This window comes from Micropterus salmoides, unplaced genomic scaffold, assembly GCF_014851395.1.
Source record: "Micropterus salmoides isolate LMB-PRFRI ecotype aquatic unplaced genomic scaffold, ASM1485139v1 Ms_hic_scaffold_6, whole genome shotgun sequence".
NCBI lineage: Eukaryota > Metazoa > Chordata > Actinopteri > Centrarchiformes > Centrarchidae > Micropterus > Micropterus salmoides.
The window spans coordinates 37,832,598-37,937,125 of NW_024044348.1; the positions used below are offsets into that span (position 1 = coordinate 37,832,598).

The 104,528-nt window shown below is 42.1% G+C and overlaps 4 protein-coding genes across 9 annotated transcripts; 2 read left to right on the forward strand and 2 right to left on the reverse strand.

The window, feature by feature from the left end:
- Positions 1–753: 753 nt before the first annotated feature.
- Positions 754–33,539, forward strand: efl1 (elongation factor like GTPase 1). 2 transcript variants are annotated; one of them, XM_038702060.1, is made up of 23 exons: positions 754–790; positions 1,344–1,443; positions 3,826–3,893; positions 4,008–4,092; positions 4,509–4,642; positions 7,081–7,218; positions 7,403–7,617; positions 9,067–9,190; positions 12,469–12,548; positions 14,300–14,436; positions 14,551–14,673; positions 15,605–15,704; positions 17,475–17,632; positions 18,026–18,186; positions 19,888–20,023; positions 22,102–22,233; positions 23,726–23,873; positions 25,128–25,257; positions 25,366–25,492; positions 26,413–26,617; positions 28,079–28,587; positions 30,761–30,945; positions 31,746–33,539. In XM_038702060.1, exons 2-23 carry the CDS (start codon positions 1,353–1,355, stop codon positions 31,932–31,934), a joined length of 3,375 nt encoding a protein of 1,124 aa, XP_038557988.1. In that variant the 5' UTR covers positions 754–790; positions 1,344–1,352; the 3' UTR covers positions 31,935–33,539. The 2 variants fall into 2 exon arrangements, with proteins under 2 accessions (XP_038557988.1, XP_038557989.1); XM_038702061.1 differs by lacking the exon at positions 754–790 and adding an exon at positions 814–1,242.
- A 1,899-nt stretch (positions 33,540–35,438) lies between these two features.
- On the reverse strand, positions 35,439–67,454 carry LOC119890691 (anoctamin-9-like). The gene is made up of 24 exons (XM_038702062.1): positions 67,195–67,454; positions 60,446–60,502; positions 58,247–58,369; positions 57,993–58,123; positions 56,391–56,440; positions 56,174–56,232; positions 55,201–55,280; positions 54,675–54,809; positions 53,218–53,311; positions 50,786–50,846; positions 50,596–50,678; positions 49,899–50,003; positions 49,010–49,174; positions 48,212–48,248; positions 47,458–47,569; positions 41,606–41,660; positions 41,428–41,525; positions 41,097–41,293; positions 39,904–40,056; positions 39,550–39,694; positions 39,336–39,458; positions 39,140–39,233; positions 38,931–39,043; positions 35,439–37,373 (listed from the first exon to the last, which is right to left on the reverse strand). The coding sequence occupies exons 1-24, from the start codon at positions 67,303–67,305 to the stop codon at positions 37,340–37,342; spliced, it is 2,415 nt and encodes an 804-aa protein (XP_038557990.1). The 5' UTR covers positions 67,306–67,454; the 3' UTR covers positions 35,439–37,339.
- Positions 67,455–74,776: 7,322 nt separating this feature from the next.
- Positions 74,777–80,782, reverse strand: tssc4 (tumor suppressing subtransferable candidate 4). Of its 4 annotated transcripts, none has more exons than XM_038702077.1 (3): positions 80,691–80,782; positions 79,930–80,033; positions 74,777–76,870 (listed from the first exon to the last, which is right to left on the reverse strand). In XM_038702077.1, the coding sequence occupies exon 3, from the start codon at positions 76,829–76,831 to the stop codon at positions 75,938–75,940; it is 894 nt and encodes a 297-aa protein (XP_038558005.1). In that variant the 5' UTR covers positions 76,832–76,870; positions 79,930–80,033; positions 80,691–80,782; the 3' UTR covers positions 74,777–75,937. The 4 variants fall into 4 exon arrangements, with proteins under 4 accessions (XP_038558005.1, XP_038558007.1, XP_038558008.1 ...); XM_038702079.1 differs by having other exon boundaries at positions 79,911–80,033; XM_038702080.1 differs by having other exon boundaries at positions 79,970–80,033; positions 80,691–80,776.
- Positions 80,783–83,876: 3,094 nt separating this feature from the next.
- shcbp1 (SHC SH2-domain binding protein 1) lies at positions 83,877–99,739 on the forward strand. Of its 2 annotated transcripts, none has more exons than XM_038702064.1 (13): positions 83,877–84,125; positions 87,924–88,130; positions 88,216–88,331; positions 88,853–89,061; positions 89,182–89,277; positions 89,368–89,598; positions 90,995–91,172; positions 91,652–91,772; positions 94,230–94,361; positions 94,644–94,762; positions 95,072–95,158; positions 97,798–97,906; positions 97,991–99,739. In XM_038702064.1, the coding sequence occupies exons 1-13, from the start codon at positions 83,978–83,980 to the stop codon at positions 98,308–98,310; spliced, it is 2,073 nt and encodes a 690-aa protein (XP_038557992.1). In that variant the 5' UTR covers positions 83,877–83,977; the 3' UTR covers positions 98,311–99,739. The 2 variants fall into 2 exon arrangements, with proteins under 2 accessions (XP_038557992.1, XP_038557991.1); XM_038702063.1 differs by having other exon boundaries at positions 83,879–84,125; positions 97,988–99,739.
- The last annotated feature ends 4,789 nt before the right edge of the window (positions 99,740–104,528 follow it).

Consider the following 104,528-nt stretch of genomic DNA (forward strand, 5'->3'; position numbering starts at 1 on the left):
AGTGAATAGATGCAGCATAAAGCAAATGACAAAGCTGCATTACTGTATTATATGATTATTGGATATCACCTCTTAGTTCTCTAGTGAAAAAGTGACTTTTTGCTTTTAGGACACTATAAAGTGGTGGTTCCAAACTATTGGACTCCTTAAGATTATGCTATATAATATGTATTTACAAGCACTTATCAATGGTTGCATACAGCATGCGATACCACATTCTTCAATAACATAATTTACAGGAATGAAGAGGGGAAAAAATATAAAGCAGAAATATGTTACTTTTTGTGGCAGAAGCCAAACATTTCATGTACTTTCTATGTTTTTGACACAGTAAAAATATTGACTCAGTTTGTGCCAGGAGATAATAAACAACAAGGTGGCTCCAAAGCAGGAGCCTCCACCTCAGCCATTATGTTGAGTATGGAACTGATTAATACTTTTTAATGGTATCAAACACCAACATCACACAGATTTCCACAACTTTTTAAACACTTTCTCCCATTTGGTAACCTAGCAACCACCGTGCATCCATAGCTGCGTGTAAAAAAAAAAGAAACGCTTTTGTCAGCGAATGCATAGTTTGTTAATAGCACCAGGTTTCTATTTACAAACTGTACGCTGAATTAAAAGGTGTTGTGAATGAATTACACATAAATGTGTCTTATCTAGTTGTATCTGTCAAGAACAAGCTGTCGCCTTGTGGCCCGTTTTTAATATGTGCCCTGAATGCAGCACCAATGTTAGCAAATGGGTGTGGTTAACGTGCTTCATCAACTTCCGGGACAACAACGTGAGTTAAGAATGTCCACATGTCTGTGAAATGTGTGCTTACTTTCACAATAATGTTGTTTTTAAGTCTACATGGCAGCGTAGCACATGCTAGCGGTGTCGTGTGGAGGTTTTAGAAGCCATGTTGATTCTTGTTTCTGTGAGAGATTTAGATTAGGATAGCCACAGTGTTAGCAGAGATTACCCGTTAACGCTGCAATTCGCAGGCACGTTACTCCATGTCCAGTCTAGTTTTACCCTTTTATGTTGACTGCACTCTTACGTTAAAGTCCGTGTTTTGAGTCCACTCACTGTTTAAACCTTATCGTCCTGACAGACCGCTCTGCCGACGCTAACGTTATTAGCTTTAACCTTAACGTTAGCCAGTAACGTTAAAGCAAGCAAAGCCTGACCTGCACTGTAACATAACATGTAACATAACAGTGTCATTGTACTATTATTCCACACTATCACGTCAGTGTCACTTCATGGTCTTTATGGTCATAAGTAACAAATCAGCAGGTTGAAGCAGGTGACTAGCGTAACGTTACGTTGAGTGTTGTCATTTGTTTTAGGTGCTCGCCATGGGACTCTCCAGCTTGGAAAAGATCATTGCACTGCAGAGAAACCCTGCCAACATCAGAAACCTGTGTATTCTGGCACATGTTGACCACGGTGAGTCGGGACGCTGACATTAAACATTATTGACGCAGAGACGAGCCCTGATTGTGTGTCTGTACAGATGCTAACCTTAAACCAAATTCCATTTAAAATTTCATCAACTTAATACAGGTGCTGGTCATATTATTAGAATATCATCAAAAAGTTGATTTATTTCAGTAATTCCATTCAAAAAGTGAAACTTGAATATTATTATTTTTAATTATATTATTCTTCATTCATTACACACAGACTGATATTTCAAATGTTTATTTCATTTAATTGTGAAGATTAAAACGGACAACTAATGAAAATCCCAAATTCAGTATCTCCAAAAATCTGAATATTACTTAAGACCAATACAAAAAAAGGATTTTTAGAAATGTTGTCCAACTGAAAAGTATGAGCATGTACAGCACTCCACACTTAGTTGGGGCTCCTTTTGCCTGAATTACTGCAGCAATGCGGCGTGGCATGGAGTCCATCAGTCTGTGGCACTGCTCAGGTGTTATGAGAGCCCAGGTTGCTCTGATAGTGGCCTTCAGCTCTTCTGCATTGTTGGGTCTGGCGTATCGCATCTTCCTCTTCACAATACCCCATAGATTTTCTATAGGGTTAAGGTCAGGCCAGTTTGCTGACCAGTTAAGAACAGGGATACCATGGTCCTTAAACCAGGTCCTGGTAGCTTTGGCACTGTGTGCAGGTGCCAAATCCTGTTGGAAAATGAAATCTGCATCTCCATAAAGTTGGTCAGCAGCAGGAAGCATGAAGTGCTCTAAAACTTCCTGGTAGATGGCTGCGTTGACCTTGGACCTCAGAAAACAGAGTGGACCAACATCAGCAGATGACATGGCATCCCAAACAATCACTGACTGTGGAAACTTTACACTGGACTTCAAGCAACGTGGATTCTTTGCCTCTCCATCATCAGAGAACATAACTTTGGACCACTCAGCAGCAGTCCAGTCCTTTTTGTCTTTAGCCCAGGCGAGACGCTTCTGACGCTGTGTCTTGTTCAAGAGTGGCTTGACACAAGGAATGCGACAGCTGAAACCCATGTCTTGCATACGTCTGTGCGTGGTGGTTCTTGAAGCACTGACTCCAGCTGCAGTCCACTCTTTGTGAATCTCCCCAACATTTTTGAATGGGTTTTGTTTGACAATCCTCTCCAGGGTGTGGTTATCCCTATTGCTTGTACATTTTTTTCTACCACATCTTTTCCTTCCCTTCGCCTCTCTATTAATGTGCTTGGACACAGAGCTCTGTGAACAGCCAGCCTCTTTAGCAATGACCTTTTGTGTCTTGCCCTCCTTGCGCAAGGTGTCAATGGTCGTCTTTTGGACAGCTGTCAAGTCAGCAGTCTTCCCCATGATTGTGTAGCCTACAGAACTAGACTGAGAGACCATTTGAAGGCCTTTGCAGGTGTTTTGAGTTAATTAGCTGATTAGAGTGTGGCACCAGGTGTCTTCAATATTGAACCTTTTCACAATATTCTAATTTTCTGAGATCCTGATTTTGGGGTTTTCATTAGTTGTCAGTTATAATCATCAAAATTAAAAGGAATGAACACTTGAAACATATCAGTCTGTGTGGAATGAATGTATACATTATACAAGTTTCACTTTTTGAATGGAATTACTGAAATAAATCAACTTTTTGATGATATCCTAATTATATCACCAGCACCTGTATTTACTGATTGTGCTCAAAAATACTGAAGACGTAGACACTTAGTGAAGCCACTAAGTGTACGTTATTTTACATTTTTAAATTCGGCATTTCTAACAGCATTTAGTTACATACAATGTCAACAATTAATAACTTGAATTGACAGTTGCCAGATCAGCACTATCTACATATGGTAGGCTATTTTAAAAGATCTAGGACCCTTTAACAAAAGCAGTCCTTTTTACTGTTTTGGAGCACAATATCAGTATTTAAGACAAAAAAAGTTGTTTTGTCCTGCATGGTTTGGGAGGGAACAGAGTGACCACTAGTCCTATACTTCTCAACAAGAACTACTTTAATTAGGTGTAAAGTAAAAATGGTTTGCTTTGGCAGATTTTGGTAAAAATTGTAAATTTTTTTATTCAATTAGAGATTGGATCTGTGTGATATCCCCAGCTGAGAATTTTGGTTAATATGTTACTATTTTCATAGCTTATTTAGAGCATGGGACAAACCTGGGCTAAAGAATTTTAGGGCTGCAACTAATGGTTAATACTAATGATTAATTTCAATTATATGTTCAATTCATAGATTAATTGTTTAGTATATAAAATGTCAAAAATAGTAAAATGAATAAATAAAATTACAGGCAAATGTTCAGTGTATGCTGTAAGGTAGTGACATCTACAGGACGCCTGTCTACCTCTATCTCAATCTACGTCTTTGCAGGCAAAACTACTCTGGCTGACTGCTTAGTGGCAAGTAATGGTATCATATCAAGTCGACTGGCTGGGAAGGTAAGTAAGTTGCTACAGAGACCTTTTTGACAGCCATGCTGTATGACCTATACAGATTCCAGTTTTAGTTCTTTGTCATTATTTGTGCTTATTTGTTATGTGTTAAACTACCAGCTGAGGTATCTGGACAGCAGGGAGGATGAACAGATCAGAGGAATCACCATGAAGTCCAGTGCCATCTCTCTGCATTACAGAAATGGTAAGGCCACTATGATGGCAAGTCGCCTTCATTTGTCCAGCAATTCACACAATATACCATAAACAAACAAAAAGTACCTTTAATTGTTTGATGGTGAATACACTGTATATACTATTGCTCAGTATGATCCTTAGTTGATGACTGTCTTTATTATGCTCTGTCTTATGTGAAAGATCACACTTTCATTAGTATAGTGGTGTTAAGCTACAAAGCTTTGACTCATATAGCTTCAACACTACTGTCTGTAATGAATAAAATAAATAATGAATGAATCTTAGTTGGCTCATCTGAGCTCCAGTATTATTGAACTGGAGTTTGACGTGAGTGTAAAAAGCCAAGAAATTCTCTCCAATCTAAACAAGGGTTTTTGAGGAGAAAACTCTGAATAGTGTTTCTATCCACTTTTGTCTCCTCAGGAGATCACGAGTACTTACTAAATCTGATCGACTCTCCTGGTCACGTCGACTTCTCCTCGGAAGTTTCCACTGCTGTCAGGCTGTGTGACGGTGCCATTGTAATAGTTGATGCTGTGGAGGGAGTGTGTCCACAGGTAAACATCACTGTTTTAGACTTTGTCTCATTCAGGAAGCTGTTTGTTCAGAAAGATGAGACTTTGTAGTCTGCTGTCTGTAAGTATTTGGACTTAGTTTTGTCTCATTACATTGGATTTGATGCGGTAATTAAAATGAAACATTGATGTTAAAGTTCTGACTGTCAGATTTAATTTGAGGGTGTTCACATCAACTAGGTGAACAGTGTAAGAACTTTGCATAGCCCCCCACTTTCACAGGACCAATGATTTGAGCATGGATGTTAGTTCTTTGGAACTTTGGGAACAGTATGTAGAACAAGATAATCTAAGCATAAAGGTCCGTTTATTAGCTTTTCAGAACTTCATTAGTGAATGAGGCGGGCACACGAGTTGTCACATGACCTGTGAAGTGAGTGGTCTTTTTTGAGGAGGAGATCAAACCCCTATGATCTGATCAAGGAGGTTACCCTCTCGCCCCATATACTGTTTAACCACCTGTTGTCATGTGACAGCATGACAACAGTTTCATGCTTAGGTCATGGGATGGCAACTGAGCCCTCTCTATTCGCAAAAAAGAAGAAGGTGAGATGCAGGGGGAAGCTTAGAAAAGCCACTTAGTGGTAACAGTCTCGGACACACTGCAAAAAGGGATGAGCAATGTTAGTGAATAATGTTAGTGCATAGTGTATCAGGGCCCTGAGTAACCAGAGTTCAGATTGGTGGAAGGGCATAAAATGCATTCAGCTTTCACACCAGAGCAGTACCTGGACCATGATTATTGGATGTTTAAAGGTAGCCCTAACAGCAGGAAGTGCCCGGCTTGGCATCATTGGTCAAAAAAACTTACTTATCTACTACATATTTGATTTATAAGTGCTGTAAAACACTTCAAAACTATATATTGTAAGTTAAACAACAATTAGATGATGCTTTATTTTACATGTTTAACTTTCTTGCACATTAGAGAGATTATTAGAGAAAAGAATGATGACCATTCTCCTATAGGTATAGCAAATGGCCTGTTTATTTCTAAAAACAACAAAATCCACCTACCAGTGGGGCTGGGTAATAAAACAATAAAGATAATTATTGCAATATAATTTTCCTCTATCAATGCAATAAATGTTCAATATATCGTCAATAAATATTTGGTTTAATTCAGTTGAATCACAAACAAATTTGCACTTAATTTTTCTAGTAAATTATTTATTTTGTTGAGGAAAAGGGACTGAAAATAGATTTATTAATCATAGTTGTTGAAAAAGATTTTATCATAATAGTTTTGATTGTTCTACCTCACATTTGCTAAGTGACCCACTGTTTGGCATCAAGTGTTTGTCACATTCTGACCATAAAGAAAAGTTTAACCAAATAATTAACCATCTGTTTTCTTCAATTTTACATTAGCTTTTGAACTCGAAAGAAATATACATATATCGTGATAATTATCAAAATCAAATTATATGAAATGTTTTTATTGTGATAATATTTTTGGCCATATTGCCCAACCCTACCTGCCAGCATCAAAGATCCCTATTTAGAGCCAGAGCATGAAACATGCGGTGACCCTATTGAAACTGAACAAATTCTTTTTCTTCTTTCTGTAGATTACATACATTTTTTGTAGCCTAAACATGCTTGAAAAATCACAACACTTTGCCCAAAATTCAAGGCCCATGGAAATGTATGTGTCATGTTTTTGTGCATTGGCGTGGCAAAATGGCTTGCTAGCGCTCCCTAAGTTGCAGCCCCGGGTATAGTTTCTGATCATTTTTGGCAGATAAATCATGTCCAGCCCTACAAAAAAACCTCATGGAGCAATGCCCTAAAAGAAACAGGAAGTCGGCCATTTTAAATTTTATGTTCATTTTTGCAGTTTCACAGGGTATGTCCGTTAATGAACTCTTCCTAGGCAACTAATTGGATTGACTTCAAATTTTTGCTGTGCAGTATTAAGGCATTGACGATCAAAAGTTGTGCTATCTGAGAGTTTTCGTCAAAGGGCGTGCCTGTGGCGTGGCGTCAAATATCGATGACTCTCCATGAAACAGGATGTTGTTATAACTTCACTGTACATGCTCATATCTCTACCAAATTTCACAGGTGTCACAGGTTCAGGTGTAGCTTCATATATAACTGACAGAGAAGTAAAACAAAGCTTTTTAGCTGTATTTAATATTCAAAGAAAGTTTAAAATCATTTTCAGAATCTGAAACATTTGAAGTAAAATTATTTAAAAATGCATATTTTTAATATATCTATTATCCATTATCTATTATATCTATTATCACAATGTTTTTGCATAAACACTTAAATACATTTTCTGCAGGAAAAAAATAAATGCTATATTAAATATTGGAATACATTTTTGGTATGGTTGATCAGTCATGTAACTCTTCTACCATATTTATGGCGTGCATAAAAATGGGATTTTGTCTTGTATGTATTGTGTGTAGACCCAGGCTGTGCTGCGTCAGGCGTGGCTGGAGAACATCAGGCCTGTTCTGGTCATCAATAAGATAGACCGACTCATCATGGAGCTGAAACTCACCTCTCAGGAAGCTTACACACACCTGCAGAAGATCCTGGAACAGGTGAGCCCAGCCGACACAGGCCTCAATAAGTCTACTTTAATACAGGTCCTCTGTAACACACTCAGCTACGTTGCTGTGCTACACAGAAACCTTCAGTGAGATTGTACTTTTTGTGTTGAATCATCATGAACTCATATTGTATACCACTGAAACTAAGCGATGGTGTGTGTGCTCTTCCTTATAGGTGAACGCAGTGACAGGGAGTTTGTTCACATCCAAAGTGCTGGAAGAGCGAGCAGAGAAAGAGAAGGAGGAGGATAAAGAAAGCGAGACGCTGAGCGGAGATCAGGTGTTTGACTGGAGTACCGGACTGGAGGAAGCTGACGACTCCCAACTCTACTTTTCTCCTGACCAAGGAAATGTGGTCTTTGCCAGTGCCATAGATGGATGGGGTTTCAGGTGAGGCTGGATCCTTTGAAGCTGCATCATAGGGTTAGGGTCAGTGGTATGCGCGGTGTGAAGGGTCTAAGTGGAAGGAAAGATCCTTAGATGTTGACGCTGGCTTCAAAACCTCAGAAAGCATTTTCACTGGAGGCTGCTGATGTTTTAGTGTGATGTGAAGACCTACAGTGGGGAGAACAAGTATTTGATACACTGCTGATTTTGCAGGTTTTCCAACTTACAAAGCATGTAGAGGTCTGTACTTTTTATCATAGGTACACTTCAACTGTGAGAGACGGAATCTAAAACAAAAATCCAGAAAATCACATTGTATGATTTTTAAATAATTAATTTGCATTTTATTGCATGACATAAGTATTTGATACATCAGAAAAGCAGAACTTAATAACATTTGGTACAGAAACCTTTGTTTGCAATTACAGAGATCATACGTTTCCTGTAGTTCTTGACCAGGTTTGCACACACTGCAGCAGGGATTTTGGCCCACTCCTCCATACAGATCTTCTCGAGATCCTTCAGGTTTCGGGACTGTCGCTGGGCAATACGGACTTTCAGCTCCCAACAAAGATTTTCTATTGGGTTCAGGTCTGGAGACTGGCTAGGCCACTCCAGGACCTTGAGATGCTTCTTCCTTAGTTGCCCGGCTGTGTGTTTCGGGTCGTTGTCATGCTGGAAGACCCAGCCACAACCCATCATCAGTGCACTTACTGAGGGAAGGAGGTTGTTCCTGATGTCCTTACACAGCTCTCTGGTCTTGGCCATTGTGGAGAGGTTGGAATCTGTTTGAGTGTGTGGACAGGTGTCTTTTATACAGGTAACAAGTTCAAACAGGTGCAGTTAATACAGGTAATGAGTGGAGAACAGGAGGGCTTCTTAAAGAAGAACTAACAGGTCTGTGAGAGCTGGAATTCTTACTGGTTGGTAGGTGATCAAATACTTATGTCATGCAATAAAATGCAAATTAATTATTTAAAAATCCTACAATGTGATTTTCTGGATTTGTTTTAGATTCCATCTCTCACAGTTGAAGTGTACCTATGATAAAAAAGTACAGACCTATACATGCTTTGTAAGTAGGAAAACCTGCAAAATCAGCAGTGTATCAAATACTTGTTCTCCCCTCTGTATGTAGTTCTAGCGCTGTGTACTTGTGATTACTCTCTAAACAAACCAATGAAGTCCCAGCAGAGACATCTGTCTTCTTCTCCTCTCAACCCAAGACAAGCCTCTGAAGTAGAGGAGGAGGAAGATGAGATCCAGACATCTACAAAGTCATATTAAAGTCTCTTACAAGTTGCGAAAGCTCCACTTTACTCATAACTGCTCATTGGTCCAGTTAAAAATAAGCTAAACACTGTAGTAGGGTTTGCAGTGCTTTTCTGTTGTCAGCGAGCCTGCATAAAAAAATGTAAGTACAGACTAAGGGTTTGATTTTGTGTTTTGTAGCATCCAGCAGTTTGCCCACATCTACAGCCAGAGAATGGGTATTAAGGCAGAGGTGCTGCTCAAAACCCTGTGGGGAGACTTCTACCTCAATGCAAAAGCAAAGAAGATCATGAAGGGAGCTCAGGTGATGTAATTATGACTTATTGTAGGTCTAAATGTGTGTTTTCAATCTTTCTCCTGTGTTCTTTTCTCCTACATTGTGTAGTTGACTTTCACTGCCAAAGAAAGGGAAAAAAATGGTTTATTATGAGGTTTAATTAAATTAAATGAGGTTTATTAAATACTAGAACTGTTACAGCTACTACTTGGACAGACACCTCACATTCAGTCAGCACTATAATCTTTGTTTAGAGCTCTTTTTTTCTTAAGGAAATGTAACAATTCATGAATATATGCATTTCTTGTGAACATTAAAAATGGGTACAAACATAAACAACAAACAGATTAATCAATTATAGAGAAATATCTCGTTATAATATAAAGTTATCTGGTTTAGGGTAAAATATGGGAATATCTTGCAGCAGCAAACAACTGGGTGTTTGGAGACACAAGATCTTGGTGAAACAAGTTAAAATGGATGGTTTTGTCTTCTCTCTCTTCTCTAAACTGCACAAAAAGCTCCTCTCACACTGTACACATGAGGCTGTTTGCATAAACTACACTGCTCAAAAAAATAAAGGGAACACTAAAATAACACATCCTAGATCTGAATGAATGAAATAATCTCATTAAATACTCCTTTCTTTACATAGTTGAATGTGCTGACAACAAAATCACACAAAAATTATCAATGGAAATCAAATTTATCAACCCATGGAGGTCTGGATTTGGAGTCACACTCAAAATCAAAGTGGAAAACCACACTACAGACCGATCCAACTTTGATGTAATGTCCTTAAAACAAGTCAGAATGAGGCTCAGTAGTGTGTGTGGCCTCCACGTGCCTGTATGACCTCCCTACAACGCCTGGGCATGCTCCTGATGAGGTGGCGGATGGTCTCCTGAGGGATCTCCTCCCAGACCTGGACTAAAGCATCCGCCAACTCCTGGACAGTCTGTGGTGCAACGTGGCGTTGGTGGATGGAGCGAGACATGATGTCCCACATGTGCTCAGTTGGATTCAGGTCTGGGGAACGGGTGGGCCGGTCCATAGCATCAATGCCTTCCTCTTGCAGGAACTGCTGACACACTCCAGCCACATGAGGTCTGGCATTGTCTTGCATTAGGAGGAACCCAGGGCCAACCGCACCAGCATATGGTCTCACAAGGGGTCTGAGGATCTCATCTCGGTACCTAATGTAAATGAACTCCGTACTTGTATAGCGCCTTTCTAGTGCATTCACCCACATTCAAACAGAAACTAACATTCACACAATTCGGGGTTCAGTATCTTGCCCAAGGACACTTCGACATTCAGCCTGGGGGAGCCGGGATTGAACCGCCAACCTTCCGATTAACGGCTAACCCACAGCCACAGCCGCCCCATAATGGCAGTCAGACTACCTCTGGCGAGCACATGGAGGGCTGTGCGGCCCCCCAAAGAAATGCCACCCCACACCATTACTGACCCACCGCCAAACCGGTCATGCTGGAGGATGTTGCAGGCAGCAGAACGTTCTCCACGACGTCTCCAGACTCTGTCACGTCTGTCACATGTGCTCAGTGTGAACCTGCTTTCATCTGTGAAGAGCACAGGGCGCCAGTGGCGAATTTGCCAATCTTGGTGTTCTCTGGCAAATGCCAAACGTCCTGCACGGTGTTGGGCTGTAAGCACAACCCCCACCTGTGAACGTCGGGCCCTCGTACCACCCTCATGGAGTCTGTTTCTGACCGTTTGAGCAGACACATGCACATTTGTGGCCTGCTGGAGGTCATTTTGCAGGGCTCTGGCAGTGCTCCTCCTGCTCCTCCTTGCACAAAGGTGGAGGTAGCGGTCCTGCTGCTGGGTTGTAGCCCTCCTATGGCCTCCTCCACGTCTCCTGATGTACTGGTCTGTCTCCTGGTAGCGCCTCCGTGCTCTGGACACTACGCTGACAGACACCGCAAACCTTCTTGCCACAGCTCGCATTGATGTGCCATCCTGGATGAGCTGCACTACCTGAGCCACTTGTGTGGGTTGTAGACTCCGTCTCATGCTACCACTAGAGTGAAAGCACCACCAGCATTTAAAAGTGACCAAAACATCAGCCAGGAAGCATAGGAACTGAGAAGTGGTCTGTGGTCACCACCTGCAGAACCACTCCTTTATTGGGGGGGTCTTGCTAATTGCCTATAATTTCCACCTGTTTCTATTCCATTTGCACAACAGCATGTGAAATTGATTGTCAATCAGTGTTGCTTCCTAAGTGGACAGTTTGATTTCACAGGAGTTTTGCCTTAATGAATATTCAATTTGGGGCGTTTCAATTTTATTGTGAAAAGTAATGGGAGGGTAACATGCAGATACATTTATTTACTACACAATCTAACACGCCTAAAATCATTTTCATGGGAGTGAAACAGCATATGTATTTAATATGTCTGAAAGGAAGGTGCAAAACCGCCAAGTGTTGCAGAGATGGCTGCTGTTATAGTTTCCAGGAGACACAGCCGTAATGAAAGAAAACGTAGAGAAATGAACAACATTAGATAATATTATTCTATATACAATATATAGAAATAAAATTATTTGATTTTATTTATTCGATTAACTATATGAATTGAATTTGTCTATGTATTTTCCTTTAGCTTTGGCAATACTGTTGTATTAACATTCCTGCCAATGAAGCAAATTTTGTTTTGACCTGACATTTTTTCTCCGTGGGAGGGAACGGTCACCAACTGTTCACAGCACGCCGGTCGTAATAGCGACACAACCCATTGTAGGTACCAGAGAGGGAATGGGGCGTTGGGGCGTACAGGGCCAGGAGATCGCAGACGGTTGTGATTGTTCTCTCTGGCTGGATGAAGCACGATCTGCTGGCATTTCCTCACGTCTGGGTCATTCCAGCATACCGTATCTGTTTCTGCTGGGGTTTCCCAAAGCACTTTTTCAGGTGTGCTGTCGCAAGTACTTTGTGCAATCTCAGACAGGATATTTATATATGATTTCCACATACTCGGGACGCACTGAACGAAACAAACCAAGGTTTTCACGCAGTGGCTGCTTTCCCTCTAGACTCTCCATGGCGGAAACCATTAAAACAAGCAAAACCCTCATTTAAATACTGCCACCTCCATTGTGTTTGCTCCTGTTGTCATCTGCGCAATAATTCTTAGTTGATCACCCTTAACAGGTACTAAAATTACACGTGCAATATTTTAGAATGCACACGTAATTTAGTACTCTTCATTCGGGATGTTAGCAAATATATCTCTTACATTCATTTTCATGTGTTCTCCTTTTCTCCCTCTTCGCTGCAGGCCAAAGGAAAGAAGCAGCTGTTTGTGCAGCTTGTGCTGGATAACATCTGGAGTTTATATGATGCAGTAGTCACTAGGAGGTGGGTCAAACATGCTAAACACTGAAACACTTTGTTAAAAATAACAAGCAGTGTTGCTTTCTTAATAAATTAATTGATTCTATTGTAATGGGATGTTTAAATGTGAAGATATACCGTAGTACAAGGTGGGGTTCACCTGGAGTGAAGAAGACACAACACTCGCAGTTTATAAACCTGTTGGGCCAAAATAAACCATGTTTCCCTGCACACTGACTCTACTTGGGCGGACCCCCCAGGTATATCAACGCTCTGCAAAGTAGGCTATATTTGGTGACTCATTTTATCACTTTGAAGAGAAATTAAAGAATTTGCAAAGAAAGGTTATCTGGTATTATGTTAGAAGACTTGGATACAAGCACGGACCAGGTAAAGCAACATTGAACACACCTGTCCCAATGTCATTCAGTACCACGGTGGTCTCAATCACTCCGATAGGCAACATCATTAAGAACAAGCCTCCTCCACACGCGGTTCACCGGCTGCTGAGAAAACGGAATCACGGGTGGAAAAAATCCAACATGCGAGTTTTTTTGGCTGACTTTGTTTGTCTGGAGGGAAAAGCAAGGTTAGCAGATTAGAGCAGTTTGCGAGTTAACACTAAAATGAAGTGGAGAATTAAGTAGAATTGAAATTGTTAGACAGCAAATAAGCTACTAGAAAAAGGGTAACAGTATTCTTTAAAATATTTTGTTTTATTTATCTGTGGGAAACACTAAGCTGTGTTATACTACAATTTATTTTCAGTTATATTTTATTCGTACAGATAAGCTGTATGGGGTGGCCATGGCACATGAGAAGATGCTTGCCTTTGGTGTGGGAGACCCGGGTTCAATTCCCACTGTGACACATCCACCGTTGTGTCCCTGAGCAAGACACTTAACCCCTAGTTACTCCAGAGGCGTGCGACCTCTGACATATATTATATATTTTATAGCAATTGGAAGTCGCTTTTAGCGTCAGCTAAATGAGTACATGTATATGTAATGTAATATGCTCCGTCCAGTAGCCCAACCTGGAGCAGCACTTTTTATTTTGAGCTGTGTTTGAGTGAGTGACGCAAGGTCCTGTAACCTGCTGCAGGTTTGGAGAAAATGTAAAAGTTATTTGTCAGTGAGTGTTTTATTATGAACATACAGTTGAAAGGACCTCAGGAAAAATTGCCGGTACTCATGCTGGGGCTAAAAATAAATAAAGAGAGACAGATTTTTACACTAAAGAAAAGTTACAAAAATGTGTGTGTACGCTGTCAATTATAGGTCTTGGAAAGAAAGAAAATCTCAACAAAAACTGGAATTGGCAGGACAGGCTTTTTAAAAATCAGAAATCGGAATCAGCCAAGAACATTGCAATTGGTGCGTCTCTGTATATCTTATTTATTCTTACAATTTGGAAACTTGCAGGCACAAACCATTTTATCTTGTTTGCTACTTCTTTTAAATGAACACACAATAAAATTGGCAGCTGGCCACAGCCCTGCAAACATGAAGAGGTCCACAGGCAAGTTACCCCAGATGTAGATTTCCTTGCAGTCAGCCTTAATGATTGATTGATGATTAATGAGGTGAAGTGTGCAAAGTTAGCATGACCCGTAGAGTCCTATAAGCCTCATCTTCTCAAATACCTGAGCCTGAGTCATATTATGCCATGATAACACGTGTGCTCATGAAGATAGCTGGAAGGGAACAGAGGCAGGTCAGAATGTCCATGCCCTGCAGTGTTTTTGCAAAGGTGTCGTGTGTTTCTGTGACTAGAGACAAGGAGAAGGTGGAGAAGGTGGTGACATCACTTGGAGTGAAGGTGATGGCCAGGGATTCTCGTCACTCCGACCCCAAAGTCCTCCTTTCTGCCATCTGCAGCCAGTGGCTCCCCGTGTCCCAGGCTGTCCTCTGTATCCTTTGCCTCGTGTCTTTATCTGTTATCAGCTAAAACTCCTCTTTCTGCCTGAGTGAAGCGTTTTTTGTATGTACATTTGGTGTTTATTTGTCCTTAACACAGACTGTAGCGATGGTGTGTGAGAAGCTTCCCAGCCCGTTAGACATGGCGGCAGAGAGGGTGGAAAAACTGATGACTGTCGGAGCGCGACGATTTGACTCATTGCCAGAGCAGACGCAGGAACTTAAACAAGGTACACACACACACAAACACACAGGATCTGCAGTACTGAATTAAAGAGGACCTCCACCAATTTTAAAAATGAAGGTCAGTTAACAATTTGTGAAGAATATTGTTCTGCTTTTCAGAATAAAACATATAAACCACGGCACTAAATGAACAAAAGCTAGCTTATTACTCGGGGCTGGAAAAATGAATTGATATACCTGCTTCAAGCCCCATCAACAACATTCCTACACTGAAAGAAGTGACATGACTACTGTGTCCACCGTGGTCTAAAGTCTTTAAATTTGAAGTGGATTACAAAATTGAATCAATTCATTTCACCTCTGTTGCAGTAACTTGTTTAACAATGTACAATATTTTGAAAAGTAGAAAAGGTAGAAAAAAGTTGATTCAAGCATAAATGTACTTAAGCTGAACACTTTGGTATTTGAATGGATGCAGGAGTAGTAGAAATGAGAGACAGACAGAGAGAGTGAGAGAGACCCGTCACATTACTGTTATTCAGATTATGACATTTTGGAAAAACTCCATCATAAGTGGCCTTTATTGTTCAAGAGGCTTTTTTATAGAACACATTGAACTGTAGCGTGTACAATTTCAGTCAATTGGAGTCATGGAGTGGGGCAGGGCAATTATACTTCATTATAGCGCCACTGTCAGGCCGATTGGAATCATATTTTTTGTAAGGCACTTGCATGTCATTCAGTTATGGTTGTTTCATGTCTCAGTATCTGTATATGCAGATGCACAATATTATAAAGGACCCCTATCGGGATCAGGGGCAAATATGATCAGGCAATTGAAAGTACCAGGAATGGGATAGTCATAAGATGAAAAACGGTGCGTGAGCAGTGTGTCATCTCAAATGAATACCATGTTTGGATTGGATAGTTTTAACATCCTGTATAGTGATGTTAGATATGTTGGGTGTTTTCTAGCGTTCCTCCAGTGTTCGAGCGGGGAAAATGCTCCGGTCATTGTCTATGTGTCCAAGATGTTTACCGTGGATACCAAGGCCTTGCCTCAGAACAGACAGAGGTAAGAGTGTGTGTGTGTGTGTGTGTGTGTGTGTGTGTGTGTGTACAGATCTACAGTCAGCAGATGATGCAGTCCTGTTCTTCAGTCATGGCTTTGGATATCCCTGATATGTTTCCTCCAACCCTAGGTAATATCGGTGAATGAAATTTACTTTGTATTAGGGCTGGGCGATATGGCCAAAAATGTTATCACGATAAAAACATTTAATATCATTCGATATCGGTAATTATCATGATAAATTTCTTTCAAGTTCAAAGTCTGACTGGTGTGTTTAAACTTTTCTTTGTGGTCAGAACGTGACAAACCCTTGATGCCAGACAGTGGATCACTCAACAAATCTGAGATAGAAACATTCAGAACTATTATGATAAAATCTTGCTTCAGTCCCTTTTCCTCAACAAAATAAATAATAGAAATCTTAATAGAAAAATTAAGGGCTAATTCATTTGTGATTCAAAGGAATTAAATCAATGGTATTGGTGGTATTTGGAGCTTACTGCAGGGCCACAGACAATGCACGTGTCATTTATTTCAGATTCCTGCATTTTCAGCAATTCTTTGTCATTTATTTATTATAAGCTGCAGAAACTATTCAAGTGTTAAAGGTGCTATATGTAGTTTTTCAATAAAATCCAGTTTTACTGCCTTTTTGTCAACGGGCTGCAGTCTCACTTAAAAAATGAAGCACATGCTTGTTTACTCTGTTGCTTGGAGCAGCCACTATTCTGCTTTTAATGTGAAGGTATCGGGACGGGATGTAGCTGCATTGGCGCTCCCGAGCCTCTCTCCGACCACAGCGACAACACCACAGCTAATGGCACGCAGTCCACTAACACCATAAAACAACCAGCTCCCAGCAAAACACAGACTCCAACGTAAACTCCACGTAAGGATAAAAACAACTATAAAGGTTAAAGTGTTGTTTTAATAATGCGAGTGAGCTCACTATATAGTCCCTACATAGGGCCTGGGAGTAGTGAATGAGTGGGGATTTCGGACACAGCCACCTATTACAGATGATTGATATCCCTGTGGTTAATAAATGGCTAGGCATTCTGATTGTCAGAGGGTGGTAACGGATGATAGAAAAACATTAATTTGTTTGGAGTATCCTTTATCAGAGAGCGAGGTGAACTTAGTCAGGTTGTCTGAGTTATCTGGCTTAAATAAGCTAAAACTCTGTGATCACAAACCTGGTTTCCGACTGATATTGTTAACCTTTACAAACCCAAATGCAAATTGATCAGTGTTTTTCCAGGGGGTTAATCGGTAGGTTGATTTAATATTCCTGCAGTATAGTTTAAAGTGAGCAGGCTTTGTGATACTGGATAGCCTGGGTTTAGCACAGTTAGCTGGCTAAGGCTGACATTAGCACTGCTTGAAAAAACTGAGCCTGATTTCAGTTAGTTTTAAATAGCACCAAATCATAACTTAAGTTGTCTCAGGGCACTTTCCATATAGAGCAGGTCCAGATCGTAGCCTTTATCACAATGCAGAAAGCTCCAGCAAAAACTACAGTGTCGTCCTGTGTCTGACGGCTTTCGACTCATAAATGTGTTGCTCAAACTGGACTTCCTGGATCATATTTCATTTTCTCACGGTACCTTAAGCAACACATACGAATAACCATTTCACACACACACAGCCTTCACCTCAACTGTTTCTATGGTTTCAGCTGATATCCTGCTTATCACACTGCATCTCTGACCTCTAGGAAACAGCTGTTATCTGGAGGTCTGATGGGATTCTGAAGTGTGTGTATGTGTTTAGGCCGTTGACCCAGGAGGAGATTGCCAAGCGCAGGGAACTGGCCAGACAGAGACACGCTGACAGGATGGCAGCTGATCAAGCAACCGCAGAGAGTAACAATAACCTCGGCCACTCAGGGAGTATGTCACAGGAAGGCCAACCTACAGGACTCGAAACAGGTAAGCTCAACTTTCCACTCACTGACTTATTTCTTTAATTTTTCATCTTTTTATGTCAGTTTTACAAAAGACTAGTACCAATATATTTTGGATAGAAAATGGGTGATAGTTTGTTTTTGACAGGGTTCTACAGGAAAAGGTGAAAGTGCTAGTATTAAATGCTCAAAAGCGTCAAATATTGGGTAAAAGTACAGCATTTTATCCATGGGATATTCACAGCCGGAAATCGTTCTTTGGACACAGTTAAAATTGTTATAATCTATATCATTAGCAAATAAAGTACAACAAAAGAAAACAAGATCCAGCACCTAATGTCAGAGTACATACAAGAACGATGGTTCCCTGTGATTGACTCTCACAGGAACACTTTCTGTGTTGTTGTTTCTTTGTCAGCTAAGATGGAGAGACTGACATTGAAAGACTGGAAGCCAGAGGAGGAAGAGGAGCAGACGAAGTTCATAGCATTTGCGCGAGTCTACAGCGGGGTGGTCAAGAAAGGACAGAGAGTATTTGTACTGGGACCAAAGTATGACCCTGCCCAGGGCCTGAGGATGGTAAAGCCACAGTTATAAGTCATCCTGATTCACACTGCCTTATGACAAACCAAGAGCTGTAAAGATGATGTGACATAGACTGATAGGTCCTGTAACTGACAGTGCTACCTGGACCCATTCTAATTATCTGTTCCAATTAAGTTCCATGTAGCACAAAGACTGCATATAAATAAAGTGGACGCAGCCATTGTAACGTCACCCATTAGTGTGTGGACTGCTGTTTTAAAGCCTCGACTTTGGCCGTCGCCATCATGGTTTCTTAACAGTTGTTACCATATTTGGACAAGAGGGTGGAGCTAGCTAGCTTTGTTAGCAAGGTGCATCTGCAATTCATGTTAACTGTGATATTAACTGGCATGCTAATTTTTGCTAGTGAAAACTGGCTTAAAATAAAATGTAATTACTGGAAAGAAATCTTAGTGTCTTTTAGTAACCTGAAACTGAACAAGACATTTTTAGGTGACCAAATCATTACAATTAACTTTCATGACCTTAAAACACACTGTGAAAGTGTCAAATTTCATATACAAAAACACAGACAGCACCCAAAAAGTTCACAGCTATATGTTGCACTGTGCCGTGGTGCCAGCAAGAATTGCCTCAGTTTTGGAGCTGTTCAGCTGGAGGAAGTTGTGTTTCATCCACACCTTTATCTCCTTCAGGTAGGCAGTGAGTGTTGAAGACGGAGATGATGTTGGTGAAGCTGCAGAGGTGTGGTTGTCCAATTTTATGTAGAGTTGTGGGTCATCAGCATAGCAGTGAAATGAGACTCCGTAGCGGCTGATGACGTGGCCGAGGGGGGAGGATGTAAATGATGAAGAGGCTGGGGCTGAGGACTGACCCCTGGGGGACTATGCTGGTGACGGTGTGTTGCATTTCCAAGTGAAATGTACTCTGTTCTGTCAGTGAGGTACGATTTAAACCAGTTAAGAGCAGTGTCAGTGAGTCCGGTGGTTTGGTGTAGCCGGTTGAGGAGAAAGCCACGATCCAGTGTCGAAAGCAGCAGACAGATCGAGGAGTATGAGGAGGGAAGGTGAGCCTGCATCAGCTGCCATTCGTAGGTCTTTTTTGACTCTAACCAGGGCTGTTTCGGTGCTGTTGGCAGAGCGGAAACCAGACTGGAATTTGGTTATGTTTGAGATGGTCCTGGAGATGGGCGGCAACAACTCTTTCCAGTACTTTGGAGAGGAATGGGAGATTGGAAATGGGCCTGTAATTTGCAAATACATCTGGATCAACCTAAAGCATGCCCTGCTTTATCATCTGTTTTCCTCTAAATAGAACCATAATTTATCAAATTCAACATCATGCTGTGTTGAAGACTGAAACAAGTGATTGAGACCATAAACTCAGTAGGAAAGTTTTTACTGAGGTAATAAATCACTTTCTTTCTTGTATACAAACTTATTTTTGCAACCGGTGGAGTCGCCACCTGCTGTCATTAAAAACAATGCAGGTTTAAGGAACTTCCCAATTGGCTTCACTTTTTAGACCAGGAGGTTGGTGTAGCATGATGGAACTTTAATTTCATTGTACGTCGTTATGTTGTATAATGATAAATAAACTACCATGAAAATGAATTTTTACCCTAGTTATATATGCACTGTGATCCCAACAAAATGAACTATGACTATGACCTTTTGCAAATGCTACATTTGTGAGACTTCTCATGCTCATTCCTTTTCTCATCTCCATGGCCAGTTGCCAGAGGGTTGCAGTGCTTCAGACTGTGTGCCCGAGGTGTCTCATCTGTTCTGTTGTTCCATGGAAAGACTCTACCTTCTGATGGGCAAGGAACTAGAGGAGCTGGAGGAAGTGCCTGCAGGAAATGTCTTGGGTAAATTTGTTTGTTTCTTCTTTCTGATTCACTAGGCTTGGGCGTTCTTCTCATTTTTCATATAGTCTAATCATGGCTACTTGAGATCACAGATTGGCGATCTGTTACGTTGCAGCATGCCAGTGAAATGCCAGCGTTGAAGAAATAGGCCTATTATCTGTAAGAGAAACAAGCAGAAACATCTGTAAATGCACAATACAGTGTCTCCCACAAAACCACAGTGTAACTGTGCCGGAGGGGGGGGTGCAATCGATATTGACTAGCAGCTATGTACAGCGTGCTAACCTTGACAACCTTGTATTCTAACATTAACATAGCTATTCTTATTAGCTTGTATTAGCTTGGCTCTTTACACACTTGTTTGTAACTTATTTGAAGGTCAGTCACTGACATTGACATTATTGTGTTAAGAAAATAGACTAACTTCTCAGAGTTTTTCTATCTACACACAGCTCCGTTTCAGTGTGTTTGAGAGGCGGAGGTTCTGTGTTGTGCGCAGCTCCACAATGAATAAGGATTTTAGACAAATGAAATAGTAAATGGTATGTGGTATGTATAAATGAATGAATGGGATAACACTGAAGTGTGGTGCAGATTCTAGAGACGGTTTTATGTCATCTTTGTTCTGATAGAGAGTTAAAACCGCCTTAATATCGGTGCCTGGGAAAACCAATAGCTGATCCAATTGTCATAAGCTTAAATTTTACCCAGTTTCAGATTTTGGAATCAGTTGAGCAGTCAAAACATTTAACCAAAGTGTGATAAATGAGCCTCATGGGCCATATCTGCAGTGGTATGGTATATAGCCTACAGTTCATCTGGAAAGTATTCACAGCGCTTCACTTTTTCCACATTTTGTTATGTTACAGCCTTTTTTCCAAAATGGATGAAAATCATTATTTTCCTCAATCTACAAACACCACCGCATAATGACAACGTGAAAGAAGTTTGTTTAAAATCTTTGCAAATTTATTAAAAATAATATACGGGAAAAAAGCACATGTACATAAGTATTCACAGCCTTTGCTCAATACTTTGTTGAAGCACCTCTGGCACAGCCATTTTCAGATCCCTCCAGAGATGTTCAATGAGGTTCAACACTGGGCTCTGGCTGGGTCACTCAAGAACATTCATGGAGTTGCCACTCCTTTGTTATCTTTGGCTGTGTGCTTAGGGTCATTGTCCTGTTGGATAAAGAACCTTCGCCCCACTCTGAGGTCCAGAGTGCAGGTTTTCATTAAGGAGGTCTACTGCATTCATCTTTCCCTCCATCCTGACTAGTCATCCAGTTCCTGCCGCTGAAAAACATCCGCACAGCATGATGCAGCCACCACCTCAAGACACGATACTTGCTTTTGGCAAGCTCCAGGCAGGCAGTCACGTGCCTTTTACTGAGGAGTGACTTCCGTCAGGCCACTCTACATTATAGGCCTGATTGGTGGAGTGCTGCAGAGATGGTTGTTCAATTCCTTGGATTTCATGGCTTGGATTATGCTCTGACGTGCACTGTTAACTGGGGGACCTGATATAGACAGCTGTGTGCCTTTCCAAATCATGTCCAATCAACTGAATTTACCACATGTGGACTCTCCTGGATGAACAGTGGAAACAGGATGCACCCGAGCTCAACTCTGAGTGTCATGGCAAAGACTATGAATACTTATGTATATGTTCTTTTTTTTGTTTTTAATAAATTGAGCAAATACTCACATTTGGTCTCATGTGAGAATCATTTAGACTTGGCCTCGGGTGCCTCAAATGATTAGAATGACTGACTGTATCTAGAGCCAGGAGCACTAACGAAGCAAGCGTTATCTGTCACCTTGATAACAACCCTGCAGAGGTTAAATAGCTGGGATGTCAGTCAGAACTGAAGACGACTCTCAGATGAGAGGGGAAATGTCCTCACGTATCTTCAACCAAGTCCTGTTGCCCTTTTGAGTTTTAACCCACTTTGGATAACTATGACTTGGATGACTGAGAATCTTCACAGACAAAGTAATTAACTCTTCTTCTAACCCTAATGTAATCTTTATTTTTATCTTTTTAAATTCTCCTATCCTCTCCTGTCCTCTCAGGTATCGGAGGTCTTGAGGAGTATATCTTGAAGTCTGCCACCTTGTCAACTTCACCCGCCTGCCCGCCCTTCATTCCGCTCAATTTTGAGGCCACGCCCATCGTACGGGTTGCTATAGAACCCAAACATCCAAGTAGGTTTTGGAAAGCACACACATACACGCTTAGTGAGTTCATGAACTTCACCTTTTTTTGGCAGTGTACACCACACTAACAATTAAATTTATTTGAAGAGGTAAATACATATTACAGTAATTCCATATGATACAGTAATGTTGAACCAAATCGACAGGAAATGTGTTTCTGTTGCACTTCTACACCTGTCACAGAGGGAATCTGAAGCTGTGTTTAGGTCTCCCTCACACATGATTCCAGAAATCGTGGAGAGGAGGGAGAGAAAGCTCATTTTATACAATGCTCCAGTGCACGGGAAGTTTACTTAAAATCCCTAGAAAGCAATGAAAGCAGTGCAGACTAGGCTCGTGCCAATTGGCGATTGGATCAGCTATCGACGTTTGAAGGGATGATCAGTGATTGGTTTTTCAGGCTTCGATATTAAGGCGATTTTAACTAAATCCTAATCGGAACAAGATGACATAAAACAGTCTCTAGAATCTGCACCACACTGCTGTTTACCATTCATTGATTTATTTGCGGTGACACGCCACAACACTATATGCCGCCACATAGAATATACTATTTAATATGAGTAAAATCATAATTCATTGTGGAGCTGATTCGCTCTGCACCTCTGCTTGCTCGCTCCCTTTCTCTCACAAACACATTGAAACAGAGGCGTCTGTATATAGCCCCTCCTCTGTGTGCACAGTCTAAATCAAAACATGATCACGTGCTGGAGGAAAGACTGTTGCCGGCTTTTCCAGCGATTCCTTAATCAATCCGTAGTTGAATGGTCAGTGTCATGAACACCGCTCCACAAATGTGTCCAAAACTAGAGCATTCAAGTTAACCACAGCTAGGTTGTTGAGGTTAGCACGCTGTATATAGCTGCTAGTCAATATCTATTGCACATTGCCAATCGGTGATCTCAATTAGCCATGATTAGATGATATGAAAATAGAGAAGGTCACCCAAGCCTAGTGCACACCTTTGCTCACTAAGCTCACTGACAGGAAGTGACATAACCACATTTTTGCTTCTTTACACTAGTTGAGAGAGTTGTATTGCTGGACACTGACTCATCAGTGATCTAGTCAGTACTCAAAATCAAAGTTACTTCATAGTAATTGACTACCTACTGTACTGAACTCAAACTATTCAGTTTTTTTATCTACTATTGCCAAGAAGATAAACACTAATGACTTTAGTGATTCCCTGACTTTCTGTCTTGCGCCACTAGCAGGTCAAAGTTTTGACTTTCGTGAAATATCTGAACATCCTCTGGATGGATTGGCTAAAAGTTTTCTCATAAACCAAGATTCCAGTACAACAAAAACAAGCTCGCTTCTTCATTTCATGGATTGTGCTACCTTACAATATACAATGTCAAAGAAATGAATCAAAAGTTGCGATTTGATTTAATTACCTGTTGCTGCTTTGAAGCCACCATGACAATAAAAACATAAACATGAACGGTGGTTTCCACCTTATTTTTTTGTTTGTTAGGTGAGATGCCAAAGTTGGTGCATGGGATGCGTTTGTTGAACCAGGCAGATCCCTGTGCTGAGGTTCTGATCCAGGAAACAGGAGAACATGTTCTGGTCACTGCTGGTGAGGTTCACCTCCAACGCTGCCTGGACGACCTCCGAGAGCGGTCAGTGTGTGTGTGTGTGTGTGTGTGTGTGTGTGTGTCTCATCATGCAGTGTGTGTGTAAAGCTGCAGCTCATGTGGCAGCCCAAATATTTTGCATTTGAATTCATGTGCTTGGATATTTTGGAGATCTGCTGGGTGTTAAAGCAGCCCCTCTCACCAGGAAAAGAACAGCATTTTTCATTATAGTCATTATATTGCTGTAAAAGTTTCTGACAATTTGACACAAGCGACCATGATTCACATCCGGTCCACCACCACCGTTAAGACAAGTTATGTTATTCTGTTAACACGTTTAAGCGTTAAATACATCCTGGAAATAAAAACAACTAAACAAAAATGTAATATATTTCAAAATATACTAACAGACTAAAACATGACAGGCTCTCTCCCGTGCCTCTATCCTGATTGACAGGTCGCCATGGTAGCAACTTGTCAATCATAAGGTAGTCCTGCCCTGACTCATACGCTGCTGTATTGTATTATTATATATAATTTACTAAGCAAACATCTTGCTGTCTCGAAGAAAACGTGAAACTACTGACTGAGACCATAAACTCATTAGGAAAGTGTTTACTGAGGGAATAAATCAGCTGATGAGTAGGGTCATTTTACCATTATTTCTAATGGAAACTGGACTTCTCAGGAGTCGCCACCTGCTGGCCATTAGAAAGAATGCAGGTATAAGTTAGTTCCGCGTGGCTTCACTTTTCAGACCTGGAGATTTCCGATTGATTGAGATTAGAGAAAATACATTTGACAACCACTCGTCACGTCACTACAAGTGATTGATTGGCCAATGGCGTGCGAGATGCTAACCTGCTGCAGGATGTTGAGTTTCTAATGCAATTGTTTTAGTTTTTCTATATGGCCTCATTGGGACAGTCAGTTGCTAGTTCAACTAGTCCAGACATCAAGGACATCATGTACCAACAGGATATTGCTCTTTTTATCTATTCAGTTCAACAGTTGTTGTGAACCAGGCACTGGCATCCCCTCTGCAGTGCATCTACTTAAGTTAAATGTTTTACCATGACTTGTTAACAAAATTTGCTAAATGTTGTCAGCACAGCCACTAGCTTGCCTTTAGTCTCTTAGTCTTGTTTCTGTTTCAGAATGGATTTAATAATAGGTCATATCTTCAGTAAATGTTCTTATATGAATACAATGCGGGAGAATGTCAAACTGGCATGAAGCTGCTTGTGACATTATCTGTCACTGGTATCAGTAACAGGATTTTCTCTTGTCTTTTTAAAGGTTTGCTAAAATTGAGATCAGTGTATCCAAGCCCATCATTCCATTCAGAGAGACAGTGGTGCGTCCTCCAAAAGTGGACATGGTGAACGAAGAGCTGGGCAGGCAGCAGAAAGTAGCCATCATTCACCAGGTGAGTCAACCGCACAGCTATCCAACTGTAGGTCAAGGAGCAGATTTGTTGGACTGATTGATAAACTCAGCCCTCAACACGTGTCGATGTGTATGTATACGTTGCTAGGTGAAAGACGAAGCCTCTCAGGGTCGTTCTTCTGACACCCTACACGTGGACCACAGTAATCTGGTAACCATTACCACTCCCAACAGACTGGCCACTGTCAGCGTCCGGGCGATCCCCCTGCCACAAGGTAAGAACTGGACACACACTGAGCAGGCTAAAGGTTTCAGTATGCTTCAAACAAACCTGGCGGTATGTTGTGCAGAGATTTACTCCGTTACGTGTACTCAAGTAACTTGTTTGAGTAAAATTTACTTGTCATAGTAGTTCTAATGCTTCATACTTTTACTCTTACTTGAGAATTTTTTAAAGAGAAAAATCAATACTGTTACTCTGCTACATTTGGATACATTCATTGCGCTACTTATATCTTTATTTCTTTACTGCAGTCACACATCCACATGACTCAGAACAGTAAAATGGCTACGCGTGGTAGTATGTCTAGCACTAGCAGCTAATATTTAGGCTACAGAGAAAAAATTTAGCGCATCATGCAGCCAACCCCGTCTCATCCCTGGGCGTCCAATACCGACTCTTTGTCAGGCTTTCTCAAAACATGGGACCGTGTTGGTGCAGCAAGTTTTGTTGGGGAAGTCAGGAAGCTACACCCTGCTGTCACTGAGCCAACAGAGAGCAGTGTCTGTTGTGTTAATGCTAATATGTTTAATAATAAATAGCTAGACACAGTAAGTATATCATGCTTAAAAACTCCTGCTTTCTGCCTTAATGTGAATATTCAAGCTAACAGTGAAAAAGCAGTCTGCATTTAACTCGTCGTGCTCATTGGCATAGCCTGATGAAGACAGACCAGATTATGCACACACAAAAACAAACTACTCTTATTCCATGTGGATGAGAGTGATGTTTCAACCCCAGATGATCTTCCTCAGGTTCTTGAATAGAAAACCAGCGATCAAGTTAAGGACCATTGAAATGAAACTGTTTACAGAATATTAGATTTTCTTACATGATGCAAACTATAATGAAGACAAAGCAACTGGGAGTGTCTCATACCTTAAATTCACTGTTCCATGTTGTTTTTCTTGACAGAGGTAACCCATCTGTTGGAGTGTAGCACAGAACTGATTCGGACTCTAGAGCAGATAAACATGCACCTGAGGGAGGGGAAGAGTCTGGACGTTACCCCCAGGACCCTGGAGGACATCGCTGGATTCAAGGCCCAGTTGGAGAGCCTTCTGCAGGGGAGGAAGTGGAATAACGCTGTGGAGCGTATCTGGGCCTTTGGGCCTCGCAGGTCTGACACTGTAGTGATGTGGATATGGTTCACATGAACTGTGACTCCTCTAGGGTAGATTTATAGCAGAGATGAATCAAAAGCATGAATGAGGAGGGGAACATATATTCAGTTTGGTCTGACACTGTCTGTAGTGACATGGTTCACATGGAATGTAAAGAACAGAGCAGACTGACCTTTTTCTGGAGAATATTTTGCCCTTATTTACCTCAGCTTGTAACAATTCGCCATACACCAAACAGCAAGGGAAAAGTAAATCACATCTAATGTTCATTCAAATAACTTAAATTCTCCGGATTGAACTAGATGTCCTCCGCGGTAAGAAGAAAAAAAGATACCAGGTGAAGCGTGGCGAGACGCCGCACTCAATAATATTTCACAGTTAACTTATGCAACCTCGCCACAGTCTGTTTAGCCAATGGGATGATGTAGTCCGGAAGTCCCCACATGTAATCCACCAAAAACAGTTTCTTTGTTGAGTTCGTCTGGAAAAACATTGCACAGAGCCCACTAAACTCTGACCGCTTCACCTGTTGCACTCCAGAGTTCCCCCTAAACGTCACTTCCCACTCTCCTTTTAAAACCTATCCGGTAGCAAAACACTAATGAGAAAAAAAAAAACACAAAGGAAAGTCCTTCTAACAATCCGTGATTTACACCACAGGCCTCTGATATAACAGTTGCTTTTTTACATGTGAAGGAAAAACCAATACACACAAAGCATGTTTACCATCACATAACAAGCTGTTCATGAAGGCCGAATAGGTGATTATTACATTTATTTAGGGCAGACCGTTTTCCCTAATTTGCTTTGTTTGTATAAACTTATTTAATCCTATTGTAGTTAGAAGGCTTGTTTTCTCCTTTTTTCTAATTAAAATCACTTAGCATCTTTCAGCTCACTGTTTTGGTTTTACAACTTTACTGACTGGACTCTTCTCAACCTTGTTTCCAGCAGCAGCTGTTTTTAGTGAAAAGGCCGGTGAACATAGTGGAGTGTTTAGCAGCTGAAGACACAGATATTTTTCTCAGGAGTTGGTGGAGAACCAACCAAAAAATGAGAGTAGATATCGGACATTCATCAGGTGGACACAAACATGACATGAGTAATGCTAATGTTGATATTTAAATGAGAAACTTAAAATTTCTCCTTAAAAATTCTCCTTCTGAGAAACCGTACACACCATATAACGGTCTGTGGTGATAATATATTATTGTTGTGTTTACAGCTTGTTGCACTGTCTTCATGTGGGCAAAAACTCAATTAATGCAGCTTTTAGGTAAATGTAGTAATATAGTATAGTCACTTCAAAGCAGATAAGCACTAGCATTATGTGCCGTCTTGAGAAAATCCTTCAGAATCTGGCTGTACTGCATATTTGCGGTTTGTATGAACACGTAAGAATGATTTGTATTACCTTGTAAACTGCTAATCACCTTCTTATTGTTCTTTGTTTTCAGATATGGCCCCAACATTCTGCTGAACAGTGTTGAGGGCTACCAGCGGCCCTCGGTGTGGCAGTGTCTGGTCAGGCGAGACAAATCGGGAGAGTCTGGAGCTCAGGCCACTGCTATACGAGACTTTGATAACAGCATCGTCAGCGGCTTCCAGCTAGCAACTCTGTCAGGGCCCATGTGTGAGGAGCCCCTGATGGGAGTTTGCTTCTCTGTGGAGAGGTGGGACATTCAGTATTCAGCCTTGCCACAACGTCAGGACTCATTGGAGGACGACACCATATCCCATGAGGCTTTAGCAAACAGCAAAGTGGAACAAAGCAGTGAGACATCTGCACAGGCGGACGGCACGGCAGCAGGGCCGGGCCAAGCCAAGCGCAGGCCAGAGGCCGCCGTCTCCGGCCTGCTGATCGCTGCCATGAAGGAGGCCTGCCGTCACGCCTTCCAGGCTCAGCCCCAGAGACTCATGGCTGCCATGTATACCTGCGAGATTATGGCCACCGCTGAAGTGCTGGGTAAGAGAGCATTGTTGACAAACTTCTGCCACACAATTAAATCATGTGTGAAATGTAGTCCCTTCAAGCTACACTCAAAAAATGTAGTCTGGTGGTGCGGCAGCAGAAACTTCTTTATCTCTTCCCAGAAGGCAGCAGGGTGAACAGGCTGTGGCTGGGTGGGTACTGTCCTTTAGTATCCTTTGGGCTCTGCAGGCACCTCACCGATATCTCTGATGCTCGGGAGATGGTTACCAATGATCTTCTGAGCAGTTTTAATCACCCGCTGCAGAGCCCTCCGGTCCTGGCCGTCCCATGTTAGTGATGTTTCCAGTCAGGATGCTTTCTATTGCTCCTCTGTAAAAGCTGACAAGAAGTTGGCACGGAAATTTGTCCTTCTTAAGCTTCCTCAAGAAATCCAGTGGTTTCTGAGCTTTCTTCACCAGCGTGGAGATGTGAGACGACCATGTCAGGTTCTCTGTGATGCTGATTCCCAGGAACCTGAAACTGTTCACCTGCTCCACCTCAGCTCCACTGATGTAGACAGGAGTGTGTGTCTTTATCTCCTCCTTCCTAAAAATCAATTATCAGCGCCTTTAGACATTGAGCAGTAGGTTGTTTTCTGTGCACTACTTCTCTGTGATTTCCACCTTCATTGTTGTTTGAAATCCGGCCAATGATGGTGGCGTCGTCAGCAAACTTCACAAAAGAGTTCTCTCCATGTGGAGGGTTGCAGTCGTGGGTGTACAGCGTGAACAGGAGGGGCTGAGTACACAGTAAAGTTTCACCTGGTGGTTCAGATTGCACCCCTGTGTTCACCCCTGGACCTCTCAGGCATTCTCGGGAGCGTTTAGAGTTTGTTAAAGTTCTAACTTCTGCACTGTGGAGCTGACTGAAGCAGGTTTATTTGTCTTTCAGCACATTCTGTATGGCTCAGGGATCCAGCTGTCCGCTTGGCATACTCTGAGTCAGAATCCATTTGTAAACACTTCTGTGTCTGTTATTCTGAGTGTCTAAATTTCTAACTACACATACCAAATCAATTAGTGTACATTCAATTACAACTCATTTCTTTTGTTCTTTGTTTCCTGTGTGAGTCCTTGATGAGGTCCAGACACCTGACCGTGGTCAAATGGTGACCATTTCTAGTGCACAATTCCCCCTTTCTTGTTTCCTGGGACAGTGTTTCCTCGCTGAGCTTCATCGACGAACATGAACACGATGAGAGAAAAACACTTTGATATCTACTTGATTTGGCTAACTCCAACAGCTTTTATTGAAAATGCTGCATTTTTAAGTGTTGCAGTGACTCTATGAAAGATTGTACACAGCTGAAATTCCACCCGTTCTCTAAGATAGTTTTTACTATTACCTCATGTAATTGTTTTCTAATACAGACAACTGAAACCTCTTTCTGAAGTTTTCTGTCCATATTCTAACTTGCATGAGTATCTACTGCGGCACTGGACAATTAAGATTAAGCACCTCTTCCTTTTACTAAAGAGAAAACTGATTATTTTGTTAGCATCTGTTTATTACTACTTCCACAAGGCTTTGAAAACTCAAGAAACAGGAACCCAGGTGACACCTCTATGCAAAAGTATAGTAAAAACTAAAACTGAGAAGTTTGAAAACTCCAGGTAGTGTTTTAGTGAAGACGGGCAAAAACGGAAGACTTTAGAAACGATGGCACAGACGCTCACGTTTGGCTCTCTGATTGGGTCTTATAAGTCATGCAAAGCAGAAACACGATGCTGCTGAGTTTTGACTTGGTATTATTAAAATATTTTGTACCTTGCAAATAACACTTACCCTACACTTGTACACTGCATGGCTGCATTGTTGGGCCAATTCTTCTGTAACTACAGAACAGACCATCTGCTTCCTGTTTACACCGGCATTCCCAGTGCACGTGAACGGCCACTAGATGCATGTTTTCAGTCTTTTTAATGTAGATGGAGATCAACTCTGATATGCAGCTAAAACGTTGCTGTGGACGGAGATCGTATTGGTTTTAAAACTAGTGTAGATGGGGCCTAAGTCCTGTAAGTTGCGCGGTGGATTGGATTGGCCTTGTTTTTCAGATATCTTCAACCATGTCCAGTTACCCTTGATTAAACCCTCCTTGGATATTTCTTCCAGGGAATCTGTGTATATTGGGTGTGTCCTGATCCTGTGTCTCTTCCTGTACCAGGCCGAGTATATGGTGTACTGGCAAAGCGAGAGGGTCGTGTCCTCCATGAAGACATGAAAGAAGGGACAGACATGTTCATCATCAAGGCTGTTCTGCCTGTGGCTGAGAGCTTCGGATTTTCCGATGAGATTCGCAAGAGGACCAGCGGATTGGCCAGTCCACAGCTGGTCTTCAGCCATTGGGAGGTGACTGTTACACACTGTGTATATATATAAATATTTACTGAAATGTAATGTATAAGTATCTGGACACACAATCTGAATCAGTGCTTCTCAATAATTTCAACTCACAAACCCTTTAAAGCAGAACTGCTGAATACATCCATGGGACCCCTCACATAGTTTAAATATCGACCAGTTCTTCCTTTTCAGATAGTTTTATTTAAATAAGATTATAGAGGCTTGAATGGCTGAAAGTGTCCGGCAAGAGATGCAGGGCTTATATTTTGCCAGAAACAGTAAAGAATCAGGAGAATTGTGAATCTGTGAGAATCATGCTCTACCAACCTCTCCCAGGTTGGTAGAGCATGTGCCACATGTATAAAGTCTGAGTCTGGATTTAAATCCAACCTGAGATATAAAGATTTGTGTGACATAAACAGATATGAATAGTAGCTTTGCGGTATACATCTTGTAGGGATAATGAAGATTTGTATCGCGAGCGGTTAAACCAGAAGAAACCATCAGAAGGAGCTTTATTGCCAAGTAGTGTTTTACATACGAGGAATTTGCTTTGGTGATGAGGTGCTACACGCAAACAAACATACAGATGACATAAATAGATGTAGAAATATATAAATATGGAATAAACAATGCAAGTTATATAAGAATGATAAAAAGAATAGAGAAAAAGAATACAACTATTTGCAACTTTAAACTTGAGTACAACCAAAAAAGACCAAAATTACATGCAGAGACGTTGAAAGTTTCCTTATACTATCCTTTAACATCATATTTTAATTGATCTTCTCCTCTCTGTGTCCCAGGTCATCAGCAGTGATCCATACTGGGTTCCCACTACTGAGGAAGAATACCTGCACTTCGGAGAGAAAGCCGACTCTGCCAACCAGGCCCTCAAATACATGAACGCTGTCCGCCGCCGCAAAGGCCTTTACGTGGACGAGAAGATAGTAGAGCATGCAGAAAAGCAGAGAACACTCGGTAAGAATAAGTAGAGAAGAAAACCAAGAAAGAAGAAATCTATCCAGCCAGGACTGCAGACACATACTGTACACCACGGACTGTGCTCTTCCATCACTGACATCCACTGTTTGCAGAGGGACAGATGTCGTGACCAAATGCAGGAGTCATTCTGTTTTCAAAGATATCTTCATCACAGCAGCAGTGGAACTGCAGTTACAAACAGCTAACTGCAGTTACAGTCTGGCTGTTCATTCGAAAGTCCGTAATGACTTCTTGTATATTTTCTTGTGCAACAGAATACATTTTACAATACACATATTTAGGATTAATTGGGGATGATACATTCATATAGGGAATAAAGTATGTATCACAAAGTCTGTTATGTTTTTTTATCTGATAGATTCATTAGTTTTTCGCTCATAGATAGCATGTGCAGTAAATGCGGACCAATCAAATTGTCCCATTCAGAGCCAGTCCTAACCTCCCTGGGGCCCTAACCCTAAGCCCTCCTAATAGACTCATGAGCCATGTAAACAATTTGCCATTTCTACACAGTCACACCTGACAACACAGTGCTCTGACTACAGTTATCCCTTCTTGAAAACAGTCTGCCTCTGTAGTAAGCCTGAATGGAAACCTCATATAGACTTGTCTTCAGGTTAAGAAAAATTCAGTGCTGGTTTGAATGCACCTCTGCGCACTAGCTCAGTCTTCATAAAGTCTGTTAAGACTGGTGTCCAATCTGCTGGGTTATTTTGAGGAACAGCGACTGTTCCATTAGGGTCTGAGCTGCTTGTATCTGATGCTGGCTGTACTTTACCTGAGTCTGTGTGACCTGCTACAGGCGTCTGGACTGGGTCTCCGCTGGTACTGGCTAAGGCTGAATGTGGATCAGCTGTGACAACCAGCATTTACTCTACTGACAAATTTAAGCATTGCCCCTTTAAAGAATAGATAATGTTATCGTCTTCATCAGGCCCATTCAAACTGGCTCCACAGGCTGGAATGCGCGAGTTTGATTTCGTGCAGGCGCATATGAGCACATGTTCATGTGCGACGCGGTTATCGTTTCTGAGCTGCAGTTTGTAAACACTGTTGCTGGTCAGCGTTTATCAAACGTTTTTAATTTTACTTTAACATTGGTCAGGCACAAAGTCTGTTAGGCAACCAAAACACAGACAGACCAAGAGATGCACTGCCCAACTGGGTTAGCAAGACAGACAGACTAGAGTGACATTCACTGCAAGCTAGCACGTGAACTTAACATTACTGTAATCTGCTGACATCAGACTTTGAGAGGAGAGAACACAAGTTTATCTGACTGCTGTTTCTACAATTTACTCTCATTTAGTTACTTTCTCTTCTCGATAGTTTTCTCTTCAACTTCTCATCAAAGTTGTGAACATTGATACTCACTCTGACATGAGAGGAAGGCAGGGCCTTGCTTACTTTGCGGGTCCCTATGCAAAATGCATAGTGAGCGTATAGGACGGCCAGGCTCTGGTCCCATTCCGTGAATAAATGAATGTGTTGGATTTTGGATATGGGCATTATTCGTCATTGCTTTAAATATTTACTATTGTATTACTATTACTATTGCTTTAATCACCATCAAACTCAAGGTACATTGCTGTACATATACAATTAAAGAGGTCATTATTATGCTTTTTGGCTTTTTCCCTCCTCTCCTTTTATTGAGTCCAGCCGCTTCTCTTTCATCCCTGTGACGACACAGCAAAATGCTCACCAAGCAGCTAGTCCGACACGCGCTCAAAAACACTGATGGAAAAACACAAAGCTGCAGCACACAGTGACGAGATGTCCGTCTGCTGCCTCCCCTCTCCCTTCCAAACACTAGCTACCCTCCAAACAGCCAATGAATATAAAGTTGTTACTGTGATGTAGAGACGGAGCTCAGTAAAAAATAAATAAATAACTCACCACTCTGAAACTCTTGCTCCAGTCCATGTTGCTAAGCTGGTATTGGGGACATGTACAGCTGAACCGAAGTGAGTGTTTGCAGGCTGCTGATTGGCTAGTTGTATTTAACTAGGTACTGCGCATGTGCAACTCCCAACACAGATCTTGTAGGAGTGAGATGCATCACTTCCTGGCTAAAACGGAGCCTTCAACACACAGGGTGAAAAGAGGTGTGCACTATGACAAAAATATGGTGTTTTTTAAAAATGAAATCATTTAAACCTGTTCTGTTACAACCCCTAAATAAAATGATGAACCTGAAAATGAGCATAATATGACCACTTTGAATGACTAATATGTTTTCTATAACTTCAAGAACTTCATGTCAAAATACAACTTCGTGAGAAGCATAATATTTCTTAACAATAATGTGAAAGATGATGGATAAATAAACTCATTACTGTTTAAATAAAAAATATAATTCAACAACCTGCATGCATCTGCAATATCACACACTGTAGCTGCTGATCGGTAAAACAGTTCTGGCTCCCACAATGGTGGAACACGCTCCGCATTGACATCGGGACAACAAAAAAATCATCTGTTTAGACTGCACCTTGGCCTGTAGGGGGGAAAAAAACTTTAGCTCTTATTGTTTCTTAATGTAACACTTGAAGCGGTTCTGCATATTTGATGAAGTTGATGTACTTACATTGTTTTTGGGTTGTATCCAGATGGCTGGATGCACTTATTGCGAGTCTCTTTGGATAAAAGCATCAGCTAAATAAATGTAATTTATTTATTTTTCTGTCAAGTAATTGAAAAATTCAACAATTAATTAAATGTGATTTTTAAATGTGTGATTTTTCATTGGTATCGAGTTAAACACTGTGTTTTACACGCAAGTAATCAACTTGCAAAGGTGCCTGGGTTTACCTAAGGCTTTCAAATCACTAAATCTGCACCTGCGGCTTTTGGATTATGTCATTTATGACCAAAAATCCCATCCACATCTTATTTTCTTAGGTTTTAGAAGATGCTGTGTACTACATCTGTATTTAGATGATTGTGGCACCACACAATAATTAAATCATTGGAACTGTAACTCAAGAACTTTGATCAGTCTACAAGGGGTTAAAAACAAGTTAAAGACAGTTACTAAAACACAATTCTAATTCAGTAATATTAACCAAACTAAACTAAACCAAAAGGGAGGGTAAAAAGTGAGCACCTGTGCAAGAGCAATCACTACTTTCATCAGATGACTCCTCAAACTTACGAGGACACTTAGCTGCACAACGACCCTCTAAGAACATATATGGTTCACCTCAACCACACCAAGAGTAATTATTTCTACTTTATTACAATAAATTATAAAACATCCTTTAATTCTAATATACAGGCACTTACAGAGGACACCCTACATCTTTTAGGACCTTGTGCAACAAGACAAAAACAATTTGTTCCTGGGCTCCTTATGACGTGCATTGTCATTTGTCATTGGACAGGATGGACGGAGTCATCAAGATAACTCAAAAAACACCCTAGCCCATATTTTGTTGGTTTTTAACATTTCTGTATATGACGTGCAGATTTAACAAGCAAGACACAACGTGTTTAAAACAGTTGACAGAGCCAGCTTTATTAAATTTTCACATAATGAACACATTTACAGGATCGCCCATACAGTATTAGTTTGAAATCATAATACAAAACACATTCAGGAGCTGAGAAGAGGAATACAATTAATAAAGACTTTATTTATGAGCCTGTAGTACTCGTAAAGACTGTATATAAGATAAATATTTGGTTTGGTAAATGGTTTCTGTCCAGCTGAAGTTTTAGGAAAGGAATGGATGGAAGGATAAGATTTCATATTTCTTCCTTACAATATCAGATATAGCATATCAATATGCGGACTAATCAAGCAGAACATATTGTTAATATTAAATGAGGAGGGTCTGTTACAACTGTTGTGTGTCTGAACATTAATAATAATAATATTCTGTCTGAATCCAACATGTTGTAAACATCAGGTCCGTTGATTACTGTCAGTCCTAAAGCCAGTCTACAGACTCATAGCCACAAACAACTGGACCGGTGTGGAGGAGTAAACCGTGGTGAATTGTGGGATACACTGAGCCCTGAGGTGGTGTTAGCAGAAGTGTTCATTAATGTGGGTTTAGTAAACTTTGTGTTGGTATATTTCTGACCAAGGCATCTTAGTGCTCAAGGACACAAGAATACAGATGTGTACAGATGGATATGAAATGAAACGAACAAGATGTGCTTCACAGTTCTGGAACAACATCCAATGACAGATGAGACAAAGATCAACTTGTACCAGAGTGATGGGAAGAGAAGAGTGTGGAGAAGGAAAGGAACTGCTCATGATCCAAAGCATACCACCTCATCAGTGAAGCATGGTGGTGGTAGTGTCATGGTGTGGGCATGTATGGCTGCCAATGGAACTGGTTCTCTTGTATTTACTGATGATGTGACTGCTGACAAAAGCAGCACGATGAATTCTGAAGTGTTTCGGGCAATATTATCTGCTCATATTCAGCCAAATGCTTCAGAACTCATTGGACGGCGCTTCACAGTGCAGATGGACAATGACCCGAAGCATACTGCGAAAGCAACCAAAGCGTTTTTTAAGGGAAAGAAGTGGAATGTTATGCAATGGCCGAGTCAATCACCTGACCTGAATCCGATTGAGCATGCATTTCACTTGCTGAAGACAAAACTGAAGGGGAAAATGCCCCAAGAACAAGCAGGAACTGAAGACAGTTGCAGTAGAGGCCTGGCAGAGCATCACCAGAGCATCACCTGGGAGGAAAGCCAGCGTCTGGTGATGTCTATGCGTTCCAGACTTCAGGCTGTAATTGACTGCAAAGGATTTGCAACCAATGACTAAAAAGTGAAAGTTTTATTTATGATTGTTAATCTGTCCCATTACTTTTGGTCCCTTAAAAAGTGGTAGGCACATATACAAACTGTTGTAATTCCTACACCGTTCACCTGATTTGGATGTAAAGCTGAAAGTCTGCAGTTAAAGCACATCTTGTTTGTTTCATTTCAAATCCATTGTGGTGGTGTATAGAGCCAAAAAGATTAGAATTGAGTCAATGTCCCAATATTTATGGACCTGACTGTAGGTGTTGGAACAGAGTGAACACTTTCAATGTTGACTTTTGAGACGTTTTATAAAATGTGCATCAATGATGCTCTCATCTAACGCTGGGCAGGAAAGTGTTGAACTGTTTCTTGAAGAAGATAACACAGTGAACCTGCTTCTTGGAATGACAACTTCTTAACAACATTAAATGACAGATAATATATTCTCTTAAACATTTCAATATAAAAACCTCACATGACTGTTAGCTGAGGTGTTATATGCAATATTCTGACACATAAACTACAAAAGTCCAGCCTCGCATTCCAACAGGAACTATAAATTATAAAAACAAGACACCGTATTTCACTTCATCAGTGGAAGGAGATCAGCTGTCGGACGTCATACGTCTGTTGATCTGCTGCGTTTTGTTTCACTGAAAAAAGAACAAACAATCATTATAGAACAAGGGGAGAGTGCCACAGTGGTGTCACTCTGAACTGAGATGTTGTACAAAGGTCCACAGAGCTGCAGAGACAAGAAAGTTGTTGATTCTGAATACATCAGGGACACAAAACTCCTCTGGATAAAATGAAATTATGTTTTACAGTTGTGGTTTACAACATTTATTTAAAGTAAATCCATTAATAAGAGTCTTTACATGAGAAATGGTGCTACAGTACTAATGAAGTGGTCGCTCACTGTGACAATGCCAACATGCTGAGCTTTATCTGATGATGTAACCGTGTTCACCATCTCAATTTAACATTAGCATGCTAACATTAGCTTATTAGCCCTAAAGTACAGTTGAAGCAGATAGATAGATATATAGATAGATAGATAGATAGATAAAAACACTTTTACACACTCCCTTAAAAAATGTTCATGCTCTTCCTCTAACAGCTGGGTTTCTTTCTTAAAGCAATTAAGCATTTAATGTCTTTAGTATCGTCTTTCCTTTAATGGGGTGGTCACGCACATTATAATATCCAAATATTACCTTATTCACCCTTTCTTCATATTTATTTTACAGACAAACTAATATATAGTTGATAGACCAGCTATGAATAGACTTGGCTTAGTCCATTCCTGATTCTGCTAATGTCTAAACTAAGCTAATCTACTCTTTTCCAGGTTAAATTTACCTAATCATGCCTTTATTTTCTTACTTATCAGAATCCTGTAAATTCTATAAATGTAATAAATTAAGTCATTTGTTTCTTTGTGTTAATAACATTGTTTGCCCCAGTTGTTGCTCCCATGTTGCTGTACAGCATGTAGGCTGCCAGAGGCTTTAAGGAGTTTGAGGCTGCTCTGTATAGATATGTCTTGTTAACAGCAGGTAAAGTCAGCAGCACAGATGAGAGCAGTGCACACTGTATCATTCATTTCCCACCCGTATAGCTTTAATTTTTAATGCAGTTCTGTTGAAAAACACATGTTTTGGTGCTTTTGGCACAGTGTCAAAGGTATAATCAGAAACTAGAGTTGGGTCTCTTTCAGCCTCCTCGCTTTGCTTGTTCTCTTTGAATTTGAACAATAACCTACAGAATATTTTAAGTTGACTAAGAGCAAATGTTTCAACATAATATTCTCATGACAATAACAAGCGCTTCACTAAGAGTATACACATCAAATCTGAGAACAGCTGATTTCAGGTGCACAGGGTCAATGAGAGTGATCAGCAGCAAACGTGAAGTAAAATGGTCAAAGCAGTCTGATGGCGGTAAATAATCGCAGTTTTTAACCAACGGCATTCATTTATATCAATGGTTCTCAAACTTTTTCAGGTCAAGGACCCCTAAACTCACACAAATTAGACCATGGAACCACATTTGATAAGATCTCTCTCTCTCTCTCTCTCTCTCTCTCTCTCCATACACACACACACACACACACACACACAGGGGACGTCTTCCAGCTTTAGGAGAGGTTCTGACCGTGGTGTATTTTCATGTTTTATGACCTGTGTCCTGTGGCACTGCTGACTTACCGTAGCTCCTTCTTCAGCCGAGCCAGTTTGTCATACAGCCGTTCATTCTTCACCACAGTGGGATTGTCAGAGATGAACCAGGCCACTATGAACTTACACACCACCACAACATGCTGCAGAAACACACAGAGGACACACCCAGAAACTAATTAACTGGCTTCTTCAGTTCAAATGGAAAACACTGTCTGACACAAATCTGGAGTACAAACCTCAAACAGGATGACAAAGGCAAAGCGCACAGCCAAGACCAGCCAGAACTGAGAAGTCAGAGTGTAGTCCTCATCGCTCCTGTAGTCTCTGTAGCTGCAGACACGCACAGAGAGACCGGTTGTCCCGTTTAACAGATCTGTTACCTATTCTTCTGTTATCTTTGGACAGAGCCGAGTAAGAGTGAGGTCTTCTCACCTGCACTGTGTGGTGTTGAAGCCGCTGTCTGTGATCATCTGCTCCAGACGAAAGTCGTTTCGAACTGCCTGGTGAGCCATAAAGGCCGTGGACAGTGTGTCATTAATGTAGCCCTCCATACAGCTGCAACAAGAGCACAGAACACACATTATGAGACATGACACGGTCTGCATACGCGTTGTCAGGTGATTCTACCAGCTGAAACGTGACTGACTGTGTGTGAGTGCTTCCATTAGCACAGGGGCCGTAACGGTAACGGTAGACGAGGCGTGGAACAAAGTCTGATGTGATTCCGATGACCAGACCATTAGCAATTACTGCCAACACACCGATGACCTCCAACACCTTTGTCCACACACCTGCAGGCAGAAGACAGGTACACACACATATCAGTGTAACAGTTAAAGAAGGACAGAGCTGACTGATAGACCTGTCAATCAAGCCAACATACTTGTCTTAAACCCTTCATGGTGACTGGTGAAAATAGATATTAACATCCTCACACAGTGTAGAAAAAACATAATACTAACTTTGCTTTATAAATGACTCGTATATTAACAGAGCTCACCAATGTCGTTGGTCTTATTGGGAACCAGTCGCCGTTCAAGGCGCACCATCTTGATGGCGTCCAGGCGGATCTCAAAGATGTTGTTCATGAGAGCCAGCAGTGGGGCGAGCGGAAACGCTGCCACAAATATGGTGGTGAAACTGAACTGGACCACTGGAAGGGACGGACAATAAATGAGGAACACGGAAATGTAATTCTTATAAGCATTTTCATTGAATATTCAGCATTTAATTTTGTCCTTCTCTGGTGCAAAGAGAGTTTTAAGTTTCAAAATATGAGAGAAATGTGTGGTGCTTAAGGCGCGGCATGAAATACAATCGAGGAAGTCCAGTTTCAGAAACAGATACATGAATTTGAATGTTTACCCGAAACCAAAACACTGCACAGAAGTTTATAATACTCACTGACAGGATTTTATCACTCTGGAAAGTCATCACAGAGATCCAGGTTACAAAGTAATCTACCGGCATGTGTTTGCCAATGCAGCACCACGGATGACGCCAGGTTCCACTGTCAGCAAAAGCCTGGTTAGACTAGACGAGCCAGCCAACAAACGAGTTGGCTTACCCGCAGCCCCCTGTTATCCCCCCCACTACACCGACAGACAGCCTCCATTGAAATGAATGAGAAGGCTGTGTTTTAGTTATGCAGGGCTGAAGTCAGTCTGAACGCAGCCCGAGTCAGCAGAAAGCTCTGAGTCTCCGTCATTACAGGGGCGATCCAGATCTGAGAGCAGGCTGGCTACAGGCCCGGACAGGGTATAGAGATAATTGGATATAAAGATAACTGGATGTAGAGTTTATTGGATTTTGAGATTATTGGATTGGATTTAAAGATAATTAAACACACAGATTATTGCTGAACATCTCTGGTAGCCAGTGCTGTGGGTGCACAGGGTAAGTACAGTATATCTTTGCAAAACTGAACCTGTAAATGACTGCTCCCTGATCCTCCTCCTCCTTTGACTTCTGAACACACCATTTTGACATTTCTCAGACAGTTACTGTCAGGTAGTGTTGGGGTTAGAGAATAGTAGCTATAATAATACCATACCCCTTTCGTTAATAATAACTAACCCTAACACTAGTGCCAACATTTCTCTGTCTGGTACTGTGCACTTTGTGGATCTGCCTTCTAAACCAGTGAGTTGTGTTTTTTTAGGAGAGGGGGTCAGAGGGAGGCCGTGGACCTACCCATCTCCAGGAACTCATTGAACAAGCTGAAGGCGTCAGTGTTGGTCAGGTGGTAGTTATGCAGCCAGTCTCGAAGTTTGCAGATGTCACACGGTTCAACGCATCCGTCTTCATCACTGCAGGCCTTTCTGTAACAGTGACCACACTTCCTCTCTAGCCTCTTGGCAGCTTTTCTGCTCAAATAGCTCTTGAACCAGCTGGAAAACACCACATCTTTACATTAATGCAAAGTCTGCCATGCTTAAACTGGACATTAACGCTCCACCACCTGCCTAACAGGAGATGTTGAAATAAAATTATTATTATTATTATTAAAACACAGCACACTCACGGCCCAGTGAACTCAAAGATGTTGTTGAGAGTCTGTTTGAGCAGCATGATAATAGCCATTTGGATGAAGAGGTCTGTCAAACAACCACTGGGATGGCACTGCAAAGCACACACAACACATCTAAGGGTTAGTTCTGTGGTGCAGACATGCTGTATGAAAACTAAGGGAATCTCCTCACCTCCTCCAGTCTCCATCCAGCGATACGCACATAGTCTCCTGGATGGCCGTTTATCCTGTGACAAGAAAGTGAGTTAATCAATATATTTTTCCATAAAGTCATGCCAGCGTTTGCTCGTCTGTGTCCTTCACCGCTCAACCCCGCCCCTCCCTCTGCAGCCCCTCTAGCTCACAAATTCTCCAGCAACATGGAGGGAGACTCGGAGCAGGTCGACACTGCTGAAGAACTGGCTTGTAATAAGAAAAACAACGGTTCAGTCAGTTTCTCCCCACACATAGACTTTACTTGGGCCCATACGGTACCACCAAGCACAACTCACCTGCCCAGAGCCATAATGAGCCAGTTGTCCACTGACCACGTCATTGGCGTCGGCGTGCGCGCGAGCACCGATGGCATGAGAGGCCGAGGGCCGACCCATGTGTAAGTCGGGAAACTGGGTGGGGGGGCCCGCAGCTGTACAGACGCAGGCAGGGTCACGACTGCGCACAAGGCAGGGCCACGTAAGCAGCGGCCGCCCCCCCCCCCCACACCATCCCGTGGGAGAGGGCGCTCACAAGGAGAATCACTCAGCCAAAACACTCAGTACTGAGGGAGTCCGAGAGAAACAGGAGACATCCCGCAGGTAGAAACGGACGAAAGAGCACGGGGACGACCAGGAGGCCGCCGTGCAGATGTCATCCACTATCATCCCACCGTGCAACGCCACTGGGGAGGAGACGCCTCTCGTGGAGTGTGCTCTGATGCCATCCGGGGGAGACTCACTGGCAGACACGTAAGCCTGGGAAATGGCATCGCACAGCCAGTGAGACAGGCGCTGCACCGACAGGGGATGTCCCTTGGACCGCTTCCTGTAGAGCACAAACAGACGCTGCAAACGGCGCCAGGCAGCCATGCACGCCACATAACAGGACAGCGCTCGCACCTGGCAGAGGAGGTGGGACATGGCGTCGTCCACCGACCCATGGGGACTGAAAGGAGCTCGTAATGCTTGTAGGCATAAATGCCGGGTTAGGGCGCAGAACAGCCGAGCTGCCGGCGCCCTGAATCTTGAGACAAGATGGAGCCACAGAGAGGGCAGCCAGATTGTTGACCCTCTTGGCCAATGTCAGAGCCAGGAGCAAGGCGACCTTAGCCAACGAAGCCCTTGTGACGAAATGGCGGCAGTGTAGGTTTTAACTGAAAGCACCGCTGGCAGCGGACAGGCGACCGGGTCCGTCCCCTGGTCCAGACACCAGCGTTGGAAAGCCGACCACTTAGAGACCCAGAGAGGCTGGCTGAGGAGCGGGTAACTCCTGATAGCACCCCCCGCCTGAGAGAGAGCGCGTCCCCCCCTCTAGGGGAGTTTCCACGGCTGCCCCGCCAGCAACCGCTGGAGACAGGGAAACCAGGACGCACTGGTGCACTCCGGGGCCACCAGAGTCTCCGCCAAGGTTGAAAACTGTAGGCGATCCAGAAGGCGCGGGATCAGCCGCACCGGTGTAAAAGCATACAGTAGCCGGGGAGGCCAAAGGGGGTTCGCGAAGGCGTCCACTCCCAGCGGGGTGATGTCCCGCGGACGCAGTGAAAACCACTGAAAGAGGGGGTCCCGCCAGTTCCGGGGCCACAGACAGAGGAACAGAGACGAGGCGCCGTCTGTCTCACCGGGTCGACACGCAGGGGGATGAACCACCGCTGCAGCCTCCTCATATGGAGGAGGCCCAGGGGGACCACTACGTGAGCCACCGACATGAGGCCTAGAAGCCTCATGACCAACAGAGCTGCCACCGCCACTCGAAGGACAACCCGGCGGAGCAGCTCCACCACAGCATCCGCCCTCTCCTGAGAGAGCCGCGCTCTCCACAGAGAGGAGTCCAGTACCACGCCAAGGTAGGTGAGTCTCTGGGAGGGGAGAGGAGCACTCTTCTTCCAGTTCACCATGAAGCCCAGGTAAGACAGGTGTGCGACTAGCTGGGCCGTCTGCACCACCACTTCGTCCCGGGGCGGCGCCAGCAGCAGCAGGTCATCCAGATAAAACAGGACCCTGATGCCTGACCGCTGCAGCAGCTCCAGGGCCGTCTCGACACACTTGGAAAAAGTGCACGGGGCCAGGGAGTGTCACACTCTGCCGGACAGCCATTCTTTGTGTTGCACTTTTTAGTTAGTATTTTCCTTATAGTATGTTGGGTTTTGGAGGTCTGTCTTGTCTATCGTCTAGTGTTTGGTAACCCTTGTCATGTCTGTTACCCCAGTTATCCCTCTGCATGTCTGTCTCATTAGCCTCATGTCTTTCACCTGTGTTGCTCCCGCCCTGCTCGTTAGTCCCTGTGTGTATATATACCTGGTGTTTCTGTCTTGTCTTTGTCGGGTCATTGTATGTTGTCACCCAGTGTTGCAGTTTGTTCTCGTGTCTTCAGCCTTACTCGCCGTGTCTCCCTGTTACCCTGCTCAGTTTTGGATTCTGGTTTTCACCCTTTTGGATTTCTGTTGGACAGCCTTTGTTTTGGGACTCTGTCATCAGCCACCTTACAGTTTGTAAGTGTGCTCGCCTTTTGTTTGTTTATTAAACCACTGAACCATACCTGCTCCGCTCTGTGTCCTGCTTTTGGGTCCTCCAACCTACTACCTGCTTCACCCATACCAAACCCTGACAGAATGACCCGACCAAATATGGCCCCAGCAGACGCAAAAATGGAACGGGAGAGGTTTCTGGACGTCTTGGCTGAATTGTGGACTATCTGGCAGTTTGCCTCAAGCCGCAAATCCCGGCAAGCCGCTCTCACCAGGGCCCACCGGAAGGCGGCCACAAAGCCATGGTTGCGGCGTCGGTTGCCAAGGTGGGCAAAAAGTTTTTTGAGCACTAGCACCCCTGCGGCTAGCCCCCAGCCTACTCCTGTTCCTCGTGCTCCGTCGGTGGTCCGACCGGCACCTGCTTCGCCGGTGGCCCAGCCGACTCCCGTTCCTCGTGCTTCGTCGGTGGTCCGACCAACACCAGCTTCGTTGGTGGCCCAGCCGACTCCCGTTCCTCATGCTCCGTCGGTGGTCCGACCGGCACCTGCTTCGCCGGTGGCCCAGCCGACTCCTGGTCCCTCGTCGGTGGTCCGACCGGCACCTGCTTCGCCGGTGGCCCAGCCGACTCCTGGTCCCTCGTCGGAGGTCCGACCGGCACCTGCTTCGCCGGTGGCCCAGCCGACTCCTGTTCCCTCGTCGGTGGTCCGACCGGCACCAGCTCCGTTGGTGGCCCGACCGACTCCAGCTCCTCGTGTCCGTTCCATGGTCCTCAGCCCAGCTGCTCAGTCCGTGGACCTCAGCCCAGCTGTCCAGTCGGTGGTCAGACCGACTCCAGCTCCTCGTGTCCGGTCCATGGTCCTCAGCCCAGCTGCTCAGTCCGTGGACCTCAGCCCTGCTGCAGCTCCAGAGCACCAGAGCTTTGGGTGCCGACCTCCGGAGAGGTCTTCCCGTCGGCCTCCAGTGGGTTTCCAGCCTCTTTGTTGGCCTTCCTGTCGTCCCCCTGAACAGTCCGGCCTCCAGGGCCGTACTCCGGGACGGCCACCTGAACTCTGTGGTCCCTCTGGTCCTCCCGCCCAGTTGGGTCGTCCTCCCAGGCGACCTCCCGAATTCTGTGGCCCCCCTGTTCTGCCCAGCCTGTTTGGTCGTCCTCCGGGACGGCCTCCCGAACTCTGTTCTCCCCCTGATTTGCCCGGCCTCACGGGTCACCCTCCGGGACGACCCCCTGAACTCTGTTGCCCACCTGGTCTGTTGGGTTATCCTCCAGGACGACCCCCTGAACTTTTGTTCCCCTCTGGCCGCCTTGGTCGGCCTCCTGAACTGCCTTGCCCTGCCGGAAGTTGGCCCTTTGAGACTTTAGGTTTTGTTTTTCTGGCCCTCCTCCTGGCCTCCCTCCGCCCACCCTGGGCCGGCTTGACCTGTTTGTTTTTTTTTTTTTGTTTGTGATGTTTCGTTTTAGGACGTCGGGGGCCGTCCTTTTGAGGGGGGGGGGTACTGTCACACTCTGCCGGACAGCCATTCTTTGTGTTGCACTTTTTAGTTAGTATTTTCCTTATAGTATGTTGGGTTTTGGAGGTCTGTCTTGTCTATCGTCTAGTGTTTGGTAACCCTTGTCATGTCTGTTACCCCAATTATCCCTCTGCATGTCTGTCTCTGTTTCCCCCTGCTCTCTCTCCCTGCCTGTGCCTCATTAGCCTCATGTCTTTCACCTGTGTTGCTCCCGCCCCGCTCGTTAGTCCCTGTGTGTATATATACCTGGTGTTTCTGTCTTGTCTTTGTCGGGTCATTGTTTATTGTCACCCAGTGTTGCAGTTTGTTCTCGTGTCTTCAGCCTTACTCGCCGTGTCTCCCTGTTACCCTACTCATTTTTGGATTCTGGTTTTCACCTTTTTGGATTTCTGTTGGACAGCCTTTGCTTTTGGACTCAGTCAATCAGCCACTCTGTTTGTAAGTGTGCTCGTCTTTTGTTTGCTTATTAAAACCCTTGTGAACTGTTCCTGCTGGCTTTCATGTCCTGCATTTGGGTCCTCCAACCTACTACCTGCTTCACCCATACCAAACCCTGACAGGGAGTAACCGAAGGGCAGGCGATTGTATTGGTACTGGGCGCCCTGGAATGAAAACTGCAGAAACTTCCCTTGTCCGGAAATGACGGACACATGAAAGTACGCGTCCTTCAGGTCGATGGAGGAGAGCCAGTCTCTCTGGCTTTCACTGTTAACATGCAAAAAGGTCTCACCATAATCGCCCTGTTGAATAGTGACAGGTCCAGGATGGGCCTCTCACCGCCCGTCTTCTTCCTGACCAGGAAGTAGCGGGAGTAGAACCCCATATTCCTGAAGCTCCACCCAGAGGGCGGCGTTCTGAGCCGAGGACGAGAGCACAGTCTCCACAATCCCGGCGGGAGGGAGCCATCATAGGCCTACATGTGTGGATATACTACAGCACGTCGCTCCAATAAATCAAATGATTGTGTGTCCTTGGAACAAATCTGTCAAATGAGTTAGAGGCTGATGTGCGGTTTGTTCCAAACACTGTGAATCAAGCATAGAAGCAGCAGGTGTGCCACGTGTCGAAACAGGGGTGAAACGCACCGAAGCCTCGCTTCACTATGGTCACGTGACATTGACGTTTTGAACCACGCTTTGGAGCAGTGTTTCGAAACGTCTGTGCTTCGGGATCTCAACACAGTGTCGACACATCAGTATCAAGCGTCCAATCCCTACAATGTGTCTTTTCACAAACATATTGTTCTGTCTTTCTGTCTCGTGCCTGTCACCAACTTTCATGGCTCAGAAGCAGATAAAATCTGCTCCATACCTGTCATAAAGTGCAGCAAGCCCGCAGATTGGCGCAATACCCCCGTGAAATAAGGCAGCATGAAAGCTAGTATCACGAGCTAATTACAAAAGTTGTACTAAGAGTGGTATTAGCTTTTAGCTGGCTATTTGACGGTCTAGTCTAGTGTCTGACACAGCCAGATCTTCTAATGGTCCTCCTGTCTTCCCCAGAGATTAAGGAGAATGATCCATAGGCTGTATAAAAAATATTTATCCCACAAAAGCTAAGATGCTGTGGACCAGGACTCAGTCAGAACCAGGAGGCCAGAAAAAGTTGATTGTAGAAAGTGAGCAGTCTGATGAGGAGGTTTAAGTTGAATGATAAAGCATGATACAATTTAGGTTGAATGATTAATAAGCATGTTGTAAGTTTAAAAAACAATTTACTGTTATGTTTTAAGTACATTTAATAGCAAGAATATAATTGTAAGTTTGTATTTGATATAATACGGACCAAATACAGACCACAGACCAGATAAGTATAAGGCTACATATTTCCCCCAAACGGAAAACAGACAGTTACAGTACCTGCCCAGGAAGAAGGCCACATAGAACAGTGATGAGAAGAGAGTGAAGAACTGGAAGGTGAACATCTTGACTGTGAAGCTTCTCTCTGTCGCAGCAAATGAGTTTGTCTCTTCTGAATACACACACACACACACACACACACACACACACACACACACACACACACACACACACACACACACACACAGCATGAGCACGCTTTGGAATTACCTGGATTTCTGCATAAATTGGCCATAAAATGACAAACAATTATATCTTCTCATGTTTTTATTGAACACACCGTGTAAACACTCACACAGTGCAGGGTGGAAAAGGTCTGTGAACCCTTGGATTTAATAAGTGGTTGACCCTCCTTTGACCTTCCAGCAGTAAACTCAACCAAACATTTGCTGTAGTTGCAGATCAGACCTGAAAACGGTCAGGAGGGATTATGGACCAATCCTCTTTATAAAACGGTTTCAGTTCAGTAGTATTCTGGGGATGTCTGGTGTGAATCACTCTCTTGAGTTCATGCTACAGCATCTCATTCGGGTTGTGGTCAGGACTCTGACTGGGCCACTCCAGAAGGCGTATTCTTTGTTTGGTATTAGTTTAAGCAGACTGTGTCTGTCTGTGTTTGTCTATTGTTGTGACTTAGATGAAGATCAGATCACACTTTATGACCGATTGATGCAGAAATCCTGGTTAATCCAAAGGGTTCACATACTTTTTCCTGCGAATGCATAGTGAAATCAATGCACTTCCTCTTTCTCACCTATTTTACAGAGCTTGAAGGCGACCCATCTGTTTACCTGTAGGTGGTGTTGAAGGAGAGAGATGCACAGAAAGGCAGGAGAGATTTTGCAGTTATTACATTGTTGGCAAGCAGACCTTTATAAGAGCAGGACATTGTGGGGCCTTCCTTATAGGATCAAAATACTAGTCCCCATAATGTAAATCATTACATTTTAGGGCGAAGACTTGATTTAAGGTTAGGGTGGGGTTAGGTTTAGAGTAGGGTAAGTCTCCAGGGAATGACTGTAAGCAAATGTAATGACCTCTGGAGTGAGTTATGTTATTGTAATTGTGGAGAGACCTCCTGCCTTGACACACTTACATGCTTTAGGAGGCCCAGATTTCTCGCTCCAGCCTGCCGCCACCAGGCATTGTGAAATAATTGTCACGGTAATTTATTGTTGAATTCTTAGATAATTTGAATTGGCCTTTGTGGTGCAATCATTCTTGAAGCACTGTTTTCTTTTTTATCATTTATTTTTATGCTTTTTGTTTTTAGTATTATTATTATTATTATTATTATTAAAGGGTACAGTATATTTTAGCTTGCACTTTGTAAGTTTTACTAACAGTCATCTAGATCGATCGCTGTTGCCTTTGTGCGTGGACTGAATGTGGTTGCTGCTACTGTAACAAATCTAATTTCCTGCGAAGGATCAATAATAAAGTATCTATCTATCTATCTGTCTACCTACCTAACGCAGGTGGGTTTTTGACATTCATTGATTCTGACATTGTGTGAATGCAGCATGAGGATCAGCATACAGTTAAAACGTACCCGGGTCATGATCTGAATGGTGACGTAGTGCAGCACAGCTCCCAGCATCACTGCCACAGTGTTGGCGTGGTCCTTGATAAACTCCCAGCTGCCCTCAGACATCAAGGGGGCAGCCACCACTCGAAACACCACCAGGGCATGAGCGAGGCCGATGATCAGCATCAGCTGGAACACAAAAACACCAACATATTGCTTCTTCTCCTGCTGACACTGCCTTGAGGGTAGCTGGGATGTTTGGAAGGGAGAGGAGAGGTGTGTGCTGCAGCTCAGTGTTTTTCCACCGGTGTTTTTGAGGGCGTGTCGGACTAGCTGCTTGGCAAGCATTATATGAGGCGCATTTTGCTTTCATCCCTGCTTCATCACAGCTGCTGGACTACAAACGAGCTGTTTTCAAGCTGTTCAGAGCAGAGTTTTCTGTTGGAGATGGGAACTCCCTTTGGGCTGGACTTTGGGCTTTTTCACTTTGCAAACCCATAACATGCACAAAAAAGAGATATAACTCAATAAAGGAGAGGGAAAAAGCCATAATAATCAGCATAATACCACCTCTTTAAGTTTTGTTTGTTGATTTTGCAATAAACTGCAATCATGTTCACAAATCAGCAAAATGATTTGACTGATAATAATATTTGCCTTTCAAGGTAGATTAAAGTAATCTTTTGGTTAAGTAGTTTTATTTTGGCAGGTGAGCATGTCAGTAGCTGGTGAACATTCCTGTCATAGTCAGAGATGTGTGCAGATCTCTTCCAGGGCAATATATTACCTGAGGAATGTTTTGGCCCAGAATCACACCTATCAGGTTTTGCTTCTGCCCACGCCACATAAACAACTCGCTTACTTTTAGGTTACAGACTATAGACAGTTCAGTGTGTGTATGTGTGTATCTTACCATGAGTGTTACCAGAATAAGGACCAGAGTGCTGTGCAGGTAGGAGTGTCGGAACGGTTTCGGATGACAGTGTGGATTATTGACTATTTCCAGAATCAGCTCCTCCTGTCAACACACACGTTCAGAGAGAGATTCAGCTCACACGCTGAAGGTATATTGCAAGAACTTTTGAGACAGGACTCAAGTGCCTTAACAACAACGGTAACAAGCACGGGAGTTTCTTCAGAAGAGGTCTTTCTCTGAAAAATGATCTGGTTTTAATTTGGTTTGAATGTAAATTGGCGGGTATCATCAGCAGATCTGAACAAAACCTGCAGCTACAGTCTTGTTTGTTTCATCTGAAGCAGACTGACATTGGGGTCAACCCCCTGAACCCAGATCAGCCACATTATTACAGGTTTCAGATGATATGACAAAGCTTAAGTTAATGCATTCATGTTACTGAGTTATGCTGATACAAAAGTTTCCAACATGATGACAACTGAGAAGTGAGAACTGAGTAAACTTGATGCAGTGATGAAGACCATAAGATGAATTAAAAGCTCCAAATGAAAACCAGTAAGTGACCAGCAAGTCATTATGATTTAGGGATGCCATTAGGAAGATGCAACACTACAAACAACTTCACAGGCTCATTGTAAATTTGTCTTTAGTCGGAGTTACAGTATGATCTGTGGCTTTTGGCAGAAAGCAGTACCTCCTCCTCACACCAGTCATAGACCTTCCACTCAGAAACATGTCTGGCTCTGTGTCTCTTCCACAGCTCCAGGAACAGAGTGGCTGAAAACACACAGAGACAACCAATTAAAGAGGAACTCCACATTCCCAATAGATCACATTAGATTGGACATCAGAGTGGATCACATAAGATCAGATCAGAGACTCACCCCAGACAGCCATGAACATAGCGAAAGCTACAGTGCCCTCATTGTCAAACAGATGGCTGACCTGTGTGGATACAAACACATCATGAATACCATCAAGAGGGAAGATCATACATCTGGTGCCGCACAGACACAAATAAACAGCAGGTCCAACTTTTCAGAAAACCAGTGTCAGCTGGTTTGTGGTGAATTCAATGACCCTTCCATGGACCCAACATATACAGTATGAGCAGATATAACTTGGCACTACACGCCAGATTTACGTTTCTCTAAATGCTAAAGCTGCACGAGACTGATACTCGGTAGATTTTGACGAGTAGTGTCCTCTTTTTAGTCTTTCCAAAACCAAAAACACATGTATTCAAAAATGGATGAAACAGTGTTTATATGCTCTAGTGTAATGTAAACATTAGCATGCTACCATAAACTATACTAACGCGCTCACTAACTACTTGCTCACAGTAGTAACATATTTGGGAAGGTTTGCAGACAGGGTTGTTAGACCAAATAACAAAAATCTTATTTGGCCGACAGCTCATGTTTTCCCCAGGAGCACCCTGTCAGTGCAGCAGTAACATTATTCTGGTGGAACAAGAAGCATTATATTTAAAGAGGAACTCCACCAATTTTAGACATGAAGATCACTTGTTTACTTGTCATTTGTGAAATCAGTTGTGTAGCTTTCTACATAACAATAGTTCATATGAGGATTTTTAGTAAGGATTTAGGCCCCATCCACATTACTACGTTACTACGAACACGATCTCTGTCCACACCAGCGTTTTAGCTGCATATTAGAATTGATCTCTGTCTATACTAAAACGGCTGGAAATGCACTGTGCACGCGCTGGTGTAAACATGAAGCAGATTGTCTACTCCGCAATTGCAGAGGATTTGGCGAAAGAGGAAAGTTCTACTACAGATGCATGGACCAACAATGAAGTGGAACTGTTAATGTAAGTAACACGTGAGTACAGAGAGCCTGTGATGGCGAAAACAGACTGGAAGTCGTCGCAAAGTAGATACAGCGACATGCACAGTACAAGTGTATAAGTGTTATTTGCACAGTACAAAATATTTTAATACAAATACCTAAACTCTGTCAGTAGCATTGTGTTTTTGCTTTGCGTGACTTATGAGACCCAATCAGGAAGCCAAATGTCAGTGTCTGCGTCATTGTGTTATGACTCCTCTGTTTTCGCCTGTCCGCACTAATACTCTACCAAAACAGGGTTGACAGCGTTTTCAAACTTTCGTTTAAAGTCTTTGGATTCGCCGTTTCAGGTTGTACGGGAGGTGCAAACGTAGCAAAAGGTCTGTGTTTTAAAACGAAACCGTAGCAGTGTAGATGGGGCCATAGCGGTCTCTGTGCTATGAAGCACTCTAAGAAAACACTTTATTATAAAAAATTATAAATGACCTAATGGCATCAGACAAAGGACTTGTCTCTGTACTTGTGTTGTTAGATCTTAGTTCTGCATTCGACACCATTGAGCATCACATCCTATTACAGAGACTGGAACATTTAACTGGCATTAAGGGAACCGCTCTAAGCTGGTTTAAGTCCTATTTCTCAGATCGATCTCGGTTTGTACATGTTAACGATGAGTCCCACATGCACACCAAAGTAGTCACAGAGTTCCACAAGGTTCTGTGCTTGGACCAATTCAATTCCTCCCTTTAGGCAATATTATTAGGAAATACTCCATAAACTTTTGTTATGCAGGTGAAACATGGCCCCAATCCCTCAAAGACACATTATCTAAAGATATAGTTACTCTAGATGGCAATACCCTGACCTCCAGCGCCACAGAGAGAAACCTCAAAGTTATCTTTGATTGGGACGTGTCCTTTAATGGAGTTAGGGTCAGGACAGTACATCACACAAGCCTATTAAATTTGTGAACGAATCATTTGTCCTCCGTTTCAGCCTCTAAAATGGTGCTTTTCTCCCCTCAGAACACAGCTTTTCCAAAACTTTCTCCATAGTGTGGAAATATCCAAAACTCCAGCTGGATGTTTCAGTGTGTTTGGGAGAAAGTGCGCTTTAATAAAACGACGATGTTAGCTGCTCAGTGAGGGTCAGGGGCTGTTCAGAAGACTACCTTTAGTCTCACCTAACTTCCTCTGTGATCGATTATGTTAAATGTTTACATACAGCAGCTGATTGTCCAGCACAGCTGTTGTCAGACAACATCTTGATTATAAAAAGAGGATGAAGAAGAAGAGATCGAACAGTTTTTATGTTGTTCCGGCATTTTACTGTGGACAGACATCTACTCCAACTACCTGGAAAAACTGTTAATGTGGTGCGTTTTCACATGTAAAACTGCATTTTAATGTATTGGTGGCTGAGTGAAGTTATAAACTAGTTACTGTGTTACAATCCATTTTATGTTAGTGTTGGATGAAGTCTGAGACAGAGATGAGCTCACCTTAGCGTAAGTGCAGGTGTCTGACAGATGCCACGCTTTACACCTCTTATCACATCGAGGACACATGATGATGGATGACTGACACACTTCCGTACTAAGGACACACACATAGACAAAGAATTACGGGTTAATGCAAACAAAATGTCATCATGTTATGTCAGTGATTCAGCTGCTTCTTTTCTGCATGAGTAACAGGAAGAGCCGTCTTCTCATGGCTCTCCTGAAATCAATGGAAAAAAAACCCACGATCATTCACATAAAAACTTGTTGGGGAAACAGCTATAGAGTAAAGAGACAAAGAACTTCATGCAAGAACCCATCTTATGAAGAGATATGATCTGACCAATGAGCCGACAGTCTAACTTGCTGCAAAGGCGAGATGCCATTAATCTGAATGAATTTAGAGTTTAAATATGATTTAATATTATCCTCTGTTTTAACACCTGACAGTGTATCTTCACATGCTGCAGGCTGTAATATCATCATCTGACATACAGTGTAACATCACTGATTTCTGACTGCAGGACTATAAGATTTTTACTGTTTGATAACATTTTTTGATGATAGATCAGAAAGGGAATCCTTATGTTGCGTTGATTAATTATGTTAATGATGAAACCTCATCTACATCCACCTCCTAATGAACAGGTAACAACCTTGTCCAGTTACAGCCACATTATGAAGTCATTTTCTCTTAAAATAACAGCTTCAAAATTATTTTTTTGGTACACCGACTTAAAAGGTTGAAAGGCGTCTGTCATTACCACTCTGAGCAAGCCGCAGCTGCACTATGGAACATTTGAATCCCGGGCAAGACATTTATCACGACAATGCAAGAAGGACTGACTCTTCAGAAAGCAAGATATATTAAGTATTTTCAGTATGGATATCATGGCAGAGGCTGGGAAGAGACCGAAGAAGATGTCAGAGAAAAAGAAAAAGAGAGAGTGACGAGCAAGAGACCGGACAACAGTAAATATCGGACTGGCTTTTACTCACTAGTAAGTAATAACTTATTAGCTGGCTTGCTTTGTCTTGTGTTATCCCGCGTGCTTGATGTTTGATGTGTTAGCAAAGTTGTCGACTCGAGCAGAATCAACATTATGTTTCATAGACAAAGGTTTAGCCGCTAGCTATAAATCTCGAGTTGATGTTAGCAAACTTACTAGATAACACACTCGGACACTGGTATCTATACTGAAAGTGCTCTTTCGTGGGTTGTTGTCTAGCTTTGTTGGCTAGTTTGCGCGAGTGTTGTGCCGAGCAGGGCGAGCTGGCAACATAACTGGGCTCAGAAGCCTCTTTGGACATAACGTTAGCTAATTGCAGAGACGAAGCTAAAAGGCTGACCAAGCAAGAGGCTCCTGGACGTTGGTGAGAGCTTCGTGAAATACACTCTGAAACAGTAGTAAGTTACCATTTACCACATTATATTACTTCTACAACATCTGACTCACATGAGAGGGTTGGTATTGAAAAAGGCGAGTCCATAAAGGAACACTACAACACCCAGAAAAGCAGCTGGAATCAGCAGCGTGGTGTACAAGCCCAGCCACAGGTAGTACAGCGCTATCTTCTCTCCAAAGTAACACCTGCAAGGAGGAAACACACAAACACATCAACACACCAGTTACTCTAAAAAGTCACCTTGGACCTTTTTTTTTGTTTTTATTATTTTACAATATTGAATCACACACGATGGATTTTCTTTTTTGGAAAAGTCTAAACTCTGTCAGAACTGCTTGTAAAATTATAGAATAGCATCTGAATGTCCCCTTTTACGACGCCTGCATGCGCCTCTCCCTAAAGTCAGTTTGAACCCTCTGTTGTGAACAAATGCAACAAACAGGTTTTACATTCCGTTTTCCTTCCTCCACTATGCTAACATTCTCAACAACAGCAGACAAACAGACACAGTCAGATACAGACAGACATACAGCACGTTAAATACAGATAAAGACAGACATACAGTGACAGACTGACTTGATGTCGTTGACTGGTTGGCCTGAAAACAGACCCGACCATCGAGCCCATTTCTTCGTCAGGTGTTTCTGCTTCTTTCTCTAAGAGTCATGGGAAAAACCAACATAAAGGCATCATCTATGCTAATGCACTGAACAAGTTTCACATCAATATCAAAACTGGGCAAAAGTGTATTTCAAAGTGTGTCTACATATTTAATATGTACTTTCATTGCTCTTACTCAATAGTAGAGAGAGAAGAATTTATGTTTTTGTAAGAAAGAACCAGCAGACCTTCCTGCATCATCACCTTTATACTGGGCGATATTTACAGTAACCATGTGACGCTGGCGTTTACTGAGTGTGTCAGGTCATGGAGTCCTTTACCTGTTTTTCATGTTTAGCCTTGAGTTCAGCCTCTAGTGCTGACTGTCACTTAAAATGACAAATGTCTCTGGCATCAGAGCACATCAGCTGTCACTGACTTAATTCTGTGAGTAACATGATAATGGACACAAATTGAACTGTGTGTCTGTAATCAACCAAACAAACCCCTGAGTGTCTGTAGTTCCAACAACTCCAACAGAGTAGGACATCTTCTCCCTAGTGGATCTCATGTCAGCTTCAGCAGTCACATTCTCACAGTTAAACTGATTCATATCAGATTGTGATTAAGGTGTGAAAAAAAAAGGCAAATCAGATTTAGGTGCAGCAGCTGTTCCTTGTGTCAAATACATATTTTATCAACATTTCATATCTTCTCCTGCAGAGAATATAATTATTTTTTACTGTGTATACTGAACTTGTTTGGCACAGACATTTCTTTCAGGATTAATTAAATTCTCTAGCAGATCTCATGTTCAGGTTGTCCTTGAGTGTGCTTTAGGCAGCTGTCCCTGACCAGCAGATAATCAGTACTGGGCCAGAACTCAGATCTGGATCATGCAGAGTTAAAGCCCCAGCAGTTTAAAGAGATCAGTCAAAAGCTGACTCACCTCATGTAGGCAGAACGTGGTTTCAAACACATCCTTCATCAACAGTTCCTCCAGGTTCTCTGATAGAATAAAACAGAACATGTGTGCATGAAAGGCTGCGGTTTGTCCCCTAAAATGTCTGTGTGGATGATACGTTGTCATATATGCTGTATGTTTGCTGAAGGTCTACAAAGCCACAGATGGTACTATTAAATTCTGTTCAACTAATCACTCTCACCTCCTGTGTTGATGAAGGTGTGATAAAGGATGAAATGGACGATTCGGATCCTGAAGAAACCATAAAAAGTTTAGAAACTGTCTCTCCAGGTGTTGGTATATGCCATTCACATACATCCAGTCAGTCATTCTGTCTGTGAAAAAAAGGTTCTGCTCCCCTTACATTCTCACAATTTCCAAATACAGAAAGTTGGGGTTCCGTGGTGCCTTTAATACAACTGTTGAAGCCAACTTAAAAACCCAAATTTCAGTCCCAACTTTCAAAACCATGTGATATGATATTTCCTTTTTTGTCAGTGCTGCTATAAATTCTGTCTCATTACTGCTGACATTTGAAATAAATGACTCAGAGGACTAAAGGATGCAACAGATTTATCACATTGTCTGCAGAAGCTTCAAAATAAACTGTACACTCACTGCTTTACATTGTAGCAAAGTGTCATTTCTTCAGTGGTGTCACATGAAAAGATATAATCAAATATTTACACAAATGTGAGGGATGTACTGTATTTTGTGAGATACTGTATATGACCACCTTTAATTGTAGATATACATATACTGATTATTATCACCACTACACGTAAAGGCTAAACAACTGTACTAAAACAAAAGTGATTGTTGAAATCACCTGTCCCAATCTCGCCGATTGGCATAACAAGGCACGAGGGCCATCAATAGTGCTCTAGGTGATACCAACTCACCAGATTAAAGGAACAGTTTGACATTTAGGGAGAATGAGCTTACTTGCAGTTAAATGTTCAGATTGATACCAGTCTTGTGTCTATACGTTAAATATGAAGCTATAGCGAGTAGGCAGTTAGCTTAGCACAAAGACCGATTGAAGATTTTGATTGTTTAATCTGTACAAACACTCAAAAAACTAAAATCCGTGATCTTCAGGGGTGCATGACACTCAAGAGTACTCTACAGAGGAAGCATCAACTTGTTGTACAACGGCCTCAAGCTCGACAGAAACTGACTCTGCTGAAACTTTAGTGTCAAATAGGAAAAATACGTCAGTTGTGTGGCTTTGAAACAGAAGATGCAGCGCAGTCAGGTGCTGCGCAAAACCTGCCTTGCTATCGTAACTATTGTTACCTCACAGGGCAACACTTGTAACCTGTATCACCACAAAGCCCCTTGTGATGGTTGCATGGCTAAAAAGCCGATCACCAGTGAGTCAAGTCAGCCAAAAATACAGGCCTACAGGGATTACTGACCGAAATGTTTGAAAGCACAACTCCATATGAACGTAACATCACTTCAAAATGGCACGTGGAAATTACTAAAGCATTATATAAGCAGCTCATCGCGGAAGATAATTCATGCAATTCATGCATCACCTAATTTCATCATTAAAAACAGGCCTGGCCTACAGGAAAGAACAGTTTATGTTCAAACTACTTAATATTATGTTGATCATAATATACACTGATTTGCTGCTTGTTTTTTTAATTAATACAGAACATAGAGAGCGTAAAAAATAAACTATATTAAATCGCAATATTGGTAAAAAACATATATAATTAAATTATGTTTCAAAATCGTTCAGCCCTACCAGTCAGAATAATGTTTGTGACTACAGTGTGTGTATGCGTGTTACCTGGTAGCCTGGGTGACAGCATCTCCGCACCAGTGGCAGGAATCAGAGACCTTGAGCAGGTACTTGTAGTCTTCAAACATCTCATACGGAGCACGGAGGCCAAAAAACACTTTGTCATCATGGACGATCCTCTAACATACACACACACGCACGCACACACACACACACACACACGTAATGACACTCTTTCCTTGATTCATACAATCATCCCCACTACATCACATCATGTAGCAGATCAGGGTGTGGCCACTCACAGTGACGGTGATATTTTTCTTTTCCAGCTGCTGGATGAAGGCTCTCCGTCTCTGAGCCCTGTGGTCTTTGTTATTGTCCACCTTGTTGGCCACCAGTATGTAGTCAAATGTCCTGCGGGTGGCCTGTTCAAAGACAACCCCCAAGAAGTATTAACATATTTTTATTGTTAAGCATCTCAATAGAGTATTAGGTGCCTTATTTTAATAATCTAAGTGCACAGTGTGAAGCACGTTTGGGGCGTGTCCGACTCCAATTCTGCTCATTTAACGGCGGAAAAAATGTAAGCCGGGCGCATGGCTTAAAAGGGTTGTACTTAGTCTGTGTGTAATTAGTCATGGGTGTGTTTTGGGCATAACATGCAATACACCAATCAGAGTGTCATCTCCCATTCCCTTTAAAAGCCAGGTGGCCTTGTACATTGGCGCATTGCTGTTATAATGGCTGATGAATGGCGCATTATTAAAACCATCAATTGGCTGATTGAATGTCAGACTCACAGCAGAAGGGGGGACGTGGACAGAAGTGTGGACGTGATATAAAAACCATCTCTGATGTTCCTTTGCAGCTCTGTGGTTTATCAGTGAAGCAGACTGGAGTCTGTCAACAGACTGACAGACGCCGTCTCCTCTATGAAACGTCTGGATCCTCACTGTGCTGCGTTATTAGAAACTCTGATGAACCGGTCGTGGGTCACATCTCTACCCTACAGTGTTTTCTTTATTTTGTGTTTTATTGCTGTAGGAGTGTTTACTTCAACGGTTTCCTTTCATGATTAGAGAGGCTGCTGGGTCCGTGCGTGAAGTATAATTCATCTGCAGCTGTTCACATTGTATGATGAAAAATGCCAGTTTAGGGTGTATTACCTAATTTCATTGTCCTACTTGCGCTAATGCAAATGTATGTTGACCCAAGTGAGTTCATTTTTCCAGGGCCAATGCTATGTTATTGTGGCACTGAATGAAGACGTGCAATGTAAAAACCGGAAACAGAGAGCGCTCGCCTTCAAAATAAAATGCCCACGTTTTTAACTGTTATTTTAAGGATAACTAAACTTAATTAATAAACAAATAGCCTAGGCTAAATATTGTCAGTTATTTTAAATGTTTCCATGTGCGCAATAAAAATAAAATACTGAGATGATGACGGCCAAAATTCCAAACTCGAGGCTTCAAAACGGTATTCCACAAACCAGTGGGTGATGTCATGGTGGCTATGTCCACTTCTTTTTTTACGGTCTATGACAGGGGTCGCCAAATAAGTCTGACATTGGGTCAAAAATTTTTTTAAGCATCGTGGGCCACAACAAAGTCAAATTATTTCTAATCCTTGTATACTCGTGTGCACGTTTAGCTCAGTCGGTACTGTGCGGGACTCGACGTTGTAAGATCTATTCCAAATAACTGCGGATATTTTTTTTTTGTCCCTTGATAAACAAACTAATTAAGGACACTTAATTAGTTTGAATAAAGCATGTGCTGCAGTGTGTGTGTGTGTCTGCATGTCCCAGTGTTTGATCCGCATTCATAAACCTATGGACGTATTATTTTTATTTCCCTGAGAAAATTCAATCACACATTTACTGACGGCTTTTCAGAGGAGTGTCAAGCACTCTTTTGAATGTCCTTCAGAACTCTTCAAAGTAAAAGCTCTCAATAAACTCGACAAAGCATTCCCGCAAAAAACATTTTCATGCTTTTATTTTGGAGGCACAATCACTAAAGAGGAAGTGATTTTGTGATTACTGTTGCTGTCATACTGAGATCTATTTCAGCACCAGCCGCTATCAATGTTTTTTGTTGTTTTTTTTCCTGCTATCAAAGCAATCTGGCTGCGGGCCGCCTATTGCCAGCCACTGGTCTATGAGCACACCCGACAGAGCCATTAAAGGACAGTTGGTGTTGAACACGAAAGACTGAGTTACACATTTGTGTTTTGTTAAATCAACATGATACAACATGCAAATGAGACAATCGACATGAACAGGATCACTGTTTTATCCTGAATGGAGACAGAAGGAGCTTTAAGATAAAACCTGCCCTCGTTTTAAGGTCTGATGGCACACAGGTCTGTCTGTTCGACACAGAGCAAATAATCCGTTCATATGCGATTCTCCATTTGCATGTTGTGGATGAGTTGTACACTTATCTTATCAGTGCATGAAAAGTTCAGATGAGAGGAGGAGAGACGTGGATTCTTACCGAAGGAGGAAGTAAAGGTTCACTACCGTCCTGTCTGTCCCACAGCTCAATGCTTTCCTTTAACACAACACACACACACACACACACACACACACACACACGGCAGATAAGGTAAGCGTTACAACTATACAAACATTACACTCCAGGCATGTGGTTTTATCATACTGACTTCATACTGTCATATTACAGATACCTGTAATACATTTATGACCAGTCAAACAAGAAACTATCTGTATTTCAGTGCAGACTCATTTTGCTCCTGTGTACAGGACACATTCTACCATCCGTCCATCGTCAACCGCTTATCCTGCGTACAGGGTCGCGGGGGGGCTGGAGCCAATCCCAGCTTACATCGGGCGAAAGGCGGGGTACACCCTGGACAGGACACATTCTACCTATTTTACAAACAAGATGTTGAATTCATGATAAATAAAACGCACGGTTGGTCAGTTCAGTTCACTCAGGAGTTTTTGTGCTGCAGTCTCACCTGGTCTGGAATGACCGGTTACCATATGGTGGTTAATGTTAACAAACCTTAGGTAAATACTGCTGCATGCACATATAAACCAGTGCGTAGGTTCATTGCTAACAGTGTACATATGCACAAAAACTAAAGTCAGATTTATATAACCATGTGACACACACCTGCAAGTAACTTTCCCTTCACAGTCCACAGATCCAAAAGCAGCTTTCAGATGTTTTATTACAGAAAGTGTGTCATACTTAGGGCTGGGCGATATGGCCAAAAATGTTATCACGATAAAGCCATTTCATATCATTCGATATCGATAATTATCACAATAAATGTCAAATCATTATTTCCTTCAAGATTTTTGCTCCTGAGTGAAAACTGAAGAAACCAGATGGTTAATTCTGGTTAAACTTTTCTTTATGGTCAGAATGTGACAAACACTTGATGCCAAACAGTGGATCACTTCACAAATCTGAGTCAGAACATTAGAAACTATTATCTTTCTCAACAAATATGATTAGTTAATTTATTTTTCTTTTTTTTCAACAAAATAAATATTTTAATAGAAAAATTAGGTGCTAATTTGTTTGTGATTCAAATGAATTAATGCAAATATTTATTGACGATATATTGAACATTTATTATATTGAGGAAAATTATATTGCAATAATAATCATTATTGTTTTATTGCTGGGGATGGTTAATTTTTATTGATATTGATACCATTATTAAGACTGCTTAATAATCCGATTCTTTATCAATACCACTAGCGATACTTTACTATTACTTGGTGACGGTTATTTGGTAAGACGAGACCCAAAGGGCATGAGTTAGGCCTGCACGGTATGAGGAAAATATTCAGTGTGAGATATCATTGTTATATTTTGAGATGACATATCACTAGCAATAAATAAACAAATATTGAAGTGTGCATATTATCTGCCTGGTTGTTTTTAAATGAATTATAGGATTAGAATTGAATACTTTGATTACCACTTAATGTCCTTGAAGGAGGAGCGGCTGGTTTGTCTCAGCCAGCAGCTGAGTTTTTAACAATGTGCCAGTTTTAAGACTACAGACCAGTCTGTGCTCCAGACAGACAGCTTTCTATTTAGTGTGTTTGCAACATTTGGCTAATGCCAAGCTAAAGTTAGCTGTGCTTGTATAAAACATAGAGGATGACAGACTGAGGACAAAGATGACTAAATGAACCCTTTCTACATGTTTACCTTACAGACAGGTGTGTAGTGAGTAGTGTGGAGCCAACTGAACTTCCCCGTCTCCACCGCGGCATCTCTCTGCTGGCCGCTGTGTGTGTGTGTATGCAAGAGTGAACAGAGAGCTGCAGAGGCTCCAGCCTGATGATAAAAAGTCACGGGCCCGTTTAATACCGGGTTTCAGTGCCATCAATAAATAAACATTAGTTTTCTTATTCATTGCGTTTCAAGTTGAATCAGATTTGACTCTCAAGACATAATGTTACATTATAGGACTAGCTAGTCTCGATAGCAGTATTGAAAAGCTCGGACCTTATTGATTTTCGGGGTTTGAAAAAGTTTGGAACCGGGTCCTTTTAGAACCGGGAATTGATCCCCATCCCTACAAGTGACCCAAATAGTAAGATTGATAATCAGTCATTGTGTTACTTATGGATGGGAATATAGTGAAAATAAATGATTTGACTTTTTTGCTGATTGAAACCTTGAAACCCCTGAAGGATCCCTGGGGGTCCCCAGGCTACCACTTTGAGAACCACTGCTCTAGGGAATCTAAATCGACATATTAACCAGTCATCATCATGGCCAGGAAATCTTCGTGGTCCCTGAACACTTGTTCCCTCCTAATCCTTCCGTTGTCCTCTGCAGTGCCAGAACATCACTCATGCAGCATTACGCACTAGTGTCACCGCAGTATTTATACGTTCACAACAATCATACTAATCACAACACATCTTGCCAAAATGATCACCTCTATCCTCTAGAGGCAGCAACCATCCCGGGATATCATGTGAAGATGAAGGGTTTTTATGTCGGTTTTGTTTATGGAGGTCTTGTTGTGCTTGGCCTGCATTAGGACCGGTGATGAGAATCTGGAGTATAAAGATTGTGGGTTTTTTCCTTTTGTCCATACCCATAATCAGCCGTTTGGTTTGATTACATTGCAACAACTCCAAACTGATGAAAAAAAAACAAAATAGTGCCAGTCACATCTCAAACTGTGAAAAACATGATGATCAGCAATTTCTGTTAGTTTAGCTTCTGTTTAACTTCATAAACATACTGTTGTTTCTACCAATAAGCCCAGTCAGTGTTCAGTGCAAAGACAGGCAGCATGCACTGACAATGTGTCTGTTAAGTATTCACATATCTGACCCTCGGTTTATATCAGTGGGGGAAGGCTAAATAGACCTAACACAATACAGTGCAGTACAAAGTTCAACCTCCAGAATGACTGTACAGGTGGATCAACTCATCTCTACAACAGTTTGAATTAGTAGGGAAGCGCCAATATGAAAATTCTTGGCCAAAGCCGAATATAATAAAAAACTTTCCCGAATGACAGGCAACGTTTTTTCACATTTTTTCCATTTATTTTGCCTTTTTTTGCCATTGCATAAATTAAACAGTAAAATGTGCTTTTTACTCTGTGTTTCCCACAGCATTTGGAGAGACTTTGGTGGGTGGGCCCCAGAGGGTCCGGTAAAGTGAATTACACGTGTCCATTTACTTTTAATGGTAATATGTTTTATACATTTTGTGAATATAATCCAATTAATCTTATTTCCATACTGTATAGACACCTTATTTTGAAAACCAAACGTTGTCACATGTGTATCCTCACGCTAAATTCATCAAGTCCGACCCAGTTTGATAAATAATGTTGTATGTGGTTCTGGTATTGCGTAACATGAAGACTTCATAGCCTCTCTTCAGGTAGGACTCTCATACTGCAGCACTTGTCTTTATAGAGAGACAAACTGACAGGATAAAGTCACTAACCTTCACTGAATTTACCATAAAGGCTTGAATATGTGTGCACACCAAATTTAGGTGTGTGTTACTTGCCTTGTCACAAACGAGTGAGAGAAACACTCAAAGCGGGTCAGACCGTTTGTTGCCTTTTCTAAGAAGTCAGCCACAGATGGAGTGGATGTGCTCGGAGACAGTTCAGCAGGACAGTGTCTGCAAATGGCCATTTTTGTGTCCTTCTCAGACACCTTAAAATGCTTCCACACTGCCGACACGTCAACCTCATTGCTTGGTAAAATTTATTTATTGTATTGCGCTGTGTGATGGAACTGCATTATCTTCAAGTGGCCTTTTATTGTGGCCAGCCTGATCCACACTACTGCATTTTCGAATTAAAACGGAGACCTTTTGCTACGTTTGCACCTCCCGTCCAGACTACAAACGATGAAAATTACAACCTAAAACAGAGAAGTTTGGAAACGCTGCCGACCCCATTTTGCGTTTCAAAACTCCGGAGGACGTTTAAGTGAAGACGGGCCAAAACGGAGGACTTTAGAAACGATGACGCAGATGCTCACGCATGGCTCTCTGATTGGGTCTTGCAAAGCAGAAACACAATGCTACTGACCGGGTTTTTGACATCATATTTTTATTAAAACATTCTGTACTGTGCAAATAACACATCTGCCTACACTTGTACTGTGCATGTCGCCGTTTACTTTGCAACAACTCCCAGTTTGTTTTCTGCCGCCACAGTCCCGTGTTAACAGTCACCGCTCGTTATTGATCCATGCAACAAAAAAAACAAAAAAACTGGTCTGATGCTTCATCTGTATTTATTTATTCTTTCGCCAAATGTTCTGTAACTACGGAATACACCATCTGCTTCATGTTTACACGCGGCACACGCATGCCCAGTGCACCTGAACGGGTCCTAGCTGTGCGTTCTCAGTCGTTTTAATGTAGATGGAGATCAACTCCAAAACGCAGCAGAAACACTGGTGTGGACGGAGATCGTATTTGTTTTAATTCTCCGTTTGTAAACTAAAACGGAGAAGTGTGGATGTGGCCTGAGGGGAGTCTTGAAGTCGTTGTGGCGTTCACACTACGTGACTGATCGGTGACAGGGGGTCACACACTACACGAGCTGACAACGACTCTGTCACCCCACGCTGGTCTCCAAACCATGTTTTGTCAAGAAAACACACGTGAAATGTGAAACGGAAAATGAGCTAACCTCCACATGAAACAGCTGTTATTTGTTGTTATAAAGATAGCAATGATTAAGACAAAGAATTTGGGTGAAAGAATGGATCAGCGCACGCAGAGAGCTGGAGGAGAGTAAAAAGTGTTTTGCAGTGAAAAAGTAGCTGCCTGCTCTCATTGGCAGGATGTGGATGTCGAGTCGGCAGACTCCTCCAGATATTTGGCACGCTAGATATCTGGCAGGCGTCGGCATGTGTCAGGGAGCCGTTTTGATGCGTCCTTGTGTAGTTCACACATAACGACTGGTTACCACCGATCAACCGCTGATTTACCCCCGAGCACAGCTTGACTGTCACTGAGTGGCAAATCGGGCTAAAAGTTGTGTAGTGTGAACAGCACGTAGATCGGCCGATGCTGAAAGTCGTGTAGTCTGCAGGAGCCTTAAGGCACACCTGTGCAATCCCCATGCTGTCTGATCAGCATCTTGATATGCCACACCTGTGAGGTGGATGGATTATCTCGGCAACTCTCACTAACTAAGATTTTGACAGATTTGTGAACAATATTTGAGAGAAACAGGCCTTTTGTGTGCACAGAGAAAATCTTAGATCTTTGAGTTCAGCTCATGATGAATGGGGGCAAAAACAAAAGTGTTGAGTTTATAATTTTGTTCAGTGTTATTTTTGGCCGATTACTTTCGGTGTTCAAACATTCGGTGCATCCCTAAACAGTTGACTCTTCATGAAAGAGGACTTATCACTGACTTAGCTTGAGCTACTGCAGGTGTTCCCAATAAACAGCTGACTGAGGGAACTGTACATCTGAAAAAACTGAATTACAGTTACTGATCGCTGTGTGACAAGTCCAATCCTTCTGGTTGTTCAGATTGAATTCGAATTGTTTTGATTCATCTAAATATTTTTTTTTCCCCGGGCATATATACGTATAATCTTTGCCAGCAGTTAGAATATGTGTCTGCCTCTCTAACAGAAATTCAGCAGCCTGCAGGTCCAGACCTGCCCGACACGCTCACATTCAGGTCTGTTTTCTACCACTTGCTCCCTCTGCTTTGTTCTGTTCAACCTTGCTTACACTTTTTACCGCCTTCATACCATCCACATTGCAGATAAGTGGATAGATACACTTAGTTTTTAGATCTACTGGATCCAGATACATGCCAGTGAACGCTCAGCATGGGTGTGACCCCAACTGCTCTCAGGGATGAACAGGTTTCACACACACAGACACATTCCACTTCACTTCAGTCTCCCCCTTGGTTTCCCCTTCAGTACTCAGACACTCAGTATCTGCTTTAGAGCTGAAACAATTAGTAACCTGATCAACAGGAAAATCAATCAACTATTCTGATCATTTTTAGACTATTTTAAACATTTTCTGGTTTATCTTGTGAAATGTTAATGTTTCCACTGTTTTTTCTATGATATTAAACTGAATATTACAATATTTGGACCAGGAAAAAACAAGACATTTAAAATTGTGATCAGCACTTTTCTGACATTTTATAGACCAAAACAATGAGTCAGTTATCTGGGGAAACAATCAGCTGGTTAACTGAACATGAAAATAACCATTAGTTAATCTGCTTACTTGTACTTGTACTTTTTCTCTTTAAGTCTTCAACCAAAGTGACTTTTTATTGTTTGGCTGCTTTCTGTCTTTTGGGGAGACATAATATTATTTTTCACAGAGAAATACATCCTAATCTAATATTTCAGTGTTGTAGCTGGTTGAGGCATTTTTCATTCTTTTTATTGTGTTGGGACAGTTAAATGCATCGGAACTTACCATCACATGAAACAGCAACCAGCACACTAAGCAACTCTGTTCAATAACGTACATTATGTAGTACAGTAGAAGTATAAAGTTGGCTATAGCTAGCATTAAATACTAAAGTACTCGAGACTGTACTTGGGTAAAAGTACTTAAGCTACATTATAATGGATTCTATTACCAGAAAGCTGGCATTACTATGGTTTTTCCCAGAGAGCAGCTCTGACACACTGATTTCCCCACAGTTTACTACAGTTAGCAGTTAGCTAAGGCTCACAGGAGCAGATACACGGTCAGTACAGTGTGTTTACCTCGACAGTCCTGTAGGACATGTTGGAAGTTGTCAGTTGCCAGTGGTCAGAAAAGAACATCCAACAGGGAATTGCATGAGTCTTCCTACAGCTCTGTCCCCCCGGCCTCATTCACCTTAACTTCACTCCATCATTAAAATAAACCAATCATAAATAAACACCGAGCATTTCTCTCATAAATAACTCTGCTCCTCGCTTCACTTCCGCGTGTTTACAGGTAATTGCACCGTGTTTGTGTGCGCGCGGGTAAAGATAAAGGTGCGCTGCTTCACCTGAAGCCGCCCACGTCACTTTCGCCAAGACGGACCACCTAATGGTGCGTTCAAGATCCGCCGGAAAAATGGGAATTATGGCCATTTTTACGTACTTCAAGTAATTTTTAATGTAACCACTACTGAATGTCTTCAAGCTCAGTATGCAGGGAGGAAATACTTTGGAAAATATTTTCAATCTAAATGTAGGGGGAAGTGGAGTGAGTTGTGCCAGTTTTTGCTCAAAGTGACTTTAAAGTGAGGCCATGACAGTAATGCCTTCAACTTCAGGATGTACATATATTTCAGGATGTGGTGCATCCCTGAGAGCAATAACTTTGGATCTGAAACAAATTGTTTCAGAAATATAGCTTTTGGGAAAAAAGTGGTCTGGTGGCACAACTTGCCCCTGGTGCGGGGTAAGTTTGGTGGGGGAATACGTTGGGGTAAATTGTGCCAGTGATTTCTGAAGTAAAACAGAACATTTTAATGTTATGAACTGTAATGCGATATGAAATTACGAAATTACTCATTTAAGGTTGTGGTGTATAATATATGTGCATTTGACGCATAACAGTTTAAAGTAGCACTGTAGCAGCTGGATAGAGGATTAGTGACCTTTTAAGGGGTGAGCAGTGATTAGTGGTTATGTGGAGACTCAGACCCTTCTATGGTGTCTAACAGATGCCTGCACATATCCTATATAAGCTATGTTTGATGTACAGAGAGACAGAGTGGTCATCGGGCTGGGTCTCTCTCCAAGCTGCTGCAGAGCTTGTAATTGATGCTGAACTCCTTGATGTAATAAACTTTTATGATCAAGAACAGTGTCAAGCAGATTTTTTCTCAACACATCATATTTAGTTTTTGGGAAAACACAAAAAACTTAAATACACAATATATGATATTTGTGAATCATTTCAGACAAAAAGGCTTTGGCAATTAGATGCCTGTTGGAATACATAGAACGCTGTCTGTCAGTTATGTAACATATAAGAATAATGTGACAAGGCTAATTTCTAAACATCCTATTGGGACTTAGGCCACTTAAATATTTAATAAAACTTCTCTTTAATAACATAGGTAGGTAGGCCTAAGTCAAACACTGATGAGGCATGCCCATCTCCTCACTTCTCCAAATTATCCCCTGTGAGTATGTAGGTCTAGGTGTACTGGATCTGGCCTTCTACTTAACATCCCACTTGTCAATGCTGCAGGGGAATATAAACTTCTGCTCCCTTCTGGCTGTACCACCAAGTTTTAGGGGTGTGGGTAATCTCCTGAGCACATCACCTCTAGGGATGACTCCTTCATCATTCTCTTTAAATGTAAAGATGGGTTTTCCATCCACAGACTTCTTACAACTTTGCCTTAGGAACTTTACGCTGATGTCTGCACCCTCAACCTTCCAACGTAGTTATAGGATTTGGTTTTACCAGCAAAGCTCACAATGACAAAGTCACAGATTGATTTTCTTGTGATTGGATGTGCGGTCTTCCAGGTGGACCAGTATATATCTTAGCATATTCTTGGGTTTAAAAAACACAGGGATGTGGTGTTTGTTGAAAATCCTCCTGAGTGATACTCCAGACACGTTTGGAATCACAATGCTGTTGAGTTCTCGCTTCTTTCCTTATGACTTGTAGTATAGTATTAGTATTCCTTCTATATCTTGTGGCAGTTTTCACAAAGTTCCAGTTTGGATACCCACAAACTGTTCACAGCTCAGTGGTGCAAGGTTCTGATAACTACTAGTCAGGAAGGCCAAACTGTTATTGTTGACATCCTCTCGTGTGAACTGGATGTTACTGTCCACGTAGTCAATGTCTTTTGTAATATTGACCCATGTTTCTGTCTATAGAATCCTCCTTTGTACTGGAAATATGCGGTGTTCAGACAGAGGTCCCGCAGTTTACAAATCGGCCCAGACAACAGATGGGTGAAGAACTTGTCAGATAGTAAACTCACCACATTCGTCACAACAGCCAGCGAACCAAGCAGTATGAATCATCTTGACGACAACTCCACAGAGGTTAAATAGCTGGGATTCCTTACCAGAAGAGAGGCAAAACGTCTTTGAACATCTGTCTTCAGCCAGTCCAGTTGCCTTCCTTGGATTGTTGGGTTTCTGAAAATATCATCACAGAGTACGGTCTTGACCTGCTCTTTTATGAAAAGCGCTCTGAGATAACTGTTGTTGTGATTTGGCGCTATATAGATAAAATTGAATGGAACTGAATTGAATGTATGTTCTTTGTATTTCAAAGAAAATAAATCCACAGAGGTAATTAATCCTAAAGTTGAAGCTCTCAGCTTCACCAGTACACAGTACAATTATTGTACTGCGTGTCTGTATTTTCTAAATGTTGTTTGTCTGACAACATCAAACAAGTGAGTCACCTTGAAAACATCTTATTACATACACTCTCTGAGGCCTGGGCCTGTTCCATGAAGCAGATTGACTCAGTGATCAGGTGTGTTCACGTCAGTCCACGTTGCAGATAGGAGAGCTCCACGTTTTACTTAGCAAAGCTGCTTCTTGGAACAGGTCTCTGAACACACCTCAAACATTGTTTGAGTTATGAGGAAGAAGCAGGACACAATCCACTTATTATTTTGTAATGTGTCTGTAGCAATGAAAACAAACATCTGATCAAAAATGAGACACTTTCACTCAGTGACCTCATCATCCTCTTTATAAAAGCACCAGCTGTTAAGTTAGAGAGCTGCTGAGTTAGAGTGCAAGAAGTGAACAGTGTGACGTTCAGTTAAAGCTCTGTGATGTGCATGTTGTATAAAAACAGTAAATGATTGCAGTCAACTTAGAGAAGAAAATGTGTTAGATTACGCCCTATTTTTGAACAGAACCATGATGAATTCCTGTACCACAGCACTCAATCAACCGACCAAAATATCTTTAGTAGCAGTATCATGTATTTTTTGCGTGTTGTTGTTAGGTATAGAGAAACATTACCTGAACTGCACGTATGAAGCTGGATCCGTTCTTTTCTTCATCTATAATTTCATAGATGATTGGCTATTAATCAGACAACACAAGGAGCTCATTTAAATTTCTACATATCAAAGTAAATGTGTGGACATACGTGTATTTTTCCAGTGATTCATTGGACAATTTATATGCTTCATTCGGGCTGTTCAAATGTATAGGTTGTATACGTTTATTTTTGTGTTTGTTGTTTTTCTAACATTACAGATGCATCAGACAAGTACTGATAAGTAAGTACTTGCATGTTCATCACATGACACAATTGATCAGTTCATTTTTCAGACTCCTCAAACACTGAAATGTGCTGTTATTTTCTTGCTGTCTGAAGCCACTTCATTGGAATGAATCCTGACAGAGGCACCAGAGCTGGAAGGGAAAAAGTCTTATCAAAGAAAACTGATCACTAACAAAAAGACAACCGCTAGGTAAAAGATAGCCGCTCTGCTTAGGAGACGCATGGACTCCTTTGACTCACATACAGTATTTTTTAACAAACACCAGCTCGTCTCAGTCCTCTGATTCTTTCTCCCTCTCAGTCTCACCCTCCGTCTCCATTCCTCTCTCTTACAGATTAGAAAGTCTGAATCGTTCTTCCATTCTCTCACCTGATGTTATTTTTTATTCTCAGTCTTTCACTCATGACATCCCTTATTCTCACAGGTATTCTTCCTGTCATTCTCTCTGTGTTATTTGTGTTTTGTTAACAGTTTGAATGTTCCAGTATGGGATGTTTTGGCTGGCTGAAGGGTTAGTTCTGGGCTTGGGATATTTGTTCTTTGGATATTTGTGTTTATGGTCCACATTATGATCAGAGGAAATGAGGGGCACACTTGCTGATTTTGTATGTTAGAAGGAATTCACATATCTGTTTCTCACATGCAGTCAGAGGGCTACCAAGGCTGGATTGTCTTCCAGCAATAAGTCATTAAGTCATTTACTAACCCACTCCTTGGCCACATGTAACCATATGCCTTAAACCTGAACATGAGCAGTTCATATTTGAACAGGATGTAACATGTCAGATGGTGTTCATGATATTTTTATTTAAATGTGAACTGTTTTGACTAACAGACTGACCGACATGTGATATGTTCAGGCAAGGAGTCGATCAGTCTCTGGCACTGCAGGTGTTATGAGAGCCCAGGTTGCTCTGATAGTGGCCTTCAGCTCTTCTGCATTGTTGGGTCTGGCGTATCGCATCTTCCTCTTCACAATACCCCATAGATTATCTATAGGGTTAAGGTCAGGCCAGTTTGCTGGCCAATTAAGAACAGGGATACCATGGTCCTTAAACCAGGTACTGGTAGCTTTGGCACGGTGTGCAGGTGCCAAGTCCTGTTGGAAAATGAAATCTGCATCTCCATAAAGTTGGTCAGCAGCAGGAAGCATGAAGTGCTCTAAAACTTCCTGGTAGACGGCTGCGTTGACCTTGGACCTCAGAAAACACAGTGGACCAACACCAGCAGATGACATGGCACCCCAAACCATCACTGACTGTGGAAACTTTACACTGGACTTCAAGCAACGTGGATTCTGTGCCTCTCCATCATCAGAGAACATAACTTTGGACCACTCAGCAGCAGTCCAGTCCTTTTTGTCTTTAGCCCAGGCGAGACGCTCCTGACGCTGTGTCTTGTTCAAGAGTGGCTTGACACAAGGAATGCGACAGCTGAAACCCATGTCTTGCATACGTCTGTGCGTGGTGGTTCTTGAAGCACTGACTCCAGCTGCAGTCCACTCTTTGTGAATCTCCCCCACATTTTTGAATGGGTTTTGTTTCACAATCCTCTCCAGGGTGCGGTTATCCCTATTGCTTGTACACTTTTCGCCTCTCTATTAATGTGCTTGGACACAGAGCTCTGTGAACAGCCAGCCTCTTTAGCAATGACCTTTTGTGTCTTGCCCTCCTTGTGCAAGGTGTCAGCAGTCTTCCCCATGATTGTGTAGCCTACAGAACTAGACTGAGAGACCATTTAAAGGCCTTTGCAGGTGTTTTGAGTTAATTAGCTGATTAGAGTGTGGCACCAGGTGTCTTCAATATTGAACCTTTTCACAATATTCTAATTTTCTGAGATCCTGATTTTGGGGTTTTCATTAGTTGTCAGTTATAATCATCACAATTAAAAGGAATGAACACTTGAAATATATCAGTCTTTGTGGAATGAATGTATACATTATACAAGTTTTGAATGGAATTACTGAAATAAATCAACTTTTTGATATTCTAATGTGACCAGCACCTGTACACTCAGTGTCCACTTTATTAGGTACATCTGTACAATCTAATGCAGTCAAGTGGCCACTGATTGTGTCTTCCCATGACAGTTTATTTAGTATTCTGAGTAAAAAATATTTTTTCTGACATTTTGTGACCTGACAGATACATCCAACAACACAATTTCATCATTATGTTCTTAGGAAATACAATCTGGTCGGCACTTTGTTTCCTTCTGAACCTGTTTGCTAGAAATGAGTTGAAAATAAAGGTCATTTCTGGGAGAAATGGTTGGATGTCCTTGATCTGAAGTCACAGTAAGAGTTAAAAGCAACAGAATTTCTCTGTAACATTAAAGATTTGTGACTAAATATTATTTGCAGTCTTGACAGATAATACAGTAACACCAACACCAACACCACTGTTATCTGACTTTGATACTAATATTGCTCTCTTCTAATTGATGCGCAGAGGTTTATAACATCACTTGCTACAAGCTGACCTTCGATCAGTGACAAAGCAGCAGAGGGAGCTGTAAACAAAAGGACTTATTGTCAGAAAAGTAAATAAACAAGTTTGTTTACATGTTTTACTTTTGATATTAATTTGTTCTGCTTCAGTTAGTTTTTTTTTTTTAGAAGAAGTTTTGCTAGACTAAATTGGCACAAATTTGATTTCATATTTTATGGGAGCACGTTCATGGCTGGATTAAGAAAACCTGGGAGAGTTACCAGCATTGTGTGACCCCTTAGCCTGATTGCGATTGTTAGGGTTAGTGAGCCCAGATAACCAAATATATCCTGGGTATGTTGAACATGCTTTGTAGTACAGTCCCAGGATGCACATGTGACATAAAAAAGAAGAAGAAGAAGACCGGTAAATGATTTCCAAATGTTTTCTAAACAAAGAAAGGGATTCAGATTTGAAAAGACATTTGTTAGATCTCAAGTATATACACACTGTGTTTTGGTGAGTAACACTGAATGTAAACATAACGTTTGGTCTTCTACTAGAAAACTCACAGGGTACCTTTAAGATGTTGGTAATGACACTGTTGTTATGATGTCTAAAAGCTTTACACAAAATGTTCACCTGCTAGCGTTCATCTTCATCCTTGATTTCACCACTTTTAACACATAATGTGGATATAAATGCAAAAAGAGAAACGCTGTTAATAATCTGGGGGAATGGACTCCCTGGATTACATCTAAAGTTACAGGTATTGGTGTTTTCTTAGATTCAGATCTAAGAGTCAAGTCCCACATTACATAGGTGATTAAAACCATCATTTTCTTCACTTTAAAAACAGCTATAGCGCAACCCTGAGAACAATGCCGGAAAAAAAAGATCCATGTCTTTATTTCAAGCAGACTCGACTACTGTTGTACTATGTACTTTTTGCTGGCCTGCTGAATTAACACTGAGACTTCAGCTCACTGAAAACGCTGCAGCTCGGGCTGTTAACTAGGACCAAGAGGAGATTTCAGTCTCAGCTGCTCTGCACTGGCTCCCTCTAACACTTAGAATTGATTGTAAGGTACATTGCAACTCCCTTGTTCATTACTTGCCTTCAGGAGCACTGTGATCATCTGCTGCTGGTTTATTGGAGGTTCCCAGAAACAGCAGAAAGGAAATCAGGGATGCAGCCTACTTTAATAACGTCCTAAAGTTATGGGACACACGACCTGTAGATATCAGGGAAGCCCGCTCGCTAAATATGTTTAATAGAAAGCTCTAAACTTATCTCTAAACCTATCTATTGTTGTTTTACTTCATTTGATGCATTCTGCACTCAAATTAATTTTAATTTTTCAGCGGGTTTTATTTTTGATTTTATGTTATGCGCTGTATTCTCATTAATTTTATTAAAAGGTTTTATTATCCATCTTACTTTATTTTAATTGCAGCATTCTATTTGTTTTTGTCATCATGTCCATTTTAAGGTGAAACATTCGGTGCATGTACTTTCTTTATTCTAAGAGACAGCTTATTTCTTGTATGAACAGTGCTTTACAAATAAAGCTTATTAAATGTAAATATTAATTTTTCTCAATTTCAGTGTGCCAAATAAACGAGTCTTGAATGTTTCTGAAAGGATGACAGGTCAAATAATACAAATCAATATTTTTATTAAAGAATGAGACAATACCAAAATACAGAACATGCAACAAGAATTGAAAAATTAGGATAAATAAAAAAGTTTTAAATTCCTACACTGACTTTAATTTCCCTCCACAGCTGCCCTCTGAGTCTTTTATTCAAAATTAAAATGAGGGAGTTTTCACATTTAAAAAATCTTAATTAATAACACCAAAGCTCTGTTCCCACAACGTTCTTCCTCAGACTTGAGTGTACATGATGGCAATTAGGCTAATTTGGGTTTAACTGTCTGTCACCCCATAAATGACTGTTGCTAACCTGTCAATCTTTCATTTTCAGCACATATAATATAAAATTACATTAACGGCCACAGATTTATCATCAAAATGGACAATGGGTCTGATTTCAGAACAGGCAGTGTCTCTTTTCTAGCTGACTATTGAGCCACTGTAGCTAATTAAGCTAACATTAGCTCCACGATGAAAACACTGTCTCTGGCTGACTTTTTAAAATTGATCCAGTGAACCATGTAAAAGTGTATTTTTTCAACATAACCTTTAACTCCACAAAATGCGAGTCAGCTAATGAAATACTGCTCGGCCTTGGATGCAAAACTTACGTCACAATGTAGCATGCTAACATCAGAACAGAAAAACAGTTTAATCCATTAGTTACACTTTAGCTCTGTGGTTGTAGAAAGACTAAAGGATCTCTCTGACTACAGCCTCGTGCACTCCAATTCATCCCGTGGACAAATCCTCCTGTGGCTAGTTACTGTTGCTTAGCTCTGATTGGATAATCCCTAATTGGGGGAACAGTCAATTCTTACCCCCCCCCCCCCCGAGTGGTCTAACTTCTCCCCTTGCTGCCGTGACATACAAGTGTACCCTAGGACATTGTGACATCACTATTGGGCGCGGTTACAAGTTCAACAGAGCACAGCAGGGAAGCTGGGTGTGGTCAGAGGTCAAACAGGCTTGAAAATGTTAACCACGGAGGGCAGTAAAACACTACTTCCCTGTGTGCTGTTATGCTCCTCTTTAAGAGCTCGAGGTTTGGCGACTCAGCTGTGAAACTAGGCTGAGAACAGTAAAGTCAGTATTTTTTTTTGGGTTTTTTTTGATGAACTCTGCTGTTGGGATTATTTTGCGGTGACAGAAAGCATCGGGCTCAGTTGTCCTCTTGCCCTGAGCTCTTCCTGTAGTTCTTCCGCTTGGGCTTCCTGAAGGAGGTAAAGCTGGGGTTAGCTCCTTCTATCTTCTCCTCCTCCTCCTCACCTTTTTCTTTCTGCACCACATCACCACTCATGTCTCTCGCCCTTTCCTCAGCCTTCTCTACACTCTGGTCTTTCTTTCCTCCAGTCTTCTCTTTCTCCCTGCCCTCCTCCTCCTCCTCCTCCAGGTGACTGAGGCGTGTCTCCATCTCTTTGCCTCTAACAGCTGACAGCTCCTCAGCCGGTTGTTCCTTCGGCAGCTTGCTGGGTCTGGAGAAGATCATCTTCTGCTGGATGTTACAGGAGGAATCACTTGGGCTCTCCTGCTGCTCTTTCCTCTGCTGCAGACTGGACAGGAAGTTATGAGCCGCCCTGCTGTTACCCTGATCGCTGGTTTCGGCCACATCCTCCAGGCTGTAGTGGGTCCAGCGCTCAGGGTGCACCAGGTAGTCCGGGGCTCCTCTCTTTGCTGGTGTGGGGCAGCTGGACGGAGGCTGGCTCGTCTTTCTGCTGGGACGCGGAGGCAGAGGCCGAGCAAACACTCCGTCTGCGACATCGTCCCGCTTCAGAGAGGAGGAGGCCAGTCGAGCAACACTGTCCAGGCAGTCAAAGATGCTTTGGCTGCGGTTTGAGAAAGCTGAGTTCCCTCCCCTCAGACTGAATAAACTCTGAGCTCTGTGTCCAGCAGCCGGAGCGGAGATCTCAACCTCCCTGTCATCATCGTCGTCATCATCGTCGTCGTCGTCCAGCTCTGGGTCAAAGGGAGCACTGCTGGGTTGCTCTTCAGGCTCAGATTCATCACTCGCTGACAGTTCATACACATCATCATCGCCATTTTTCTGATCACACATCCTAACACTGAGACTCAGCAGCTCGGATAAATCAAGAACCTGGTGAGGGGGAGAGAGGGAGAGGTCAGACCTCCAACAACACATGTAGCATAAAGAACAACTCTACTGTGAGACCAACGCGTTTCAACTTGTGGCCTTCATTCATGGTCATCATCCAACACACAGGCGAAAGATCAGTCAAGATAAAGCAACAAATGATGTAAAATGTTGATTACTATCTAGCTTTAATTGAAATTGCAGTTTAATCAATGCAAAGAGAGCAACACAAAACAGCTGACCACACCTAAACTTCTCATTAATAGCCATCAAAATAGTCCCAGTATTCACACATACTGGAAATGATTCTATGTGTTTACATGTAGTCAAATGGTCCCAATGAAAAGTAGCTGAATTAACTGTTAGCAGCTCCTGTCTGCAGTGTACCCATGGATGTACAGACAACTGTCACTCAATTCAGTCAAACATTTTCAGTCCCATCATGATGAAACTGGGACATTTCTGAAGCTGTTCTAGTGAGGTGGTATACTGCAGTCATGATGACAGAGAACATGTTATGTACAAACTAATTTATTCTCTTTAACACTAGAACCATCATGGGGTCCAAATGATTTTAGGGATGCACCGAATGTTTGGCCAACGAAATTAATTGGCCGATAATAGCAAAAAAAATGCTCTTTTGGTGTTCGGCCTACTAAGTCGAAACACCAAATAAATCTTACCAACAATTACATTGGCATGGCTGCAGTGTGGAAGCATTTTAAAGTGTCAGAGAAAGACGCAAAATTGGCCATTTGCAGACACTGTTCTGCTGAACTGTCTCCAGCACATCCACTCCATCTGTGGCTGACTTCTTAGAAAAGGAAACAAACGGTCTGACCCGCTTTGAGTGTTTCTGTCACTCGTTTTTGAGAAGGTAATTAAGCTCAACGCACCTAAATTTGGAGTGCACATGTATTCAAGATTTTATGGTAAATCCACTGAGATGGACCAGAGTGAGCTGACAGGCAGGTTAGCGACTTTATGCTGTCAATTTCCCTTTTTCCAAAGACATGTAGTATGAGTGTCCTACCTGAAGAGAGGCCTTCATGTTGCGATACGAGAACCACATAAAACATTATTTATCAAACTGGGTCGGAGCTGACGAATTTACCGTGAGGATACACATGTGACAATACTCAAAATAAGGTGTCTATACAGTGTGGAAATAAGATTAAATGGATTATATTCACAGAAAGTATAAAACTTATTACATGTGTACATTAAAAGTAAATGGACACATGTAATTTACTTTACTGGACCCTCTCAAGCCTTGGACCCACCCACCATAGTCTCTCCACATCCTGTGGGAAACACTGAGTAAAGAGCACATTTTGACTATTTAATTTATGCAATGGTAAAAATTTTTTAAAAAAAGGCTAAATAAATGGAAAAAATGTGAATGTACTTGTTCAGTATTCTGCAATTTTTTTCATTATATTCGGCTTCGGCCAAGAATTGTCATTTCGATGCATCCCTAAATAAGATCCCATATCGCAGGGGCTTTTTGTAGGCATTGTTCAACATTTTACACAAGCAGTGAAAACAATTGATTTATAAATTCATGTAATTGATAATTGATTTATAAAAGTGTTCTTAATAAAGTTTTCCTATTACTGTGCAGCTTATGTTAATATTCATTTGTCAAAAGAAAAAGACTACTGTACACTCTGTATTTTCCGATTTGGATAAACACATTGTAAGGCAATCAGACTGTGTAGCGCTGTGTATTTATACAAGTGTTTTTGCTGCAGGAGACAGAGGTAACATGGTGAGCTACAGGCTGTACTACAGGGGCATGGAAAATAAGCATTTTAGTACAAACAGCACCTGTTGGTTGTCTACAGTTTCTTTTTGTCCTTTACTTTATCTGTGACACCATCATCCTGCTCAACTGGTGTCATGTGTGAACATATACTATTTATATTGTTGTGTTGTTACACTGTTTTATTGCACATTACATAATCTAATGGTATTTTATTATTATTTAATCAGGTTCTGGGAGCACTGCCTGGTTGGATGTTGTGTGTGTTTTGCGTTGTGTGCCCCTAGTGGGAGTTGTTGGGTCTTGAACTTCCTGCCATTTAGTGTCCCAGAGTGCACTGTGTTATCCATTTGACAATCTCTGACCTCCTGAGATTTGAACACATAGGTTTGTAAACATTCAGAGGCAATGCTGAGGCTTAATGTCCATTCATCAACGTATTATTATATGACCGCATGGTCTGGTCATTTCTATAAACTGTACGCAGTCTACACTGTGCACAGCCTATAGTGGTTGTACTGTGGTTAACTCCACAGGGAGCTCGGTGACTCTGTTGAAGACAAACTAGATGAACACACTCAAATAATAATTAAAAGCAGCTTAGGAAGTAAAACATCTCCATCAGCCTATATGTCTCACTCTCTCACAGGAAAAACAACAGACATTTTGTCTGGTGTCAAAGCAGGAAAAGCACAGGTGTGTCTTAATACAGTAATGATCTTTCTTCTTTCCCTTTTAAATGTCCCAGTAAGCCTGTCCTGGAACTCCTACGTGGAATGCAGCCATCATTGATCACACCTGTTTTTCCTGCTACGACAAGCCAACATGTCTTCAGCGAAAAAGATCTACCAGCTTTATGTGCCTTACTGGCACACTGAGCTAGTTTAGTCACATGACTGTCTGCATCGCCTGTCTGAGGTCTGACCAGACAGAAGAACTGAAAGCAGCGGTGAAGTTTTATTGGATCTTTTTAAATAATCCTCTGGATGTTTTCATTGTAATCCTGGTGGTTCTAGTGTTGTTAAGTTTTCACTTGCTTGGTGTGTTATGTACAACCAGGATTCACTTCACAGGTTTCACACATCAGCTCTCTGCTTGCCTGTTATGTGGACTCATGTTTTAGAAAAACATGACTACGTTTGAAAATTATAGCACAGCCAGCCTGGGTGTCTGTAGCACAAAGTGAGATTAGTGGGCTAGCCAGCTCTCTTTGGGCTTAACTCAGGTTTTCCACGAAGCTGGCTCACTTTTAACCAGGTAGATCACCGTGTGACCTACTGTATGCTGCAAGGCTAACCTGCTCCGGAGCAGATTAACTTCAGGGGATCACCACTGACCAATCAGATCCCTCCGGTTGTAGATTCCACGTTGTGTTTGTCTGCCACTCTGATGCTGACCAATCTGAGATTTAAAGCAAGCACATGAAATCATTTAAACCAACCACATATTGAAGAGATATAAACACATGTTCCAGCGCTCCACCTTAGTGTTACTTAGAGAATACAAGTGTTGAATCATTGATTTTTAGTAATGTTGTGGACAACTAGTGACAAGGTTCAGTGAGGCACTGTGTTGGAGATACAGTAGTAATATAAATAAACCAGTCGTACATTTGCCAAACCTACTAGATAAAAGATAGGAGACTCATGAATGTAAGATGTATGCTTTTGTTTGGCGTTTCCAGCCTGTATCTTCTTTTTTTACTTGAATAAGAGAGGAACCACCCGGGACTGTCTCTTCTGTAACCCTGCACGCACGCACACACACAGAAAGCTCGTGGAAGGTATGGGTGCAATGTCCCACGTCACGTCTAAATGTGAAAATTGAATCAGTGAAACGTGCGTGACCTTCTGTGGAGCGGCGCGTTAAAGCCGCATTAGCTGCACATCACAAAACGACTCGTTAGCATGCTAATGCTAATTGACGTGAATTAATCCGGTACGGCCGTCGGTTCCGTTAAACCACATCTCGTGGCAGGCATGCTTACACCGTCGTTTCCCAGACTTCTCTTTTAAATTAAAATGTGCATTTACTTTTACATTAATTCCCACGGGTTACCTTAGAGCTGGCGCCACGACCAAACGAGGTTGTGTTTCGCCAGTCAAAACACTTTCTTCTTCTAACGTTACAGTTTGATGATTCTCCCACACTGCTGCTGCCTCCCAGCGGTTACAATGTGGGTTACAAGCCGGGTATGCAACCGTTGCAACAGGAAGTCAACAGAATTGCGTGGACTTAACACATTTACATTATTCATTATTATTTTACTCCGTAAGTATGTGGACAATTATACATAGTGTCCTCTATGACAGTGATAAAACTGTATATGAAGCAAGAGGACATGTTGAGTGCAGGGCAGCCCTGGTTGAGTGACCTCTAAACAGGGTTAAATACAATCACAACGTTGAATGTTAATGATACAATTGTGACTAACCAAAAAGAAATAGCAAATGAAATATGTGGGTTTTATCACAATGTATATATTTCCTCGTTCTCAGATGCAAATTCAGAAAAAAATGTTTAAAACGTTACAGCCATACATCCCTCAAATTGACCCAGACTTTAAAAGGACATGTGACGCTGACTTAAGTATTGGGGAGCTTGATGCTGCTATAAAGAAAATGGCTCTGGGAAAATCACCAGGTCAGGATGGGTTAACAACTAACTTTTAAAAGTTTTTCTTGATTGATGTAAGAGAATTACTCTTTGAAGCACTGAAAGAATGTTTAAATGGTAATATGCTACTAACAACAATGAAACAAGGTATAATAACATTAATCCAAAAGACAAACAAAGACAAAACAATTATAGACAATTTAAGGCTGATTACTTTACTTAATGTTGATTATAAAATATTTACTCATGCTTTGGCTTCTAGGCTTAAAAGTGGTATGGATAAAATTGTCAGTGAAACACAGTCAGGTTTTCTTCAGAATCGCTTAATATATAACAACACCCAGCTTATTTTAGATCTGTTGACTACGCATACTTGGTGGAGGATGACATTATTATCTTATTTTTGATTTTTTTTTTAAAGCTTTTGACAGATTGGAACACCCCTTTATTTTACAGACACCACAATTTTTGGGTTTGGGAAAAAATTTATTGAGGTTATTGGTATGTTGTACAAGGGTATTACAAGTGCAGCCTTACTTCCTACGGGAATCATAAGGAGATTCAATGTTGAAAGGGGAATACGACAAGGAGACCCAGTTAGTCCTCTTCTTTTTATTTTAGCAGCTGAACTGTTAGCAGTGTATATTAAAAATGATAAAACTATAAAACCATTGGATGTTATGGGTAATCCCTTGATAATAACACAGCACACTTTTTGAAAGATTCTGATCAAATACCTAATGCCTTAAAAGCTGCAGCTATTTTTTCTGAAGCTTCAGGGAGATTTTGACTATTCGTGACTGTGCACAACCTTTTACTCATAACATCCCAGTCAAAAAGGAGGTTAAATACTTGGGAGTAACTATCAGTAAAGGCCATAGTGACAGGGGAAACAGTCACATCCAAGATGTTTTGCAAAAGAATCAAAGAATCTTAAATAGCTGGTTACAAAGAAATATTTCGATTTTTTGGAAGAATTTTGCAAACGAAGATGGAAGCGATTTCGAGACCAGTTTACCCTGCATATTCTTTAGCAGTTCCAGACAGATGTATTAAGAAAATAAACCAAATGCATTATAATTTTATTTGGAATAATAAGCAGCATTTGATTAGAAAAAGTGACATGGTTAAACCATCAGAAGAAGGCGGCATGGCTGTGATTGATTTTAAAGTAATGAATGGAGTTATTAAATTAAAATGGTTGCAAATGTTTAGAAAACAGGAACACTGTTTATGGTTTAGTTTTCCAGCTTATCTTTTTCAAAGGGTAGGAGGAATTGGTTTTCTGTTAAAATGTGATTTTGACCCATCAAAGTTGATTTAAATTATCAGATTATCATATGCAGTATGTATTGGAAAATGATGTATAAGCGTAATTTTTCCCCTCATAGGCTACAATATGGAACAACAGGTACATCTCACACAAGAGGAAAACACTACTTTATATAGATTGGATGGAAAAAGGAGTGTGGGCTATAATACATCAAATGGATGAATATGGGAATATGTTAAGTCATGATGAGTTTAAAACAAAATTTAATTTGGATTGCAATTAGACAATATTCCTTAGTAGTCAATGCCATTCCTAAGGCTTTGATAAACCAGATAAAATGAATGTTACAATACTCTGCTGTGATACCTACATCTGCTAATCTCTTTGTGGATAAGTATAATTTCTTAGATAGTAAATGTGATAACAAATTTTTGAGGTCATTGATGACAAAAGAATGTTTTCCTCTACCTGTGAAAAGAAAGGTTTTGTCACTGTCAAGGTTCAAACTAGATTTTTATCATTTCCGTTGTTTCCTAAAATGAAAGAGGTTCATTTCAAAACAATTAATGATATTTATCCATGTAATGAATTCGTAAGAGTAAGATTTAATTTAGATTGTAATGTTTGTACGTTTTGTAAGACTGATATTGAATCTCAGGAACATCTTTTCTACAGCTGTAATGTCTCTAAATAAAAGGATATTGGATTGGTTAGGTACAAAGAATGTAATACCTGTGTTTGATTACCATAAGGTGAAGTTTGGTTGTTTTATGGAAAACAAAGACATTTGTGTAATAATATCTTCATCATAGCAAAACTTTATATTCATAAGTGTAGATTTTTAAAAACTACACCAAGTTTTAATGCATTCATTTATGATTTGAAGATTCTTTTTTGGTCATTGAAAATGCTGGAAAAGAATAGTGCCTTAAGATTCTCTGAGTTACTTTCACTGTGTTTTGAGTAAATCCTCTTAAATTTATGTTATTTTATTTTATGTTTATTGATTTATATATTTCTAGCTATTTATTTGGGGTATTTATTTAATTTTTGCATATTTACTTTCGGTTGCATGCTACTTAGTTGTATTTAAATGGTAGGCCTATGCAATGTTACAATGCTGCCTGTTTATGGAAAATGCAAATAAAGTGTTGGGGAAAAAATAAAAAAAAAATAAAAAAAAAAAAAATAAAAAAACAGGGTTGAGACAGGGGAGTGCGCATGCTCAACAGTCCTACCCATTTCTCATTCGCTCCCAGGAGCTCGGGCCTTAAGGGGCGGGACATGCTGCAGTTGTACTGTCCCCGATTGGCTGCGGCTCTGCAGACCGGGAATATTTTGAAAGTAACTGGTGTGTTTGTCAAACTGACAAAACTTGTGTAGTGCTCAGCGCCGCTGGCTTTTAGTCCGTCAAATTTTACTCGGCGACGTATTCAGTAGTTTTCTTTAATTGTTCATGGAGCACGAAGCACGGGTGGAAACCCCGTCAGCTGGAGACGAGATGACAGACATCGTGCTGGTTGATTCGGAGTCTTACGTTAACGTTGAACTCGACGTGGAACAGAACAAAGTGGAACAGAACAAGTCCGGTGCAATAACTCAAGGTCTGTGTCACGTTTTTTCTTGTTCGTTGTTAAAATACTTGGTCGGTTGCTAATGTCAACGTGTTATTTCATCGGTTAGCGTTACTAACTTTGGTTGGCGTAACTTACGCTAAAGTTCCGCTGTTCTGGTTAAATTATGCTTAACATTAACTTTAGCCAACGTTGGTAACGTTATTTTCTGATGTTACGTTAACTAAGTTTAACTTCTAACATAACTTTGTTTGCGTTTGAACGCTTTGTTTTAGAGGGACCATAGCAGTCACAGGTGTGCCCCCGGTGGGAGCAAACGTTGAGCTAACGTTATTAGCTGATGTTATTGTAACTTAACTTGATATAACGTCATTTCCCCCCGTGATTACCATCCGTCCTACGACACTCAGACTATAATTGTCTGGTGTCTATCTATGGTTGCATGCTAGACGTTTCTAACTGTTATTGACCCCACCGGGAACCTGAAGTTACGAAGTTAGCTAAAGATCTCAGTAGTAAAAAGTTCTTGGTGTCTGTTTAGACTCTGTATCAGCTCTTGTATCTCCTCCTCCTCCTTCCCGCAGCTGACATCAAGCTTTTTGTGTTGGGCTGAGGTTCCCTCTGATAGCTGGTGAAATTAAAAACTGTAATAATTCTTACAGTTCCTATTCTTTACTTCACGTCTGGTTGGATGCTGAACTGCATTTCGTTGTCTCAGTACCTGTATATGTTACACTGTGAAATAACAATGAAGTTGAATCAAATCCTATCTGTGATTTCAAAACCTACTTCAATACATTTACAGACACGTACAAGATATTGTGAACTGTGCAGTCCAACATGTAGTCAGTGAATCTGTCCAGGACTCGGTCGGGGTCGCTACTTTCTCTAGTACTGGTTGTACTGGTTTTACCTGTTTACACAGTACCAATAGAAGATCTATTGGGTGGTCTGTTGGCCCGTAGCTGCTCCAGTCACATCTGCCCATCACCATCGTGTTACTTGTACAGTTTTATTTGGAATCAGTTTTTCAGTTTCATACATTTATGGAAATAGCGGACAGGAAGTGACACAGCCTGCAAAATGCATGGACATTCGGAGCTGCACGCCCCGACGTGCAGGAGGTGCAAACTTTTTTTATTTATTTTTTAAAATTGTAAACCGCTTATATTCTGTAGGTTAGAACTTGTCATGTAGTTTCCGTTTGAGCCACCAGAGGGCGTCAAAGCACAGTCGATGATTAATAGCACCCCTGCTCAAATTAAATGAACAAAATAATTTTGACCACGGTTACTGGAGCGCTGTCTTATTTTCGTAGTCGACTAATCTATTTATTCGATTAGTTGACTTTTATTTTTGTCATCCCCTAACCCTAATTAACCCATTGAACTAATTAAATATCTTTCAAGTGAATTGCTGCTCTTCAACACACAGACTAAAGATTTTTGCTTTGGAGCTATATAAAATAAAAACAAATTAAAAGCACTATAACACATCAGCACAACTGTACACTAACAATGTAATGTCTATTTAGAATAATAAAGCAACAATCCCCTTTCATACTACTACTGTAGTTTATTTAAGTACTTAATAACTAGAGAATGTTGTAATTTACATCACAAGCCAGATTTTCCTTTACTTTAAACCATTACTCAGATTGTAAAGACAGAATAACAGGTACAAACATTGAAACTAGGGATGAAACGGTATGAATACTTCATATCACGATATTAGTGACCAAAACTATCACGGTTATCAGTATTATCACGGTATTGTAAAAATGTGCTATCATGGTAATTAAAATGTGTACGGTAATAATAACTGTCAGGAATTTTACCATGGTTTACCGTTAAACCGGTAATTATTTCATCCCTAAGAAAGTATCTCAAAGTTGTGGCCTTTTCTCTGTCGTTGCTGCTGCAGTGGTCTGTGTTAACTGGGACCAGAGGGCTCTGTGGGCGCGGCCGGCCAGCCGGCTGGCACCGCTTATCTGGCTGCGCTTGTGGAGCTTCTCAACCCTGAAAACGTTTGAGCGCATTTTCGCCATTCACCATCAACTTTGGTAAAACTGCCAATATTGAAATGCTACACAGTTGATTTCTCACTTTAAAAGTGGATTTAGTGAGTTAGATAGTGTACAAAACATGTAAAAACAAAACAACTTTCCGCTGTTTCTTCGCATTAATGCTTCTTCTTCATCAATAGTCTTACATTCAAGCAGACAGTGGAAGCCATACTGCCCACAGCACTTCCTGTAGTGCATTGCGGTTAGAAATAAACAACCAGAAATGTTCTTAAGATGAAGATTGCTATCTCCCCCTCCCCCCTACATCGACTTATCGTTGCAGCCTTATGTCTTATCAAAGACTGTTTCTGAAGTAGATCTAGAAGTAGTCTAAACTAACCAGTGAGTGGTGTTTCTCAACGTAGAGTAAGAGTTCATCCCAACACCACGCTTGGGGTATTTGCAGTAGTCGAGTTTGCCACAGTGCTGTTCAGACCTCAAACATGTGGAAGCTTATCGGAGCTCACTGGGACACACCTGTCAAATACCTGCCATGGTGTGAATGCACAACGAAGTGCTCAAGACTGCAGGTTAGGGTACTGGGACAGACCCTAAAGGCTCCTGCAGACTACACGACTTTCAGCGTCGGCCAATAGCCGTGCTGTTCACACTACACAACTTGTCACCTTGTGACGGGAGTCTGAAGTCGTTGTGGCGTTCACACTACGTGACTGATCGGTGACAGGGGGTCACACACTACGCGAGCTGACACCCGACGCTGGTCTCCAAACAAGGTTTCGTCAAGAAAACACATGTGAAACGGGAAATGAGGAGGACCTACACACGAAACAGCTGTTTGTTATTATTAAGATAGAAATTATAAAGACAAAGAATATGGGTGAAAGAATGGATCAGCACAGGCAGGTAGCAGGGATCATCTGAGCTACAGAGAGAGCTGGAGGTGAGTAAAAAGTAGCTGCCTGCTCTCATTAGCTGGATGTGGATGTTGATTCAGCCGACTCCTCGATATTTGGCATGCTAGATATCTGGCAGATGTCGGCAATGTGTCGGGGAGCCGTTTTGACGCGTCCTTGAGTAGTTCACACATAAAGACTGGCGACCGCCGATTGATAACTGATTTAGCCCTGATCACAGCCTGACGGTCACAGAGCTTGCAGACCGGCAAATCACAAGCCCCGAGCAAGGCTCTTCAGCAGAGCAGATGGTAGTTGTACTGGAAACATCTGTAGCCCTGTCCGATCAGGATCAATCTGCTATGTAAACAGGAAGTCACTGTAGCATCAGGAGCTAGCAAATCTTCTAAAAATCAGTTTTAGAGGCTCGAAAGATAAATCCTTGTAAATGTAAGTATTAGTTTAATTTCTGTCTGCATACAGGGAGAAATCTGTTTCAGAGTTAGCATTAGTCCTACAGTTTATGATGAGAGGGAAATACATGATGTGCTAAGGTAACTGACTGATGTTATTGGCAAACATTTTTTTAATTTGAGGTATGTTGTGTTATTTTAGTGAAATGTGTGTTTTATCTTCTGACCGTACTCCATTTAACTTCTTTCACTCTAACCGTCTCAGATATTAAAATGCTAACGTTTGCTCTGTCAGGTGGTTCAGTAAGCTAATAACGTTTCCACCTGGCAGTTAATGGCTGTAAGCAGCTGATCTCTATGCAACAACTAGTTGATGCATTCAGTAACACTGAGGTCACTTATGAACAGCTGTTACCTAGACCCACCAAGGGTAGGGAGAAGAAAACGAAAAATTCCTCTACAGCTTTCATCATGTTACGCATGTCTTTCTTTAAAGCTCTCTTTCAGAATGCAGAGGATGAAGATGAGAGTGATGAGAGTGATGATGACAGTGGCACAGACCACTTCAACAGTGAAAAGTCGGGCACTCAGCTGCAGAGATGTGAGCGTAATAGAGGAGTGAATTCAAGTCTCCCTGACACCTTCCAGACCAGCCATCTGCTCTTCTATGAGCGGTTCAAGGCGTACCAGGACTACATGCTCGGTAACTACGCACTCTCACTTTACATGTTCCCACTCAGATGCAGTACAATAAGAATTATTAACCTTTCATGTGTATTCGTCTGTAGGAGACTGTAAACCCTCCGAGGTGAAGGCCTTCACCGCAGACTACCTGGAGAAGGTGGTGGAGCCGTGTGATTGGTTGGCTCTGTGGTCTATTGATGTCTTTGATGTTCTGGTGGAGGTGAGACCAACGTTCAGACGTGTCTCTGTTGTAAATGTACCTTTTTATTTTCACCCCACTTGAGCCCTATTTCAATCCTGAGTGAGAGCATGGATTTAGAGGAACCTGTTGTACCTCAGACTGACATCAGTCTCTTTAATGTGACCGCTGTGTTTGAACAGGACCCAGTGAGGCTGCGTTCAGGGTAAAAAAAAAAGCTGTTCTCCTGAATGAAACTGGGTTGCTTTTATTTGACTCGCTCTGTGAAGTCAGGATGGGGTAACAAAAATGGGATCCAGGATCCATCCACCTCCAGTGAGTTTGTCCCCAAAACAGTAGTTGATGGAAACTTTCACTGAAGTGCCTTTTTACCTTTGTAGAAATGTGCTCTATATTTGGATTAAAATGTACCAAGTAAAGATGGTTATAAATCACTGATTTGACGCACACAAGTTGCAGTTGAGCTGCTGCCAATTTAATCAGTAAGCACAGAGAAGGTTCAGTTGAATCTGTTTACAGAGAAGAGCTGCTCGTGGTTTCAGGTGCGGGATGTGGACTGGAAGGACCTGAAGGCGTGCGTGGGGCTGGTGCTGCCTCTGCAGTGTGAGACCAGAGGCTGTGAACTCACCGAGGAGAGTATGGAATCCCTATTGGAGGCCACTCAGCACAAAGTCCCCCTGCAGGAGCTCCAGGTGGTCTACGACCAGTCTGGGGACTTTGATCAGACCGCCCTTGCACTTGAGCACCTCAGGTGGGACTTGCTGAATGGATTCTGTGCCCGGAGTTTACTTCTTGTTGCTTCTCCTAAACAGTCTGATTAAAGTTTACTTCTCAATTTGCGCCATTCCTATGTTCCTCCTCCTGTCTTCAGGTTTTTCTATAAACACATCTGGAGGCAGTGGGATGAGGAAGATGAAGATGATGACTTTGATTACTTTGTTCGTTGTGTGGAGCCTCGTCTCAGGCTGTGAGTAAACCTTGCGTCTGGGTGATGATGATGTATTATGAGTGTTGGTTCATCCCTGTGAATCCTGATTGAAAATGTGTCTTATCTCAGCTACTACGACATCTTAGAGGACAGAGTCCCAGCAGGCCTGGTGGCAGAGTACCAGTCCTTACTGAAAAACTGCTCCCAGTGCTTCCAGCAGTTCTCGGTGCTGTGCAGCGACCTGAGCACTGACTCGGACTCAGAGCTGGACAACGTATCCATGGTGGAGGGCCTGAAGCTCCACGACCAGCTGGAGACTTTGAAACGCAAGCTGCACATCTTCGAGAACCCCCTGTTGAGGTAGAATGTGTTGAGATTTTCCACCTCCATATGCCCTACACCAGCACCACTACCTCCTCTTTGTCTCTCTTATCCAGCTGTCCATCACAGGGCTCTACAGTGCGACCATTTAGCTCGCATATGCCCCTAAAATTTGATAAGCGCAAACCGGAAAAATTATTCACTAGCGCAGTATGTGAGTAACTACCGTAACCACAACCTTCCCGCTGCTCCGCTAATTGTTCAAAACGCCCCATCCCGAGTAGCGGGCAGGACGCAACGCAAAGCTGGTGTCAGTCAAATGAAAGGGGGGGGCGGGGGGGAGTCACCGGAGCACCGAGAGAGATCCCGGTGGGCGGGTCGCTCGGTGGCCGCTTGAGAAGCTTGTTTCAAAAACAAAGAGAGAGATGCGAAGTCAGCAGCTGGAGCGGTGAGACAGAAGACAGTAGGGAGAAGTGAAGGAGGTTGTGGGTTTGGCTAGCTGTATCAGGCGCCTTTTGTGGAAACATTTTCAACTTTTCATAAAATCGATGTGCTCGTCAATTTCACTTTTCGTCAACTGACCAATCGCAGACTGGATGGGTCGGAACATAAAAATAGTTCGACGTGCTACAGTAAATTTTCAAATGTTGAAATCCTGCATGAATGCTGGTGATTATTCATGAGATGGTAGCATTAACAAATTGAGAGGCCAATTTTTCTTGCACAAGGATTTAATGAATGGAAACAACTCACAAACATGAAACTTCTGTCAAATAATTAACAAACTTTTTATCTAATGTTTATAATATTACACTAATACACTCATTTAAACTAGTTTCTCCTCCACGTTGTAGAAAGTCTCAGATTTCAGAAAGATGCAGATTTCCATTGCAGGATACCACTGTGCCAGTATGTGCTCCTTCTAGGCTCCTCCTGAGAGCAACACCTTCCCCTTGTTCTGTTTTACTAAAGTTACTGTAATCCTGTTCAGTAGTCTTGTTTACATTAGGTGTGGGTTGTGTGGGTGCTGCTGGTGTATCGTGAATCCGTCCCTGGTTCAAAAACTACACAAGCACCAATCACAGTAAAGATTTTTGTGATGAGTGATCAGTGTTTTAAAAGCTGTTTTCAATGTCTCAAATTTTCCAAACATGTTTCCATATTTTAAAAAGCTTTAACAAAATATTAAGGCTGATGCTGAGTGTACAGATACACTTCCAGTCCTCCAGTGGTTTCATACCATAGTTGAACATAAGGAGAAGGAGCACACATGTAGTATAAATGTGTATAATAAATAGTTTGCTAAACTCTGTTTTACTTGAACATTTTTCGCTGTGCTCCTAAATTGTTTTTTCATTTAGGAACTCATGTGCTCCTGGGGGAAAAAGGTCAGCTTAGAGCCCTGCCTCAGTATCTTCTTCCCCCTCCTCTCCAGGTACGTGCTGGGCTACAAAGGTAATGCCAGGCAGCAGTGTGTGCAGAGCCGTGGGCCCCGGGCATCTGGTATGAAGGTGGTCCATGTGGTCACAGCCTCCTGCAGCACCGTGCAGCTCCAGTCCCTCCTCCGTGACAGACTGCTGCCTCTGTGCTCCTCTGAGGACACTGAGATTCAGGTCAGTACCATACTCACACGTAACAATATGACCAGGGACAGGCTGCAGAAGACATGTCCATTTTAGATCCGGTTCCTGGTCATGGAAAATACTTTGATTCATTCAGCTCCAACGCTTACGACTCTCATATCACCTCTTTTGTCTCCCCTCACTCCGTTTATTGGCAAAGATCTAAGCTCTTGGCGGTTTCTCCTGGCCGTCACTTTCACCAGCAGCAGCAGATTAGATCGGCACTCAGTAAAGTGTCTGTGTTCTCTGGTAAATGTAAAGACTCGTCAGATCACCTGAAACCACACTGAACTGGAATGCAGCTGGATGCTGTGTACTTTGTCTACAACAAAAGTGAACCAGTTGGATGTTTTATTTCTTGTTAGATCCTCACCACTGGTGGGGTGAATCTAAAGTTAAGGAAACCTCACTGAGCCGCTAGGAGCGCTCAGCCCTATGCTGTACCGTGCGTATAAACTGTGTGTGTGTAGTTCCACAGAGACCCAGTATCAGCGGTGGATTCGTGCCATCAGGGCGACGTGGTCCTTGTTCTCCCAGGGATCTACAGTGTCAGCAGCTCCATCTTCCTACCAGACTCCATCACTATAGAAGGTAAGGAGCCACGGAGATCATCAGATGGATGAGCAGTAGTTAGGCATCAGTTAGCACCTCCTCAGGCTCACTCCAGTCCTGTACTTTGATCCTGTAGTGGGGTAGTAAATAGAACAAAATTAGCTGATGATAGTGTTATTATGACAGGTCAGTCGCAGGGAGCTGTAATGCCGGACCATGTGCACTGGTGCTACAGATGGTTTTTACATTTAAAGGGGTCCAAAACTAAAGAAATGATCAACTGAAACACAGACGGTCTTCAGATCATCCAGACCTGCAGGTACTGTGTGAACTGTGGTTGCTGGCTGACAGATGTGACAGTGAAAAATGCTCTGAGAATGAGTGTTGACAAACACTTTATTATATACAAAAACGTTTTTTAAAAAAGACAAACACAGACTGTTCTTGGAGTCGTTAACTTCAGCTATGAAAATATTAACAGCTGTGAAAAAGTTCTTCCAAAGAAGAAATACAGCGTCAAAGATGTGATGGATCAATTCTTTATACGTGCAGCACGGAGAAAAAGATACGGTTCTCTCTCGACATTCAGAATCTCTCCCCTTACATTCTCTCAAATACAAAAGGAAAATCAGATGGTGATTTCAAACAAATGAAAGCTCTTCCTGAGATCACAAGACATGCACAGTGGGGAGAACAAGTATTTCATACACTGCTGATTTTGCAGGTTTTCCCACTGCAGCAGGGATTTTGGCCCACTCCTCCATACAGACCTTCTCCAGATCCTTCAGGTTTCGGGACTGTCGCTGAGCAATACGGACTTTCAGCTCCCTCCAAAGATTTTCTATTGAGTTCAGGTCTGGAGACTGGCTAGGCCACTCCAGGACCTTGAGATGCTTCTTCCTTAGTTGCCCTGGCTGTGTGTTTCGGGTCGTTGTCATGCTGGAAGACCCAGCCACAACCCATCATCAGTGCTCTTACTGAGGGAAGGAGGTTGTTGTGATACATGGCCCCATCCATCCTCCCCTCAATACGGTGCAGTCGTCCTGTCCCCAAAGAATGATGTTTCCACCTCCATGCTTCACAGTTGGGATGGTGTTCTTGGGGTTGTGCTCATCCTTCTTCTTCCTCCAAACACGGCAAGTGGAGTTTAGACCATAAAGCTCTATTTTTGTGTCATCAGACCACATGACCTTCTCCCATTCCTCCTATGGATCATCCAGATGGTCATTGGCAAACTTCAGACGGGCCTGGACATGCGCTGGCTTGAGCAGGGGGACCTTGCGTGCGCTGCAGGATTTTAATCCATGACGGCGTAGTGTGTTACTAATGGTTATCTTTGAGAATGTGGTCCCAGCTCTCTTCAGGTCATTGACAAGGTTCCTGCTGTGTAGTTCTGGGCTGATCCCTCACCTTCCTCATGATCATTGATGCCCTATGAGGTGAGATCTTGAATGGAGCCCCAGACTGAGGGAGATTAACCGTCCTCTTTAACTTCTTCCATTTTCTAATAATGGCGCCAACAGTTGTCTTCTCACCAAGCTGCTTGCCTGTTGTCCTGTAGCCCATCCCAGCCTTTATCTCTGATGTCCTTACGCAGCTCTCTGGTCTTGGCCATTGCGGAGAGGTTGGAATCTGTTTGAGTGTGTGAGTTCAAACAGGCGCAGTTAATACGTCTCTCCCAGTTGAAGTGTACCTATGATAAAAACTACAGACCTCTACATGCTTTGTAGAGTAGGAAAACCTGTAAAATTAGCAGTGTATCAAATTCTTACTCCCCACTGTATGTAGATAGTAAAAAGTGTTCCCATGGTCCCCGTAGGATCCACATTTGTCTGTTTAAATCTCACCTAGGCTAGATGTCTGAGTTTCTGTCGTAAGAAAAACATGACCCTTTGATGATGATGATCAAAATGGTAATCTTGTGGCTCTTACTTTGAAAATGTGTCAAGATTGTGACCAAAAGTTATTTCCTCAAATTAAATACAGTGTGTACTAATCTACAGTTTAAAAGGTATTTCTCACACAGCTTACAACAAGTCTTTGTTTATTTATTTTTTGTTCTCGCAAAGAAATGCTTATGCGACAGTCAGCGACGCCTATAGACTGTGTATAAGGCTACGTTCAGACTGCAGGCCTTAATGCTCAATTCCACTTTAAATTTTTTTTTCTGATTTTGTTAGTTTGAGAGTTCGTATTATTGCTTAAATGTGGCCCATATCAGACTCCAGTGTGAACTGTCCGCAGCCTGAAAGTGACCTGCATGCGCAGAAGAATCACACGTCACATGCAGCAGCACACTGTAAACACAGAGCAATCTTTTTATATTTAATCCCCCCCCTCACACCCACTCTGTCCGCTCGGACAAATAGCATGCACATAGCAAATAGCATTTTAATGACGCAGGGTCATTTACCTTCAGACCTTACTCGGGGTTAACAAACACGTACTCATAGAGCTACTGTGCACTGCCGGTGGTTCTTGTGTTGTCTGGTCCAGGCTTCGGGCTTCCTGATGAGGTGGTGATTGAGAAGAAAAACAAGGGCGACTCATTTGTGGAGTCTACAGGAGCCGATGTCAGACTGTCCAACATCAAGTTCATCCAGCACGATGCTATCGAGGGCATTCTGTGTGAGTACGGATAAATTTTGAAGGCAGAAGAACGGGGATGGCACCTCACTGTAAACATCTTCATAACACTGTCGGTACAGGAGTCTGTCCAACAAACCATGTAGAACCTGTTAAAAATAAATTAAAGACGTCTTTTCTGTTTTGTTAGTTTGAGACTCAATAACTTCCACATGCCGCTTCTGGCTCATTCCTCATCAGAATCATCATTATATATTATACCCACGTACCGCTGTGTGCACACACAAACAGCCTGTTAACTGTTTCCTGTTGGGTTTCTGTCAGGTGTGCGTCAGGGCACTCTGAACATGGAGAACTGCGTGCTGCAGTGCGACACCACCGGAGTCATCGTCCGAACGTCGGCCCGTCTGGACATGAACATGTGCGACCTGTACGGCTCCAAGGTGAGCGCTGCCCGATGCTGATCATGGGTAGAAAGTGCTCTGAGGCTTCACTTCACAAACTGCTGTCAGGGCTGTTTGTTGTTCCAGTCTGCGCTCTGCTCACCGTGATGAGCTGCAGGAATACATATCCTTCTCCTCTGTAGTAAACATGTATTCTGTCCAAGCAGCCTGCGTGCTAGAGCCACACTCAGGAGATAAAATGTGTTGAATGATTTTTATTGTGGAACATGCACTGTGATACTGATACTACACGGATCAGCTGATGTTGTCTGCTTAGTGACTGTTTATGTTGCTGTGCCTTGCACACAGGGGGCTGGTGTGGAGATCTACCCGGGCAGTGTTTGCAATCTAGTTGGAAACGGCATCCACCACTGTAAGGACGGAATCCTCATCAAGGTGAGCCGCCGGGCCTGTCTTCACTGTTGTACCAAGAATGAGGTTTTGGTCTGACCCGAGCTCGTGCTGTGAAACAAACCTCAGTATAAACAGAACTCCACTTTAATAGCTGGTCCTCACTGTGTACCTTCCAACCAATCACAGGTGAGCTGTATGACAGAATTAGAGGTGCTCCGATCAGGAGTTTTTGAGGCAATCACCAATTGCTGAAATCAGTATGAGCCGATACGATCACTGGGTCTATTTGATGCCTTCTTTTTAACAAGTAGCATAATGCTATATATTTATTTAATTAGTCCTAAAACAATTTATTAACAGATGATAAAGTATCATGAAGTGATAACTGTTTATTTTATTGCCCTCCCTCTGTCTTAGAGACTTAAACCATAGCAGCCTTTGGCTGGTTACTGTGAACATCTTATAGCTTAACAATTATAGCTTTCCTGTGGAATAAACTACAAAAACAGAACAAACAGTATCTTATAAGTTTACTACAAACATAAAAAAGGCTATAGCCAAAATATCTGATAAATGTCGCTGATAAACTCTGAAGTAGCTGCTTTTTGTTCTGGAAAGCTCAGGCAGGTTCTGTAGGCTATAGGGGGTAGAGAGAGGAGTCATAACTAATCAATGAGATTTGAAAATAAGGGAAATTTAAATAAATAAAACTACAATGTTAATTCCATTTTATACTGTTACTATATCGTTAATATTACTTTTTGTTACTATATTCATTATAATTTCATATAGTTTCCCTCTAGTATAGGCCTAATAATATTTCAGTGGGTTGTTTTTATTTATTAAATCCTTGTGCAAGAAGCACAGTCTACATTGGTCTCTGATTTATTAATGGTAACTAACTTGTAGGTTACATAACACAAAAGTCCACGGCCTCGTGTCGCGTATCCCAGAGACAGAACCGCGACACACCTGCTCCGCGGACTGTTGAGCTCTCATTACAGTGCAACTGTGCCGGCAGCCAGTGGAGGGTGGGCTCGGTAGCGGTGTATATGTAATAACAGTAGGTTATTGTAGGTCATTGTCCACCTTAGTTTAGTGTTTATTTACTTGAATCTGCTCCTCTGCTCTTCTCCCCACACTCACAGCCTGCATCTCTGGTCTCTCACGGCAAACACGCCGGCTTGCTCCGCCTCTTCCTGTCTCTCTCTCTCTCCCTGTATGTGTGTATGCTGCTTTTCTGCATCAGCTGTACGTTTCATAAAGTCGGCGTGTTTAATAAACTCACCCGTGAATCAGTTTTCAAGTGCGCCGCATGGGGTTTGAAACTGAAACTTAACGTTTGCGACGTCTGCAGTGGTGCGTTCACTGTCGTTCCGTAATGTAAAATTTCCTGTGTGTCCGTTAACGTAATACCAGATAACATCTCTCTCTCTGTTTCTCTGCAAAATTATGAAGTGGGTTGCCAGATATACTTTGGTAAGTGCAACTATACCTGTCCGGCCCGCCCAAGTAAAGGATATGTTAAACACTTACGTTGGTGCAAGTTGTAGACTTATATTTTGTAAATATTACACTTTCAGCACAACCGCAACAGTTTCACATGATCACTCCTGCTTGTTGCTCCGTTTGTCTGATTGCTGATTAACTCTCAAGCTGATGATACATGGAGCAACTTTTAGAGCAATGGTGCTGGGCAATGTTGCCGTCAGTGGTAACGAGTAAAGATTACTACTGTAATCCCCCTCCCCCATCACTCCGCTACCCTCCCCGCACCGCCGCTATCCGTTCAAAACATAGTCGGACATGCCGCCAGCAACATTGCCCAAAAAGTTGCCCCGTGGATCATCAGCTTCATTGTTAATGATTAACTGGGCACATCAGTCGCTTCCTATCTGAAAAGTACTTTGGTGCTAGCTAGCTTTGAAAACAGCTCAGACTGCTGAGCTGCTGTAGTGAAACCAGCTGCTGTTGAAAAATTGTCTGCCTAGTATTTCATCATCTGATCTGCCTTTTTTAGAGACCAACGATCAAACTAGTTAAAGCCATTATTGGCCAATTACGATCGGTGACCGATTGATCGGAGCACCCTTAGACAGAATGAAGCCCAACAATGCAGCCAATGGCAAAACTAAACGGCACTGAAAGAAAGATTTCACAACAGCAGAACAAAAATCATGTCCCATAAAGCAGAGATTCATTTTACATTTATTCATTTAGCTGACGCTTTGATCCAGAGTGACTTACAATTGCTGTTTAGGTCAGAGGTTGCACGCCTCTGTAGCAACTAGGGGTTAAGTGTCTTGCTCAGTTGGTGGACACAGTGTCACAGATGGGAATTGAACCCGAGTCTCTCACACCTAAGGTGTGGTTCTTACCCACAGAGTCATCACCACCCCAATAATGAACCCCAAAGTGTTTCTTAGTAACTTTCTTTTGTGGACAGCAGAAGACTAAAATGCTTTAACATTCTGATTAGAAACACTGAAAAAAGAACATCTGATCATAAAGATGTTTGGAGTTCTGGGCACATCGGATGTTGGACATCCTGCTGGGACAGGATCCAGGTGGTGAATGTGTTGAAATGCTGCGCGTAGTGACGGCACTTCACAGGATTCAATGCATGAATGGATCGTTTCAGGGGAGTGCTGTCCTGATTATCATGTTTGGTGTGAGTGCAGGACTTTGCTGATGAGCTGGATGTGATGCCGTCCATCACCATGGAGAACAACGTGATCCACAACAATGAAGGCTACGGGGTGATTCTAGTGAAGCCCAACACAAGTAAAGGTAGGCGGAGCTCCCAGTCAGAATGTAACATTAAACGAGACAGGTATGTGTGTAACACACGATCCATGCTTTTGTTCCCAGAAGACCCTGCTGCTGACCCAACTGCTGAAGACAAGCAGCACGGGGGCGTTCCAGACGCTCCCTTCGTCTCCACAACCAACCAGACCCCCAGCAGCTCGGCAGACGTTCAGCCCGAGTCTGCCGAGAACAACAGCAGCACAGACGGCGGCGTAGCCTCCACCTCAGGCAGGAAGTGGCAGTTTAGTCGTCAGCTGAGCAGAAACAAGGAGACGTCCTGCAGCCGAGTCGTCCAGGATCTGATGGACCACCAGATCTTCGTCTCCATTCAGGGAAACCAGTTCAGACGCAACGGCATGGGCGACTTCGGCAATTTTTTCTACTGACAAGCAACTTGAGGCTGAACGTCGACACGCCTGCACGCTCTGAACCAGTCTGCAACATTTATTTGAAGACAGCTTCAAGTTTGAGATGATTTCTTTAGTTTGTCGTGAAATAAAATTGATGATTGAGGAGCTCTGCAGAGAGGACGATAACACAGGAAGTGTGTTTCTGACTCTGCCCTGCACCTGTTCAAACCAACGATGACTGACCCCCCCCCCCCCCCCCCCCCCCCCCCCCCCACATTCAAACTCGCACAGATGCTTTTATCTTATTTATTGGGCTCCTGACGCTAAATGTTTTAACTTTTTAAAAATGGTTATTTGTTTGAAATCAATATGTCACTTTGAATGCAGTTTTGGTGGTTTGACTACACATAAGCTCACAATAAACTTTGTTATTTTCCGGTGGTGGCTCGCTGAAAGCAGTGCACTGTTTATTAGTTCACACATTATTATGTTATGAGTTAGCTGTTCACACGGTGCCTCAGGTGTTTTTAAAGGTTTGATTATGTGTTTTATGGAAGTCTCAAGGTTGGCAGGAGCCCAGTGAAAATAAACAGTGAAGTTTTATATTGCCATTGACTGATACAAACGAGTCTTTGGTTTTAACTGCTGCATCTGGAAGTTGTGAATGTGATGAATTTCCTGCAGATTAAAAAGTGTCTGTTGAAACCTCCATATGTGGTGGTGCAGTACTGATCATCCTTCTATAATGTGATATAACCTGACTAAAACTGCATCAGTCTTAAATGCTGTGGATCATTGTTAAATTCTGAAGAAGCAACACAGCAGCAGTCAGTCACATTGATGGAGCAGCAGACAGCTGAGACCTCAGATCTTTGTGCTCACGTGTCAAAACTAAACAAGTGAGGCTCCTCTGGTTCATTTACAATATTTCATTTTAAACACAATTATAACCAAAAGCCAAAGTTGACTTTGTATTTATTTAGTGTCCATCCTCCAACAAAAGAACCGGGTGATCTGTGCACTCTTTCAGCAGGATGTGCTGTGAGTTCTTTATTTTATTAGAATCCTTTTATTTCTTATATTTGCTGGTACATGTTTGGACCTTACACCACAAATGGATGATCAACGTTACATTAAGAGAGTGAATATTAGAGGTTTATTTGAGATTCATTCACAGACTTTTAGAAATCTAGTCACTATCTTATAGAAATACTATTGGCACTTTTGTTTTCTGTGACGAAACACCACCTTTATCAGCTGTAATTATTAGTGAAAAGCTAATATTACAAAATGTAAATATTAGTAAAATGTTTGGAAGGATCTTTGTGAAATCCAGAATCTGTCTTGTCTTCCATCTGAAGTGGGAAAATGTTTGTTTGGCTGACTTGGAGATGGACTGGGACAATGCTGCAAGATTTCCTTATAACATTAAATTCAGACTGGTCAGAGACCAATATGTCTTTAATTGTTGTAGTGGATTTATTGGCTTTTGATGAGGCTTGGGATTCTAATCCAATACATGGCTCTGTAAATGGCAAACAAAGAAAGTAGCTCGGACCACACAACACTATTCCAGCCACGATGGGTGTCAGGTAACCTTAAATGACTTGCCCACGTACATTCAGCTTACTTTCTGCTTTGTCAAGACATGCTGCTGTTGCTTTTTCTTGCTGTTTTCTTACTGCTGACGGGTTTCATTTATTAAATATTTTTATTTCTTGTAAGCTTCCATTATACGTTGTTGCTCACAATCAGTCAAAAGGTGGTTTCAACCTAGTGCAGTTGGAGAAAAGTTACTGCGGTCGCCCGACTCAGAAAACTGCAGCCGCCTTGCTCCCGCGAGGTTTTAATTTCATGTGACATGGTGATGTTTTGCAGTGCCAGCGGAAGTGTGACAAAATTTCAAACCAGCATACCTCATTTTAAGTTCAGCATGGATCATGTAAGGCTGAATCTGTTATATTGGCTGACGCCTACTTCAAGCCACACCCCATGTGGTAGAGTCTGTTATGATTGGCTGTTGCCTACGTCAAGATATGCCCCCAGTATAGTTGTTCTGCACAAGCACACACATTTGCTTCTTTTGATTATGTGGCTCTTCAGCTGAATTCCTCTTCTCGAACTATTTTTCTAAATATTTACAGGCCCCCTAAATACTGTGCAAACTTTTTTGATGACTTTGGTGAACTGCTGTCTATAATCTGTATTGACTTTGACTGTGTGGTTATTGTTGGTGATTTTAACGTCCTCCTTGACAACCCCCAGGACAGAGGGACTAAAGAACTGTGTTGTGTTCTTCATAATTATGGACTGACCCAACATGTGACAAAGCCCACGCACAATAAGGGGCACACTTTGGACTTAGTCATCTCCAAGGGTCTGGACATTTCCGAGGTTGTGGTGACTGATGTTGCTCTCTCTGATCATCCCTGTGTCTATCTGCGTGCACACAAATGTACAAACAGAGGTGTTCACAAAACGGCATATCACTGAAAACACTAGTGAAAAATTTATTGAGGCTTTCTCCTCGACACCCGCCCTCTTACGGGTCTCAGTGAATGAGCTTGTAGATAATTTCAGTTCTAAAAATTACAATTGTTATTGATGCCATACACGAGCCAAGGTGAAGGTGGTCTCTGGTAAGAGAAGATCTCCATGGAGAAATGCCACGCTGGTTAGAACTCAAAAAAGAGAGTGTTGAAAAGCTGAACGCAGGTGGCGGAAAACAAATCTCCAGGTTCATTATGACATCTATAAAGCGAGACTTTGCATTTATAATTTAGAACTGAGAAATGCAAGGCGGTCCTTCTTCTGTGACATCATCACCAAAAACACTAATAATGCCCTGTTTGCTACTGTCGACAGGCTAACCAACACTCCTGTGTCTGTAGCCTCTGAACTTCTATCCACCAGGGCCTGCAATGAATTTGCTTCCTTCTTCACAGACAAAATTCAAACAATTTGGCAAGCAATCAGTGCCTCCATTCCAGTTACAGGATATGTCTTGTCCCTGTGTCCACTTAAAAACAATTCATATAGCATGAGACAATTTGATTCTATTAACCATAAAAACCTGGAGGACATAACACAACATCTGAAATCCTCCTCATGCTGCCTTGATATTCTGCCAACAGGTTTTTTCAAAAATGTGTCTAAATGCATGGCCTCAGATCTACTACAAATTGTCAACATGTCTCTTCTCTCAGGTTTGTTCCCACAGGCCCTGAAAACTGCAGTCATTAAGCCGCTCTTAAAAAAGAGCAATCTAGACAGGTCACTAATGAGCAATTATAGGCCCATATCAAATCTCCCATTTTAAGTAAAATCATTGAATAAGCTGTTTTTCAACAGCTTAGTGCTTTCTTGGCACTAAATAACTGATGTCTTCCAGTCAGGTTTTCGACCACACCACAGCACTGAGACGGCTCTTGTTAAGGTCTTCAATGACCTGGACCAGGTCAACGATTGGATGTGCCAGAATTTTCTTCAATTAAACAAGGATAAAACTGAAGTTATTGTTTTTGGAGCCAGAGAGGAACAAAGCCACAAATCAAGCCAGAAATCTTGGTGTAGTCATGGACCAACACCTGACTCTAAGGAGCCACTTTAAGACAACTACAAAGTCAGCCTACTATCACCTGAAGAATATATCAAGGATTAAAGGATTATGTCTCAGCAAGACCTGGAAAAGCTTATCCATGCATTTATATTCAGTCGACTCAACTACTGTAACGGTGTCTTTACAGGGCTCCCTAAAAACCATTTCTAGGGTTTACAAAGAATGGTGTGAAAAGGGAAAAACATCCAGTATGCGGCAGTCCTGTGGGCGAAAATGCCTCGTTGATGCTAGAGGTCAGAGGAGAATGGGCCGACTGATTCAAGCTGATAGAAGAGCAACTTTGACTGAAATAAGCACTCGTTACAACCGAGGTATGCAGCAAAGCATTTGTGAAGCCACAACACGCACAACCTTGAGGCGGATGGGCTACAACAGCAGAAGACCCCACCGGGTACCACTCATCTCCACTACAAATAGGAAAAAGAGGCTACAATTTGCAAGAGCGCACCAAAATTGGACAGTTGAAGACTGGAAAAATGTTGCCTGGTCTGATGAGTCTCGATTTCTGGTGAGACATTCAGATGGTAGAGTCAGAATTTGGCGTAAACAGAATGAGAACATGGATCCATCATGCCTTGTTACCACTGTGCAGGCTGGTGGTGGTGGTGTAATGGTGTGGGGGATGTTTTCTTGGCACAGTTTAGGCCCCTTAGTGCCAACTGGGCATGGTTTAAATGCCACGGCCTACCTGAGCATTGTTTCTGACCATGTCCATCCCTTTATGGCCACCATGTACCCATCCTCTGATGGCTACTTCCAGCAGGATAATGCACCATGTCACAAAGCTCCAATCATTTCAAACTGGTTTCTTGAACATGACAATGAGTTCACTGTACTAAAATGGCCCCCACAGTCACCAGATGTCAACCCAATAGAGCATCTTTGGGATGTGGTGGAACGGGAGCTTCGTGCCCTGGATGTGCATCCCACAAATCTCCATCAACTGCAAGATGCTATCCATCAATATGGGCCAACATTTCTAAAGAATGCTTTCAGCACCTTGTTGAATCAATGCCACGTGGAATTAAGGCAGTTCTGAAGGCGAAAGGGGGTCAAAGTCACAGTATTAGTATGTATTAGTAATCATTTAGGTGAGTGTATATAGAAAATAGATGGAACAACTTGTTTTGTAACTCCTGTTAGTTACAATCAAACAACATGTCTATGTCCCAGAAGATATTAAATGTGCAGGAACTGATCCACTTGGGAGAAGTAAAACAAGCAAATTAAATGACCTCCATTTAAATAGTGCTTTTACCTGAAGTATTATACAATTTGCCTCTCATTAAAAACACACAGACAAACACACACAGCAGTGAGGAGCACCATGCAAGGTGCCAGATTCAGTGTCTTCCCCAAGGACACTTTCCACTTCTGGATGGAGGAACTGGGGATCAAACGATCAACCCTGAGATTAGTGTACGACCTGCTCCATATGCTGCCCTCTAAACTGTTAAACACCTATTAGGTATACCATTTTAACTTGGTAGCTAATGAGAGAGCGACACGATCATTCATGTGGGGTGGTGTTTGTGTCACCTGATAAACGTGAGTGCGGTGAGCTCTGTTTTTGGTCTCCACCAGCTCCTGATGAAAATATCTGTCTCTTTAGCTGCTAAATGCTCATTTCTGCCAGATGCTGAGCCGGCAGACATGTTTTTACAGCATTTTCTTTGGAGAATGACGCGATGACAGTGCAGCGACAAAAAGCTAAAACAGTAGAGGTGGAAAGAGTACTAAAATATTGTACTTAATGTAACAGTATATACTAAACTTACTTAAGTACAAATAAAGTTACTGGTATAAAAATCTACTCAAGTAATTTAAGTAAAAATTAGCTCATTTAAAATGTACTCAAAGTAAATGTTACTTAGTTACTTTAACCTCCTAAAATAGCTATAAATATTTATACTGATTTAATATCTTATTTATAGGCCTACTTATTATACTTATTAAATTGCAGTCTTTTGCGATTTGAAGAGGGCACAAAGACAGATTTTAGTTTGTTTGACAGATACTTTGCTAAAGTAATGGTGCAAAACAATGTTAGAGACCTTTTTATGTTGTTTATGAGAGGTTTTGAGAATGTTTACGCTTCATTATGAAACTGGCGGAACAGATTAGACTGTCGCGAGCCACACTGGACTGTATATGAATCATATCACTATTTAGGCTACATTCAAACAGGTGGTAATTTTAATGGGTTAGCATAATAAATTTTTTTATTAACATAGGCCTAAGCATAATTAACTAGTTACCAGCAGGTTGCTAGTGCCAACCAACATTAGCTATGTCAATACACTGATGTCTTTTTGGCTAGTTTGAGCAAAGCCTCTTATCAAACTGAAAACTTCTTTAACCCAATACCTGGGGAGCCAGGGGGAGCGTGGCTCCTCCAAGTAACCCATGACATGCTATTTTTGCCATTCGTTTCAAAGTCTTCTGGATCATCATGGATCATGCTTAAAATGAGGAGCATTGGGCTTCATCCAGCCAGAGGGAACGATCACCAATTGTGGCTTGCTTAAGTCCAACGCTCCTGATTTTACGCATGATCCATGTGCTGCTGCTGCTGCCTCTCCGCAGCAACAGTCACAGTCAGTCCTTCCCGCTGTGATTTAAAATAAAGGAAAGT

Coding starts and splice junctions, on each gene's coding strand:
- efl1 (XM_038702060.1), top strand. CDS start 1,353: ATGGGACTCTCCAGCTTGGAAAAGATCATTGCACTGCAGAGAAACCCT. Junction 4,643..7,080: donor TGGAGGGAGTGTGTCCACAG/GTAAACATCACT, acceptor TATTGTGTGTAG/ACCCAGGCTGTGCTGCGTCA. Junction 23,874..25,127: donor CTGGACGACCTCCGAGAGCG/GTCAGTGTGTGT, acceptor GTCTTTTTAAAG/GTTTGCTAAAATTGAGATCA.
- LOC119890691 (XM_038702062.1), bottom strand. CDS start 67,305: ATGAGGCCGGGGGGACAGAGCTGTAGGAAGACTCATGCAATTCCCTGT. Junction 50,847..53,217: donor ACACCTGCACTTACGCTAAG/GTGAGCTCATCT, acceptor GTATCCACACAG/GTCAGCCATCTGTTTGACAA. Junction 49,175..49,898: donor TTATTCTGGTAACACTCATG/GTAAGATACACA, acceptor TTTGTGTTCCAG/CTGATGCTGATCATCGGCCT.
- tssc4 (XM_038702077.1), bottom strand. CDS start 76,831: ATGTGTGATCAGAAAAATGGCGATGATGATGTGTATGAACTGTCAGCG.
- shcbp1 (XM_038702063.1), top strand. CDS start 83,978: ATGGAGCACGAAGCACGGGTGGAAACCCCGTCAGCTGGAGACGAGATG. Junction 89,062..89,181: donor CTTGCACTTGAGCACCTCAG/GTGGGACTTGCT, acceptor TCCTGTCTTCAG/GTTTTTCTATAAACACATCT. Junction 89,278..89,367: donor GTGGAGCCTCGTCTCAGGCT/GTGAGTAAACCT, acceptor GTCTTATCTCAG/CTACTACGACATCTTAGAGG.